The sequence below is a fragment of the Triticum aestivum genome, chromosome 4B, assembly GCF_018294505.1.
Source record: "Triticum aestivum cultivar Chinese Spring chromosome 4B, IWGSC CS RefSeq v2.1, whole genome shotgun sequence".
Classification (NCBI taxonomy): Eukaryota; Viridiplantae; Streptophyta; class Magnoliopsida; order Poales; family Poaceae; genus Triticum; species Triticum aestivum.
Genome location: NC_057804.1, coordinates 37,887,608 through 38,031,786, shown reverse-complemented (window position 1 = coordinate 38,031,786; position 144,179 = coordinate 37,887,608). Strand labels below are relative to the sequence as shown.

The window sequence follows — 144,179 nt, the reverse complement described above, 5'->3', positions numbered from 1 at the left end:
AAAACCAACCCCACTCTTTTTACTAAGAAGGTATAAGGGGAGTTGCTTGTATTCCAACTATATGTTGATGATATTATCTTTGGTTCCCCTAACAAAGCTTTCAATGAGGAATTTGCCGCTCTCATGACCTCAAAGTTCCAGATGTCTATGATGGGGGAGTTGAAGTTTTTTCTCGGGTTCGAAATCACGCAAAGAAGAGAAGGAATCTTCATCAACCAAGCCAAGTACACTCAAGACATGCTCAAGAGATTCAAGCTAAGTGATGTCAAGCCGGCTTCCACTCTAATGCCCGTCAAATGCCAACTTGATCCCAATGGTAAAGCGGTGGATTAAAAGGTATATCACTCCATGATTGGCTCCCTGCTTTACCTTTGTGCATCTAGACCGGATATCATGTTGAGTGTGGGAATTTGTGCACGGTTTCAAGCCACACCTAAGGAAAGCCACTTTGTGGCGGTCAAGCAAATCTTTCAATATTTGGCTCATACCCCAAACTTTGGCTTATGGTACCCAAGAGGAGTCAACTTCAATCTTTTGGGCTATACAGACTCAGATTGGGCGGGAGACAAAGTGGATAGGAAGTCCACCTCTGGAGGGTGCCAATTTCTTGGTTGCTGTTTGGTGAGTTGGTCTTCTAAGAAGCAAAGTTGTGTGTCTCTCTCGTCCACCGAGGCGGAGTATGTGGCTGCCGGTAGTTGTTGTGCTCAACTTCTATGGATGAGGCAAACTTTGAAGGATTACGGTGTCACTTACGATGAAGTGCCTCTTTGGTGTGACAATGAAAGTGCCATCAAGATCTCTCTCAACCCGGTGCAACACTTCAAAATGAAGCATATTGAGATTCGGTATCACTTCATCCGGGATCACATTAGGCGAGGGGAGATCAAGCTCAAGTATGTCAACACTCATGATAACCTTGCAGATATTTTCATGAAGCCCTTGGATGAAGCAATATTTCGCGAGTTAAGGCATGAGGTAAATATCATTGATTTGAGCAATGTGGCTTGAACCCTTGCACACCGCACCATACTCTTCATGATGTCTTGTTTAGGTGTAGGCATGGACATAGGGGGAGTGTTGTTCTCTCAATGAACTCTCCCTCCCCCCATTATGCATAAATTGATCGACTCTTTCACATTAGCCATTTTTATGGTATTTGTGCTTCAAAGATGAGTTTTGGTCATGGGCCCAAGGATAATTCTTCGTGGCGCCATACCATTCGCTCAAACATAGGTGGCTCTGTCCACCGCCCTTGTGCAAAAGTAGCTTCTTTTGTGTGTTCCCTTTTGCCTTGCTTTTTGGTTCTCCTAGATGTTTGAATTCTCTAAAGAGTAGCTTTTATTGTTTGCTTCTTGCACTCTTGAGAGTCTTCATCATCATAATACAGTGTCATGCTTCCATCCTAAGCCTTCTCATCCCAAGCCATCTTTTCTAATGTACACAAGTTTGATCTCTTTGTGCATGGGTTGTTACAACTTGGCGGTACAACCGGTGGTCTTAGCGGTTCTACCATTCTGTCACGAGGTTGTGTAGTCCGAGTGGTACTTCCGGTCGGGTATGAGCGGTTCTATCGCTCCTACCTACACCTGTACCACTGGCCGGTACTACCGGTATTTGGAAGCGGTACTACCGCTACTTCTGGAGCGGAAGTACCGCTCTCAAACACCGTCTAGCTATAGGAGCGGTACAACCGCTCTTCGGAGCAGTACTACCAGCTGAAATCTGGGCGCATATATAAGGGGCGCGTGCTGAAGGGGTTTTTCTATTTCCCCTTCGCGCTCTCCCCCCATCCAAACCCTAGCCGCTAGTTGCTATGCCCGTTGCCCCGGAGCGCCCTCAGGCCCTCCGAATCAGTCGACCCGTCATCGGATCCGCTCCGTTGAGGTCGCCTCTTCTTCGATCTCCTCCCATGGATACTGGTAGTGCCCTATTCTTATCGTTCTTAGGGTTCCTCTTGTTGAATCCTTTCTCTAGGGCATTGCTTGTACTCCCGCATTTTTGGCCAAATGTTTGGTGGGAGAGATCCGTATAAACTCCTCCTATTTCATGTGCGTAGCTAGCAGTAGGAATAATGCATCTAGATTCGAGATAGGGTTGACCCCGTTCTTCCTCTCGGCAGATCCGCTCTCAGCGGTACTACCGCTCCTTGCGAGTGGTACTACCGCTCGAGCAGTTCTACTGGTTGAACAACCGGAACAACCGCCTTCTCTGAACCCATCTACACTATTTCCTCTTCTATCTACATGCATGAGATGTATTCCTCTGATCTTGTGTACATTCTTCTCATCTTTGCTGGGGTTTCTGTGTGCTCTCTGTGTGTGTTTGCAGGTGGCTCTAGCTCTCGTGCTGCTCAGAAGCCGCGGAACACCAAGAAGAGGGCCCGTAGGGGCAAACCGTCGGATGACAATGAGGATTCTCATGAGGTGGTCCTCCCTACCAAAGCCACCCGTCGGGAGAACTCTGTTGCTGCCAAGCAACATGCTGCAATGCCAATGCACAAGTGGAAGATGTCGGACTGGCAAAAAGCTCGTTTTCAGGATCCTTACTCTGCAGCACCGACTCCTCGTTGGATCAACCCTTAGTTCCGGAATGAGTTTCAGATGAGGATTGTGTCAGAAATTTTCGAGCCTCACAAGAACAAGTTCACCCGGATGTGGTCCATTGACATTGATCATTGGAGGAACAACCTTGACTACTTTGGAGAAGCTCTAGAGATATGTGAGGAGTTCGACTTGATCAAGCTCATGACCGTGAATTGTGACTTCGATCCCCAGCAAGGGCACCTACTGATGAGCCCATGCGCTCGAAGGAGGAGGAGGCGAGCACAGGCGCTGGTGACCCCGTCCCAGCAATAGATGTTGGGGGAGGGGGATGTTGTGTTTCTAAGTCTGACAGTAGTGTAGGGGGGGTACTAAGAGAGAGGCAAGATCCTAGCAATGGAGTAGTTGTACATGCAAGGGTTTTACGAGTTCAGGCCCTTCTCGGAGGAAGTAACAGCCCTACGTCTCGGAGCCCGGAGGCGGTCGACTGTATTATATGTGTGTGAGTTACAAGGGTGCGAACCCTTTACATTGAGGAGGGGGTGGCTTATATAGAGTTCACCAGACCCCTCCAGCCCTCAGTTATGCGGGGTTTAAAGTACATTAAGTCAGGGGGTTACTGGTAACGCCCTCATAAAGTGCTATGAAGACCATAAAGGCCACTTATGACAGACCATTACACGCAGAGTGACTTTACGTCTCCTGGCCGTCAAGCGGTTATCTTCATGGCCGTGTGATTAGCTTCACGGTCGAGTGTCTTCGAGTCTGTCAAGTGGATCACCTTTAAGTCGACTGACAGGTAGTTTCTTCTAGAGATGTCCTTGGGTAGGGTAGCTTAGACAGGTCCGTGACCCTACCCTAGGTACATGACTTCATCATTAGCCCCCGAATGGATCGGGGTTTGAGTGGGGAAGGAGTTGAGAATTTTTCCGACCCATTTCTTGTGCCGTGTGCGTGTCTTGCCTTGGATCAATGGGATTTTAGATGACGGCACCAACTTATTTTTCAGTCTCCTTGATCCATTCTTTGTATCTGTCGAGTGAAGTTTTCCGCTTGGGGAGCTCCGAGTGCCAGAGTGGAGGAGATCCTCTGTCTGACGAATCGTTCTTCAACTCACGGATTCTGCGGGATTCGAATTTTGGGAAGCGCGTGGGACGGGGCGAGGCCGCAGCAATCGGATGGGATAAGGCAGGGACACCTCAATCTCCGTGCCACCTTTTTCGCCACGTATCGCGCGCGCGGCTATTGCGGGATTTGACGGGATCGTCCGGACCCATATGTCAGCCACTCGGAAGCAGCCTTATATAAAGCGCCAGACGGGGGTTTTTCAACAGTGCGCCCTCATTCCTCCCTCTTCTCCAGATTTCTCCGCCGCACTAGCTTCTGCCTCAACACCGCTGCCTCGCGCGTGCTTCGTCGGTGATGATGGTAAAGGAAAAGACAGCGGCTCTGGAGCGGGCGAAGAAAGGAATGGCGAAGGCAAAGGGGAGGGGAACCAGTCGGAGCGGCTCCTCATCAAGTACCGGCTTGCCGCCGGGCTGGATCCAGGGCGACTGGATCCGCTCGACAATCACTCAGGCGGATATCTACGACCTGGCCGACGGAGGGCTGATCCCCCATGGATCGGGGCGGCTCCTAGGGAGAGAGTCAGAGCCGCAGCCTCGGGAGGGTGAGTGTGTTCTTCTGGCCACCCACGTTGACCGTAGGTTTTCTTTGCCGCCCCATCCTTTCTTCTGGGGGTTTCTGAATTTCTTTGGGGCACAACTCCACCACCTCACACCCAACTCCATAGTGTATCTTGCTGCCTACGTGTCTCTGTGCGAATGCTTATTGGGTTGCCGGCCTCACTAGGGCCTCTTTAAGCACATCTTCACCTGTCGCTCCCAGACGGTGAAGAAAGCTAATCCGAATGACGAGAGGACACATGTGATTCAAATGTGCGGGGGCCTTGGGATCCAGTTGAGGGGGGGAAGTTTTTTCCGACCATGGTTTTGCCCGACTCCGTCCGCAGGTGGCAATCGACTTGGTTTTACTGCAAGGACCAGCCGATGCCAGGGCAGTCGACCGGGCTCCCTCCCTTTTCCATGGAACGAGTGAGGAAGCCCTCCTCTTTGAAGGTGGTCCTGAAGGAGAAGGCGTAGGTGAAGGTGCTGGTCGAGCGCGTCGTGCAGCTCATCCGTGACAGGGTGACTAGTATGGACCTCCTGGAGGTCTTCCTTCGGTGGCGCATCCAGCCGCTCCAATTCCGAGACCATCCTATGTGGATGTATTCTAGAACTGAGGACACCACTCGGATCCACCCGGAGGAGATCGACGGTGTCACGCTGGAGCGGTGGATGGGAAGCATTACGGGGAATAAGGACAACCCCCGAGGAGCCAGGAGGGTCGTTCCACTCGACCATTCATATGAAGTTGACAAGGTCCACCACTGCATTTCCGACTGCGATTCTGTTTTTCTTTCCATTCTGTCTGTTTGGAATCGTCCGACTGACTTTTGTCTTGTTTGCTGTCTTCCAGGTCACAACTGAAATGTACTCGATGCCCAACAGGGCGCAGGAACAAGCCGAGGAGGGGGAGGCGAGTGGAGGCGAAAGCAAGGAGGGGGAGTGGAAATCTGACGACGAGGGGGAAGAGGATGAAGACGGTTCCAGCGAGGAGGAGGAAATGGAGGTCGATCCTCCTCGCACGGAGAGGCGATCCAAGCTCGCCCATGATCCCGCGAGGGAGCGCGGCAAAGCGGTCGCGCCCGTGGTGCCGTTGACAAAGCGCTCTCGGACGGCCTCTCCGGCGCTGACTGAAAAAGCACCAAAGCATCCGCGGGCAGAGTCGTCCAAGCCGCCGAAGGCCTTGCCCAAAATGAGAATGGCCATTTCCACCATCTCCGGGTAACAGCAGGATTTGTGTTTCTTTATTCAGCTCAAGTGAACTTCCGGTCGACTCATCGACTAATCGACTGACTTCTGAAATCTGCAGCGCTGCTACCTCTGAGACCTCCGCCAAGGATGGTGACCAGGAAATGGAAGACGCCGTTACCTCCAACCCTGGTACGTCCTCTTGTAGTTTTCACTTTAGTCGACTGGATCTTTGTGTTCCAACTCTGGATTTATCTTGCAGCTCCTCGCCATGTCATTGATCTCCCTGACGATGCTGACGAGGTGCCTCTAAAGGCGAGGAAGAGAAGAAAGGATCCGGCTGGCAGGGCCACTCGGACTGCGTCACCACCTGAGGTGCCAGTTCAAGAGGGTGGCGACACCGCTCGGCATTCTGTGACCTTCGCCGTGCCGCTGACGAGCGTCAGGCCTTCGTCGTCGACTGCCGAACCGCCCTCCCTTTTCGCCACACACCACGTCCCAGAGGACCAGGCGGGCGCTGCTAAGGAGGCTATACGCCAGGCGGGGATTATGATGGAGCAAGTGAAGGCGATCCGAGAAGCCAGCCAAGCGGCTTACGATGCAAGCTCGGCCCTTCAGAGCAATGTCCAGGTTAGTCAACAACCGCCTCTTCTGTTAGGATATGTTATCTGAAGATTTTCTTTTCAGAAATCTTTTTGTGTCTATACACCCACTGGGTGTGTCGATTGGCTTTGTAGATTGGTGGGGGCACGCTGAGTGCACCCACTGGGTGTAGTCCCCGAGACTACGGTGGACTGCTGGTAGTCGACTGTAGTCTTTGTAGTTGAAATTTCTTCACTCGGTCTGGTCGAGCCATGTCGAGTGGAATGTCAGGACCTGTGGGGGCACGCTGAGTGCACCCACTGGGTGTAGTCCCCGAGACTACGGTGGACTGCTGGCAGTCAACTGTAGTCTGAAGAATTCTCTTTTTTTTTGAAGACTATGATGAGACCATAATCTCTTTGTCCCTTTCGGTCGACTGGTCGATCGAGTCGGTAGAACTAGTGGGGGCACGCTGAGTGCACCCACTGGGTGTAGTCCCCGAGACTACTATTGAATATTTTGATTCGACTGTAGTCTTAGAAATGTTACTGTTTTTCTCTTAGTCACACAGAAGTAACCTCTCTTTAATGTCTGTCGACTGTTTTTTTGCAGAAATCTTGCGAGCTCGTGGCCCGTTATACTGAGTTGGAGAAGAAACACATTCAGCTCGACCTCGACTTAAAACTTGTCCAGGAGAACTTCCAGAAGGCGAAGGACGAGGCAACAGGTACGATTGGTGAGAACTTGACAATTGTTTTTATCTTTCTGCCCGTTATTGATTCTGACCTCCTTGCCATTTTGTAGAGAAAACGAAGGCGGATTTGATCAAGAAGGACCAGGAACTTGCTGAGGCGCAGAAGGCTGCATCTGATAAAATGAAGCTTGCGGAAGAAAAGCTAGCTTCAGTCGGCAAGCTCGAAGAGGAGAACGTCAGCCTGAAAGCTACTCTTAACGCGGCCAACAAGGAAGTTAGCCGTCTGAAGAACGACAAGATTGCTCTGAGTGACAAGGCAAGTGAACTGGTGGGGAAGAAGAACGATCTGGAAGCTTATCTGGGAGGGCTCGCCGAGAAGATGTTCCTCATGCTTGAAGGTAACCTTTTTCACTCGACTGACTTGTCACCGTTGATCCGTCGCGGAACTGCTGGTTCATGTCTGACTTGTGTTTACAGAATTTTGCCAAAACTTTGAGGAAGAGACCAGTCGAGTGGATACAGGCTTGGATCCTATCAACTCTCTAATGAAGGATGAAGCTGCCATGAATGTGCTTCGACTGGAGTCTCGCGTCGCTGGCGTGGTGGATTATCTGGCCCGATTGAATGCAGCAGCGTCGCGAATCGACACGACACTCTGGCCAGGGGAGACGCTTCAGAACGACCTCGAGTCTTTAATGACTCGACTGAATGAAGTCCCCGGCCGAGTGCAAGAGTGGAAGAAGTCTTCTGCCAGGTGCGGTGCTGACGTAGCTCTGTCTTTAGTCCGTGTTCACTGCAAAGATGCACGAGAGGAAAAGCTGGCGTCCCTCAAGGTGGCCAATACTAATAAGCATGACTTCCGATCCTTCATGGAGACATTCATTGCAGGTGCCACTCGGATTGCTGACGGAATCGACCTGGACGAGTTTGTTGCACCTTCCAGTCCTCCACCGGAGGAGTAAAACACTTTTATGCTTGATGCCTTAAATTCGCCTCGGAATGCCGAGTGATTTTTGTAGCCGATAAACTTTAACAGGTTTGATGCCTGAGCACTTCTGGATCCGTAGGATGCTATCTGAACATTGTTCTTCGTTTGGAATATATTTGCTTGAGACTTGCTCTTGCAGGCTGGAGTACAGATCCAGTCATCTTGCGTCCTTGCGACTCAGGATGAAGCGCACATTGTATTTGTGCCGAAGCTCGAAGGAGAAGGTAACAGTCGACCTCGTGGTCCTTGCAATGCGCACGTGGTATTTGTGCCGGAGCTCGGAGGAGAAGGTAATCAGTCGACCTGCACCTTGTCGTCCTTGCGGGTCGGAATGATTTTCATACTTAGGCGAGTGCTGAACTACAGCTAAGCCTCCGAGTGTGAGGCAGACTCACCACTCGATAGGATTTTAAACACTTAGGCAGGCACTGGGCTGCAGCTAAGCCTCCGAGTGTGAGGCAGACTCGTCACTTGGTAGGATTTTAAACACTTAGGCGAGCACTGGGCTGTAGCTAAGCCCCTGAGTGGGAGGCAGGTTCACCACTTGGTAGGATTTCAAACACTTAGGCAAGCACTGGGCTACAGCTAAGCCTCCGAGTGTGAGGCAGACTCATCACTTGATAGGATTTTAAACACTTAGGCGAGCACTGGGCTGCAGCTAAGCCCCCGAGTGGGAGGCAGGTTCGCCACTCGGTAGGATTTCAAACACTTAGGCGAGCACTGGGCTGCAGCTAAGCCCTCGAGTGTGAGGAAGACTCACCACTCGATAGGATTTTTATTGTTTCTTGTTGTATTTGTGCCGTAGCTCGAAGGAGAAGGTAGCAGTCGACCTGCACCTTGTCGTCCTTGCGGATCGGAATGAGTTTCATACTTAGGCGAGTGCTGGATTGCAGCTAAGCCTCCGAGTGGGAGGTCTTCTATCCACTCGGTAGGATTTTTAAACACTTAGGCGAGTACTGGACTGCAGCTAAGCCCCCGAGTGGGAGGTTTGCTCTCCACTCGGTAGGATTTTAAACACTTAGGTGAAATGGATTTGCAGCTAAGCCCCCGAGTGGGAGGTTTGCTCTCCACTCAGTAGGATTTCAAATACTTAGGCGAAATAGATTTGCAGCTAAGCCCCCGAGTGGGAGGTTTGCTCTCCACTCGGTAGGATTTCAAATACTTAGGCAAAACGGATTCGCAGCTAAGCCCCCGAGTGGGAGGTTTGCTCTCCACTCGGTAGGATTTCAAATACTTAGGCAAAACAGATTCACAGTTAAGTCTCCGAGTGAGAGGCTTGCTCGTCACTCGGTAGGATTTCAAATACTTAGGCGAAGCGGATTCGCAGCTAAGTCTCCGAGTGAGAGGCTTGCTCGTCACTCGGCAGGATTTTTTTTTACAAACTTAGGCGAAACGGATTCGCAGCTAAGCCACCCACTGGGGGATTTCTTACATAAGCAAAAGCGACAACAATTAATGGGAAACTTATAACACTTTTGTCTTTGATAGATAAACTACAGGAGTACTTTTATTACATCTCATCTGAGTGAGTATTTAAGTGTAAAAGGGGCGGAGCAGGTCCGCATTCCAGGCTCATGGCTCGTCAATCTGGCGATTGATGTTGTAAAGACGGTACGCTCTGTTGTGGAGAACTTTGGTGACGATGAAGGGGCCTTCCCAAGTAGGGGCCAGTTTGTGTGGCTTCTGTTGGTCCACTCGGAGGACCAAGTCTCCTTCTTGGAAGGCTCGGCTCTTCACATTTCTGGCGTAGAATCGGCGCAAGTCTTGCTGATAGATGGTCGATCGGATCATGGCCATCTCTCTTTCTTCTTCCAGAAGGTCGACTGCGTCCTGCCGGGCTTGCTCTGCTTCGGCTTTGGAGTAGAGCTCGACTCGTGGTGCATTGTGAAGCAGGTCACTCGGCAAAACCGCTTCAGCTCCATAGACCAGAAAGAATGGAGTCCTCCCAGTCGACCGATTTGGGGTAGTCCTCAATACCCAAAGAACTGATGGAAGTTCGTCGACGCACGCACCAGTTGCGTGCTTGAGGTCACGCATCAACCGGGGTTTCAGTCCTTTGAGAATTAGGCCGTTTGCTCTTTCTGCTTGTCCATTCGACTTGGGGTGGGCGACTGAGGCGTAGTCGACTCGTGTGCCTTGGGAAGCGCAGAAAGCTTTGAATTGATCGGAATCGAAGTTTGACCCATTAACAGTGATGACGCTATGCGGGACTCCATATCTGAATATCAATTCCCTGATGAAGCTGATGGTTGTGCCAGCATCAAGATTTTTAATAGGCTTGGCTTCGATCCACTTGGTGAATTTGTCGACTGCCACCAGTACATGGGTGAAGCCGCTTCTGCCAGTTCTCAGTGGTCCAACCACATCTAACCCCCAAACAGCGAAAGGCCAGACGATTGGGATGGTCTTCAAGGCTGAAGAGGGTTTGTGTGACATGTTGGAGTAGAACTGACATCCTTCACACTTGTCGACTATCTCTTTCGCCATTTCATTTGCTCTAGGCCAGTAAAACCCGCTCGGTATGCTTTAGCCACGATGGTCCGAGAAGACGCATGATGGCCACAGGTCCCCGAGTGGATATCATTGAGAATCATTCGACCCTCTTCCGGTGCTATGCATTTCTGGCTGACTCCAGTTGCACTTTCTCTGTACAACTGTCCCCTCATGACGGTAAAGGCCTTGGATCAACAGACAATCTGCTGAGCCTCTTCTTCATCCTCTGGGAGCTCTTTCCTTAGAATATACGCGATGTAAGGCACTGTCCAGTCGGGAGTGATAACCATAACTTCCATGATTAAGTCGACCACAGCTGGGACCTCAACTTCAGTCGGATCTGTGGCACTTTTTGGCTGCGGGGCTTCTTCGGTGAAAGGATCCTCTTGAACTGACGGCGCGTGAACATGCTCCAAAAACATGCCACTGGGGATGGCTTCTCTTTTGGAACCTATCTTTGCCAAGTCATCAGCTGCTTGATTTTTCAGTCGGGGTATGTGATGAAGCTCTAACCCCTCGAATTTCTTCTCCAGCTTTCTTACTGCGTTGCAGTAACCAGTCATAGTTGGGCTTCTGACGTCCCACTCCTTCATCACTTGGTTAACCACTAAATCTGAGTCACCGTAGACCATGAGGCGACGGACGCCGAGTGAGATGGCCATACGCAACCCATACAAAAGTGCTTCGTATTCTGCTTCATTGTTGGAGGAATCAAAGTGAATCTGGAGTACATATCTGAGCTTCTCCTCGGGGGGAAACCAACACTACCCCGGCACCGGAACCATTCAGCATTTTAGAGCCATCAAAGAACATAGTCCAGTGCTCCGAGTGAACTTGAGTCGGTAACTGCTGTTCAGTCCACTCGGCGAGGAAATCTGCTATTGCTTGGGACTTGATAGCTTTCTTTGCCTCAAATCTGATATCCAGGGGAAGGAGTTCAATCGCCCATTTTGCCACTCGACCAGTTGTGTCTCTGTTGTGCAGAATCTCTGATAATGGGGCGTCGCTGACGACTGTGATGGTATGGTCAGAGAAGTAGTGAGCAACTTTCTTCGTGGTTATATAAATCCCATATACGAGCTTCTGATAATGAGGGTATCTTTGCTTTGACGGGGTCAGGACTTAAGAAATATAATATACTGGGCACTGAACTTTGAAGGCTTTCCCTTCTTCTTCCCGCTCGACCGTAAGTATTGTACTCACGACTTGTCCTGTGGCTGCAATGTAAAGCAGCAAAGGCTCTTTGCTGATCGGGGCAGCAAGCACCGGCTGGGTGGAAAGCAGGGTTTTTAACTCTGCAAACGCTGCATCAGCTTCAGGAGTCCACTCGAACTTGTCTGACTTCTTCATCAGTCGGTAAAGAGGCAATGCCTTCTCACCGAGTCGAGAGATGAATCGACTTAAAGCGGCTAAGCAACCAGTAAGCTTATGAACATCGTGCACCCGCACAGGTCGTTTCATTCGGAGTATAGTGCCCACTTTCTCTGGGTTTGCATCGATTCCTCATTCGGAAACGAGAAAGCCGAGCAGCTTCCCGTCAGGAACTCTGAATGTGCACTTGGATGGATTAAGCTTGATATCATACCTCCTGAGGTTGGCAAATGTTTCAGCGAGGTCAGTTAGCAGGTCGGAACCTTTCCGTGACTTGACCACAATGTCATCCATGTATGCTTCCACATTCCGACTGATTTGAGTGAGCAAACACTTCTGAATCATCCTCATGAACATGGCTCCGGCATTCTTGAGGCTGAATGGCATGGTGACATAACAGAAGCACCCGAATGGGGTGATGAAAGCTGTTTTGATCTCATCGGGTCCAAACAAACGGATCTGATGGTACCCGGAATAGGCGTCTAAGAAAGACAGTCGCTCACATCCCGCAGTCGAGTCGACTATTTGGTCGATGCGGGGGAGAGGAAAATGATCTTTCGGGCAGGCCCGATTGATATGTTTAAAATCAATGCACATGCGAAGTGACGTGTCCTTCTTGGGGACCATGACAACATTGGCGAGCCACTCGGAGTGGTAAATCTCTTGGATAAACTCTGCTGCTAAGAGCCGAGCCACCTCTTCGCCAATAGCCTTCCTTTTCTGGACGGTGGACCATCGCAGATGTTCCTTGACAGGTTTTGCCTTTGAATTGACTCGCAGACGGTGCTCAGCCAGCCCCCTGGGTACACCTGGCATGTCAGAAGGTTTCCATGCAAAGATGTCTCAGTTCTCACGGAGGAAATGGATGAGCACTTCTTCCTATTTGGGGTCGAGTGTCGTGGAGATATTAGTCGGAGCAGCGTTGGGATCGGTCGGGTGGATGTGAACTGGTTTTGTCTCGCCGGACGACTGAAACGCTGATTCCATAGCAGGCTTCTTGGCTCGCAACAAATCACTCGGGTCTGCATTTCTCTGGTGTTCCTGCCATTCTTCTGCTACCATCTAAGCATCGGAGATCTTTGAGCCTTTCTGAAAGCACTCTTTCGCCTTTTTGCCAGTAACAGTGATCACGCCTTTAGGGCAAGGCATCTTCAATTTGAGGTACACATAACATGGTCGAGCCATAAAACGTGCATAAGCTGGCCTGCCCAAAATGGCGTGATAGGCACTTTGGAAATCCACAACCTCAAATGTCAGCTTTTCTTTGCGGAAGTTTTTGGAATCACCAAAAACCACATCGAGAGCAATCTGGCCGAGTGACACGGCCTTCTTGCCAGGAATGACTCCATAGAAACTCATATTTCTTGTGCTGAGTCTGGACATCGGAATGCCCATCCCTTCCAGTGTCTCTGCGTACAGTATGTTCAGACTACTGCCGCCATCCATCAACACTTTAGTCAGCCGAGTACCTTCGATGACTGGGTCGACCACCAGAGCCTGCCTCCCAGGGGTGGCTATGTGCGTCGGGTGATCAGACTGGTCGAATGTGATGGCCGTCTGAGACCACTTCAGATAATTGGGCGTTGCCGGAGTAGCCATATTCACCTCTCGGTTTATAACTTTCAGTCGATTCTTGCTCTCAACGTCAGCAAAAATCACCAGAGTGGAATTGACTTGAGGATATTCTTCGTCACTATCCCCCTTGTCCTCAACTTTGTACGACTCTTTTTCCTTATCCTTGGATTGTTTCCCTTGGAACTGTTGTATCAAGAGTCGACACTGTCGAGTGGTATGCTTCAGGTAAATGAAATTACCCTCTTCATCTTTCTTGGTGTGGATGTGACACGGTAAATCCATCACGTCATTTCCTTTTTTATCCTTTACTTTCTTGGGGTTCCAAGGCCCTTTGGGCTTCCCCTTGAACTTTCCTTGAGTCACGGCCAAGGCTTCTCCAGGAGCAGTTGGCTCGGCTTTCCGCTTTTGCTTCCGACTGGAGTTCCCTCCTCCAGTGTCCTGGGCGACTGACTTGTGCTTGCCACTCCGGAGCCGATCCTCTTCCTCACCATTGGCATATTTGGTGGCTATCTCCATCATTCGACTCAGAGACATGTCTCCGGTTCGACCAAATTTCAGGCTTAGCTCTCTGTACTTAATGCCTTCCTTGAAGGCGCAGACTGCCTGGTGATCAGATACATTCTCTACTGTGTGATGCAATGTGATCCATCTCTGGATGTAATCTCTCAAGGTTTCATTCGACTTCTGCACACAAGATTGCAGCTCTGTCAGCCCTGCTGGTCGCTTGCATATTTCTTCGAACGTTTTGACAAACACTCAGGAAAGATCTTCCCACGTGTAAATGCTGCTGGGTGTCAACTAATTCAACCATGCTCTGGCCGAACCCTCTAACATAAGAGGCAGATGCTTCATGGCCACCTCATCGTTTCCGCCGCCGATCTAGACAGCCACTCGGTAGTCTTCAAGCCAAGTATTAGGCTTAGACTCACCATTGAATTTGCTGACTCCAGTCACCAACCTGAAGTTGGGGGGAATCACCGCGGCCCTGATGGCTCTGCTGAAACACTCTGGTCCGGAGACATGCACTCGGCTGCTGGTGGGTACATCCCTGTCATGACCTTCTCTGTGGGCTCTGTTCCGGTCGACCAGACCTTGAACAATGATGGATCTCGCATCAAAGCCTGGTTCCCTGGGGTCGACTGGAACTCTTCGCCCGCCACTATGCTGGCGTCTATCATCCTGCTGTCGAGGTGCGTAGGATCCACCCCTTGGGGGAGGGGTGGGCACTCGACGCCGATCATCGCGATCGTATCAGTGATCGTACTGCTCACGGTTCCTGTACTGATCCTGCCAGTCTCCACGCCCTTCATGCCTCGGGGGTGATCTGGGGCTATGAGCCGACTGGACCGTATTCGCAGCCACGGATTTGCTGTGAATCCTGTTCTACGACTGTGACACAGCTGAATTTTGATCTCCTGCTGCCTGGAGCAAATCTCTAATGTGCATCAAGCCCCTGCCAGCCTCTGACTGGGAAGGCTGAATTGATTCTGCTATACGGGCTGCAGCTGCTAGATCCTGAATCGGAGTTCGATATACCTGAGTCGGAGGTGGAAAGAGCTGAGGTCGACTAGAGTCAAGGACCCGTTGTCGCGCACGCTCGTCGAGTGCTTGCTGAAGGTTCTCCAGTCAAGTGCGCTCCGCCAGGTTGGCCAAGCGCACGTCCTCCAAGGCGTGAGCCTCAGGGGTTTCTCCAACAATAGGAGTATGAAGGGCATCCATGTTCTGGCGGCGAAGTTCTTCCCTCTGCAGCGAATTGAGGGGCTCTGGAAGGTATTCCTCATGGGCGTGCGACGGATCGCCTCCGCCGTCACCTCCCTCGGCACCGGGAAAGGCGGGGGGACCATGTGGTCTGTTGACCATCAGGACCTCCACCGCTGGATCATTGCTGTCGCACTCGGATGCAGTCTCTGCGGAGCCAGTCGACAGGTCGAACAGGCCGTAGAGAGATTCATCGGGCTCGATTGCCGCGACTTGGGCGGTGGTCGACTCGCGAGCCACCGCGTGCCTCAGCCACCGCTGAAGCCTCGACCGACCGGAGCTTGTGCCGGTGGGAAGTGGGAAGGGAGGATGACACAAAAACCGACCGATAGTGGGCCGACAGTTGCCGCAGAAGGACGCCGCGGACGCACGCGCGAAAGTGCGTCGCTCCACGGACTGGGAGTGCGTCGACGTCGAGCGGAGCCTCCTGAAGCCACGAGGAGTCGTCGGCAACGAACGTGAGCGTGCCGAGACGGATCTCGCGGCCCTCAACCAAAACTCCGCCTGAAACCATGATGGAGGAGACCGGGGAAAATTGCAACTTCTCCAATAAGTCGCTAAGACACCTGCCCCACGGTGGGCGCCAACTGTCGTAGTTCTAAGTCTAACAGTAGTGTAGGGGGGTACTAAGAGAGAGGCAAGATCCTAGCAATGGAGTAGTTGTACACGCAAGAGTTTTACGAGTTCAGGCCCTTCTCGGAGGAAGTAACAGCCCTACGTCTCGGAGCCCGGAGGCGGTCGACTGGATTATATGCGTGTGAGTTACAAGGGTGTGAACCCTTTACACTGAGGAGGGGGTGGCTTATATAGAGTTCGCCAGACCCCTCCGGCCCTCAGTTATGCGGGGTTTAAAGTACATTAAGTCAGGGGTTTATTGGTAACGCCCTCATAAAGTGCTATGAAGACCATAAAGGCCACTTATGACAGACCATTACACGCAGAGTGACTTTAGGTCTCCTGGCCGTCGAGCGGTTATCTTCATGGTCGAGTGATTAGCTTCACGGTCGAGTGTCTTCGAGTCTGTTGAGTGGATCACCTTTAAGTCGACTGACAGGTAGTTTCTTCTAGAGATGTCCTTGGGTAGGGTAGCTTAGATAGGTCTGTGACCCTACCCTAGGTACATGACTTCATCAGGGGACGTGTCCTCCCCACATGCCGCGGGTGAGTTCATGCCTTCTGCTTCTTGCCATTATCGGTTTGACTTCTTTCCTTCCCTCTGTCTTGAGTTGTCCTAATTTCAGCTTTATCTTTCTCCATTCTTTGGTTTCAGATCCCCCCTCGGCAAATCAGGTGGACATCGACGCCGTGATCATGGAGACCGCCAAGGACGCCGAGGCTGAGGCCACCAATATTGCTGCCGAGGAGGCCACCAAGAGACCCAGCGAAGAGGCCACCATGGGGCTTGCCGGGAGACCGGCAAGTATCCTGCCGGGGAGAACATGGCTGAGGAGCCTGTCGGAGAGGCCGGCGAGGCCGCCATGGGGCCTACCGAGGAGCCCGGCGAGGCCACCACTGGGGAGGCTGCCAAGGATCCTACCAGGGAGGAGGTGGTCAATGACCAACCCTCCTCCTCCTCAGCCTCTGCCCTCAACAGATACTTCAAGGTTGGCCACGACCTCTTCGTTAGCATTCCAAGAGCGGTAAGCACCAGAACACCGATCGAGGGGGAGGTCTTTGATGAAGAGATCCTCACCGCTGTCGGGCTCCAGGTTGTGGACGAACCGAGCATCAGTAGCGGCGTCTCCAAGGAGGACCAACTCCTCCAAGCTATAGACGCTAACTTCCACAAGCTCCAGCCCCTCCATCGGGATCGCAAGGTTAAGGTGGACTCCAGAATGACAGCTGTGGACAAGGCCAAGGCGGACTTTCAGGAGCGCGTCGCTCAGACGAAAGTCTGGTTTGACGAGGCTCGGGAAGATCTGAGGGCCTCCCAAATCCAACTAAGCGAGCGCCAGCAGGATCTCCTCTTGAAGCAGGCTGATTTCAACAAGGCGCGGGAGGTGGCCAAGGCCAAGGCTGCCAAGGACGAGTCCGACCAGACGCAGTGCCGCATCTCACTCGATGTCCAGGAGGAAGACTTGGTCGCTCATGAAGCGGTGCTTGCCGCCATGCTTCACGCCAATGACGAGGAGATTGAGCGGCTCGTCGCGCAGCAACCCAAGATCTGACGCAGAAGCACCAGGAGGAGCTCGCTGCTCTGGCCCTTGACCACACCGGCAAGCTGAAGGAGGTCGTCAATCACGCTGAGGCGGCAGAGGCCACTAGGATTGAGCTGGCCGGCAAGGTGGAAAAGCTGGAGGCGAACCTTGCCAAGCTCACCAAGGAGATCTCCGCGCTCAAGGATGATAGAGAGAAAGCTCTCTATGACCTGGCAGAGATGCAGACCACCATATCTGACAAAACCAAGCTTCTCTCCAAGGCCAATGAGTCCATTGATGATCTGAAGTTGAAGCTGGGCAGCCAGAAGAAGATGCTCTTAGAGTCCAAGGCTCGTGAGCAGATTCTGGCCAAGGATCTCGAGGATGAGCAGCTGCTGCTACAGACTGCCGTCTCTTCCTACAACGAGCTCGTGGAGAGCACAAAGCTTTGGACCAGCCACCTTGTGGACGTCGCGGAGAAGATCACCATGCAGCTGACTGCCATGGGCATGCCAAACTTCAGGTTCTCCCATGAGACGAGAGTGGCCGAGAGCGCCAGGCTGTCCGAGTTCTTCGAGCGTGTTCTTGACGCCCTAAAGCTGCTCCAGTCCACCAGGGCAGCCTACCTGGCCGAGGAATCCCTGTAGCTTTGCCGGGACGCCTTGATCAAGGTGCTCACCAAGGTGGCGCACTAGAACCCCAGTGTCGACTTTGCTCAGGCGCTCGACAGCTTGCCGGAGGACATGGACCGTCAAGCACTCGAAGAGTGCATCGAGCCCATCATCAGTTGCGTCAGCAGAATCGCGAGGCTGCAGGGCCAGGCGCTGGGATTAACTGCTTCGTTCCTTGTAGTTGCTGCGAGTTCGTACCCAAGATAGGTTATCTTAAGTTAGAATCGCGGCAACTTTTGCTATAATATAACTTTTGTTGTACTTTGAACTGGTTGCATGTTATCTTCCCGTTCTAGTTCATCTTTGTATTTTCGACACCCTATGCTTAGTTGGATAGGCCTACCGACACGTGCACCCCTTGCCGTAGGCGCTAGAAGGACGGATCCTTAGCAGCCTGTGGAGGGTGTCGACGCCAGCGGGCTACCCTGCCGCTCTTGGCGCGACACCTGGACTGTCGAGCGGACTCGAGGTAGAACAATGGCGTTGTCGATTAGGGCAAGGTGCCCCACCGTTCTTAGCAGAGTGCGGCACCCAAACTGTTGAGTGGACTCAAAACATAACAGGGGCATTGCCAACCGCGGCAGGGTTCCTTTTGCGTGCAAGCTCTCCATACAAGGACTAAAACATTCGAGGGGGATAACCTCATAAAAAGGAAGAATTACTCAAAGTTAAGATAACTTAGCTTTTTGTTGTTGTGCGAATCATCGTTGCGGCCGTAGACGCCGCTGCTCGCCGGGCCCTTCGCACCAGGATGGCACGGACGGCCTCGATCGGGCTGGCCGTTGTGGTCACCTTCTTCTTCGGTGCCATGGCAAGAAAGAAACTATGGCCCTAACCAACGGACCACATTCTTACAACTAAATCCCCCTACCTGGCGCACCAAAGATGTCGGGGAAAGCAATCACCTATGGGGTCAAAAGGATCCCTTCTACGTTCGGCGGGGGGGTAGTTACACGAAGAGCAGGTCGAGCCATTAGCGCACAGAGGATTTTTTATCTAGGTTCGGGTCGCAGAGATGCGTAATACCCTAGTTCTGCCTTGTCTGGTTATATGTGTGTTCTAGGGCTTTTGATCTAGCTACGATGAGTGCCTTGTCAAAAAGTACGAATCCCCCTCTCTGTGCGCCTTGGGCCTCCTTTTATACACAAAGGGGTTGCCACAGTCGCACACAGGAGGTGGCAAGCTACATTCGTACGAGCTTATCGCTCGATCAACGTAGGACAAGAGCATTTAATGCGTTGCCCACGTGTCCTCTCGCTTTATTGGGGACAGCAACAGAGGCCATCTCGTCCTTCACCACTCCTCCTTGCCTCGCCATGCGTCCGGGTCGACGAGGCATGCAGTGCCATGCTGGCCAACCAGCTTCTGTGTTGGTGAAATGGTAGGCTTCCACAAAGATCTGCATGCTGCCACGCAGGCGCCTACTTAGCTGGCATGCCTATCATTGCACTAGAGTGGTGGTGAAGTAGCAAAACCTTGCTGGGCGCGGGTCTGGCCATGGCCCAGCGATCGTCCCCGGCAAGGCTTGCCGGGGGCCTTGGAGTTGTCCCCGACAAGGGTCTTGCTAGGGGCCTTCCTCTTCTGATCCCACGTTGATTCGTGGGTTGCCAATCTTCATGAGGGGCCGCATGCTACCAGGCATGTGCTCTCCAAATCTTGGTCTTAACATTGTTGATGGTGTCAGAGCTCTCAACCCCAAGGGTGGTGGCCCTGCTGATCTCTTCGCAAGCTACCCCGGCAAGGAGCTTGCTGGGGGCCTCGCAGGTTGCCTCGACAAGGCTTGTTGCCGGGTGTGGCCCTGCTAGCCTTCTGCTACTTGTTACTTTGAGCGTCTGTCTTGATATCCCTTGTTCCTATCTTGCTTCCCGTCGTCCTCCTCTGCTTTACCAAGCCCTGTTGTAGGCGTGGCTGCGACCGTCCGTGCACAAGTAAGGGGTACAGAAGTACCCATACTTTTGTACACCGACAGATGCGCTAGAGTTAGGGCATAACTTGATCTTGGTGTGACCGATCACATGAACTCAGTGGGACCGATTTCAGTAATAGGCAAACAGAGAGTTGGTCAGGCAAACTTGGTGGGACCGATCCGCTCGTCTCAGTGAGACCGAAGCATTACGAAAAGGAAACAAAAATTTTGCATTGCAAACTCGGTGGGACCGATTGCTCATTTCGGTGAGACCGAAATGTTACGAAGGGAAACAGAGAGTTTGCAATCCCATCTCGGTGAGACCGAGATCCCTATCGCTGAGACCAAAGTGACTAGGGTTTGTGACTATGTCTATGTCAAATGAACTCGGTGGCACTGGATAGATCAAATCAGTGGGGCCGAGTTTGACATTTAGGTTTAGGATAAATGTGGAAATGGGAAAGTGGTTGAGAGTTTTGGAGCATATCACTAAGCATTTTGAGCAAGCAACCCATTAAGCAACACCTCATCCCCTTTTAATAGTATTGACTTTCCTATAGACTCAATGTGATCTTGGATCACTTAAATAGAAAATGTAGAGTTTTGAGCTTGTTGCCAATATGTGTCCTTTGCATTTTGAGGGGTCCACATCTCTAGTCCATGCCGTGCCAATCATTGAACTTTCTGAAATGATTATCTTGAAAGGTCATCAGTTCAATGAGCTATATGTTGTTAAGAATTACCAAAACCACCCAGGGATTAGTTGCACTTTCAATCTCCCCCTTTTTGGTAATTGATGACAACATATAGATCAAAGCTTCAAATAAGAGTGAAATACATCGTCGCTTTGAGAAGTATGTGATAAGCAAGAGCTCCCCCTAAATTTGTGCATTATTTAAAATTTGCTTTGGACTGCAAATGCACAATCTGTTAGGATCATGGGTTACTCTTCCATGTCACATACATCTTGGTGGAGCACTCAAAATGATAGACTATAAAATATGCACTCATCACCAAGGCAAAGTCAATGATCATACATAAAGAGATAGAGAATATCATCATTCAAGCATAAGCATAAAGTATAATATGATCAAACACATGATTATACGGAGTATCTCACACACAAGCATTAAGTATCTCAATCAAGCAAACAAGCAAATAAGGTAGCAAAAGAGCAAATAACAAGAAAAGCTCTCTCTCTCTCTGAAGCCTATGATCTATACACTTTCTCCCCCTTTGGCAACAAGTTACCAAAAAGTTTGAAAATGCATAGTGCTATGCCACTCTCTAGGCTTGATCTTCGGGAGGTGGCTTGAGATGACTCCAAGGACGAATGCATCTGTAGATGATGTTGGAGCTATAGGGGTTGCCACTGGAGGGGCAACAGGAGGTGTGGTTGTAGGTGCTGAAGTTGTTGCTCTTGTATCTGGCACTGGCACTGCTGCAGACCTCTATGCCCTAGGCACTCTGTGAAATGCCTGTGTAGTTGGTTTGCCCTTCCTCTCTTGTGCTTACTCCTGGAGCTCTTCAACTGATGTATGAATTTCAGTTACCTTCAAGTCAATATCATAGAATTTTGTTTCGATGATCCTCTCCAAGCTTTCCTGGTTCTGAGTCAAGGTGGCTAATCCTTTCTCAATCCTCAAGGTTGCTTGAATAAGATATCCAAGCTTGTCTTGCTTTGACTTAAGGAAAACTTCTGAAGCTTCTTTGGCACTTAGCATCTTGGCAGCCTTCTCATCTTGAGCTTTCTCTTTCTTCTCATGAGCTTCAACAGAAGTGGGATCTTGAGCATCCATGACAACAGTGTTGTCCTCAAAATCAAGCAACAGAGGAAGATGTTCATTATCCAACAAATACACTCATTGCTTCATCTTGGAATTGATCAACATTTGGATGTATGGAGCATACCCACAAGATCTCTTCTGGTCAGCAGTTGTTCTTTTGATTGTCTCAACAATCAAGCTCATAACTTTGAACTTCTGTGGTATATCAAACAGTTGTAGTAAGTTGATGGAATGGCCTATGATCATCCTGTGATCTCCAGATTTGGGCAACAAAGTGTGCCTCAAGATGGTGTTTATCGTGGCCAAACCAGACAACAAGTAGTAGACTGACCCAAACTTATGTGTCTCCAAGGCCTTCTCTAGAATCTCCTTGTACATATTGGCCATGGAGTTATGATCCTTCTTCTTTTCAGCATAGACATCAATGTCTTCTTCTTATTCTTCTTCAGGGGCATTTATGAGCTTCGCCCGCTCATTAATAGTAGATTAGTGCCTTTGACCTTCTGTCATCCACACAATCCTTCCATCAGGGGTAGAAGTGAGCTGTTGAGTAGAATTGCATAATGAGCTCATCATTCCACTTTGTCAACTCTTGACCAACAAAGTCATCAATACCATTGGACTTGAAGTTGTCATGCACTCCTGGGAAATGATCTGCATTTGCATCAATGTATTTCCAGTCAACCCATCTCATATCACTCACAAATGGGCTTCTTGTCAAGCAGCACTGTCTCATAGAAATCATGATGTTCTTTGGTATGGAACCTGTAGTCCACAGCAGTCCTTCTCCTCACAACATATGGATCTGCTTGTCTCCATCCTCTGAGATCTGCATCCTTCCTTTCCTTCATGTTTTAAGCCACTAGGTGATTGTCATCATGGTCTGGAATCTTGGGCTTGAGTTTCCTGAGCACTTGGGCTTCAACATATTCTGCAACTTCAGGCACTAGGGCCTTGTTCTTCTCTGAAGCAGGAATATTCCTGGTGCTTCTCTTAGGTGCAGTCCTGGAGGCTTGAGATGGAGCTTTGGGGGCTGTCTTGGGCTTTGAAGGAGCGGCCCCAGACTTGATGGCATCCCCCATCAGCTTTTGAGACTTGGCAGGAGGTGCTTGTAGCTCTTCCTCCTCCTCTGCCATAGTTGGATGTCCAACCACTCTTGCCATAGTTTTCTTGACCCTTTCTTTCCTCTTCTTGCCTTCTCCAGCAGCTTCACTTGGTTCAGCTGGAATTTGAGTTGAAGCTCTGGCCTTTGACATAGGAATTCTTGTTGGGGGTTGGATACGACATATGCCAAAGGATGGCTTATCATGGTGGGAGCGAGTAGAACGTCGCCGGTGCCTGGAAGCGGGATGAGGCGAAGACATGCACGCCGGCGGAACTTACCCAGCTTCAGGGCTCTCCTAGGAGATAACACCCCTACTGCTGCTCTGCGGGGTCTCCGCATGATCACTAAGGAAAAGTGACTACAATGGTGCTCCTGGAGCTGTTTCGGGAGGCAAGAGAGGGCAAGGCTAGCTCTCTCCTCCCTGTGCTATCTGGTCTATCTCTATCTAGGTCCGAACCCTTTGCATGGGTGCCCCGGGGGGTGGTTATATAGACCTACCCCCCGGGGGTACAATAGTAATCCGGCTGGGCGCGGGTCCCAGCCGTCTGTCTCTCAGGCCGCCGTCCTTCCCGCCGGCTTCTGGGGCCCGCCGACTGGCGGGTCCCACGGACAGGCTTGATACTGTAGCGGCGCTCCTGATGACGCAGGCTTGGTCATTGGGTCGTGGCAACAGTGCCGCCGTCTATCGGGCGATCACTGTCGCCATTCCCCATCCTATCTGGTTAATGGCTCGTGGGGCCCTGGGGAGGAGTCGGCCGACTCCAGGGAGGCCGACTCCCACAGGTCCGTCTTCGGGTCGCCCAGGCCGCCTTCGGCCCACCCACTGACAGGCGGCCCCATCACCTTTGGGTCGTACAGGCCGGCGTCGTGGGCACAGTGCACTGCGCACTGTGGCTGAGGTCAGGGCAGGCATGGCAACAGTGCCGCGCCTCGCCGGAGATCTTCCAGCGATACGGCTCACTGTAGCCATGCCGGCCCTCCATAAGAAGGAGGGGGAAACGGCCATGCCGTGACCATACCCCGCATCATACTTCGAGATGAGGGAGGAGTCATGGGCCAACTCTCCATAGTCGGCCTCTCTGGAGGTCGCCAGCTTGGAGTCCGCTTATCTGGGAGTCGCCGTCTGGGACTCGGCTTGTCTTGTCATCGCCGCCTGGGACTCGGCATATTTTGGAGTCGCTCCTGGGACTCGGCCTGAGGGACGCGGCCTGCCCCGATGTCTTGAAAGGTCCTGGGGCTTGGGTTAGCCTACCCGTGGCCCATTACTCCGACAGTAGTCCCCGAAGCTGGTGAAGCCCTGCGGACGCTGCATTGTGGGGCTTCAACAGTTTCAACCTTCAAGGAGCAGACTCTGGAACTCGGCTGCCGTCTTTCCTTGGGCCGACTGTCGAGAGTCGGAGGTTTAGTGAAGAGTCGCAGCTCGAAAGTCGCGGCGGGAAACCAGGCGGCGTGCCTGATACGCTTCCCTGCAGCCATCAGGGCGGTCCTATCGCGTGGCGCCACGTGGGGAGAACAGTCTGCCTGCCCACGCGCGCGACGGGACGGGCCGTCAGGCGGGGCCCGCCAGTACCGTGCCTCGGCATATGAACGGATCCGTTGCGGCCGTGGACGGTTGGTTTTCCCACGTCGTTACTGCGCGCAGTAACTTCGTGGGGTAAATCGTGGGGCGGTGTGGGGCATCGTGCGCAGTTAATCCCACGCCCGCCCCCTCGGCTTCTCAGCCCGCAGGGCTATAAGTAGGCGGGGGGAGCGGAGCGGCACAGCACGCGCGCCCTTCTTCCCCGCTCCCCCGCCTCATCTTGCCTTCTCTCCCTCCTGCCTCCGCCGTTGAGCAAGAGCACTCCACACCACGGCGATGAGATCTTCCTCCGCCGCGGCCCCCGCCGTGCGCTCTGGCGTATGGGACGGCTCGGAGGTAGAAGAAGAACACATCGAGTTCCTCCGCCGGACACGCCGTCTCCCCAGCGTGGACCTTCTGCGCGCCCGCGCCGCACCGGAGGAGGAGATCCGGCCGGCGCCAGAAGAGGGCGAGCGGGTCATCTTCCGCTCGCACCTCATGCGCGGCCTGGGGCTGCCGGCAAGCGGCTTCTTCCGCTCGTTCTTGGAGTTCCACAGTCTTCAGCCGCACCACCTCACTCCGAATACGGTGGTGTTGCTCTCCACCTTCGCCACTCTGTGCAAAGGTTTCCTCGGCGTTCTCCCCACCATCGAGCTGTGGGGAGAATTCTTCTCTTCTAAGCTCGGCACGCACATCGCCGGCGTGCCGGCTCAGTGCGGCGCCTTCATCGCGATGCGGCGCTCGACGGCCGACAACCCCTTTCCTCCCATCACACTGATCAAGTCGGTGAAGATGTGGCAGCGCTCATACTTCTACGTGAAGAACCTTGCCTCCGACGGCGACTGGGTCAACTTGCCGCCTTACAACGCCGCCCCCCTGAGTGGGAGGCTCCCCAGCTGGTCCCACCGAGTCAAGATGCTGACTCCCGCCGGAGCCGCCTCCATAGCGCGACTCCGAGTCTTGACGCAGTCGGAGGGACTGGTCGGGGCCGACTTGCTGGCCGCCTTCGTGGCGCGCCGAGTTCTCCCGCTCCAAGGCCGGCCTCACCTGATCTGTCAGATGAGCGGCCTCCGAGACCCAAGTCGGATGAGCACCAAGGAGATGCCCCGCAAGGAGGTGGCAAACATGGTGAATTACATCGCGCACTGCGAGTTCGAGGAGGACTGGCAGATCGGCAAGGAGCCGTACTCGCGCGACAACCCTCCACCAGTAGTAAGTCGCGTCCCCCTATCGTTTTGTTTTCTTTGCAGCCGACTCCGGCTTCTGACTCTTGTTGGTTTCTTCTGAGCTGGAATCCTCTTATGCAGCCTGCCGCCGGCGCCACGAGACAGCCCCGCGAGTATGTTCCCGACCGCGCGAAGAGCGACGTCGATGATCCCGACTTGGGGGCGGCGGTGATGGAAGCCGATGCTGAAGGCGGGGAGGAGGAGCAGAAGGCGACTTCGGGCCCTCGGCCACCTTTGCCAATTGGCCTGATGACGACGCCGAAGGGGAGGTCGCCCCGCGCCACCAGCCGAAGGTCGGTTCCTCCGCCGGCCAAGGCGGTTTGAAGAGGCGCCACGCCGGGCCGAGTTCGCTCGGTGGCAAGTTGAAGAAGATAAAGGGGGCGGCCGCCGCGACCAGACGGGAGGAGGCGGCCACGAAGGCCAACCGCTTCCGACGGGAAGTGAGAAGGTCGCCGCTAGTCTCTGCGTAAGTCTTTACGCTTTTTTATTTTCCCTTGTTGAATCTTGTCCAAGTCTTTTTGTTATATACTCCCTCCACTCTTCTTCAGGGCCCCTCTTTCCCTTGAGAGAGTCGCCGTCCCCTCCGTCATGGGGTCGGTAGAGACGTCCGCCAATACTCGGCGGCCCGACCCCGCCGCCGACCTCCGGGAGGCGACGGAGCGGAATGCGCGGGAGAAGCGCGAGGAGGAGGAGGCCGAACGCCTAGAGAAGGCGGAGGCCGATAGGGCGGCTGCCTCCACCCAGAAGAAGTTGGATGATGCCGAAGCTGCCCTTGCGGCGAGACGGCGTGCCGAGGAGGCCGCGCATTGCCGATCGGCCATGCTCGTCCCCCCACTGTCGTCTGCACCGCCGCCTCCGGAGTTCACGGGGCAGACCGGAGAGGCCGGCACCGAGAACCCCGTCGTGGAGAAGGAGAGCGACGAGGCCTCTATGTCAGACACTCTCGTGCCACCGCCGCCTCCACCGCCGTCTGGGAGACCGCACGGCAAACAGCCGGTGGATCCGTCGGAGCCGCCGGCCATGGACGAGGCCGAGGCGCGGCTGCTTCTCCAAGTCGCCTCGCCGGCGCGCCGCCGTCTTGAGAGGGCGACCTCGGCGCCGCGACCTCGGGAGACCGGCGCTGCCAGCTCGGCAACCCTAGAAGCCGAGGCCACAAGCGTCGCGCCCATCGGGTGGGTGCGCGGAGGCGGCACCGGGTCGCTAAATCAATTGTTCCTGGAAGTCCAGGCGAAGTTGCAGGCCGAAGGCGACGCCCTTCAAGCCTGCACCAGAGCGCACCTGGCCGCACGAACGGCCGTCCGAGTAAGTTTCTTTTTTGATTCTTGTTTTTCTCTGTGGGGGCGCGCCAGCGCACCCACTGGGTGTAGTCCCCGAGTTCCGGGCCGGCTGCTGAGCAGGCGGTTCGGAACTCCCTCTGGCGAGTTCCAAACACTAACTTTGTCTTCAATGACTTATTGCAGGAGTACCACAACCTCCGTGCCACTGCCTTCAAACATAATGTTGAGGAGTTGAGCAAGCGGGCTGCCGACTTGTCGGAAAGCCGGAGTAAGCTCTTCTTCTTCGCGGGGGCGCGCTGGCGCACCCGCGGGCTGTAGTCCCCGAGATTCGGGCCGACTGCTGAGCAGTCGGGCCGGATCTTCCCGGCGATCTTATTTGCTGACGACTCATTTGTCTCTTCTTTCGTTCTTTAGGAGCCAGCGCCGCTCTTCAGGAGCAGCTGGGCGAGGCCAATACCGCCCGTCGTGCCAAGGAGGAGGAGTGTGACAAGCATGCCATGGAGCGCGACCTGCTGGCGGCACAGCTGGCCGAGCAGAAGGAGTTGCTCAAGAAGGCGCAGGACAAGGCCGAGAAGAAGGAAGCCGCCCTCCTGGCCGAGTTCGAGAGTGAGCGCTCCTCCTGGACTGACAGGGAGGCGATGCTGACCTCCGGCTTCCACGAGATCGAGGATATCGTTGATGGTAAGTTTCTTTCGCTTCTTCGGGCTTCTGACTATGTGTTAGGCCGACTTCTGATTTTTCTGACTTGCTTCTTTTTTGTCTTGGCAGACTTCTTCCCTGGTCACTCACAGGCAGTCCCTCTGGCCATCAAGGCTGCTCGCGAGGCGCGAAGGGCAAACGGTGAGGAGATTGCCGCTAATGCCCCCCGAACCGTCGATGAGCAGCTTCTGAGCATTGAAGCCCGTCTTCGTCCGGCTTGCCGGCTGATGCGCCGGCTTCAGCGTGCCGGCGCCCAGGCGGTTGCCGCCCTATGGCCAGGCACGCCGGCTCTGCGCACCGCCAGCCGAACTGCCGACTGGCTGGAGGTCGCTGCCGGCCGTCTTGAGGCCTGGAAGGGCTCCTCGGCCCAGGCCGGAGCGCGCCGGGCCTTGGAGTTCGTCAAGGCGTGGTATCCAGGGCTGGACCTGGACCGTCTGGCCGCGTTCCGGTCAGAAGCCCAGGCCGAGCTGGAGGCCGTGGAGGGCGCCCTTATCGAGCGTGCGGCGGCCATCGCCGAGTACACGGACACCAGTGTCTTCGTCCCCGAGCGGGCTGAAGGCGGCGAGGAAGTGCCGCCAGAGTGGTTCGGGATGAACCCGGAGTATGGCGAGGACTCGGCGGAGGTGATCGACTCCAGCACCGAGGAGGAGGACGAGGCGGAGGACGAAGGCGAGGCGGAGGTGCCAGAAGACGGAGCAGGCGGCCAGCCTCAGCTCGACCGCGCCTCCAGCAACGAGCCGCGTCGGGAGAAGGCGACTGCCGCCGGAGGCGATCAAACCGAGACCGCCCAGCCGACTGCCCCGGCGCCTGACACCGCCGTCACCTCCGATCCTCCGATCCCAGATGCCGCCTCCTAGGCTGCCTTTTTCGCCTCTGTTTGTCTGTCTTAGTAATCTTTTGAAAACTTTGTTAGATTCGAACAATTCCACCCGCGGGGTGTATCTTGAACTTCTATTCGAAGATTCGGCCAAGGGCCTATGTAAATATTAATCTGATTTCCGTCTTTCCTTACTTATTGCTCTTTAGGCTTTTCCCTTTGCCGCCTTCCTTTAGTCGCTGCCTTGCCAGTCGGACAGCCGCTCTGCGGACTGTCGCTGGGTCAAGTGCTTGGCTACTTCGGGAAGGCAAGTACTTGGCCGTTTATAGTTTCTTTAGCAAGTCGGATAGAAAGCGACAGGCCGACTACCCAAGAGTCGGCCGTCCTTGATAGAGGCTAATAAAGACGGCAAGCCGGCTACTCATGAGTCGGCTTTCCGCTTCAGAAATGCTGGAGGCCGTCTTACGCTATGTTCGTGCTTTAGGTCCTTAGCCATTTTTCGTGTGGGCGCCCGTTCTTCCTCACTCCTGCCCGCCTCACAGTCGCTCTGCGAGCTGCGGCTTTGCCAGGAGGCGGATTGGGCACCGCGCACTACTTGTCTGACTGCGGGAAGCTCCTCATAGCGCAAGGCGGCGAGTCCTCGGGCCGACTAGTCTGGCCCGGTGCCAAGCGGCTTGTAATGAAAGTAATGTACTCGGAGGCATAATTCTTATCATACAGATAACAAAAAGGGCAGTCCCCGAGCTCGTCTCGGGGGGCCCAAAGTCTTAGTACTTTAATACAAAGGGGTAGTGTGATACATACTGCATCAACTGTAAAATCTTCGAAGAAGATTTGCATTCCACGGGCGCTCTGTCTCTTTGCCGGAGTCGTCCCTCTTGCGCGCTCGGGGCTTCTGAGCGTCGATCAGATAGTAGGCGTTGTTCCCTAGCACCTTGCTGATGATGAAGGGGCCTTCCCAAGGTGCCGACAGCTTGTGCTGGCCGGCTGTTCGCTGGATCAGCCGGAGCACAAGGTCGCCTTCTTGGAAAGATCTTGGCCTGACCTTCCTGTTGTAGTATCGACGCAGACTCTGCTGGTAGATGCTGGACCGGCTGAGTGCCAACAGCCGGCCCTCTTCCAGCAGATCGACGCCGTCTTGACGTGCTTCTTCTGCTTCTTCCTCGGTGTACATGGTGACTCGCGGGGAGTCGAACTCTATGTCCGTTGGGATGACGGCTTCGGCGCCATAGACGAGGAAGAAGGGTGTGAAGCCGGTTGACTTGTTTGGAGTCGTGCGCAGACTCCAGAGGACGGCTGGCAGCTCCTCAAGCCAACAGCCGGCAGATCGCTCCAGCGGTACGACGAGTCGAGGCTTGATGCCGGATAAGATGAGGCCGTTCGCTCGCTCCACCTGGCCGTTTGACTGCGGATGGGCAACGGACGCTAAGTCCAGTCGGATGCCCTGTGTCGCGCAGAAACGGGCCAAGGCGCCTTTGGCAAAATTCGTGCCATTGTCGGTGATGATGCTGTGTGGGATGCCGTACCGCGTTGTGATGTCAGCGATGAAGGTCACTGCAGTCGGACCATTCAACTTCTTGATGGGTTTCACCTCCACCCACTTGGTGAACTTGTCCACTGCGACAAGTAGGTGAGTCAAGCCACCTCGTGCCGTCTTGAATGGTCCCACCATGTCCAGGCCCCAGACTGCAAAGGGCCAGGCGATGGGGATAGTCTTGAGTGCGGAAGCTGGCTGAAGTGGCTTGGAACGGAAAATCTGGCACCCCTTGCACTTTTGGACTAACTCTTTGGCCTCTTCCAGGGCGGTTGGCCAGAAGAAACCGTGCCGGAAGGCTTTGGCGACGAGTGCCCTGGAGGCCGCGTGGTGACCGCACTCGCCTTCATGGATGTCTCTGAGGATTGCCTGGCCTTGTTCTGCCTCGACGCAGCGTTGGAAGACGCCGGTAACGCTGCGCCTGACCAGCTCTCTGTTGACTATGGTGTAGGCTGCTGCTCGGCGTTGCACTTGCCGAGCCAAGATTTCATCAGTTGGCAGCTCTCTGTTTACTAAGAATCTGAGGATGGGCTGGGCCCATGAAGGTGCTGCTATTTCTTCAACTGCCACTAGTGCGACTTGGATAAGGGCGGCCGGGCTGGGAGGCGGCGGGTTGGAGTCCGCAGCCGCTTGCTGATTTGACAAAGTCCCGGGGCCGACTGGAGCAGTCCCCGGGCCGAGCTCTGGAGTCTTCGATCTTGCTACTGCAGTCCCCGGGCCGGGTTCTGAAGTCCCCGGGCCGGCTTCGACTGTATGTTTCTTGGAGTCGGATCCGTCCTCCTCAGGCGGAGCCGGCACATAGATTGAATCTGATTCTGGTGACGGCTTGATAGAAGGCTTGAGGAGGCGCCGGAGGGCGACACCAGATGGTATTGCCTGGCGGGTGGAGCCGATTCGTGCCAAGGCGTCTGCTTTGGTCGTTGTCGTTCCTTGGCATGTGGAGGAACTCGCACCCCTCAAAATATCCGCTGAGTTGCTGGACGAGGAAACGGTAGCTCGCCATATTTGCGTCCTTGGCGTCCCAATCGCCAGATGATTGCTGGACCACCAAGTCAGAGTCGCCATAACACAGGATCCGGCGAATGCCGAGTTCTTTGGCAAGCCGGAGCCCGTGGATGAGCGCCTCGTACTCGGCCACATTGTTGGAGGCGGCGAAGTGGATCTGCAGCGCATATCTGAGCTTGTCGCCCTTGGGGGAAGTGAGGACGACGCCGGCTCCCAAGCCGGTGCGCATCTTGGAGCCGTCAAAGTGCATCCGCCAATGGGTGGAGTCGGGCGCTGGCGGCAGATACTGGGTCTCGGCCCAGTCGACGAGGAAGTCGGCCAGTGCTTGTGACTTGATGGCGGTGCGGGGCTCGTAGTAGATGGTGTAGGGGGCCAGGTCGATGGCCCATTTGGCCACTCGGCCAGAAGCATCTCGGCTTCCGATGATCTCGGCCAGTGGAGCTGTGCAGACCACGGTGATTGGATGCTCCTGGAAGTAAGGCTTCAATTTCTTGGCGGCAAAATGCACGCCGTAGCACATCTTCTGGTAATGGGGGTAGTTCTGCTAGGAGGCTGACAGCACCTCGCTTAAGTAATATACCGGTCTCTGGACAGGTAGCGCCTTGCCTTCCTCCTTGCGCTCGACTACAATGACTGTGCTGACTACTCGGCTGGTGGCGGCAATGTATAGGAGCATGGGCTCTTTGGGAGTCGGAGCCGCCAGCACAGGGGGAGTAGTCAACATCTTCTTTAGTTGGAGAAAAGCCTCGTCCGCCTTGGGAGTCCACTCAAAGAAGGTCGTCTTCTTCATGAGCTGATACAAGGGGAGAGCCTTCTCGCCCAGCCGACTGATGAATCGGCTGATGGATGCCAAACAGCCGGTGAACTTCTGCACATCTAACAGTCGTCTGGGTGCTTCCATCCTCTCGATGGCCTTGATCTTCACAGGATTGCACTCTATGCCGCGTTCGGAGACCAGGAAACCGAGGAGCTGGCCGGCTGGTACTCCAAAAACGCACTTCTCTGGGTTGAGTTTGATCTGGAATCGGCGCAGATTCTCAAAGGTTTCCTTGAGGTCCTCCAGCAAGGTTCCACGCTTCTCCGTCTTCACCACTACATCATCCACATAGACGTGGGCATTTCTGCCGAGTTGCTTCAGGAGGCACTTCTGCATGCAACGCTGAAAGGTGGCGCCGGCGTTTCTTAAGCCGAACGTCATGGTCAGGTAGCAGAAGGCTCCAAACGGCGTGATGAAGGCGGTCTTCAGTCTGTCAGCCGGGTTCAGCTTGATCTGGTGATATCCTGAATATGCCTCTAGGAAACTCAACAGCTCGCATCCGGCTGTGGAGTCTATCACCTGATCAATTCTCGGCAGAGCAAATGGGTCCTTGGGGCAGGCTTTGTTGAGGCTCGTGTAATCAATGCACATCCGCCACTGCTTGTTCTTCTTCAGCACCAGTACTGGGTTTGCCAGCCACTCTGGAAAAAACACTTCCATGATGAAGCCGGCTGCCAGGAGCCGGGCTATTTCTTCTCCAACAACTCTTCTTTTTTCTTCTGACAGGCGGCGCAAGGGCTGCCTGACGGGCTTCATATCAGATCGGACGTGTAATTTGTGCTCGGCGAATTCCGTCGGGACACCAGGCATGTCCTTGGGGGACCATGCGAAGATGTCGCGATTCTCACAGAGGAAATCGACGAGCTCGCCTTCCTATTTGCTGTCAAGGCCTGTGCCCATGACAGCGTACCTCTCCGGGTGCTCCGGGTCCAACGGTATCTTCTTTGTTTCTCTGGCCGGCTTGAATGATCCTTCTGCTTCCGACTCCTTGGGGTCGGGCGATAACTCGGGCTGCTTGCCGGCCATCGCCACGACCCGATCAAGAAGCCGTTTCTCAGCCGCGATCACCAAGGACTCGGCCAGCCGACTGCTTTCGGCCGCGCAAGCGGACGACTTCCTGTAGTCGCCGGACACGGTTAGGATTCCCTTGGAACTCGGCATCTTCATCTTGAGGTAGGCGTAGTGGGGGACCGCCATGAACTTGGCCAAGGCGGGTCGGCCAAGCAATGCATGATATGGGCTTTCAAGGTCCACCACCTCAAACCAAATTGGCTCTCGGCAGAAATGATCCTTGTCTCCGAAGAGGACATCTATCAGGATCTTGCCGATTGGCGAGCAGGAAAGGCCAGGAACGATTCCGTGGAACACAGTCCGGCTGCTCTGAAGCCGTCTTCGCTTGATTCCTAATTTCTCCATTGTATCCTTGTACAGGATGTTGATACTGCTGCCTCTGTCTATCAGTACTCGTGAGAAGCGAGCGGCCCGCCTATCTGTGGCGAGTGTGGCGCCTAAGACCAAGGCGTAGGAGCCTGGACTCGGCATCACCTCTGGGTGATCAGCTCTGCTCCAACTGATAGGCTTCTCGGACCAATGCATGAACTCTGGAGTGCTTGACGCAACCGCACTCACTTCTTGCTGATGTTGGCGCCTGCTGCGTCAGTCATCCGCTACACTGGTGAACACCACATAGGCTCCATGCTCATCTGGGAACTCGTCTTGTATCGCGCCGACTGGCCTGACGGCCGGCTGCTGGGACGGCGGTGGAGGAGGCGGCCCAGCAGCAGGGGGAGGGAGCAGGTCGTCCCCCTTGGCGATTCTGGTCAGCCAGTGGCATTTCCTGGTGGTGTGGTTTGACGGCTTCGCGCCGCTGTGAAACTTGCAGGGACCATCTAGAGTCTGCTCGTAGGAGAAAGCCGGCAGCCAGTTGGACTTGCCGCCCTTCTGTCGCTTCATCGGAGGCGGTCCCTCCAACTGATGGTCCTCTGCTGTTGCCACTTGCCGACTGCTGGAAGTCGGCTGCGGGGCTTTGCGCTTCTGGTCATTCTGCTGTTGCCGCCGACTGGTGTCTCCAGCCGGAGTTCTTGGAGCCTGAGGGGCGACTTTGCCAGTTGTGCTGACCCGAATCTCCGCCTTCATGGAGGAGTCGGCCGTGGCGTACTTGTCCGCTGTGATCAGCAGCTCATCGAGGGTCTCCGGCTCGTCGCAGAGGAGCTTGTGCTTGAGGAGGGTGCCTTCTCTGCACCCGGCAGTAAAGTACTCGATGGCCTGCACCTCGTGCACGCCCTCGCAGGAGTTCCGGAGTTCGCCCCAGCGCGTGAGGTAGTCGCGAGTAGACTCGTCAGGGCCTTGCACGCACAAGGAGAGTTGGCGTGGCTTGGGAGGTCGCTTGTACGTGCTCGTGAAGTTGCGGACGAAAGCCTCGGTGAAGTCGACCCAGCTGTTGATGCTGCGAGGCTTCAGACTGTTCAACCACGTCCGGGCCGAGCCCTGGAGCATGAGCGGGACGTATCTTACGGCAACACGCTTGTTGCCGTTCGCTATGTTGACGGCTGTGGAGTAGTCGATCAGCCAATCTTCCGGCTTCACGGTGCCGGTATATTTGGGCGTGTCTCGGGGGAGCGTGAACCCTTTGGGGAAGGGCTCATCTCGGATGCGGGGTCCAAAGCAGGGGGGACCCAACTCGTCTTCTTCTTCCAGCGCCAGGGATCGGTGGAGTCGGTCGATCCGGTGGCGGGCGTCGTTCTCTCCGACTCCCTCTCGGCGGCCAAGGCGGTCGCCGAGAGTCGGATGTTCCACGGGCGGCGGGGAGACTCGCCTTTCTCTGCGAGGAGGGGGAGGCAGGTAGTCGTCCCGCCGTTCCACCGCTTTGGGGCGGCCGTCTTGGTCGCGCTCGATGGTGATGTGAGTCCGACTGTGGCTGACAGCCGGCTCCTTGTCCTTCTTCCCACGGGCCCCGCTAGTCGGCGTTCGAGACGTTGCACCTTGGTCTCGGTGAGTCGGTGGGTCGTCGTTTTGGCGCTGCGGTGCCTCGGTGCGGCAGCCGGCATCATTCTGCGCGGCAGCCGCGTCGAGGAGCTGCTGAACTCGCTCCGTCATTATGCGGCGCTCTTCGCCTTCGAAGTTGTCGAGCTCGTCTGCCGCCGCCTGGGCGGCACGGATATTCTCTGCGGGCGTGGCATACACAGGGCGATCAGCCCCGAAGAGGTTGGCGATTGCCGCGCCGCGCTGTCGGACCGCGCCTAGGCGGCTAGGCCCGGTTGGAGCCGGTGAGCCGCCTACGGCGCGATCCATCTCACGTTGGTAAGCTTCTGACAAGCGCCTCATGCTTGCCAGCTTCTTCGCGCCCTCGACGAGCTGAAGGCGGAGCGCCTCCAGCGTCCCGGCGTCGGCGTCTTCCGGAATCGGCGCTGCAAGGTCTCGCAGGGCCGCGTCAAACGGGTCGTGCGCTCCTTCGCCGGAGCGCTCGCCGTGGTCGAGGACGAGGACCTCAGTGACGGTGCTTCCGCCGCTCCCCGCGTACGAGAGCGGCTCGTCGTAGACCACCACGTTGGTGGGGAACGCGTCGAGCGACGTGGTGTCGGAGTCGACCAGCATCGGGTCGGTGGATCCTATGGACTCCAGGTCCGCGGCAGGCTCGCCGGCGACGTGGAGTTGGTCGAGGAGGCCCGCGAGGAGGCTCTCGGGGCCACTCGTGCCTGTGTCGGGCGCAGGCTCATCGGAGAGGCGAACCTCGCTGACAAGATCGACGAGGCAGCTGGCTGCACAGGCGATCTCAGCGCCGTGCAGCGCGTCGGCACAGACGCCATCCGGCGTGCCGGGCTGGCTGTGCTCGCCGGGGAGGAATAGGGTTCCCGTCCAGAGCAGATCTCCGGACGACGGTGCACCTCGCCCCACGGTGGGCGCCAAATGTCGGGGGTTGGATACGACATATGCCAAAGGATGGCTTATCATGGTGGGAGCGAGTAGAACGTCGCCGGTGCCTGGAAGCGGGATGAGGCGAAGACATGCACGCCGGCGGAACTTACCCAGCTTCAGGGCTCTCCTAGGAGATAACACCCCTACTGCTGCTCTGCGGGGTCTCCGCATGATCACTAAGGCAAAGTGACTACAATGGTGCTCCTGGAGCTGTTTCGGGAGGCAGGAGAGGGCAAGGCTAGCTCTCTCCTCCCTGTGCTATCTGGTCTATCTCTATCTAGGTCCGAACCCTTTGCATGGGTGCCCCGGGGGGGTTTATATAGACCTACCCCCCGGGGGTACAATAGTAATCCGGCTGGGCGCGGGTCCCAGCCGTCTGTCTCTCAGGCCGCCGTCCTTCCCGCCGGCTTCTGGGGCCCGCCGACTGGCGGGTCCCGCGGACAGGCTTGATACTGTAGCGGCACTCCTGATGACGCAGGCTTGGTCATTGGGTCGTGGCAACAGTGCCGCCGTCTATCGGGCGATCACTGTCGCCATTCCACATCCTATCTGGTTAATGGCTCGTGGGGCCATGGGGAGGAGTCGGCCGACTCCAGGGAGGCCGACTCCCACAGGTCCGTCTTCGGGTCGCCCAGGCCGCCTTCGGCCCACCCACTGACAGGCGGCCCCGCCGCCTTCGGGTCGTACAGGCCGGCGTCGTGGGCACAGTGCACTGCGCACTGTGGCTGAGGTCAGGGCAGGCATGGCAATAGTGCCGCGCCTCGCCGGAGATCTTCCAGCGATACGGCTCACTGTAGCCATGCCGGCCCTCCATAAGCAGGAGGGGAAACGGCCATGCCGTGACCGTACCCCGCATCGTACTTCGAGATGAGGGAGGAGTCATGGGCCGACTCTCCATAGTCGGCCTCTCTGGAGGTTGCCAGCTTGGAGTCGGCTTATCTGGGAGTCGCCATCTGGGACTCGGCTTGTCTTGTCGTCGCCGTCTGGGACTCGGCATATTTTGGAGTCGCTCATGGGACTCGGCCTGAGGGGCGCGGCCTGCCCCGATGTCTTGAAAGGTCCTGGGGCTCGGGTTAGCCTACCCGTGGCCCATTACTCCGACAATTCTCCTGGCAAGGGCCTTCACATTTTGTCCAGGCTTAGTTGAGGCAACAACAGCAAATTCTCTCTTCAACACTCTCTTCTTGGAAGTTACTTCTTCAGCAGCAGCAATATATTATTCATCTTCAGAATCTGAAGTTCTCTTCTTCCTCTGCCTAGTTTGAGCCTTAGGCGGGTTGCTTGGAGTGCTCCTGCTTCCTTCCTCAGAGCTTCTATAGGGACTAGTGCCCTCACTCAAGTTCACTTGCTCCTCAGACACATTCTGGCTGTCACTTTGATCAGACATTTTGCACTGCAAACTGAGAGCTGACCCAGTGAATAGTGTAGATGAGATAGAGTAGATGAGCATCACAAGTGCAGAGGTTTTGCAAAAAGAATGAGTCAAAAACTTAGTTTTAGTTTTCTAAAGGAAGCATTTCGGAGCTACTGATTTGTAAAACTCGGTGACACCGAAGCAACTTTGGAGTCTAAACTAGTGGAATCGGTCAGACCGAGACATAGTTCAGTGACTCTGAGTTTGCTAGGGTTTCACAAAGTCCTGATTTCGGTCATACCGATTTGCAATTTTCGGTCAGACCGAAAATCACTTGTGCAATGGCATAAGCCAAATCGGTGAGACCAATTTCTACAATTCTGTCGGTCCGAGATGAGTCCGGCGGAAACCTAACCCTAAATTTTCAACTCAAAACTAATCTAGTGGATGATTTCTATGGATAGATCGATCTCATACTTGGAAAGAAACATGACATTGCCTTTGTGCTAAGAATTGGAATAAAAAGAATGCACAAAGTGTTGAACTCATACCCTAACTCGGCGATGAGCTCGCTACGGTGGCAACGAGGGTGAGGAATTCCGTTGACGGTGGTGGAGAACAGCGGTGGGAGGTCACTAGCGATGAGATGACGATCCGAAGACCCGAGGCGGCAGAGCAGGACATGCGCGGGCGAAGAGGTTTCAGAGAAATTTCCAAAAATCTGACCCGTCGGTAATATCCTGACACTGTCGGTGTGACCGAGCGGAACAACTCGGTGGCACCGAGACGCAAAACCGCAAGCGGTTACTGCAACTCGGTGTGACTGAAAAGTTCTAATCGGTTGCACCGAGATTGAAAACCTAGATCAACCCTGTGAACTCGGTTTGACCGAAATGGATGGATCGGTCAGACCGAAGTGCATAGAGAGGTTTTGGAAGTTTTAAGTCCATGACGAATCGGAACTCCGAGTGCTCCTCACACAGAGGGTTCGAATTTGACTTAGACCAAACACTACTAGGAAAAGGGCTATAGATGGAATTGACACTAATGGCGCACCAGACATGTGGTGCGCCATTAGTATATACTAATGGCGCACCACCTTCTGATGCGCCATTAGTGTTGAAACTACTAATGGCGCACCCTGCCCACGGTGCGCCATTAGTACCAATTTTTTTTTTGAACTAGTGCGCCTGTCCAAACATACTAATGGCGCATCCACTGGTGGTGCGCCATTACTAGTTGTAACTAGTAATGGCGCACCAGCCAGAAGGTGCGCCACTAATGTTATTTTTTTATTATTGTTTTTATTCCTTTTTTTGCAAAAGTACTAATGGCGCACTCACACGCGGTGCGCCATTACTAGTTCAAACTAGTAATGGCGCACAGTGGTGTAGTGCGCCATTAGTATGTTTTTTTTGCAAAACTACTAATGGCGCATCACCAGGGGGTGTGCCATTAGTAACCTGGATTACTAATGGCGCATTTGTGGTTGGTGCGTCATTAGTAAGTGGGCAGCAACAAGATATTTTGGACAGCCTCTCCTCCCACACTCACTTTCTCCCCACTTCATTCTCTCCACCGCCTCCTCCTTGTCTCGGGTGCCTCCTCTTTTTCACCTCATTTCCACCATAAATTCATTCAAATTAAGTGGTTAAGTTACCTTGTTTTGCTAGGTAAGTAAGGGCTGAAGCTATATTTATGTTGTTCTCCCTACAACAATGTGCACATGCACTTTTTATGGCCTAGCTAGATCTATGTATGTTCGTGGTGTTGCATATGTTTGTGGTTTTGCATATGTGTTTGTGTTTGGAGGTGTACCGGTATTTGAAATGCGATAGTTGCCAATATTTTGTCGGAATGTTGATTCATTTCCGTTTCGGCGAGAATTTTGGCATTAAGCATTCTTTTTGGTCCTATTTTTAGGGAAAGTCATGCCAAATTTTTTCTTGGTTCTAAAATATCGTTTTGCTCTACCCCGCAGGCGACCATGGTCCGCACGATGACCGAAGGCATCGTGAATAGGTTTTTGAGGTCCGCGAAGGCCGAGATGCTTCAAAAGAACGAGACGGAGATAAGATGTCCGTGTCGAAGATGCAAGCTGAATAGCCTTATTGCGGACCCGGATTCCGGGCAGGTGCGGGACCACCTGCTCTTGCGTGGTTTCATGGATGGCTATCGGTGGCAAGGTGATGAAGATGACTATGAAGTCGTCCATGGGGGCCGGGCAAGAAATGAGGAAGGGCAGCAAGACAACCATCGCTGCTCGGGCGGGCGAGAAGACGAAGAATCCCCAGGAGATGATCACGACGGTGATGCTGTACACAGTCATCATGTAGAAGAATATGCAGGACATGATGATGATGCTGGCGGAGCAGACGAAGTTGGACCATCGATGGGCTAGGTGCAGGACCCTCATATTCAAGAGCTGCTTCTCAAGCAGACGGATAACGCAAGAGCTGCCGCCCGAGAGAAAGCCAAGATGGATCAACTTGAGTTAGACGCGGTTACTCCATTGTATGAAGGATGCAGGCCCGAGGATACCCGCCTGAAAGTAACGCTCATGGCTCTGGAGATGAAGGTAAAACACAAAATGACCTACGCATGCTTCAACGAGAACATGTCATTCTGGCACGAACGTCTTCCCAAGGGGAACAAGTGCCCGACCAGTTTGGAGGAGGCGAAGAAAATCGTGTGTCCTCTGGATTTACCGCACGTGAAATACCATGTGTGCATGAACAATTGCATCATTTATCGGGACGAGCACGCGGAGTCTACCATATGTCCGATGTGCGGTGTCACTCGATACAAGAAGAGGAAGAAAGCTCCTCGAAAAGTGGTGTGGTACTTTCCGATCACTCCTCGTCTGCAGCGGTATTTCGCGGACCCTAAGGTAGCAAAGCTCCTGCGTTGGCACGCGGATAGGGAGGAGAAGAAGCGAGAAGATGACGCAAATGATCCGGAGATAGATAAAAAAGACAAGATGCTGAGTCACCCTAAGGATGCGAGCCAGTGGCAAGCGTTGAACTTCGAATACCCAGAATTTGGGAATGATAGAAGGAACATCGTGCTGGGCGAGAGCACCGATGGAGTCAATCCATTTGGCAGCCAGAGAAGCACACATAGCACCTGGCCTGTGTTCGTGTGGATGTACAACCTTCCCCCCTGGTTGTGCATGAAGAGGAAGTACATTCACATGAGTATGCTAATTGAAGGGCCGAAACAACCAGGGAACGACATCAATCTGTATCTGGGGCTGCTGAAAGAGGAGATTGACACGCCGTGGAAAACGCCAGCCAATATGTGGGACGCCGCAAAGAAAGAATATTTCCCTATGAGAGCCGCACTGCTCACGACAGTGCACGACTATCTCAGTTACGGATATCTTGCGGGGCAGGTAGTCCACGGATTTTCTGGATGCGTAAGGTGCATGGATGACACAACGTATCGCCAGCTAGATAGAGATCTCGGGTCTTCGAAAACCGTGTTCATGGGACATCGAAGGTGGCTTCGCGACGATGACCCGTGGAGGAAACGCAAGGATCTGTTCGATGGTGAAACCGAACCCCGAAAACGCCCGTGTACGAGGAGCGGCGAGGAAATAGACAAGCTGTTGAAAAATTGGAAAGACTGCCCACTGCCGGGAAAGAAGCAAAAGGCGCCAGAGCCGCTGATGAAGGTATGGAAAACGAGGTGTTTTCTGGGACTTGCCGTACTGGAAGATCCACCGTGTGCCTCACAGCCTTGATGTCATGCATATCACGAAGAACGTGTGCGAGAGTCTGCTTGGTACCCTGCTCAACATGCCAGAGAGGACCAAAGATGGGCCGAAAGCAAGGGCAGACTTGAAATCAATGGGCATCAGGCAGGAGCTTCACGCTATATATGATGATGATGATGATGATGATGACGATGATGAGGCGAAGCAGGATATAGAAAGTCGTCGCAAAGGCAAAAAGGCCAAGAAGACCGGAAATGACTACCCTCCCGCGTGCTTCACTCTAAGTCAGGAGGAGATCGAGCAGTTTTTCACCTGCCTCCTAGGAGTAAAACTTCCTTACGGTTACGCGGGGAAGATAAGCAGATACCTAGACCCAGCGAAGCAGAAGTTCAGCGGGATGAAGTCTCACGACTGTCATGTGCTGATGACGCAGATACTTCCAGTTGCAATCCGTGGGATCATGGACGCGCACGTCCGTGAAATGCTATTTGGCCTATGCAACTTCTTCGACGTCATCTCTCGGAAGTCGATTGGCGTGAGGCAACTCAGAAGGCTACAGGAAGAGATCGTGGTGATACTATGCGAGCTTGAGATGTACTTCCCGCCCGCATTCTTCGACGTTATGGTGCATCTGCTGGTCCATATAGTGGAGGATATCATCCAACTCGGGCCGACGTTCCTGCACAGCATGATACTGTTTGAAAGGATGAATGGTGTCATCAAAGGATACGTTCGCAACATGTCACGTCCAGAGGGAAGCATAGCCAGGGGCTTTCTGACCGAAGAGTGCATCTCCTACTGCACGAATTATCTAGGCATCGAGAACCCCGTTGGTCTGCCCGTCAACAGGCACCTCGGCAGGCTCGCTGGATGGGGTCACCGTGAGGGTCGCCGCGAAATGCATGTCGACTTCGAGGGTCGACTCACCGACTTTGAAAGAGCAAACCTAGTCGCGCTACAACACATAGACGTGGTCGATCCTTGGGTGGTAGAGCACAAAACCTTTATTAAGAAGACGTACAATGACCGAGGCCAACAGAGGACGGACGGAGATATACTCAAAGAGCACAACTCATGTTTCACGCGTTGGTTCAAGCAGAAGCTTCTGTCGTACCCTTTACATGAGGATTCTTCCGCGGAAGAACAACTCATATTCGCCTTGTCACAGGGCGCCGAGCACAACCTGATGACCTATGAGGCGTACGATATAACGGCTACACATTCTACACCGAGGCCAAGGACATGAAGAGCGATGGTTATCAGAACTCCGGGGTAACGATGGAATCCTACACCGGTAACGACAAGGACAGATACTACGGAAGGATCGAGGAGATCTGGAAGCTGAGCTACGCTGGAGAGAAGGTCCCGATGTTCCGTGTCAGATGGGCCAAGAACGTCATAAAAGAAGACCGGTATTTCACCACCATGGTTATACCCGAAGCCAAATCCAAGACCGCGGGCGCAAACGTCACCGCGAAAAATGAGCCATGGGTACTGGCTTCCCAAGTGGACCAATGCTTCTTCATTACCGACCCGCCAAAGCCCAATCGTGTTGTCGTGAGGAGAGGCAAAAGGAAGATCATCGGAATGGATGGAGTAGCCAATGAGCAAGACTTCGACAAGTACGGCGACCCGAGGATCGAACATGACGACGATGATGAAGTAGCAGCATACACCACAAGAAGAAGCAGGACCACCCTACCTAAAGGACGTCCGTTCCATAGAAGAACTCCATTTGCGAAAAAGAAGGGCAAGAAGATTGTGAACAGATAGCTAGCTAAGATCGATTGTATTTAAATCGTAGACTTCATTTCTCGATTATATTTCATGGGCACTTTTTGAACTATCATGAATATTTTTTAATTTCATGGACACTCGATCTCGATCCTCCTCCATCTCGATCGCTATCCCACCTCGCCAGATCCGGTCCACCAGCCGCCGCCGCCAACCGCCCGCACCCTCTCGATTCCCCTACTCAACCGCCGCCGCCGACCCCCGCACCCCTCCCCTACTCAACCGCCGCCGCCGACCCCCCGCATCCCTCCCCTACTCAACCGCCGCCGCCGACCCCCCGCACCCCTCCCCTACTCAACCGCCGCCGCCGACCCCCCGCACCCCTCCCCTACTCAACCGCCGCCGCCGACCCCCCGCACCCCTCCCCTACTCAACCGCCGCCGCCGACCCCCCGCACCCTCCCCCGCTCCACCGGCATTACTGTTTGATGATATTTTTAAAAAAAATATTACTGTCTTATAAAAAAATATTACTGTTATGATTTAAACAAGTTTGAACATATTTAAACACAACTAAGTATCAAACAGCATTTTTAATGCATAAAAAAAAATTTGTGGAGCCTGGGAATCGAACCCAGGACCTCCTGGTGTGAGAACTAGCTGCTGACCAGTCGAACTAGTAGAGAAGACTTGATGTGTATCAGGTCTGGTGGTAGATAACCTATTGGCTCGGGCAGAAGTAAAAAAAATACTAATGGCGCACCTATTAGCATGTATGTACTTATGGCGCACCGAGGGGTGGTGCGCCATTAGTATTGTGCCGCCCCTACTTCGTATCGATCCCCTCTCTCTCCCTCGCCCTCGCCCGCGATCCCCTTCCCCTCTCCTCTCCCGACGCCGCCGCCCCGCCGCCCTCGACGCCGCCCCGACACCAGTGCCGCCCCGTCCACACCACACCACCGACGCCTCCCTCTCCCCATCCTCCCCTTCCTCCCCTCCGACCCCACCCCACTCTCACCGGAGCAGTGCCGCCCTGTCCACACCACACCACCGACGCCTCCCTCTCCCCATCCTCCCCTTCCTCCCCTCCGACCCCCACCCCACTCTCGCCGGAGCAGCGCCGCCCCATCCACACCACACCACCGACGCCTCCCTCTCCCCATCCTCCCCTTCCTCCCCTCCGACCCCACCCCACTCTCGCTGGAGCAGCGCCGCAGGGCCGACACCAACCTCGCCCTCGCCCGCGCGCGCCGCAACCTCCGCCTTGCCAAGTCCGGAGCTGCTCGTGGAGGAGACGTGGCTGGAGGCGATCTCCGTGGCTGGAGGCGATCGCCAGCCCACCGCCGGATCTCCCTGACGCCGGCCGACCGCAGTTGATACCCCTCATCCCCTGATCAAGCCTTCTTCAGAGAGAGATAGTGAGGTACCTCATCCCCTTCTGTATTTTACACTACACATACACATAATTTTGCAGTATATCAATGTGATTTTCCAGTACATCTCCATCCATCTGAATTTGACTCATATGCATAATTTTGCAGTACATTATGATTTCGGCTAGATGCGTATGAGTTCATAATTTTGCAGTACACATTACCGGGCTTCCTTCTCTCACTAGATGTAGTGCACAAGTAGATGAACTGATGAACTCATACACATAATTTTGCATATAATTTGTTCAACTATGTCATTATGATTGATAGAATGTAATTATTGAAGAATTAAGAGGATCGGAACCATTGCTTCTCTTTTTGAGAGACATGCTAACAAGAAAGGGAAGACATGCTAACAGACGCGCTCCACTATGCTGTTAGGGTTAAGATTTTTTAGTCCCCGCCCCCGACTCTTCTGCTAAAATTACCGTTGAAATCGAGGTAAAATCACTGTTGAACTGGGTGTAAAATCACTACTGTTGATATTCAAATTTAAACTTGAAAATGAAAATTGAATTGGAGAATTAAACCACTGTTTTTTAGTCCCCATTTCTGAACCTATGCTAACCTTGCAAGCAGCATAACAGGCAATGTACTCCAAAATACTATAAGAACTGGAGTAAAAGATGACTGCATCTCACAGAATATAAGAAATGGGGACTCTTGGCTAAGTATGGCAATGCCACAGAGTATAAGAAGTACTCCTGCATCTTACACAATGATAGGTCTAATTTATACTACTCAACGAAAGAAGAAGAAAAATGCACTGGACATACACTGAAGAAAAATGCACTGTATCATCGGGTAATTGTCCATGGTTTATACCTGAAAATAAGTTTATCTCATGGCATGAATGTAAGTATCTGTTCCGCATTCATGGGCTATCTACCCAAGGTAAACCTAGAAAATGAGTTATATCCAGGACAAGCCACTGTCAGTTAACACTATATACACTGCCAACTGTATTTAGTTAACATTACACTGCCACTACTATTCAGCACAAACGTTTGATCATCTCACTCTACTTACTGTCAATTGACACTGTATAACTGTCAGCTCCATTCACTAGCAGCAGCCAGCACTTCTGAATCTAATCTTTCTTGGGCAAGCTCGGCTACTTGTTGTTAGTCATTCACTAAAAGATCCTCAACAGACTGCATGCATCTAGTATTAAATTTCTTGGACGGATCATCTCTTTTAGCAAAGGACTGTAATAATTAACTAACTGAAAATTTGACATTCTGGACTATGCTTGGCTCTGGTTTTGTGAAATCTCATCTCTTTTCTAGTGCCATGACTAGTCATGAATTTTATTTTACTTTCCCCACTTTATAACATTCAGAAATTGTTTACTAGCTCAAGCTTCTCCTTTGCACTTTATCACTTCAATCTGCTGCTACCTCAAGCTTCTCGTTTACACTTGTGCCAAGTAGCATTTTTTCCTTGTATAATTATATGGTGGTTGACTGAGCTGCTACTTTTTCCTTGTAGAAGATCGCAGGTCGAGTGGGAGGGATCCAGTTGCGACGACACCGAATCACTAGCAAGGCAGCTGCCTAGAATAATAGGTTGACTCACCTATATATACTACTATCTTGCATCTCTCTCTTGTTTCTTCTTCTATATACTACTATCTTGCATCTCCAATTTTTAAGTAATCTTGCATATGTTAGAAACTACATATATGGTCTCCGGTTTTCTTACCTCTACTCTAAAACACCAACGCATCAACAAAAGAAGATGGTATTTTTGTTACGCTTTCAGTTCGTGTCAGCAGGGAGATATAATGTTTTACAATCTTTCTGGTTATATTGGAGTTAGGTTTTTTGAATATGAGTAGCAGTGACTTGGATATACCTTATGGAGTTGTAACAGTTCCTCTTGGTGCTTAGGTGCATTTTCTTTGTGTAACTTGGTTTAAAAATGTGATTTGGTCTTTTGTGGCATTTGGATGCCTAAATCCCATTTTCTTAATCATATTGCTTGGAAACTTTTGGTTATCTCCTCTCAGTGATGAAATAATTTATATGTACTGCACTTTTTTCATAATTAGGTAATAACGTTGGTTACAGTTTTGGTAGTTCAAACGGAATGTATCTCATTTTGTAGACAGATTATTTTCTGGAATATCATATATTCAAATTTGTAATGAATGATGGCTTCTACCTGAATTGGTAGACTCTGTGGTGTTAGTTTGTTCTAAATACAGTAAGATAATTTTAACAACTGTAGAACATGTTGAGATTTGCAACTTTTTTGTGACATCAACCAACAGTCCTGTCACTGGGTTATCCTATTTTATATTTTTAATTACTAACTTAAGTTTGAGTAAACAGTGGCAGTGAAGTCCTCATAATAATCAGGCGGATGTTAACTTTCTGATGTCCCCAGAAGTTAACTAAGATTGTGGTGCTAGTAGAGGCACATTGTGGCCTTTTCATCCATATGAAAGTAGAGGCACATTGTGGTGCTAGTTTGCTGGGTTTTGTCTCCGACCATCGTGTCGTGATGATATTGCAGGTACCCCGAGAGGCCCTTGAGTTTGCCGGAATGTCGATTAACTTCCGTTCCGGCAAATTCGGGTACTCCATATGTCCTATTTTCAGCAAAGGTCATGCTGAAATTTTCCGTGAATTTTAGCATGACTTTGCTAAAAATAGGACATATGGGGTACTTGTGACTAATGCATGGGCCGGGGTATCTTAGTAGTTAATTAAGTAGGATCAAGTGCCCCGGCGTACTTGTGACTAATGCATGGCTTTTAGGGTGCCTCGGTGTCGATAAAAACCGAAATGATGAAAGGTTAGGCTTTTAGGGTGCCTCGGCGTCGAAAAACCCTCAATGATAAAAGCTTAGATTTTAGGATGCCTCGGTGTCGACAAACCCTAAATGATGAGACCATGATCTTGTTCCTTGACAATAACCAACTTTTTGACCAAACTTTGTTTCTATTTAGAGAGAAACATGGCCCACAACGATGAGGCCGGGGGTTCGGGCGGCAAGGCATTCTGGGAGCTGTCCCAGGAGATGGAGGAACAACCTCACTTGTATGAGGCCGCCGCCTTCCCCACCGATCCTGAGACCACGGATGGTGCCGCCGAGGATGACCACACTGATGCCACCACTGATGGTGCCGCCGAGGATGCCACCACTGATGATGGCGGCGCACGCACAGATGGCAGCCAACCGAAGAGGCAACGGAAGGACCGGCGCCCGATCGTGCTCCGCACCCTCAAGGAGGAAGTTACTGAAGTGGACTCCAACGGGAATCCAACGGCGCCCGAACGAATAGTCAAGGGGTACTCGCTTCAGCTCGGGTGCATTGTCCGGAGCACCGTCTCGATCAACACCGAGAACCTGAGGCATCCTGACCGAGGGAATTTGCGCAACCTCCTCTTCACGAAGCTGCACGAACGATACAAGTTCCCCGCTGAATTTGAAAACACAAGCCTCAAAGGGAATAAAGTGAACAATGCTGCCCTCACGAAGATGAGCAAGGCCCTGTCTACTTGGAAAAGCAATGTGAAGAGAATGATCGAGAAAGGTGAGAGTTATCAGAAGATCAAGGAGAAAAATCCTTCGATCACCGAAGATGACTACAACGACTTCAAGATCAATTGCTCGAGCACCGCAAGCTCCCAATCAAGTGAGTGGGGGAAACAAATGCGGGAGCTGAACATAGGGGAACACACACTCGGTCCCGGCGGTTACAGAGTGGCGGAGCCTATATGGGACAAGGAGGAGGCGGACCGTGCCGAGCAAGGCCTACCGCCCCTCTTCGATAAATACGGTGACAAGCAGACCAGGAACTTTGTCAGGGCCCGGTACAAGAAGGACCCGAAAACAAAGGAGCTTACCACGGATCCGAAGACCAGGCAGCTTGAGCTTGTTCTGGTAAGGAATACACCCCCGCGTAATTAGCTCCATATGGTTGCATTCTAATTAATGAAGCCAAATTTCTAAATGGTTCACATTCCTTCCGCAGGCGACTGAAAGCAGTAGCGCGGGGTCGACTAAGAGCAACCCTTGGGACACCACTCTAAATAGGGGGTTGAATGTAATGAAGAACAAGGATAAGCTCAGTAAGCCGACGTCAGCTGGTCGTGTGGCCGGCAAAGGCTTGTCGACAAAATGGGGGTCATACTATACCGCTGGTGTGCGGAAGGAGAAAAAGACCAGCTCGGAAAGCCAGGCGCGAGAGGTTCAAGAACTCAAGGCACAGGTGGCGCGGATTCCGGAGATTGTCCAAGAGCAAGTGGAACAACGACTCGGAGCGACGATCACCGCCCTTGTGCCTACCTTGATCTCGGGGTTGAGTGCGTGGATTGCGGGCGGCCAACAGGGGCCGCCCCCGATTCCTAGCTTCACGGCCAGCAACTCGCATAATGCGATGGCGGGGCCATTGGTGCCTCCGGCGGAGGCGACATTGGTGTCTCCGACGCCGGCACGGGAGCTTAATGCACCCGGGTGTACGCCGGCCGGCACCTCTGCAGCAAGCGGCCCCTCCGTCAACTGCACGCCCGCCGTTGGCGGTGCGTCGACATTAGCCGAGCTCGACGCCATCATCACGGTAACTAATTAAGCCTCTCTCGGCCGAGGACTTCATCTCCTTGCCTTTGACTGGGCATCCCTGACGCCCTACATGTTTTCGCAGGGCGCCGCCGACGTTCCGTGCACTCTCCTCCACTTCGTGAACAACGAGTTGGTCGATGTCGCCAAGGGCAAAATCGTTCAACCGGGCAACCCCTTGTTCCACGGTACCCAGATGCCACCCAACTTGTTTAGGGTTCAACTGGTTCGGGTGCTGCCAGGCTGCGACGACTTGTTACCTCCGATTCGACCCGTCGGGGCCGACGATGAAGACGTGATGACCCTCAGCGCCTGCCTGAGCTGGCCCCTGCTTTGGCCGAAGAGCCAGATTCGTTTGGGGGCGGGGGACACCACCCAAAGACAACACCGCCAGTCGTGCCGGCGCCAAGTCGGCCCCATGGCAAGACCGCCGTAACGGTGCCGGACATCCCTATGCCACTGGATCCAAACATGCATATGGCACAGGATCAGAACGACGACGACGACGACGATGATACATTTGGCAACGTCGATCAGTACTTTGCCGATCATGGGTACGATGGCGACTTCATGGGGCCTCCTTCTCAAGAACCAAACCCAACAAAAGACGTGTGCGATCTAGCTGGTACCGCGGAGAAGCCAAGTTGCAACAGGCGCCGTCTGGCGTTCAGCTCTCAGGAGACGCCTCCAGCTGCCGACTTCACCGAGCCTCAGATAGGCGAGGTGCGAAATATTATCAGCCCCAACACACTCAAGAAGGCGGTCTGTGAGCAGAACTCGGTCCCATTACAGGAGAAGAAGAAGGCACGCAAAAGAAAGACTAAGAAGGGTGCGAGCCAGCCGGCACCGAGTACGATCTGTGCTCAGGACGGGCCACCTTCACCGCAGGATATCTCGAGGAGGGTGCATGTGGCGGGTAGGGCGATGCTACCGACAAATATGCTCAATGCTGCAACCGGTGCTATGCGGAGTCTGCATGACAGTGTTCTTTCTTTGGAGAAGCGGCGTCTCAGGGAGAAGGATGTGGCATACCCAGTTTTCGCGGCCAAGGTGCCAGAGGGCAAGGGCTTTGTGGATAACTCCATCGGGCGTACGATCGTCCTGCGTTTTGATGACATCCACGCTATGTTGAACCTTCATCCGCTGCACTACACCTTCGTTCGGCTATTTTCGCTGAGTATGGAGATGCGGATCATTCGCGACAAGACCCCGGACATCGTGATAGTCGACCCCTTCTACATGCGTGCCAAGATCTTGGGCAGCGCTGGGGACCGGCAAGTCGCGAGTTCTTACCTCGAAGGCGTCATTCTGGCAAACCAAGATAAGGATAACTTCCTCGTGCCTTACTTTCCCGAGTAAGTCCTCCCCTCAACCGGCCCGTAACATATGAATTCTTACATTTCGATCGTTTTTCTTTTAACATTCCGTGTTTTCTGCAGTGACACACGTTGCACGCTCATCCTCCTAAGCCCCAAATATTCCATGGCCACGTATTTCGACCCGGACCGTCAGTCGAACGTAGACTACACAAATGTCAAGAAGGTTCTTGATGATGTTCTCCCCGGCTACGCCAAATCTGGAGGCACCTTCACCAGGCCTATTCGTAAGTACGGCAAGCACGTGTTCTCCCACAATACGATGTTCTGCTGCGTCAAGCAGCCGCCTGGCGGTCAGAAGGGTGCCTACTACGCCATCCATCACATGCGGGCGATCGTACGGGACCATCATCAACTTCTGCTACCGAGTAAACTCAAAGATTGGGCAAAGAGCGTGTCGGCAATCCAGGACGCGGACCTCCGACAAGAATTCTTTCGCATCCAGTCGGAGTTTGCGGAAATCATCCATCAAGATGTCCTTCGTACCTCGGGGCAGTTCTACCTCAAAATCAACCGTCCAACAGTGACATCGACACAATGCTACAAATGCAGGCTGACAACGACCGTTATTTCATGACTCCCACGATAGACGGCGGCTTCATCCACGCTCCGGTCCCTTGAGTCGAGTCGAAAGCAGTGATGCTGTGTCTAGTTCTGAAACATCGATTGGCTCATGTTGTAATTAAACTTTAATGAACTTGTAGTATGTCTCTTTGGTTTCGAGAGTCGTTCAACTTAGATGTAATCGATGCTATTAATGTCTTGCTTTTCTCTTCCGATCGTTCTGTTGCATACTTATATATTGCTTATGTATTGTCTGTGAATTGGTACTAACGTTTCGTTTGGCTAGTGCATAGCGATGCCGACGTATGTCGTGTACAAGGGTAAGGTTCCCGGAGTCTACGATGACTGGGAGGAGTGTCGGAGACAGGTTCACCGATTCAGCGGTAACAGTTACAAAGGGTACACCACTAGGGCCGAGGCCGAATCTAGATACGCCCGCTATCTAGCGGGAGAGGGGAGGGAGCGTTGGAGGAACCGGATGAAGACGAGTTTCATCGTGATGATGCTCATCGTGATGACCGCAGCTCTCTTCTATGTGATGGTAGTTTAGATGATCGATATCGACTTGTAATGTGAAGACAAACTCGCTACTCGCGGTCTCGAGACTTGTAATATAATGTTCTATCTTTGTTCGGTCTTTTCAATTCGGAGACTAATATGATGAATTGTATTCGGAGACTAATATGATGAATTGTATTCAAAGACTAATCTTCTATTGTATTCGATGAATCTGTTGTTGATGTGTGCTGTCTATATTTTGTCAAATTATACATTTTGTAACCTGTGCAAAAAACAGAAAATAAAAAAAAAAAAACCTAATATTCATACTAATGGCGCATCACATGACAGTGCGCCATTAGTATGACAAGGCATACTAATGGCGCATCACTGGGTAGTGCGCCATTAGTATGCCGCGGTTACTAATGGCGCATCCAGTGGTGGTGCGCCATTAGTATGCCAAAGCACCTGGGTATACATGGCCCCTGGGAGGCATACTAATGGCGCACCCGGTGCGCCATTAGTACCAGATACTAATAGCGCACCAGGTGGTGCGCCATTAGTAAAAATTACTAATGGCGTGCTATTAATGGCGCACCACAGATGCGCCATTAATCGCCATTAATGGCCATACTAGGTGCGCCATTAGTAGGGGTTTTTCTAGTAGTGAAACTTTAAGATGTAGCAGGAATAGAGTTTGAGACGAGAAAAGCATAGATAGCTAAAAGAAGTTATTAGGCATTCTTGTCCATCCATTTGGCAAAAAAAGAGCCAATCAATCATAACAACAAATGGATGTCCTCGAATGAGAAAATATGCAATCAGCATGCTCACACAATAAAATGGCAAATGAAATATGTGGCAAAGCATGAACAATCACTCTAGCATCTATCAAGCAATTGGCAATGACTAGGTCATCTATATATGAGTATATTGACTTAGGAGTCAAATGAGAACATTTGATCATAGGTCATACTCATCGTTTAAGCACAAGTGGGGTTACCACTTTTACATAAAGCATTGTTGTGTTCACATCATTAGAGTTGCTTTAGCCCAATTCTTAGAGTAAAGCTCCCCCTAGATGTGATATCCCCCCTAAGAGGGATGAACTAACCTTGGGTTTTGTCGATGATGACTTCATGTAGGTGTTGAAGATGTGGATGCTCATTGTTGGTGTAGATCATTTGAAGCAATCCATTGGAGTGAGTTGCACTTTCAATACCTACATGGGTTAGTCCCACAAGGAACAACACAAGGATATCCATAGACATAGAGTGAAACACACACATGATGATGTCCATGAAAGCATTAGGTTACTTTGTCCCTTGTCTTACCAACAAGAGGGTTTGTGACTCCTTGAACTAGTGCAATATGTGGAAGTTGTTTACACTAGTCCTTGCCAAATGAATATGAATGAAGTATGTTGGCGGAGTCACCCTCAAGAAATATCTAGTTCTTCTGCTTCGGGATCCACATCATCTTGATGGGAATCCTTGGGGTTGTAGATGTACTTGATGAAGTAGAACTTAATGTAGTCTTGGCAACCCACTTGAGTAAGGCCTTTGGAGCATCTTCAAAGGCATCAATCTCTTCTTGAAGCTTGTCCTTGCCTTTTAGCTTGTGGTCTTGTGGTGGAAGATCATCTTGAGCTTATGTCCCCTAGAAGGAAGTAGGATCATACTTCACTTGTTGAGGAACAAACTTTATCTTGCGGTATTGATCTTCTTCCCACTCAACTCCATTGGCATTGAACTTTCGTTCAAAACCAACACCTTGATTCTTCCGATGCCTTGCTTGCTTGCGTACAATTTCCTCAAATTGCTTACTTCCGACAAGGCTCTTGTAAACACCTTTCTTTATAATTCCCTTCAATAAGCTATTTTCTTGCTCAAGTGTAACTTGGCTAAGAGAATCATTAATGGAATCAAGAGAACTACTAGAAGCAACAACATTGGATTTAGCATGATTATTGCTACTACTAGAAGAAGAATCTTTCTTGTTCTTGTTGCTAGATTTTACTTGTGGCATGTAAGTAGACAAGAGTAAACGCTTGGCAATGTAAGAAGAACTTTTCTTCCGAAGATCACCATTGATGGCCTTTAATAACTCATGTTCTTGCTCAAGATTGAGCTTCTCGAAGCGTAGCTTCTCATGAGTTTTTAAAAGCTCTCGATGATCTTATAAAGTAGTTTCATGAGCTAACTTAAGAGTGTTTAGTTCTTTAGTTAGACGCTCAATCTCCTTCTTATCATTGTCATTCGTTTTATCTTGATTAGCATGATTAATAGACATTTCATCATAGTATTCATCACTAGAGTTGTCAACAAGTAAATCATCATCACCTAGCAAATCATCTTCATCACTACCAGAATCAACATACTCGGGGTGTGATACCTTGGGGCCTTTAGCCATGAAGCATCTTCCAATTCCTTCATTTGGTGAATCAAATATATCATAGGAGTTGGTTGACACAAGTGCTAGACCGGCAATGCCTTCATCTTGAGTATATTCGGAGTCAGAGTGATAACTTTTCTCGGAGTGGTGGTCAGAGTCGGAACCGGATACCCATTCACCAACATGAGCTTGATGTCTTTGTTTTGTATAGCTCCTTGATGACTTGTCCTTCCTTTCCAAATCCTTGCTTCTTCGAGAAGTTCTTCGTTCATAGCGATCATCTCTACTCCTTCTCTCTCTTGGTGGTGATTCTTCCCTTTTGCTTCTCCTTTTAGGTGAGTCTTCTCTTCTTTTGTAGGGAGCCGTACACTCATTGGAGTAGTGTCCGGGTCTTCCACGATTATAGCAATTTCGCTCACGACTAGAAGATCTTTTGTCATTGTAGGACCTTGACTTGGAACTTCTTTCCTTGCTTCTACTCTTGTATAATTTGTTGAAGTTCTTGACCATTAAGCTCAATTCTTCATTTAAGGTTTGTTTCTCACTTGATGGTGTAGGAGAATCATATGCGGCTTTGTAAGCACCACTAGACTTGTTGTGTAGCTCTTCTTTATCCTTGAGTGACATCTCATGAGCAACAATTCTTCCAATGACTTCCATTGGCTTGAGGTCTTTGTAATTTGGCATCATTTGGATCAAAGTGCACACTGTATCATATTTTCCATCCAAGGCTCTTAGGATCTTCTTGATGGTGAATTTGTCGGTCATCTCTTCACTTCCTAAGACGGCAATCTCATTTGTGATGAGAGCAAGCCTAGAGTTCATTTCAGCGACACCTTCACCATCCTTCATTTTGAACTTGTCAAGCTGACTTTGAAGCACATCTAACTTGGATTCCTTGACGGTGTTGGTACCTTCATGCATATCAATCAAAGTATCCCAAATTTCCTTTGCATTCTCAACACGGCTGATTTTGTTGAATTCTTTGGGGCACAATCCGTTGAGGAGGATATCGCAAGCTTGAGCATTGTATTGCAGCATCTTCAACTCATCCGCGGTAGCTTGACGATTTGGTTCTCTCCCGTTGAAGAATTCACCTTGCAAACCAATACACACAATAGCCCAAACGACGGGGTTATGTCCAAGAATATGCATTTTCATCTTATGCTTCCAACTAGCAAAATTAGTACCATCAAAGTAAAGACCTCTAAGGTGGTAATTTCCCTCGCTAGACTCCATACTCTCCTAGGTTGTGAAACCAAGGCTATGATCACCAAAGCTATGGAAATCAAGGCAAATGGAGACCAAAGCTCTGATACCACTTGTAGGATCGAAAGTATGTCTAGAGGGGGGGTGATTAGACTACTTGACCAAATAAAAGCTTAACCTTTTCCCAATTTTAATTCTTGGCAGATTTTAGCAACTTAGTACTAGTCAAGAAATCAACCTAACACATGCAATTCAAATAGTATAGCAGCGGAATGTAAATCATTGCATATGAAGGTAAAGTTAGGAGTTTGGAGGGAGCAAATGCAATTGTAAACATGGAGATTTTTGACATGGTTCCGATAGGTGGTGCTATCGTACATCCACGTTGATGGAGACTTCAACCCACGAAGGATAACGGCTGCGCGAGTCCATAGAGGGCTCCACCCTCGAAGGGTCCACGAAGAAGCAACCTTGTCTATCCCACCATGGCCATCGCCCACGAAATACTTGCCTCACTTGGGTAGATCTTCACGAAGTAGGCGATCTCCTTGCCCTTACAAACTTCTTTGTTCAACTCCACAATCTTGATGGAGGCTCTCAAGCGACACCTAACCAATCTAGGAGACACCACTCTCCAAAAGGTAATAGATGGTGTGTTGATGATGAACTCCTTGCTCTTGTGCTTCAAATGATAGTCTCCCCAACACTCAACTCTCTCTCACAGATTTGGCTATGGTGGAAAGATGATTTGAGTGGAAAGCAACTTGGGGAAGACTAGATATCAAGATTCATATGGTTGGATTGGAATGTCTTGGTCTCAACACATGAGTAGGTGGTTCTCTCTCAGAAAATGAGTAGTGGAAGTGTAGGTGTGTTCTGATGGCTTTCTCCACGAATGAAGAATGGGTGGAGGGGTATATATAGTCTCCACACAAAATCTAAGCATTACACACAGATTCCCGAACTCGGTGGGACCAAATCATGAAACTCGGTCAAACCGATTCAGACCAAAGTATGAACGTTAGGATTTTCGGTGGGACCGATATAATCAACTCGGTGGGACCGATGCGCTAGGGTTAGGGCATAACTTGATCTCGGTGTGACCGATCACATGAACTCGGTGGGACCGATTTCAATAATAGGCAAACAGAGAGTTGGCCAGGCAAACTTGGCAGGATCAATCCGCTCGTTTTAGTGAGACCGAAGCGTTACGAAAAGGAAACAGAAAGTTTGCATTGCGAACTCGGTGGGACCGATCGCTCATTTCGGTGAGACCGAAACGTTACAAAGGGAACCAGAGAGTTTGCAATCCCATCTCGGTGAGACCGAGATCCCTATCAGTGAGACTGAAGTGACTAGGGTTTGTGGCCATGGCTATGTCAAATGAACTCAATGGCGCCGGGTAGATCAAATCGGTGGGGCCGAGTTTGACATTTAGGTTTAGGATAAATGTGGAAATGGGAAAGTGGTTGAGGGTTTTGGAGCACATCACTAAGCATTTTGAGCAAGCAACACATTAAGCAACACATCATCCCCTTTTAATAGTATTGGCTTTCCTATAGACTCAATGTGATCTTGGATCACTTAAATAGAAAATGTAGAGTCTTGAGCTTATTGTCAATATGTGTCCTTTGCATTTTGAGGGGTCCACATCTCTAGTCCATGCCATGCCAATCATTGAACTTTTTGAAATGATTATCTTGAAAGATCATTATTCAATGAGCTATATGTTGTTAATAATTACCAAAACCACCCAGGGATTAGTTACACTTTCACTCACTCGACGGATTCAGAGTATTCAGAGTCAAATTCGTTGCTTGCCATGCCGGAAAGGGCCAAAGATTGTCGGAAGGGAGCTTGAGCACGGAGTGGAGCGGCTAGGGTTTGGCGGATGGGGACAAATATATGTGGGGTCAGGATGACCCAGTGTGGGCTCGATCCGACGTGGCAGACGCGCCCGACCTCCCCATATCCAGCCAAAATTTGGGTTGGATGTGAGGGATGCCGGTCAGCCCGGGCGTTTAGTGACCGAGTCGTTCACACATGCGTATAGCGAGGATTTAAGGAGCTGGCTATAGATACTCTTAGAGCATATACAGCTGGGCGCTTCAAATCCGCCTCATACGCTCGGGCGGGCCGCCCGGTCACTGACCGGTCACATTTTTTCGACCGAGACGAACGCCTCAAACGGGCCTCAAACGCCCTGACTGACCGGCACCCCCCATATCCAGCCCAAATATGAGGCGCGCCCGGGCACTCCCGCCACATCGAGCTGACGAAGGGGTCCCACGCGGAAAAGGCCCTCAAACCCGGCAGTCCGAAGCTCGTCTCCTTCGTCGGACCGATGGCGCCGTGTGGCGCAGCTACGGCGGGTCGCGTGGTGCATTGCTCGGCTATTTAAGTCGACTGGCGGCACTGAAACCCTACCATCCATCCACATTTTCCTCCTCCTGTTCGCCGCAGCCATCACTTTTCACTCCACCCCGTCTGCCTAGTAGCCATGCCCCCACACCGCCGGGTGAGGAGCGAGCCATTTTTGACGCAGGAGCGCCGGCTTAAGCTCTTTAAGCAGATCCTGGCTAGGCGCGAAGCCAGGATCGCCGCGGGGCTACCTCCGGATGCAGTGGATCCTGAGGAGTTGGAGGAGGAGGTGGTGGTGGTGGAGGAGGAGGAAGACTTTGAGGAGGAGGATGATCCGGAGGAGGAGGATGTGGGGGAAGCTGGCGACGGGGATTTGCAAGCGGAGCATCAGGGCATCCTCGATTCCCTCCGGTCGGAGTCGGCTGCGGAGACAAGACACCGTCGCCGGCAGGAGATGGAGGCGCAAGAGGCCGCGGAGGAGGCGAAGATGTTCGCCTACATGGATGGGGTCGAGAAGGAGGATGAGTCGGAGCCCTCCTACCCGCCCGTCCAGTTGGTGACGTGGACATCTTCTCCAATCAAGAGTAATTAGGGTAGTACGTAGGTGCAGTACGTAGGATTTTTTTTACATGCTTTGTATGGATGAAATATGAGAGAGACGGATGCAAATTGGCTAATTTGAGCCGTGCCCGGTCAATGCATGGGCACATCCAGACGCGTCCGCGGGCGTTTGAGGGGCCGGATTTGCAAAGTCCATGCTCTTATATCCTACTCCTTGCCAGGAATATCCGTTACGCAATCACACTAAGCCACTGAGGGATTACATCATCTGGCATTGTCATCCTCATTCGAGGATACATTCCATTGTGTCATCTTAACGGCAACGCTGCTAAATTTCAAACCATGCAGGAGAGCAGCATATGTAACTCATTAAGAAGGAGATTACAACACCAAAGACAGCACCACCATTACGACGCTACAGATGAAATAATACCACTGCAACGCCACTGATGGCACAACCAAAACCTCATCACCACGAACAAACAAACAAGAACGACGCGTACCACCCACAACCAGAGATGAACCCAAGCAACCCCAGAGTGGAGCATGAAAGGCAAGCACTGACTGGCATGGAGCGGCAACTATCCATGGCAGGACCTGCAGCACCTGCAGCACCAGGCAGAACCACGAGCAACACCAGGAGAGACAAACATGCTTGAATGAAGCATAAACGCAAAGAAAAGACGGCCACAGAGCCAAACCAAACCGAACCGCCAAGACAGCAGCCACCCAACCGGCCAGAGATGGGAAGATCCAAGGAAGTGTATCAACCCTGGCGACAAAGGCTAGTAAATTTTCATCCAGAAGAAAAACTATACAAAAGCTTTTCAGGACAACAATGCTTTCAAATGAAAATTTGCAGATTCGCCTCGTAGCATGCCCTACATCCATGTTTTTCCTTCGGGATTTTTGAAAACTTTGGGAGGACTGCTAATGCAAGAGAGACCTAAAAGTAAGGCATCAAATGATGATTCAAGTGCGACGCAACTCTCAACAACATTTGATCTTGGATTGCATCATCACTATCATTATTATTATTCATGAGTTCTTGGTGCCTCACAAGCTTACAGAACGAGAGATTTAGCCCTGCAAGCGCAGAGCAAATACACCACACATTACTACAATAAATAACTTGTCGACGAATGGCACACTAACAGTTCTACACAAATAGGCATGACAAGGGTTTTATTCCAAAATGAGAGAGCAAGCCACACTAACAATCCTACCTAGCATTGGGTCTTCCTTGGTAGGCCACACTAACCATCGGTTGGATTGGTGAGAGTCAGCCGCATCAGAGATCAGACCTTATTGGGGCTGCGCAAAAGGAGATGATAGATCTCGTTGTTCATCTCAGACATGTATTCATACCCAAGATTGTCGGCACGACTCCTGAATTCATCAACGTCCTCCGGTGGCACTTGTATGCCAACTAACACGTTTGCTCCGGTTTCACCCTGCCAAAGATAATGAGCTCACTGAATTGCAGCTCTTGTGGACAGTCTAAAAAGGATATTTTTTGCAATTTTGGCATACACTACTGTAACAATCCGTGTATCCCATTTTAATTTCCCATGGAAGATTTTCATCCATTTCTACTTTTGAAGGTAGGTGGCATATGATGATGTTGTTAGATCTATGAGATTTCATACAAGGCCACTATCATAAGAAGGCCGCTGACAGAACTAAAATAACATACCTGTGCACGGTAATGGAAAAGGCTGATGTTCCATCGGGGGCTCAATGTATCCAAAAAATTCATAAGAGCACCTGGCCTTTCTGGGAAAATAAACCGGTAAACAAGTTCGTCTTTTACTTCTGACCTGCCTCCAATCTGAAAATAGACATTCAAGGAATGATAAGACAACGACATACAGTACATCATTTTAATACAAAATGGCCAAAACGACATTAAAATAAATAGAATAGGCTCATTCAACTCTTCAAGGCATACACAATCAACACAATCATCTATGTGCCCTATATATCTTTTGATGTCAACATTTCTATTTGCAAAACAACATCAAAACCACAACTCATCGCAGGATTTTTATTCTTTCTTTCTTGGAATATCTCAGCAGTATTTGAAGTACAGAAAGAAACAGGGGATCAGATGTTCGATCTGCTGAATGCTTGTAGCACTGCACAATTACATACTTATTGCTACAGTAATTTCATGCAAAAAAGAATGTCATATAACTTCTGTCCTGCAACTTTACTTTTTAACTTAGAACTACAGACACGTCAAAGGAACTGTTGCAACAAACACCTTTGAGTATATATGAAGACTATATACATAATTCTAGGAGTATGGCTTTGTATACTTGTTCCTACTACTCATGATACACAAGGAACTGAGCATAGCCAGGTTGGCGAGAAGTCTGTACAACCCCACCACCCAATTATGAGTCATCATTGATGCGTAGGGTGCTTGTCACCTTCTTAATGTCAAAATACACGACCAAGGAAAAATCCATGTAGTGGCTTGCCCGGGCAAAGGACCTAGGAGCTCAGGTAGCTTAGAGCTGACCGGTGGAAGGTGGTTCAAGTCATCATGGTTCTGTTCTAGGATTTCTTTTCCTTGTACAGTTTTCTAGGTCATCTCCATTTTTAATTTTGTCATGCCCTGTACTAGGTGCTGTAAAGTTCATTTCCCTTCTTAATGCATCGAAGTGCAGTATCCCCTGCATGGTCACTAAAAAATTAGTGGCAAAAACGTAGTCTGCCAACAATAGACCCAGTTTTCCAGAACTGGCAGAGGCAGAGAAGAGCACAATAGTGAGAAGATGTTTAACAAGGACTAAATGAATTTAATGAAGTTTGCAACATTATGCTCTATGATGGAAAGACAATAGAGTTGATTATATCCATTCAGCTCAAATTCATCCAAACATTACATTTATGTTTTAGAACAGTTCGCAAATCATCCTAGCATGTTGCAAATGGAATATTCATCAAGTAAACCGTGATATTACCATAATGTGACTGGTAGTAATTACAACTTCCGTCCCATATAAATGGACGCTCAAACGGATGTATCTAGATGTATTTTAGTGCTAGAAACATCTGTTTGAGCGCCAATTAATATTGGACAGAGGGGGTATTTTGTCAACTGTACCAAAATAATGTGTTAATGGGATATGAGCCTATCACTGTGGCAGAAAAATGTAACTTACAAAGTATCTTAGGTGGTCTTTTGCGAGATCATTGTCAGTAAGGTTCACAGTCTTAAGTTCTGATGATTCCATGCGTTCCACCATTGCTTTAAGCTCATGGTCAGTATAGATGCCAACACTGCAATACAGAAAAACCATATAGATTAGCCAGGAGAATGTTAAAAGTCACCGTCTCTATGTATGAGTATTCCTGTCCCATCAAGGTTCTAGAAAAAGTAATTGAGAAACAATAAACCGGTACATAAACAAGATTATTGAAATTGTTGTCTGAGTACCTGTAAAGAACAAGGGCTTCTTTTCCGTTAGAATCATATCTGTATTTGAATTCAGTAATATTCATCCCGCCAACCTGCAGAACAAGAAACCATAAGAAAAGAAACAGAATATAAACTATTGTGTCTTGATAGAAAAATCACGATGCATACCAGTTCTGCAAACTTTTTGAAGCTTCCCTGCTCCTCTGGCAAAAACGTAGCTAATACTGCTTCTCGTTTTCGACCAACATCAGCAAGCTCAGTTACTAATCTAAGTCTATCAAAGTTCATATTCGCACCACTACTTATTGCAACCACAGTTTCCCCTTTCAAACCGTAGTATTTGCAGTAAGCTTCAGCCCCTGCCAAGGCAAGGGCCCCAGCAGGTTCAAGGATATTCCTGTTCTCCTCAAACATATCCTGCACCCACAAAGAACAACATTTTCAGTATGAAAAAGATTGTCAAAGCAGAACATTCACAGCAATATAGCATAAACAGTCAACAAGCATGATGGCAGTAAGATTGGAATAGAACAAACTGCCATGGGAGAATTTCCAGCATCCTACTTTTCAGCAATATTAACAGGATACCTACGCATAGTAAATAAAAAAAATACATTGAATATCAATATCCACACGAATAATTGAAAGTTCGAAAACTAGATCACCTTCTCCACTAGAGAGTGATTAAAACATGTAACTTTAGAAAGTTCTCCAGCTGGTGGATTATATGGACAGACCATTGGATCACAGAAAATTTATGTAAGTAGGAATTTTCTTTTGCGCATTGTAGTATTGTACGCTATGCTTTTATTCAAGTAAATTGAGCAGTACAGATTTACAGTGACAAAAACAGGTCACTGTTCAGTAGTAACACATACATTTAACATAACGACGCAGAGCAGACATAGAATAAACTGATCATTCTCACCTTTATTGAAGCACAAATAGCATCTCTGCTGACCAGGACAATGCCATCTACAAGTTCTTGACACAAGCGAAATGTCTCCTCCCCAACAACTTTGACAGCTACACCATCAGCAAACCCTCCAACATGTTCTAACACGACCCTTTGGCCATGACACAAGGACAATGCCATGGCATTTGCATCTGAGGGCTCTACTCCAATTATTTTGACCTGTACCAGAACTGTTGTAAACATACAAGAAAGTGACACCCTGAATATGAATATTGTACTCCAATGTAACCAAATGATGTATTGAGTTCAATCTGGAGAAGGATTACAGTTAGGCGATTGGATGAAAAACAATTGAACCTCCAAAGCGCACTTAAAACAAAGCCATTTACTTTGATGCCATTTACAAAGAACTTAGGTGTCTTGCAAGATTTTTCATAGAAGAAGAAAATACTCCTGAGCTTGAAAGCTAACCTCAGGGCGGACCCGTTTCACATAGGCAGCAATGCCAGCAATTAATCCGCCACCTCCCACAGGTACAAATATTGCATGTAATGGACCTTGCAGTTGACGAACAATTTCCATGCCAACAGTTCCTTGTCCAGCGATGATGTCAGGATGGTCAAAAGGAGGTATGAATGTGCGGCCTTCCTGTTCACACCGTAATTTTGCATATGACTGAGCTTCATCATATGAGTCTCCCTTCAGAACTACTGTCGCACCCAATCTCTCCACTGATCGCCACTGGACTAAGTTATATGTTAGTAGCTGGTGATAATAACGTAAATATACCATATAAAACATCATATTTAAGGTAATGGCATCGAGAGAATGATAACCTTGATTTCTGGTGTTGTCACAGGCATGACAATAACGGCATCACAGCCCAGTTTCCGGGCAGAAAGAGCAACTCCTTGAGCATGGTTTCCAGCAGAGGAGCAGATAACGCCATTGTTCAACTGCTCTCGGGAGAGCTTTGCCATCATATTATATGCACCTCTCAACTTGAATGAAAACACCTATGCATGAAACAAACAAATTTACCTAGGTATGAAAATGGCCATTGAAGGAGCCAGTAACAGCTACATGTGCAATAAACAAACACAAAAAGTAGAAAACCAACCATTTGGCAAACAATAAAGCTAAGGGCAGGAGGACACTATATAAACTATACAATATATCAAAAATATCCATGAGAGATAAAGTTTTCAGTTTGCACCTAGGATACCCCTACCCCTCTCTCTGATACCATTATGTCAATCATAATAACACTAAATGATCTGATATATCAGATTAGGCACAAACTTCCACATGCCCTAAACTTCCGTTGTTTAACAAATTTTTAATATTAAGCTCACAATAAAAATACATTTTAAATGAGCAAAACTCAGTTGTAGCTGAGACCAGGGATGGTATCCAGGTTAAATGCACTTTCAGAAGAACTTGTACACAGGTTCAGCTACAACAGTGGTTTGAGGCTTCGAGCTTGAAGATACTGCTAGTAGTATTTGCTATTCTGATGCATATTCTTCGTTATGTAAGTATGAAGAAAAATGGCAGTTACTCTTCCAGCTCTCTACATAAGATTATCAATTTCAGAGGAGTTGTGCCTGTTTTTGTTACAGATGTTTGGAAACTGCAAAATCACCCTAGGATTCAGGTTTTCCTGTGGTTAATGTTCTTGAACAACATTATGACTAGGGACAACTTTCTACAAAAGGAATGAAGAAACAACCTGAATGTGTGCACTGTTCTGAAACTGAATCAGGGGACCACCTACCTTTTTACTGTATTGTAGCTAGGTTAAGTTGGCAAGAAATAGCTGCCGTTACAGGCTACCTGTATTCAGGTTTCTGATATTTTTATTTGTGGCTAGTTGCTGGTTAAGTAACAACTAACAAGAGGTTTAAGATATTCAATGTCAGTTCTGCAGCAGTTCTGTGGGGGGTCTGGAATTGCAGAAATAACATAGTGTTTGACACTCAGACCTGGGTTAGTATTATGAAACAGGTGTGGAGGCTCATGGTGGTGACACTCAGGAACTGGAAGGCGCCCAGCTGAGAGTAATCCTGCTCAAATAGATGACAGAATCCTGTTGTCAACTGGAGGTTAACAAGGCCCACATCTGCTAACAAACTTCTGCAGGCCCTTCAAAACTATGCTACTAGCTCTGGATGGTTGCAGTGCACACTGGCTGACGATCCGTCTTCAGCCTCTCAAAGTATATATATGCCCAACTAATCCCAACTCGATTGTGGCAAAATAATTCGATGCAACAGTCACCAAAGTAGCGGTCTGGTACTGCTGGACCTGAAGATATGGTTGGAGACCTGAAGCTGGGGAGTGCTCTGCCTCTCCCCCGCAAGAGCAAGCGCTGGGACGGAAGACATGGGCGCTGAAGTAATTCATCATGTCTTGATGTGGCCAGTTTACTCGAGACCCTGACGCGCTGGTGCATTTCAAATCACCAAACACACAACGCTAACCCCCTATCAAGCATGGGAAGTACAGTACTGCCTGAAACCTCCATTATTGTCGAGAAAGCATGACAACAACGTGCCAAGGCCGAAGGTGCGCGAGGAATCTAAACAGTGAACATCACAGGCAAAGGCAAAAAAACCCCGCAAAGCCCACACCAATCGAAGTTCTACCAGGGCGCAACAATTCGAAAATTCGAATATCTCCTGATGCAAATGAGTGCCTGCAAGCGGGAACAAAATCTATCTAAAGGTGGTGATTGATTACCGGCTGCAGGTCCTCGCGCTTGATGTGGAGGTTGACCCCGAGGCGGTCGGAGAGCTTGGCGGCGCGCTCGAGCGGCGTCTCGACGGCCACGTCGTAGACCTTGGAGGCGAGCACGGCCGTGAGGTACTCCATGGCGCCGGGCCCGTCGAGGCCGCCGCCCTCCTCCCCCGCCCCCGCCCCGCGGCCCGGCACGCCCACGAGCGACCCGCTCGCGCCCTGCAGCGACTCGGGCACCACCCGCATCAGCGGCGCGGGCGCCAGGGGCGCCAGGTCCGCCTTCAGGGGCGCCGCGGCCTCCGGGGACGACGCCGCCGCCGTCGTCGCCGCCGCGGCCACCCGCGAGGGCGGCCGGCAGGCGACGCGGCCGCTGCGGGATGCGGCGCAGAAGGAGGCCGTGGGTGGGGAGGAGGTGGCGGCGGCCGCCATCCTGGGCTTTCCTTGGTGCGGCGCTCGGGTGGAGGGAATGGGGGGAAGGTGGCTTCGGAGGAGCGCGTCACGGGGGGGGGGCGGGATATGGTGATGTGGCCTGGGATGGGCAGGTGGACGTGCCTGGGTGGGGCCGGGGGAGATCGTGCCGTCGGCGTATATGGGGGGTTCGCGGGTGCCGCTTTTTGTTGGCGCTTCTGCCGTCTTTTTCGCGCTCGACGTTGGACCCATGCCGCTGCTGCTGCGGCATGTTTAACTCGAGCTCCAATTGAAAATGAACAGAGCTTGGATATTTTTTGGGGCTTGGTCTCGTTTCATTCATTGTTTCCTAAACTATACTAGCATCTCGTTTCATTAGTTGATTAAAAGTAAATGTTGTCAAAAAAGTTAATTAAAAATAATTACAAAAACGGAAGATATGTCCTTACAAGAAATTCCTTAAAAGAATACGAGTCACAAATCAATGCTTGAAGAAATCAACACCGTCTTCCTCCTTCTGCATCCCGCGTCCATCGGTGGCACGCTCTTGAGCAAAATTCAATGTAGTTTCTAGGCCCCCTATTACGGAAGCAAAACTTGTTGAAATCCATAAGTTTGTAAAAGCAGCAAGCGACAAGTCACCGGTGGCCGCGGACTGGATCGATAGATCGCCGTACGGGATAATCCAACATCGAGAAGAGACAAAAGATAATCTCAACTTCGGCTGACACAAACCTCACAAGTTCCTCACAAAAGCGGTATATGGCCGAGCTTCATTGCGGGGAGACCAGCATGCTGCCATCGCCATGAACAAACATTAATCACGCTAGACCGAGTGCCCAACTATTTACACCATCCTCCGACTCCTCGACGCCACTACAAGAAAGGACATCGACATGAAAAGGTTGTGGAACAATTATTCCATCGCTATTGTCGCCTTAGCTTCCTCAATGACAAAAAGCTTGAAGAGCCTACAAAACACGAACCATGACACTCAGATTCGGAGTTCCCCCGCCATTCCACGCCACGAGTGGTTAGGAAGGACAAGGAACCCACTAGGAGTCGACAAGGTCAAAGAGAAAAGTTGGCCACCTCCTCTCTGGGAACCCTAGGGAAAAAATGGTGTGGTAATTACAATGCTCGTAAAATTTCCAATTAACTAAGATAACTGGGCAAATGGATATTACGACATGCCAAAGCGCCGGCTATAGTGGAGCATGACTACCAATTGGGGCCATACGAGTCTGGTCCGATTTTGATGGCAAGATTCATTGGAGAGATACGCGCAAGGGCTCTGCCGACATCGTCCACCACAACCAAGTCGCCGCCTTAGCGTATCAACATTTTAACATGGTCATCGACATGGTAGCTCCGACTTCATAGTGTCGATTATAAACTGTTGTGGTGGTCCAACTTCACTTGCTATCATCATGGTTGCCAGACAAGTCTATGCATTACTAAAGTTGGGGCATACGCCTCCAGGCCCGCGAACCTGCGGGATCCAACACCATCGTTGTCCGAATCCGACTCCAAGGCGGTGTGTTCAACAAGGACAACAACACCAATGCACTGCTGCTATCATCCAATCCAAGAGCATTTGTCTAGGATTCCCGCAAAGCCTTCAAATTCCCCTCGGTAAGAACTTTGCCCCTTCTAGAATGCAACAAGAACCGAGTCGGGGCACATTGTGTACCAAGCAAGAGCCTGTTTGTACTTGCGTCCATCACCCGAACGGCTCGAGTTCTCTAACGCTGCGTTTGGATGTCTGTATTGAAGGCCTCTGTATTGAATTGGTTTCAATTCCAATTCAGTCAGGAAACTGTAATGGACACGAATACGGATTCGGTTGTTTGGATGCCCATTGAATTGGCTTATGGAATCTTAGTATGTTTCAATACAAAATTATGTTTGGATGTCAAACTATGGAATTGGATAGTGCTTTCTTCTATATGCATCAAATATAAATTTGTACAATATGTGACTATAATTGAATGGTTATATAGCAATAAAAATTAACAAATATTCTAAAAATGCATTATATAACAATATAAGTTTCTCTTGCCCAACTGAACTTTTCTTTGTAATGTTTTGGGTCTGAAGCCACAATAAAAATTAACAAATATTCTAGAAATGCATTATCAATATAAGTTTCTCTTGCCCAACTGAACTTTTCTTTGTAATGTTTTGGGTCTGAAGCCACCTAACTGTGCTGTGCAGAAGGAGTTGTTGATTTGTCCTGTTGAAGTTCTAAATGCCACCAATCATTTATCTCTGCAATGAAACATAAACATCGGAGGAGCAAGTACATGGGGGTACTCTATCACCATGGCGCATGTGGCAGCTTGATACCTCTTCCACTGCTTGCAAAACCAAATAAACACCACTTCGAATTTATAGCTGAAGAAGGGGATCCAGGGAAGGGGAAGAACGACTTCCAGAGAAAGGGACAAGAAGATGGCAAATGACATGGGTTTCAGCGTCCAGAATAGATGGGAGGGACATGAAGGCTGTTGTAGGCATGGGAGGAGATGGCCTGATGCCGCTGGAGATGGGCGGAATGGAAGGCCTGAGTTGGTCAGAGAGATCCGGCGGCAGTCGTGCGGTGCAGAGATGGAGAGGAGTGAGCTGCAGGAAGAAGGTAAGGGGCCGCGGCCGAGGGGGCTTGAAGGCGCCGCTGCCGCCGGAGAGAGGAGGAGATCGAGGAGTTGGGATGGATACCTGCGTCGCCGCCGCCGCCGCCCACCTCCTGAAGCTTTTGGTCGCGCGGAGGAAGGAGCCAGCCAGTCAGGTCTCGCGCGAGCGAAACGTTTTCTTTTGCGGGAGATGGCCAATTCGACCGAAATCGGAGCCAGGGAGGTCTGTATCGCGGGTAGGCTACGCGAGTGAGAGCGATTTCGCTCCTGTATTGTGCCCATTACAGCCCGGACGTTTCGGTGCGCACCCAAACAGCTGAATTGAGGCCAGCGAATACCAAATCCGATACAGAGGGTTCAATACGGACATCCAAACGCAGCGTAAGAAAAATGCTTCGAATCAAGTATTACACTATTTGATTTTCAAAAAAAAGGAATAGTAACCCCCTCCGATCCACTTTGTATTAAATCAGAGATAATTAATATGAATCGGAGCGAGTACATGATTTGACATCTCTCCTAATTAATTCATTACGAGAAACAAATTGCTGTGTAGAGAAATCAATATCTAGACACAAGCCAAGAGGCTCGCTAGATTGTACGTACTATAAAACTATAGCATGCATCCTGGCTCCCGGGACTCCGATGCGGCACAGTTTTCAGCTGCCGCCGCCTAAACGGAGAACGGCTAACTGTACTCTATACTTTTGTACTTGTATAGTTTGCTGACGCCGGATCATGTGCATGTGAGTACGTACGCACGTTTGACGATTGACACGCCCACCACCATTATCTGAGGCTACGGAGGTTGTTTTATCAATGGCGGATTTGGATTGTTGCTGCGGTACGTGACCATACCAACAGTAAAATATGTATCTGCAATAAAGAAAAACCAAAGTGATGGCTACAACGAGCCTACCAGTGTTGTCAGGTAGTATGGAAAAAAAATGTACATAGAGGCCAATGGTAAAAAATAGAGTACATCCAAAGAGGACACGACACACCTACTCAGGTTATTTTGACCTCGCCACCAACCACGCGTGAAAACTGGCGATGATAGACAAAAAGTTCACCACATAGACATCCTCATGCTTTTAAACAGTTTAGAGAGCAGATTTGCATCACGGAAACGCTCGAATTTCAAGCGAAATGTTTGTTAGCATTTGGACCGTACTCCCTCCGTTCCTAAATACAACGATATAAGTCTTTGTAGAGATTCCACTATGGGCCACATACGGATGTATATAGATGCATTTTAGAGCGTAGATTTACTCATTTTGCTCCGTATGTAGTCTATAGTGAAGTCTCTGCAAAGACTCATATTTAGGAACGGATGAGGGAGTATTTAGCATCTACTACCAGGATTGATGCCACTTGTTTACTGATAGTACCATGTTGCTTACCGAAGAGTGGTAAAAGCTGAATTAAACGGTCACGGAGTAGCTGGCTCACTCACCTCATCTATGTGGCAGGGCAAACTTTGTTAGCAGGGTTTCTAGAAGTGTTTCCCTCACTAAGTGTCCCAGATAAGTGAATCCCAGCACAGCAGCCTCCAGCTGTTTTCTGGTTGGCGGTTTTCCTCCTAAATGCTGCAAGCAACCACCCCATTGTTTCTTACTCTACAAATAGACCACAGCACAGCCGAGGGTTAGCTAGCATACTGAAAACGGCATGGCAGATATAGTGTAAGGCTGCAAGGTCCAGTGTTGGTGGTAGAACTAGATAATTTACCAGCAGAAAAATTGTTTGCAACGAAAGAAAAAACGTTGAATTGCAGACAATTGTTTCCGATTAGACAAGCGAAGCGAGCACCATAATTACTTGCTCCGAATCTAATTTAGCGTTGTCAGGTTGCACTAAAAAGATGAGCAATTCAAAAGTAATCGCTGGATTTGGATTATATATACGATTGCCACCACGAAACAAATGACATGATTTAAAACAGTCGCACACCAGGTCTGTATACTGGAAATCATGCCATTGTTTTAAATCATGTCATACCAACAGAGGACCTAAATGTGCTTCTTGTCCTGAATGGCGCCTGAATCGGCCTGGGATTCAGCATCCTGGAGAAGTGCTACATAGGAGTATCAACCAGCTTCGAGTCCCAGCAAAGCAGCTGCCCACTGTTCTTGGATTTGTTAGATGTGTATAGTTTATTGTGTACATCCCCATTGTATAAGGGGCTTTTCTGCACTTTCTCACACATGTATATGTAATGGCCTTTGGCCCTCAGGAAATACTAGTTGCTCACTTATCCAACATGGTATCAGATGCCAGGTTCCTCTTCCTCCCCGCACGCTGCAGCTCCGTGCCTAGCCTCCTCGTCGCCGGCCCTCTCCTCCCCCGTCGCCGGCCACCTTCTCCGCGCCCGGCAGCTCCTGCCCGCGCCCGTGCTTCCGTGCCCAGCCACGTCTAGGCCCGGCCGTGTCCAGGCTGCGCCCCGGCCGCGACCTCCCCGCCCGGCCGCGCCCCGCCGCGACCTACCCGCCTGGCCGCGCCCCGGCCGCGCCCTCTCCGCCCTGCTGTGGCCAGGCCGCGCCCCGGCCGCGCCGCCGCCCCTTCACCGCGCCCCCGCCGTGCCTCCGGCTGCGCGCACCCAGGTCGCCCTCGCCTTCCTCCGCTGCCGTCGCATCTGGCTGGGGCAGCTGCTGCTTCACCTGCTGCCGCAGGTGCAGCCCCTTGGCCGGTCCTCCTCGCCTCCCAATCTCCCCGCTCGGTGCTGGCTCGAGCCAGCGTGAGGTTCTCAGCCCCGATCCAGATCGAGGGGCGTTGACCTTCTCCAAAAAAAAAGAGGAGAGAGAGAGGAAGAGCCGCACAGAGTTTCGTCATGTCTTCTGCGGGCTATGTTGCTGTTCCTCGGTGCTCCGTGATCTTTGATGGCACCAACTACGCTGAGTTTGTGGGCTTCATGCGCATCCATATGCGGGGCCTTCTGCTGTGGGGCGTTCTCTCTGGTGAGGTTCCCTGTCCGCCCTGCCCGGTTGCTCCGGTGGCCCCTGTTCCGCCGGCACCGCCGGTGCTTGCTGCTGAAGCTTCTCAGGCTGATCGGGATGCAGCCAAGGCTCTGGATGATGCTGCAGTTGACGCTTATGATCAGCAGGTATCCGCCTACTCTGCTGCTCTTTCTGTCTACCGGGATGATCTGTCTGCCTACACTCAGTGGTGCAACGATGATGCTCGAGCTGCTGCTGTTCTCACTGCGAGTGTCCTACCTCAGTTTGATTCGGAGTTCATGGGTCTCGGCACTGTTGCAGCAATGTGGTCCTATCTTTGTCAGCGCTATCAGCCCTCTGGCGATGCCCTCTACCTCTCTGTGGTGCGTCAGGAGCATGCTCTTCAGCAGGGTGACTCGTCTGTTGATGAGTTCTATTCTCAGTGTTCTGCCATCTGGCATCAGCTTGACTCACTGAGGACAGTTGTTTGTGGAACTTGCCGTTGCTGTCAGACTACGCGGTCTGATTTGGAGTTTCACAGGGTTCACGAGTTCCTAGCTCGTCTCCGCTCTGAGTTTGAGCCCAGACGTGCTCACTTGCTTGCTCGCGGTCGTGTTCCTATCTCGGAGGTGCTTGCCGAGCTTCGTGCTGAGGAGACCCGCCTTCGCTCTGCTGGATTGCTGGTGGTCCCGTCTGTGTTGGTTGCTCGTGCTCCCGTGTCGTCTGCTCGGCTCACCGCTCCACCGCTCCTCCCCACACCTTCAGGGGGGGGTGAGTCGACCTGCTTACACTGAGAGGGGCCGGTCGCGCCGTGACACCTTCTGTGGCTACTGCTCTCGGCCAGGTCACCCAGAGTCTGATTGCCGTGAGAAGAAGCGAGACCAGCGGCGCTCCTCTTCCAGTGGGACTCCTGGATCTTCCTCGACTACGTCCCTCACTGACCAGGACATTGTGAGGCTCAAACGTCTCTTGGCCTCCTCAGGCTCCTCGTCGACTGGTTCAGCTGCTGCTGTGACTGCAGCCACTTCTCCACCACAGCAGGCATCTACACAGTCAGGTACATCTTCGTGGGTTTTGGATTCTGGAGCCTCCTTCCATATGTCTTCTGATTCTTCTGTATTATCCTCTCTTCGACCTCTTGATTCGCCTATTAATGTTCTTACTGCCGATGGCACATCTCTTCCTGTTGTTAGTCGTGGTATTCTTTCCACTCCGTCCTTCTCTGTTCCAAGTGTTTCACATGTTCCTCGTCTTACCATGAATCCTTTTTCTGCTGCCCAACTTACTGATTCTGGTTGTCGTGTCATTCTTGATACCGACTCTTGCTCCATTCAGGATCGTCACACCAAGGTCTTGGTTGGAGCTAGCCCTCGGCGCCGTGAGTCAGAGGGCCTTTGGGAGGTTGACTGGCTTTGTGTTCCTTCCGCTGCCGCCACTTCTGCCAGCTCCCATGCTCTTGCTGCCTCTTCGTCTGCGTCCTTCCAGCAGTGGCATCATCGCCTTGGTCACATCTGTGGCTCTCGCTTGTCTTCTTTAGTTCGTCAAGGCCTCTTAGGGTCTGTATCTGGAGATGTCTCCTTACATTGTAATGGTTGCAGACTTGGCAAACAGACTAAGTTACCTTATCCTACTAGTGAGTCAGTATCTCAGCATCCGTTTGACTTAGTTCATTCTGATGTCTGGGGTCTTGCTCCCTTTGATTCGAAAGGTGGTCATCGCTACTATGTTTTGTTTATTGATGATTTCTCTCGCTACACTTGGCTCTACTTCATGAAATCTCGTAGCGAGGTTCTCTCTATATACAAACGTTTTGCTGCCATGGTTCACACTCAGTTTGCCACGTCCATTCGTACCTTTCGTGCTGACTCTGCTGGGGAGTATATCTCTCAGCTGTTGCGTGGTTTTCTAGCAGAACAGGGTACTCTTGCCCAGTTCTCATGTCCTGGGGCTCATGCTCAGAATGGCGTTGCCGAACGCAAGCATCGTCATTTGCTTGAGACGGCTCGTGCGCTAATGGTTGTTGCTTCCCTTCCACCCCATTTTTGGGCTGAGGCTGTTTCCGCATCCACCTATCTCATCAACATTCAGCCCTCCACTGCTTTGCAGGGTGGTATCCCTATGGAGTGTCTCACCGGACGTTCCCCTGACTATTCCGCTCTTCGGATGTTTGGATGTGTGTGTTACGTCCTTCTTGCCCCCCGAGAACGCACCAAACTGACTGCTCAGTCGGTTGAGTGTGTCTTTCTTGGCTACAGTGATGAGCACAAGGGCTATCGATGTTGGGATCCTGTGGGTCGTCGCTTGCGCATCTCGCATGATGTGACATTTGACGAGTCTCATTCTTACTACCCACGTTCTCCTTCCTCGAGTTTCTCTGTGGATGACATTTCTTTCCTGCTCCTTCCTGACACACCCGACTATGTGCCTCATGTGTCACCGCTTCCTCCGGCACCTCTCATTCCTTCTTATTCCCCACCGACACCGTCTACTCCATCCTCTTCCTCCACCTCTCCACCATCATCTCCAGTCCGTCACCCTCTCTCACCGTTCCCTCTCCACTATACTCGCCGATCTCGTACTGAGGATGTCTCCTCTGACGAGCCTTCCACCTCTGGTGCACCTCCTCTCACGCCTCCCCCGGTTCACAATCTTCGTGCTCGGCCTTGCCCCCCGCCTGATCGCTACTCACCTAATCGGTATGGTCTCTCTGCTATTGCTGAGCCCACTTCCTACCAAACTGCCATGACTCAGCCTGAATGGCAACTTGCGATGGCCGAAGAGCTTGCTGCTCTTGAGCGTTCTGGCACATGGGATCTGGTTCCCCTTCCTTCCGGTGTCCGTCCCATCACCTGCAAGTGGGTCTACAAAGTTAAGACTCGCTCCGATGGTTCTCTTGAGCGCTACAAAGCTCGTCTAGTGGCCCGTGGCTTTCAGCAGGAGCAGGGGCGTGATTATGATGAGACATTCGCTCCTGTGGCTCACATGACCACTGTCCGCACTCTTCTTGCTGTGGCTTCTATCCGTCAGTGGTCTATCTCTCAACTTGATGTTCAGAACGCTTTTCTCAACGGCGAGTTGCGTGAGGAGGTTTATATGCAGCCACCACAGGGATACTATGCTCCTGATGGTATGGTCTGTAGACTTTGCCGCTCCCTATATGGTCTCAAACAGGCCCCTCACGCCTGGTTTGAGCGCTTCGCATCTGTGGTGACTGCCGCTGGTTTCTTGCCCAGTGACCATGATCCCGCACTGTTTGTTCACACGTCTCCTCGTGGTCGGACTCTTCTCCTTCTCTATGTTGATGACATGATCATCACTGGTGATGACACTGATTACATTGCCTTTGTTAAGGCTCGCCTTCGCGACCAGTTTCTTATGACTGATCTTGGTCCACTTCGCTACTTTCTTGGGATTGAGATCTCCTCGACCTCTGATGGCTTCTACATCTCCCAAGAAAAATATATTCAGGATCTTCTTGCTCGCACTGCTCTCGGTGATGAGCGTACGGTTGTGACTCCCATGGAGCTCAACGTTCAGCTTCGTGCCACCGATGGTGACCCTCTTCCTAATCCCACTCGCTATCGTCATCTTGTTGGCAGTCTTGTCTATCTTGCTGTTACGCGTCCTGACATCTCCTATCCTGTCCACATCCTGAGTCAGTTTGTTTCCGCCCCCACCTCTGTCCACTATAGTCATCTCCTCCGTGTTCTACGATATCTTCGTGGAACGATCTCTCAGCGCCTTTTCTTTCCCCGCTCCAGCTCTCTTGAGCTCCAGGCCTACTCTGATGCTACCTGGGCTAGTGATCCCTCGGATCGACGCTCGCTGTCTGCTTATTGTGTCTTTCTTGGCGGCTCTCTTATTGCCTGGAAGACAAAGAAGCAGACTGCAGTTTCTCGCTCGAGTACAGAGGCTGAGTTGCGAGCCATGGCTATGTTGACGGCTGAGGTGATCTGGTTACGGTGGTTACTTGAGGATTTTGGTGTGTCTGCTACTACCTCCACTCCTCTACTGTCCGATAGTACCGGTGCTATCAGTATTGCGCGTGACCCGGTGAAGCATGAGCTCACCAAGCACATCGGCGTGGATACCCACTTTGTGCGTGCTGCTGTGCAGGATCAGACTCTCGCTCTTCACTATGTGCCCTCTGAGTTACAGTTGGCTGATTTCTTCACGAAGGCACAGACTCGAGCGCAGCATGGGTTTTTCCTCTCCAAACTCAGTGTTGTTGATCCACCATGAGTTTGAGGGGGGGTGTAGATGTGTATAGTTCATTGTGTACATCCCCATTGTATAAGGGGCTTTTCTGCACTTTCTCACACATGTATATGTAATGGCCTTTGGCCCTCAGGAAATACTAGTTGCTCACTTATCCAACAGGATTCACGTTTTCCTCCGCCATCCACAACCCCGCTCCACTTGAAATTGGCATGTTACCGCTAACCCGCCAATCTGCTAGGAATTAATTGCAAACAATAACGCCAGTCATCTCACAGATATCAAGCTATAGTTGCCTAGCAAACACTAATGCCGGCCAATCCTCAGGGACAGTGGGGGCGCTAGGAGTGGGAACTAGTGATGTCAAAGCTACGTACATATGCATACATTTAAATAAACTATGGTTAAATACAAGTTTATTGCTGCAGGCAGCCCAAATTTTATGATGTCGCTTGGCATCACCAAAAACACGTACTACGACATTGCCGAGGGCAGATGTAGAACAATACTAATATGTAGTGTTTTGCATCAATCAAGGTTGAAGACCCTCGAGCTAAGGACGACCTCGCACAAGCTCTTAAGGATGACAAGACCTAGAAGCTCTCCTACGGCCACAGCCACAACGAGACCACCTTTGAGATCTCATCACACATGCACCAAATGAGCAACATATTTGTGATAGGCATCTTTTGAAGTTCATCGTGCGAACTCGCCGGCTTTTTAAACTCGGTGGTCAAAGATCCTAGCTGTGGGGTAATATCCCGATGCCACCCATACCCATATCTGTTGCTAGCGTGCTTGAAGCAAAAGGAAAAAATGTAGGTGCCCAAGCGCCCTGATGCTCAGGTCCATCCCTTGCACACTTGCTTATCTTGAGATATGACTGGCATATATATTACCCTTTGCAGGCTTGTTGGGACATGAGTTTCTCTTCTTGTGCACCAACCCAAACGCCACAATTAATCATCCCATGCCAGCTTGTCACCTACTTCACCTGCCTCAAAGTACTCCTAGTATAAAAGCCTCTATCCAAAATTCATGAACAAAATAGTTGGCCAAATTAACATATAACACATAGTACTAATAATGTTACAAGGATAAATCCAAATTTGCAACACATAACTAGAAACAAAAAAGAAAGACAAATCTTATTTGGAATAGTAGCTTTCACAATTTGGTCCATATATCTGGAGCATGGACAATATTAATTTTAGAATTTTCTTTTTTGTTTCTTGAACAATTAGCTTGGACTTGAAATCGTTTTTTTTTCTTAAGAACCCCTTGGACTTGAAATCTGTTGGTAGTATTATGTTGTGTTTTTCCCCAGAATTTTTAGCAACTTTTAAATGGACCAAAATATATGGGAGCACTCCATGTCAGGGAGTACGGGGTACCCCAGACATTCGACATTATGCCTTCGAATTCTGGAACGCAACATGGATTGAGCCAGGACACTTTGCGTATCAAGCAGAGCCTGTTTGTGCTTGCGTCCAGCACCCGAACGGCTCGAGTTCTCTACGAAAAACGTTGGAATCAAGTGCACCCTGTGGCACAGTTTTCAGCTGCCGCCTAAACGGACAACTGCTAACTGTACTCTATGGTTTGCTACGCCGAATCATGTGCATGTGACCACGTACGCACGTTTCGCGATTGACACCCACCACCACTACGGAAGTGTAGTCTATTCATGGCAGATTTTGGATGGTTGCTGCATGCCCGTGCCAACAGAAAAAACGTACTAATTGCAATAAAGAAAATGAAAACGATGGCTACAACCAGCCTAAAAATTATTCAAGTGGGCACCATATTATACTTATTCGTTAAAAAATGATTTAGTGTCGTCATGTTGCAGGAAAAGAAATTGAACACCGAGACCAATGGTAAACTATTGACACCTACCACGCGTAAAAACTGGTGACGATAGACAAAAGCTTACGCAGAGTATGGCAGGAATCTCATAGCATTTGGTTCATACTACAATGGCCACTACGGGACATCTTCATACTTCAAAACCACTGCACAGCAGATTTGCCTAAAGGTCAGGCTCCAACTTCGAGCGAAATATTTTGTTACCGTTTGTATCTTATTTAGCGTCCACTAGCAGGATTGATACCACCTGTTTACCAGAAGTACTTAATGAAAGCTGAATTAAACGGTCGCAGAGTAGCTGGCTCACTCACCTCATCTACGTGGCAGAGCAAGCTTTCTTAGCAAGGTCTCTAGAAGCGTCTCCCTCACTAAGTGTCCCACATAAGTGAGTCCCAGCGCAGCAGCCACCAGCTGTTTTTTGATTGACGGTTTTCCTCCATAAAAGCTGCAAGCCACCACCCCACTGTGCCTGCTGAAAGCAGATCATCTTTCTTACTCTACAAATAGAGCACAACAGCTGAGGGTTAGTTAGCATACTGAAAACGGCATGGCAGATACAGTGTAAGGCTGCAAAAGGTAATTGTTTTGCAATGAAAAAACGTTGAATTATAAATAATTGTTAGTGGCAGATTTAAATAATTTACCAGCACATAACTGTTTTGCAATGAAAAAACTTTGAACTGTAGACACTTGTTTCCGATTAGACAAGCGAGCACCATCACTATTTGCTCTGAATAATTTAGCATCGTCAGGTTGCAGTAAAAGGATGAGCAATCGAAAAGTTACTGCTGGATTTGGATTATACAGTTGCCACAAGAAACAACGTCGGGCAATTGCCGCTACGAAGCAACCTCGTAATTTAAAACAGTCACACAGCAGGTCAACTGGAAAGACTCGGATTTCGACCGAAATATTTGTTTTATTCGTCTATACTATGTAGAATTGGTAGCGCCAATTTACCAAAGAATATTGAGAACTGAACTAAACAGTCGTAGAGTTGTTGCTTCAGATATGTGGTGCACAGCAAATCGGACGAAGTTACGCAGCTGCACTCAGATTCTCTTCTCAATCTGGACCAAAAGGTGCTTCATGGCCTCCATGGTTACTTGGCTCGGGGCCTGAATCGGCCTGAAATTCAGCATCCTGGAGAAGTGCTACATAGAAGTAACAGACAGCTTCCAGTCCCAGCAAAGCAGCTGCCCACTGTTCTCGGATTCACGTTTTTCTCCACAAACCACAACCCCCCTCTACTTGAAAATAGCATGTAACTGCTAACCTGCCAATCTGCTAGGAATTAATTGCAAACTAATGCCATCCATCTCACAGATATCAAGCTACAGCTGTCTAGCAACCACACATTCAAAGAGGAGATGAAGGACGCAGCAGAAATGTTGCTGCACATGAAGTCCAAACGGAACATATCTGCGTAGCACTCAATACTTCAATAGCGCACATGGCACACTCCCTTGCTTCTACTCCTGTTACTCTGGCTAGGCATGTTTAACATGTGAGAGCACCCACAATACATCCAGATCAGTTCTCCACTTGTGCTAATTCACAGCTAAAACCGTCCATCTTTTGACCTCCACCTTCACACTGTCAAGTCTCTTTTGGCACTACAGGGTTCAGAGAACAAACTGAGTGCTACCACTCAAAGAGAATTTCTGAGTGGACAACAGAATTCCTTAACGACTTAAAGTGTAGTCCTTCCGCTCGCTGACTGCTAAAAATTCCTGTTAATGAGCATCAGGTGTAAAGAAACAGCAAAATAATAAGGGGAAACACTCAGAAGTAAACTATGGTGGAAATAAAGCCAAATATAGATTCCACAACTAGTTCCAGTATGAACCTCATTGTTTGGATTGATCACCACTTCAGAAAATGCAGGACCATGATAGTTTCATACTGAATCTCGAGTTTCATGCCGAGCCATGTAAACCATGAAGCAGTCTACATACTTCCCTAGATGCATTCTTTTATCTCTGTGCTGAAAATTTACAAGGAACAATATGCATCATTAACTGCAAGCTTTGTGGAGCACGAGAGGCAACTGACCTATTTTTCTTTTTATGAGAAAATGCAAAGACTGGTAAAAGTTACAGGCCTACTGGGAGGTGGTTTACAGTTTGTGTTACAATGATTTTAATGGACATCCCAGGTGTTTGGGATCACCAAGCGAAGACTAGCAGCCCCAGCTCGAGCCCAGAGCGCTGCCTCGGCTCTGATTTTCTCGGTCAGCAAGTGGACAGAGGGTCAATCCCATAGAAGACGCAGGCGTTATGCTGTTTCTAGATCATCCATCCCGTCAGCAGCGTCACGGTGGCCAGTCCCTTGCGAAGAGATTTGGGAATCGTCTCTTTGGCAGCTAGCCACCATGCGTTGGAGGGAGGTGTCCTGGTCAGATGGCCTGCACATCATCCTCAGCCAGGAGAGGATATCATGCCAGACCTGCCTAGAGAAAGGGCAGGAAACTAACATATTTTCTCAACCGATCTAATGTGAGATCCATCTGGGGTGTAATCAGAAATGCTCTAGTGCGGGAGACATGCGCCATTTCAACTGGAAAACTCTATAGCCAACTGGTACACAGGGAATCTGGAATCTACAGGAATTTGGTACATAATTGGATTACATGCAGTCTCATAGACCATTTGATTCAAAAGAAACAAACTGACCTTTAACGATAAGATTTTAAAACTGGCTGAAGTTGTTTTCCGTTTCACCTCTTTGCAGGGGAGAGACTGCTCGGTGCTCAGGTAGTCTGAGGTCACGTAAATCAGTGATCTCTCTGCTTCGATAAACCATGACGGAATCCGAAGCTACAAGCAGAAGACAACAGTTCCCACATTTACAATGTTTTGATTTGTTATGTTTTCCTGAATGCGGTGACTGTTGTAGCATCTCCTTTTCAGTTTCATGTGCTCAAATGTCTGGAAGATGCATGGCTCATTTGTGTCATTGTAATCTTGTACATCTTTGAATTCAATAAAAGAAGCCAGGAATTATGCCCCGGATAAAAAAGATGCATAAGCATGGTAACGTTCAAAAGGTCAGGATAGAACTAAATACTCATAGTCTTATCAAATATTCATGTGCAAAATGGGAGTGAACCAGCTCAAGCAATTAACAAGAGCAATGATCTAAAAAAAGGGGGAATCTTCATATATTAACATAATGAAGCAAGTTAATGGCCGTCCAAATATTCATATATATCAAATATCACACGGCATTTGTATGTTTCATACAATATCACTTAATAAATTAGGATACATGTGAAATACATGACTTCATAATTCACATAAGAAAAACGAAAAACATAAAAAAAAACTGTAGTTGTAGGTACATACTCCCATCATTCAATCATCTAAGGAAGCATTCTTCAACGGACTTCCCAACAGATACTCACAATCGAATAAACTAACTATAATTAGCCTATGCATGATTACATTTTCATTCACCTGATATCGTCATGCTCTCTGAAGGTAGTAAATGAAAATTTGGTAAAAAAAAATCTCAAATTAAGACAAAATATTGCAAAGTTTACCTCATGGCATTTTCGATTCACAACAGAGCTACCTCTCCGTAGAGTTTGTTACAACAACTGTTCCTTTTCGCCAATATAGTATCTTGAAAAAGCCTTCGTTGCACTGATATTATTCATGCTTTTTCGGTAGTTCATTTAGATTGCTGTTTTTTCTTTTGAATCTCCTTATCAAGGAAAATCATTATTGTTTCCGTCACGTGATTTGGAGCAATGCCTTCTGCAATCATCCTCCTCAAATACTTGTCGGCTTCCTTCAACCTACCAGCTTTCGCATTAATATCGATCAAGGTATTAAAAGTAACAAGATCTGGTTTCATGCCCCTTGTGGTAATCTGCTCAAGCAAACAGTTTGCTTCTTCAACCTTCCCGACCTTTCCCAATTGATTGATCAAAGTGTTGTACATAACAATATCCATGTAAACACCTTTCTTTGACAATTGTTCCATGATTGAGCTAGCAACCTCTGTTTTCCCCATCTGGCCAAGACCCTGAATTATCAGGTTGTATGTTGCTATGTCATTGGGGCAGAGTTGTCCACCCCTCTCGTGAAGAACTGCCCAGACCTGCTTCAAATACCCCTTCTTGACAAATGAGGTCATCAGTGAATTGTATGTATAACTTGTCCCTTTCCTTCCCAGATTTGTAAAGATCTCAAATAACTTGCAGGCTACACTCAACTTCCCTTTGGCTAAAAAGATTGACATATATGTATTAACCATGTCAGCATCGAAAGTTTTACCCCCCATGCCTTCCACCCTCTGACCTCTGTGCACTGTAAATATAGCAGAATTATTTGAATGATCAGCATGTTTGGCAAGATGATCTAAGTGTGGGGACAAAGACCAATCATCCTTGGGTTCATTGTGTGTGGTTCCTTCATTTGTATCAGTGCATACTGCAGGATTGAGCAAACTCATCACATCGTTCATATTACCATCAAATGGAAAGATTGATGTTCCATCTTTCGCTCTATCCTGTGGTCCTGTCAAGGCATCCATCATGTTGGACTTCCATCGAATGGCATCTGGCAAGACAGAGCTATCTCTTATGATCTTCACTATCTTCTCTTCCAAATCCCACCGTCTACTCTTGTTAAAACCTAGAAGTAATGATGTAACGGTAACCAAATCAATAACAAAGCCCCGGTCTTCCATCTCCTTGACCAAACTGACTGCCTCTGCAACTTGGTCCCCTGTGCCCTCCTTGCAGAACTCCCTTACCATAATACTGTATGCAATCCCATCCAATAGCTGACCTTTCTTCCTTAGCTCATAGAACAGCCGACATGCGGCTTCTGCCCTCCCATTCTTGAACAGCCCATCGATCACGGTGTTGTGTGTGCTCGCTGAGCATTGGATCCCATCCGCCACCATTGTCTCGAAAAAACCACATGCCTCATCAAGCCTCTTTGCTTTGAAGAGTCCATTTAGAAGCGAATTGTACACCACGACATCCCCCTTCAGCCCGGTGCCCCCGCGCATCTCCTGAAACATACGCAGTGCGTCATCCATCCTGAAACTCTTGCAGCACCCATCCACAACCGCGCGGTAAGTGAACACGTCTGGGTGGATCCCGGCCAACTTCATTTCATCAAAGACCAGCAAAGCGTCAGCCACCCTCCCGCCAATCACAAGAACACGAATGACCGAATTGTACGTGCATATATCTGGCACCAGCGGAGGAGAGGCAGCTTTCGTAGCCGCGAAGAGCTTCAGCGACTTATCCAGGCGCTTCCACTTGCCGAAGGCGTGGATGCAAATGTTGTAGAACCTCAAGTTGGAAGGAAGGCCCCTCCTTGACATTTCGTCGAACACATGGCAGAAGTCATCGTAGAGGTTCTCCTTGGACAGGGCGAGGAGGAGGCGGTTGGTGGCTCGGACGTGAGGCGGGTGGGAGGCGATGGGAAGCAGCCTGCGGATGGCGGGGACGGCGGAGAGGGGGTCAGGGGAGGCGATGAGGGAAGGGATGGCGGCGGCGGCGAGGCGCGGGAGGAGGTCGGGAGGGGCGTCCTGCAGGAGCGCGAGCGCGGCGTCGAGGCGGGAGGCGGAGAGGAGCGCGGAGAGCAGGCCGGGGAGGAGGGCGTCGGGGGACGGGGAGGAGAGCGCGAAGGGGAGGAGCGCGTCGAGGAGCGGAGGGGAGTGCGTGGCGAGCGCGCGGAGCAGGACGGGGAAGGTGGCGGCGAGGTGCGGGGAGGCGGGCGGCGTGGCGGCGAGGAAGAAGGAGAGCTTGGAGGTGGGCGGGAGGGCCGGGTGGCGGAGGACGTGGAGGCGGACGGGGAGCGGCAGCGGCGTGGCGGGCAGGAGCGCGGGCGGGATGTGCGGCGTGGTGAGGAGGTGGTTGGCGAGGCGGGTGGCGAGCAGCGCGTCCGTGAGGTCGGAGAGCGGCGCCGCGGCCGCCGTGGCCAGGCGCCGGACGCGCGCCGCCGGCGGCATCATTCTGCCCCACGCGTGGGCAATCTTTTTACACCTCCCCCAGCTTCTCCTGCCGCGGCGCACTGGCGTTGCGAGAGTGCGAATCGGCATGGCAGCCACCAGCCAGGCCATGGCGTCTCGTTCATCGGACTTTTTTCTTTTTCTTTTTTCTAAATGCCACACATGTGCCTGCACCAAGCAAATCCGGTCATGATGCTTTTTACAAATATATCATTGTCGAAAATAAAGTTGTCATTGTCGACAATTAAATTTGTCATCCTCGCGTCAGTAAACTTGCCATAAAAAATCTTGGAGATACTATGTATTTGTGCCACACGTTTGACATTTATTAAAAAAATAATAAAAATAGAAACGTTATTAGGGCGCTGACCCGCAAATTCGCCCCGGCATCCGTTCGCGGACACGGATGCGAGAGACGATCATTCAAGCCATACATTCAAAATATTTGGCTAATTGTTTGGCTAAATGCAGCTACTAAATAAATCTACCAAAAACACTAAGCAAGCACTAACAAAAATAAAGGTTTGCCTTATCTAACTGCCATCTGCAACTATTTCATTTTAACTTTGATACGATAACGTTGTTGCCAAAGAAAGAGGAAGCAATTCGAATAGAACAATTTAGGCCAATATGTCTTTTGAATGCGAGTTTCAAAATATTCACGAAAATAGCCACAAGTAGATTGATACGAATTGCCCATTCGATGATGCAACTGAGTCAAACTGCTTTCATGCCTGAAAGACATATCCTAGAAGGGGTTGTCTTACATGAAATCCATTCGAAGAAACTAGATGGGGGTGATCTTCAAGGTGGATTTTGAGAAGGCATATGATAAGGTCAAATAGCCATTCCTTTTTCGAGAGTACGCAAATTGCGTACCATAGCTTTATAGAAAAAAAGAATTGCAAGTATAAGACGACTATCACTCGCTGCGAACAACGAGCGTAGCACCCACTCCACAACCGGCTAGTCCAAAGACAGCCAACAACGACAACACAAATACGACACAAAAGACCCTACCCTAATTCGAAAACCTCGCCGCATCTCGACCGACGTCAGTCACCTCCGAAGAACAGCAGCTCTCGCCAAGCTTCCTTCATCAACGCACCACCCTCCCCCTTAATGCCTAAAGGAGGTGGCAAGAGGATGGCAGGACTCAATTCGACCCAAGAAAGGCACCATCTTGGATTCACCACCAACAACCGTACATTGCGCTGGAGAAGAACGAGCTAGGGCAGCGGCGAACACCGGTGGAGCGTAGGACCTCCAAACCATGTCTCCTGTCACAATGCTCCCAACAGAGAGACGACATCGAAGACGCCGCCGTCGTGCCGACCCCACACCGAATCAAGGCTTTCGCCTGGAGACAACGGCCAACACCAAGAAGACAAGGAAAATGGCGACACACTCGGCGATGCCTCCAGGGAGGGGAACGACACCCGCAGGTGCCATCGCCGCCAGCCCGGCCAGAACCGGACATGATTTTCATCCGTAATGTCACTCATCTTCATACCTCAAGGTTTGGGGAAGCACTGTCCATGAGTCCTTGCACCACCGTCACCGCAGCAAATTGCTGATGAAGCTGCACAGTCGTGATCCTCCAACACCAGCACTGCTGAGAGAACACGCCACCAACAATCCAGACGAGGAGCCGCCGCTTCCTACCACGCCGTGCAAGGGCCTACTCCACCACGTCGGCCTTCACCCGCACCAGGGGACTGCTAGGCGATGGAGACAGCCCCAAAGACCCAGATCGAATCTGAGACGATTCAGATCCGGCCCGCACCTCCATCCACAATCCAGCACCTGCGCCTCCAAGAGCACCACCACAAGCCCCTCACGAGGAGGTAGCCGCCCGCCCGCTGCCCGCAGGATCTCCTTCCTGGCTGGGCCTCCTTGGCGTTGCCGCCTCCATGGCTGAGCTCGTGCCGCCGCCACCATCAGCGCCCGCGCACCACCAACCTCCACCACTCTGCAGTAGCTCGCCTGGATCCGCCTCTCCATCGCGCTCTCCGTGCGCCGACGACCATCGTCGCGAATCGGGCCGCCGGCCACTCCACCACCATGGTCACCCCGGAGACGTCCCGCTCCGTGCGAAGGGGGTCCGTCGGGGGGTTGCCACCAGCACCCGCCGCCTTCGGCAGCCGGGCGCATCCCCACCACCGGTGCCGGCGCCGGCAATGGCCGGAGGAGGCGATATGAGGGCTTGGCTGTTCTAGGGTTGGGGGAGCCTCCGGAGCCGCACGCGCGTGCGACCCGGGAGGCGAGGGGAAAGTTGCTAGCAATGGTGTTCCAAGTGGCCATTCATACAACAAGCCATGCGCATGAAGGGTTTTAATGGGGCATGGAGGAATCAGGTGGATTCCTTTGTCCAAAAGGGTAGTGTCGGGATTAAGGTGAACAATGACATCGATCATTATTTTCAGACGCATAAGGGCCTAAGACAAGGAGACCCGATGTCTTCTATCCTATTCAACATTGTGGCAGACATGTTGACCGTGCTTATAGGTCGGGCCAAGGAGAAAGGCCAAGTAGGTGGTCGTGTTCCCCATTTGGTGGATGGGGGAGTTTCCATCCTACAATATGCCGATGACACCATTATATTCATGGAGCATGACCTTGCAAAAGCTAGGAATATGAAACTAGTGTTGTACCTCTTTGAACAATTGTCGGGACTTAAGATTAACTTTCACAAGAGTGAATTATTTTGCTTTGGTAGGGCCAAAGAGGAACAAGACACTTATCAACAATTATTCGGCTGTGGACTGGGATCCCTACCGTTCAGCTATCTGGGTATTCCAATTCATCATCAAAAATTAACTAATAAAATAATGGAAATGCATCAAAGATCGATTTAAAAAAACTAGGTTGCTGGAAGGGTAAGCTTATGTCTTATGGAGGTCGGCTGGTGCTGATCAATTCAGTACTTACTAGTATTTTGATGTTCCTTATATCTTTCTATGAGACACCTAAAGGGGTATGGGAGAGACTAGACTTCTATCGATCTCGTTTTTTCTGGCAGTCAGATGACGTTAAGGTAAAATATCGCCTGGCAAGATGGGATATTATTTGTCGACCCAAAGACTAGGGGGTCTTGGGATTGAGAACTTCGAGATTAAAAATAAATGCCTGCTAAGCAAATGGCTATATAGGTTATCCATACAATCATATGGCATGTGAGCACAAATTTGAAGGAACAAACATTTACACTCTAAAACTCTGGCTCAGGTTACCGTAAGACCTAATGATTCACCATTTTGGAAGGGGCTCATGAGAACAAAAGAGACCTTTTTCATAGGGCGAAATTCGTTGTTGGGGACGGAATGACAACAAGGTTTTGGGAGGATAAATGGTTAGGAGAGATGCCTCTACCCCTTCAGTATCCCGCTTTGTATAATATTGTGCAACGTAAGGAGGATTACATGGCAACATTATTACAGACGGTGCCTTTGAATATTGATGAGGACATCTCAGTCACTGAAACAACACCAATCATCCCTGGACAAACTCTAAGTTGTGACAAACAAATAAATGATCAGATGCAACACAATTCGAAGGTGAAAGCTACAAATGAGGATTGCATTATTCCTTTGCATGGATATGATCTACTTCCCTTCTGCTTATCTTTTGTAGATCAAAGAGAGTCAAGGACGACTCTTCATCAAGGGAGGGAGGATGATGAGCACATGGGAACATCATACATGACATTTCAGAAAAGTGTACAATTTACTTGGAAGGAATTACTAAGTCGAATCAAGCAAACACATGAACAGGTGAACGCTAACTTAAGTTCATACTATAATCTTGAATACATGGCTGCACTTTCATTTCCATTGTTGTCGGTTGAACTTAGATATCACATGGAAGAAATCCAACAGCCTATGAGCTCTTCAAGCAACCGGCTTGGATGACCAAGTTTGGAGATAACAAGTTTCAAGTGAAGCTGATGCTGTCAGTTTTTACCTCTGATGTTTCGTTATGCCAAAGCCATGTGGTGGAGAGACGGGGCCATACGGGTACATCAACATAAGCTACATCAAATTATCTTTCCAAGGCAAAAAACTTCACATCATTTGAAGTCGTGAGTCAAAAGTACTAGTCATTCTCGTGGAAGGTGTCCAGATTGTCAGGGCTTCGCGAATTTCCGAGGAGTTCTCCAACAACTCCCAAAGTTTACTGCTTATTCCCCCAAGGAAGGCATGCAAACCTGCTTACTTTTGAAACCATTTTCACACCTAGCTAAGGGGGGTTGTCCCTGCTATAAAGCCCCATCTCCCCCATCCTCTTAGAAAACCTTTTGTTAAACCATTCAGCTACAAGCTTATGTAGCAAGACTGCTAGAGAGATCCGAGAGATCTTGCTACCTTTTCTCTTGTGAGTTCATCCAGATTCACGAGAAGGAGCCTCTGGTTCCCCCTAGTTCGTGTTCTACAGTTCCGGCCGTTTTGTGTGGATTAGTCCCGGTTTGTGGTTCTGCGATTGTTCGGACAGCGGGTTGGAGTTCTTGTAGCTTCGTTCAGCCATCCCCAACGTACGTGTTGCATCCAACCTTGGCAGGTATAAAGCTAGTTATACCGGCTACTTGCAGCTAGTTATCCCCCCCCCCCGATTCGATCCTACGACGTGAAGATTGGGCCACCCTCGGGCGTGAACTTGTTCATCGGGTTCCCACCTATCAAATATCCAGTTCAGGAGGTCTTTAGTAGGGGAACGGTGGAATTCCTGGCTACACTTGGTGCGGAGGTTGATGGATGTTCAACTCTCAGACCAACCAGACTCCTTTCACTGGAAGTTAACGGTCAATGGAGTGTTTTCGGTTAAATCTATGTACTTGGATCTCATTAATTCTGGCCCAATCCCAAGATCAATACATATTTGGAAAGTAAAGGTTCCCTTGCGAATCAAAATATTCATGTGGTTTGTCCACAAACGGGTGATCCTTACCAAAGATAATTTGCTAAAGTGATGATGGGTAGGTAGTGCACGATGTTGTTTTTGTGACCAAGACGAAACCATACAACGCCTTCATACATTGCTCTCTCGCGAAGTTACTTTGGCAAATCATTCATATAGCCTTTAACATTACCCCTCCAACTAGCATAGATGTGTTGTTTGGGACGTGGCTATCTGGAATGCAACCTGCTATTGCATCACGTATTCGGATTGGAATATGCACACTACTTTGGGCTATATGGAATAGCAGGAACGATATGATTTTTAATAGGCAAAGTATTTTAAACTTCTTGCATGTTACTTTTAGAGCTACGACATTGATCCGTACGTGGTTGTTACTCACTCCTATGTACTCCAGGGATCATTTGGCTACCCGGTGCAACCGATGGGAGATGGTAGCACGGGCTATCTTCAACCGGTTTGGATGGCGGTCGCATAGTATGATAGGTGTTCATCCACTATGTCCTATTGTCCAGCCGGTTGTGGCTATGATTTACTTTGTTAGTTTTTATTTATCTTTAGTCCTTTTGCGAGCTGTACTCGGATACCAGACCTTGTTTTTTGCTGCAACTGCTTTAATAATATAGCGGCATGCATTTTTCGGATGCAGAGGCCGAGGGCTATCCTCCTATTCAAAAAACAATTCTTAGCATCGGCAACGACGCAAAGGTTTGCTTCCGAAATAATAGCGTCGAGTAATATAGGTGGTGGAACACTTTTTTGACGAAATACCCTTACGTTCCTTTTGTTCCAAGTTGACCACCACACTAGCATGGTTAGCGATGACATAGCTTTATGATGAGGTGTGCCGGTTGCGGTATGTTTTTCCCACCAATCCTTCATGGAGTCATCCAGGTGCTAAGTAGAAGTGTCCAACTTCTCAAGATGTAGTTTTCCAATGACTAGATTCCAAAGACGCAAGAAAAACCGACATTTGTAGAATAGGTGCGGCCCACTTTCGTGTTCCCTTTTGCAAAGGGGGCAAAGTCCATAATTTGTCCACCCTCGTTTAACAAGCCTATTGGCAGTCCAAATTCTATCTTGGATGACCAATCAAGCAAATAATTTGGTTGTTGACGGTGCCCAATGCTTCTAAACCATATGGTCCATAGAAGATAATGCCAAACCAAGGATTTGTGCCTTGTATGCAGAGACCGCGGAAAATGCTCACTAGTGGTGTGCTTTCAAAGGATGATGTCTTCGGCATTCTCATCAAGTTGGAACTCATGTACAAGAGCCCAAAGGGGGAAGAATTGGCAATGAAGATTACGGTTGTTGGGTTGATCTATTTGGCGAAGGCGCGAAGCAAACCATTTCAAAACTCTTTTAACACACATTATATTAGGCCATCTCCATTGCATAACGCTTGTGTATGCGTTTAACTAACTGTAATAAATAATTTAATTACCTGATGTCTGTCTAAGAGTCCATAACTGCAATGCTAATTGTATTATGGACGCAACTAACCACCAGCCGACTGGTGGTTAGCGACAGATCCGCACGATCATACACCTTCGTCCCTCCCCGCGTGTGACCCACTTCGACAGCTCCACCCACGACCCAGACTTCTCTCGTGAGGCCCACCTCCCCCCTCCTGCGTCCCTCCCCGTGCAACGCATCGAGGCCCAAGACAGTTAACACAACCCATTTGGCCCACCTCCCCCCTCCTACACGTGACTTACCAACCCAAAACCTAGTTTCTTACCTCCATCGCAAGAAACAACCACCTGCCCCGATCAGTTCTCTCCTCTCTCCCCGACGCGCCTCCATCGCCGGCAACCTCGGCCCCAGATCTGATCCACCAAAAAAAAGGAAACCACAAAAAAACACCACCAAAAACACAAGGATTTGAGGGAGGGCCCCGGTTTACCACAAGAACATCATAGGGGTTACATCAATTCGTCTCAATTTCGTCATAATCAGGCAGAAAAGAAAGGAGGTAAGTGATTCAACCTCTATACACATGCTGCATTTGCATTTCATACAAATAAAATCATGGGGAAAAAACAACAAGAACTAAAGCATGCAAAAAAGGTAGCACTTTTACTACATGTGTGTAATTTCTCGGTTGAAATTGAGTTACCACTCAAATTCAGTCAGGTTACCAACAAAAAGATTGACTAAAATTCATCTTTTACAGGCAAAAAGTTGGTAAAATTGGACCATGTTCTTACTTACAGATTACATCATTGAGTTACCTCATCATTGAGTTACCAACATAAACACATATAGGTTATCATCATCAACCTATCAAGCTATCTTTTTTGGAGCATGTTAGAAAATACATGTATGAATTTTCTCATTAAAACTGACATACCATCTTGATTGAATATAGATTACCAGAGTGTGTGCATTGAGTAATCAGCATCCTGGAAGACTTATTCAACATAAAAAAAGATCCTTTTCTTCCTTTATATATTGAACACACCCATGTCAGAACAAGTTATCATGCTAATTCATTACAAATTACCAGGAAAACTCAGAACCAAAGGTGCTAAAAGCACTACAAGAATAACCTGTGTTGATTTACATTGTTGCCACCATTCTTTTTTGATAAAAAATGATGTTCATGAAATGAGGTTGATAGAAACTGTCGCTGTCATACTCCCATATACTGGTTACTGCCAAAATGATACTTGTTATAAAAAAGAAGTAATTAGTGCAGTAAAAAGGAAAAAAAATATAGTTGTTGTGAAAAAATAATCAAGATTGCTTGTAATTGTGGAAAATTAATGGGTGCAATCGTATGTGCTAGCAGGTGCTGCAACACAAGAAAATGGCGCATGACAACGGGGGTAATGTGGATGTCATGATGAGTGGTGTAGGGACAAACCAACAGTGTGAATATGCACACACGGCAAGCTTTGGTTCTGCCAAAACAGATGAAGGTAAAACATTTACCATGCTAGCACATTTTTGTACACAAACTTGTTACCATCATAATTGAATTGCAACTATCACCCCTGTGTTATTTACAACTATCACATTCACCATGAAACAATTCACAAATCACGTAGCTTGATGCACACAGGTTACCATGAATTTAGGTACAGTTACCACACTTACTGCATACGAATTATCATGCGATCTGTATTGCAGTTGGAATTACATGCTTTCACTTTACAGCTACAAAAAACATCTTAATTCATGCAAACTTTACCAAGCAAGTGGAGTACAAGTTACCACTAGTTTTGGCAGGCAGAAAATATAACACAAAATAACAACTTTCAAAAACATTATAGGTGCTACATCTAGAAGCAACCCGATGGTTCGAGAAACAAGCAAAGAACCGACTACTAGCAGCATAGGGGGGAGAGAAAACTTCTTTGATCATTCAGTCAGCGAGCCAGCGAGTCCAGAAACAGGGGGAGAGAATGCTGAACAGGGAGACAAAAATACCGAGGCATACTCCACACCGAAACCTCCTGATGAAACGATGAAGTTTGATACTTTTGAGGAAGCTTATGCACACTACAGGCAATATGCACAGAGACATGGGTTTGGAATGAGACTGGAATACAGAAAAACAATCAAAGACAATACTGTAAGCAGAGTCCTCTTGGTTTGTGGGAAATACGGCAAGCCAAAAACAAACAAGGAAGAGATAGAGGATGTGCAGGACCCAAAAGGCATTGTGAAGAAGAGGAAAAGATGGAAGGTTGTGAGGTCGGGATGTCCGGCCCACCTTTACATCACCCACACGGATGCGTGGTGGAGAGTTAAACGCTTCAACGATGACCACAACCACCCTCTAATAAGAAAGCCGTCCTTGACAAAGTTCCTATCATCACATAGGAACATTCCAAAAGATGAGCAGGACTTCTTGAAGATATTGCACGGATGCAACATAGAGACAGCAAGACAGATGCAACTAATGGAATGGTTCTACGGGAATCCTAAAGATGTACCATACACAACAAAGGACATCGCAAACCAGCGAGCTAAATTCCGGATGGAGTACCACCATGCTGATGTGGGGAGCACAATCTCGTACTTCCAAGATATGAAGGCACAAGATGCAGATTTCTATTGGAGAATAAAGCTTGATGATGAGGACAGAGTGGAAAATTTATTCTAGATAGATGGTGCGTTGCGCAGGGCATATGCTAGATACAATGATGTCATCTCATTTGACACAACATACATGACAAACATGTACAAAATGCCCTGTGCACCCTTCATTGGCATTAATAACCATGGGCAGTCAATCCAATTTGGTTGTGGGTTTGTTCGAAACGAACTATCTGGTAACTTTGTGTGGCTGTTTAATGCATTCTTGCATGCAATGGGTGGAATTGCGCCAAAGAACATAATAACAGATCAAGATTTTGCAATGAGGAGTGCTATTGATGAGGTGTTCATTGAGATAGTACACAGGAATTGCCGCTGGCATATAATGAAAAAAGCACAAGAGAAGCTTGGGAAGCTGATGGCTGACAATGACCCACTAAACAATGCATTCAAGGATTGTGTTGACAACAGCCTGACTGATATTTTACTTCCCACCCCTCACTAGCTTAAAACATAAAAAGTGGGCACATAGAAAATGGGTTTAGATGCATGATAACAACAGTTACCATCTAACAAAGTGACAAGTTACCAGAGGATTATAACAAAATTACCTACATTAGTTGCTTTCTGTACTACCCCTATAATGTCCATGTTTGATGTACACATTTCAGTTGTTCACCCCACTAGTTACAACAAAACTTTTCAATCACCAGCTAGTGCTGATTGATATGAGTATATTTTTGTTGCTAGTTAAAAATGTTGCTTGTACTACACACACAGAGTGGTATTCGCTTTGGAAAGAAAAACTTATCCTGTCTGCAAAGTACTTACCATGATCCTTCAACTAAAGTAACCATGTGTGTGTGACATAATTATCAACAGCATTGGTGTTTCTAGTTACCAGATATGTTTGAACAGATGTTACCATCCTCCAATACTTGATGTTACCATGTTTATATTATGAATGCAGTTGAGGAGTTTGAGCACAAGTGGTGGGTGATGATGGAAGCATATGGCCAGACTGACAACGAGCATTTTCAATGGTTGTGGGAGAACATGAAGTGTTGGGCCCCGGTATACTATATGCACGATTTTTCCCGTTCTTGCAGACCACGGCAAGAAGCAAGGGATTTAACTCTGTGCTCAAGAAGTATGTCAACCCAAACAACTCACTGGTCGAATTCGCACAACAGTACACTACGATACAGGATAAGGTGATGGCTAGCATGTCAAAAGAGCAGTTGGAAACAGTGTACAAAGAAACCGAAATGTACTCGATGAACCCGCTGGAGATGCAGGTGCGGGGGCTATACACACATAACTTGTTTTGCAAGTTCCAGGTGGAGATGAAGGTGAAATCAGCCTACAGATGCGACGCATTGGATGATGGTACTTTCAAGGTCAGCTCAGTGCGGGGGATAACACCAAAATATGGAGACAAGGACTACCATGTGCAAGCAAACATGGTTGAAGAGGCATGCTCGTGTAGTTGCTGCAAGTTTGATCATGACGGGCTACTGTGCACGCACGTACTACGAGTTATGGACCAAATTGGGGTATACGAGATACCTGAAAACTACATCCTAAAGAGGTGGACCTGGGATCCAGAGGAGGATCTTATTCAACTTGATTTCGAACAACCGACAGTTAAGAAGTCGATGCCAGAGGAGGGGAAAAGCATCATGCGATACACGTCAATTCTTAAAGAATTTAAGGCATCGGCCAAAGACGCTTGCCTAACAGATGACGGGACCAGATTGGCAAGAAAACACCTGTATAATTTCAAGGAGGAGCTTGAAATACTGAAGAACAATCAACTTAAAAAAGCAAGAAAGGAAAAGGAAGAAGCAAAAGGATCGTTTCAAGGACAGCCGGATCCCTGCTCGATACCTGTGGGGCGGATGAATGAAGACAACCCTGTCACACATCACCAAAACGCCCCCGATGCAAGACATCAGGAGAACCCAGCCACACAACAAACAAGTGCCACTAATGTGAATCGACAGGAGAACACTGCCACACAACAAGAAAGTGCTACTAATGTGCAGCGACAGGGTAACCCTGCCACACAGCAAGAAAGTGTGCGGGTGACGATACATGCTAGCAAAAACAATCATGTTTTTGTCATCCAGCCCCCACATCCTGATGCAGCTCCGTCCTCAAACACAAAGTTGATACTAGACCCTCCCAAGACTACAACGAAGGGGCGGCCAAAGTAAAAAAGAAAGCAATCAGGTTTTGAGATTGCAAAACCAAAGACAAAAAGGAAATGTGGTGTGTGTGGGAGTCTGGAACATGACAAACACACATGCAAATCTCCCCTAGCAAGATAAATGAAGAAGGTGCTATTAAAATGGAAGATGGTGGCTGCATTTTTTTCATGGACCATAATGTGCAAGCTACAAGCCCCATAACATTCCAGTTATCAGCATTGTATCGTAGATTTTATCATGGCTTTGTAATGCAAACAAGTGTATCTCTATAATTTAAGCAAGCTATCAGTACCCTGTTATGCCCGTTACCAGCAAATGTTTGATGGGATTGACATGGATTTGTAAATCCAAAATTTTTATATCTTAACCAAACTATCAGTACACTATTATGTCAGTTACCAGCAATGTATGATGGAATTGACATGGATTTGTAAAAGCCAATATTTTTATATCTATATTTTTTGAAGGCTACCAGCACTGCATTGTATTGCTTGTGAACAAAAAATTAGTCTTGCTTGCACTTCTAAAAATTGCTTATGAACTAATTATAATGACAGTAGTGAATTATATCATATAGTCAGTGACTTTGGACTGTGTATACTATAGTAAAACAGCATGTCAACACTTTGCTCCATGACATTGTCATGACAGATTCATATAAAAAAGTTATCATCACAGTTTGGTAGAAGTGATCACACGGTAGTAAAAAAATCACCTCATCACCCGCTGCCGAACAGATGATAGCGCCACTGTTTGCACTTGTTTTGATAATGATCTAACCACCTCAATGTCATAATTTTCCGGAGAGCTGGAATTTGCTCATGAGTTAAGGCTGGAACATTTTTGCCATCCCACACCTCAAGGTATGTGCAGGCGAAAAATCCACAATCAATGCTGAAACATTTGTGATGAAAAAAACAACACAAAATCAGTTTAATTGAAGTTTCGGACCGGGTCAATAAACAGGGATGAGAAACATGTAGTGGGATGTTAAAAAGAGAGTGAATAATCCACAACTAACCCATTATCCTGTTTCAACACATCAATGTACACAAGTTCATAGTCCTTGATCTGCTTATGCGAGTCCTTGTAATTTATCAACCAGGCCTTCTTTATTGCGTTCATGTATCTTGTCGCATGCTCGAGAAGAGAAGGACTATCTTGGTCACACAATGAATCTAGAACTTCAAACCGCTTCGCCCTAAGATTTAATGACAACACATACCAATGCCCGTCATCTGGACCGCGGCCCAACTTTTGCAAAGCAGGGAATAGAAGCTGCAAAAAATTAAAAGGCAGTAAGCATAGAAGGAGTTGGAAAAGAAACAAAATTACCAAGATAACAAATGGTCATGAAATTCACGTGGGAGGCAACTAGAAAAAGAAGTTATCAGGGCAGAAAGGTCAAAGTTGCCAGTGTGCATGAAACAGGTTATCATGACATGAAGAACAAACAATATCCGCAAAAGTAATAACAGGAAGTTACATGATATTACAGGAAGTTGCCAAGACACTAACTGTACAGTTACCAGATCCAGCAAACATAACATACCTGATCCTGGTGACTAAGAATGTAAAACTTGTCCCGTCGAAAATACTTCAGTAAACACTTGGATTTGAAGTCTCCTATCAACAGATACACAGAGAGCACCCAAGGGAAGATGAGCCTGTTTGGCGTTTCCTTATACTGGAGAACGCGAACATGTAACTCGGCAATGCTGGTTGATAGTTGCCCAACTCCCTTCACACAATTGGCAAGCTCACCGAGGGTGATCCACCTACCATCAATGTCGATGACCCTAACACTACAAAAAACAAAAAAAATAAAAGATTTAAAAAATACATTTCAAAAAATGGCGCACAAATAATGATTTGTGTTAAAAAAGATGAGAAAAAGGATGGAAACATACTCTTTAATCTTAGAGTTAGAATCAGTAGTATGCTTGATAACTTCATTGTAAACATTCTCTTCCTCCTCGCTCGGTGTGAGGGTGGCAAAAGGCGGGAGCAGGTATTTGGACGGGTGGGTGACCCTAACTTTCCGAATAAAGGATTTAGGGGTTGAACTGCGTACTAAATACTCTGTGCGAGGTGGTAACTCTGGTGTAACAAATGTTGGACTTTCAGGGTTGTCTGGTAGAAACAGAAAAAATAGAAAACCATGAATTATCATCAGATGGGAGAAAGAATTATCAAGTGATGGGTCAAAACATATCAACTTTCACATGTTTTGATTATCAAGTGGTGGTCCATAATTGAAAAACAAAGAAAGTGGTTTGTGCAAGGGTTGCAATGTTCATGGAGCATAAAAAAATCACCTATTTGAACATTAGATTTCCCTTTTAATGCTGGATTGCCATGTTCAAATTCTTCCCACCACATGAGAACCTCATCATCGTCAATCTCAACATCATACACTTGCACACGACCAGCTTCCGATGTTACTTAAATAAAAAAAGAGCGATGAGGACATGAACAGTAGTGATAAACAACATAAATTGTTGCAAAAAAACAAGTATTAAAAATTGAGACAAGATACAAAAAGTTATCAGGAACACAATATAGAAGATACCAGGTAATATGAATGTGGATTACCAGCACACATGTATGGGCCTTTTAAGGAACAAATTAGATAACACTGGTGCATAACGAGGAACAGTTGTGATATAAACAAATCATCATAACATGTAAAAAAGAAGACCAAAAAGAATTGTATAGCCCAGAATTGGTAAAGAATGCATATGTGGCTGGAGTTATGGTGTCAATGGATCATAAATTATCAGGATTTGAACATTTGAGTTACCAAGATATGTCATATAAAGTTATCAGGGTGATTTAAAAAGGAGGGAATAATAAAAAAGTTCAGATGAATAAGAGTACACAACTGCTACTACGAGTGCAGTATTGTTTTGTAAGCATGACAATGAATTAAGGAAAATAAATAGGCAATGATAGGAGATGTACGTATCACGCGCTTACTAAAAGTCAGTAACTGATAACATCGGTTTTCAAAACTGACAAAGTTACCAAGGGGGGTGGGGGTGGGGGGAGGAGGATGGAGTTATCGTCTATGCTAGCATCGTACAAAAAATATTGTAGCGGACACAACAGAAATATATATTACGGGTACTGAAAGCACATATGTTTATTTATATCACACAAAGCATAGAAGTAATATTACATTCATCCATACACACGGAATGATAGCAAGTTCCAAACACATAAATAAAAAAAGCACACCAGGGCATAAAACAATACGATGAACACTGACATATCTCAATCCATCACTCTCGCGGCATAAAAGCGAAGACACAAGGTCTTCACTTACCAGAGTTGTTGGGTAGCGGAGCCCAAGCAACCGGTTGCGCCTTGGTAACTTTCATCATTGCCTTGCCCTTCAAGTCAGCATCAATGGGAGCTGTGAGCCCTAGAACGGCGTCAGGGCCAGTAGCTGGTGCTGTAGGTGGTACTTGAGCAGATGGCGCCGCCGCAGGTGCTTCTGGTGCTGCAGGTGGTACTTGAGCCAACGCTGGTGCAGCTTGAGCCGTTGAAGTTGCTTCATTAGATGGTGGCACTTGTGGACTCGCAACAAAGATGACATCCAGCCCAAGAGAGCAGCTGGGTGGCGTAAAGTTACCATCGTAGTCTCCAGCTCCAGGGGTGCTCGACTCCAATGCAGGGTCAACTACTGCTTCAAACATCACAAGTAACACACAAATAAGGAAAAAATGCATCAGGAAAACATGTAGATGACATTGTATTTGTTAGTACCAGAAACATTATCTTGAGTTATCATGGATTAAACAGACAAGTTATCAACATAAGAAAATTAAGTTACCAACCTGTGCCAACAGGATTATGGGCATCATTCTCTTGACCTCCAGCTGTAGCCGTATCAATAGGCATATTAACTCTGGTACTTCCCACAACTTTCTCAGTGACACAAACGGCTATTGCGGAAAAAGATTAAACACATCGTCAAAAAAACATCATAAAAATACAAGAAACAAAAAACAAAGGTGATGGCGAACAGAACTACCTTCACTTCCATCATGCACTATATTCGGGACGACTTCATTTTCACATTCAACAGCCACAGCCACGCTGGCGATATCTTCAACAGCAGCAGTAGCAGTTGCCGCTGCAGCTAGCTGAAAAACAGTGTCATCGGAAACACCAGCCGATGTCGCCGCAACAGCATCAGATGCGCCCTTGCTAGATGCTGCTGCTTTTTCAGACGGAGATGTCGCCGTGGGAGATTCATCAAGATGGATAACTTTTGTTGTCTCCGATGACGTTGTCTGCAACAATGTTGCCCTTAGTCGTGAAGAGGATCTGGTCTTGGCGAATTTCACCTTTTTTACAGCAGTTTTATCTTTTGAATGACTGAAAAAATCGGTACACAACGGTAGTAGTGAGATTACACATGTTGTTAAACCTAAGTTACCACATGTTTCAATCAAAAAAAAAGATGTCACATACTTCAGGTATTAAGTAGCATCAAGGGAAAAAATTATAGAGTTATCAAGAACTAGAAATATAAAGTTATCAAATGATATGAACAAAAAAACCAACAATTATTTTTGAATAACTGCAAACTAGAAAGGTATGTGAACACCTTTTTCCTGGTACACTTGGTGAACCCTTAGCAGCAGCAACTTCTTTCATAGGTGCACTGAATGAAAAAAATAAGCAAATGTTACAAGCACATACAACTATCAAGATTGGCAACTCTAAATTACCAGGGGGCAAAGTTGAGTTATCAATGTTCATCAAAATAAGTTATCAGACAACAAGAACAAAATAACTGCTGAACATAAATGAAAGTAACAATGTGAATACCTTTTCAGTGGTGCAATCCTTGAATCCTTAGCAGCAACATATTGTTTGCCGGGGGCCCTGCAGATGAAAAATGAGCAAGTTGATCACCATCATCAAATTACCAAACTACATTACTCAAACAACTGTATTTACCATGTTGTTTCAGGCACATAATTGATAAAAAGGAAGGGTGACATTGCAAATAATAATTCACCTGCATGGGGCCTCCTTCTGCACGGTGGACAGTGGGACGGAGACACCGGTTTCCTTTTCAGCCACACGTATACCAAGCTCCTGGACCACAACTTTCTTCACAGTTAAATGAATCTCAGATGCTGATAGTGCAATTGGTGAAGACGGCCTTTGCGATGGGCTGGCAGGCACAACTGGTGAAGTTGGACGGGGGGGGGGGGGGTGATGGCACAGTTGATGATGCTGAACGGGAGGGTGATGGTAGCCTCAGTTTCTTGCGCCTCTGGTAAGCCAAATTTTTCAAAAGCTGAGCACCGCACCGCTTGACAGAAGAGTCAGTGGCCGCCTCAGCTTCCGTGTCTGTCAGACCTTGCTGGCTAAGCCCTCCATCACCTGATTCGACGGATGCTGCATGAGATGTTCCGGTGAGTAAGATCTGAGACTCAACGAGGTTATCATCGACAGGGCGGACAGGGATGTCTTCAACATCTGGTCCTGTGCCATCACGAGCTTTGACAATTGCACCATCAAGATGTGTGGTGTCATCATCAGCTGGACCGCTGCCCATGTCTACATCCATGGTACCACTGCCTGAAGCAACAAAAGGATCTTTACGGCGACGACGAACAACTCGATAGTCATCATCATCATCGGAGTCAGCGTCAGAATCAGAATCATTGCCTCCGTGATACTCGTCATCACTGTCAGAATCTTCAGCAACATTCTTTCCAGCACTTTTTGGCCGCCTGCCTTGCGATGACCGCGTAGTCCTTGACGTCGTACGAGCGGCAGAGGAGATAACGTTCAATCCAGCGTCTAGCTGACGGGATACATGTGAATGGCCCTCATCATCTAAAGCGGTGAATGATTCCACAAGATTGCCTAGGATGCCAGCCATGGCGGACGTGAACCGAGCGACTATTTGAGTTGATTTCGCAAATTTCTGTTCAACATAAAAAATACAAAAAAATTGGAAATAACCAGTAAGTTATCACCAAAATGCAACAAAAGTTATCATGAATTAACAAAAAAAAGCACACACAAAAAGAACATTCAGTAAACAAATGTGTGGTGTCGTTGTAGTAAACAAATGAATGTATTCATGATTTAGCAAACATTCAGTCACCATGAAAATGAAGATCAATATATGAGAAAGCTAAAACAACACAGTTAGATATTAGCAAAAAAAACTTAAGTTATCTAAGAATCATCATAATAAATGCAACCAAAGTTATCATGATATCAAGTTATCACAGGAATGCTACAAAGTTACCAAGGCATTGCACTAAGAATTATCACATGGTTGCATCATAATTATTATCTTCTATAGAAGATATGCCACATTGGAAATCATCCAAATTAGTAAAGAGTGTCAAATTGGCATCAAAAGAGGGTAACCACAATGAGTGCAAAAAATAAGTTATCATCCAATGAAAGAACATAAAATAGCAAAAAATAAATAAATAAGAAACTAGGTTACATGCTCACCTCTTGACTGCAGCTTGGGGCAGTATGAACACGCATAAACTTGTCAAGACCTTCCAGACCACCAAACAGACAGAAATTCATGCCAAACTCAGGCTTCAACTATAAAAAAATGTAGCAACATGACAGATAAGTAACAACAAAAAACAATGAAAATAAAATGCAGTTGCAAAGCAGACTGTGAATTGAAGAACATATATGTAGATTACCGGTAGTTTCCCGAAAGAAACTTTGTCAGCCTGAACATCCTTGTTGAGGACAAGAGTTATCAGCTTCTTTGTCCATACATTGATGGGAAAAGGACCATCAGGCAATACGATGCCAAGTCCAGAAAGATCAATCGCATGAATGTACAATAGCTGATAAGAAAAACACAAGCGTCATGGTAAACACAAACAAGAATCAAACATAAAATGACAAAGAAATGACAAATGACAAAAGAGAAGGTAAGAGGAAAGCATCGTCACTTACATTGTAGAAGAGAAGGCAACCCCTGGTAGGCTTGCGTCAACAGCGCCTTGTGTAGTTCATCAACAATAAATTTAGACCAATTGAGATTTTTAACACCATTGATGTCACGCTGCAAGTTAAAAAACAGAAAGAAACTGAAGTTCACCGAATGCACCGCAAAAAAATATGAAAGTTACCACACTGACATATAGTAAAGTTATCAGGCACACAAGAAAGAAAATGACATATTTACAAAAAAAACTTACCAGCACAGCATACCATCGGGGGCTAACTTTGTTGGAGGTGGTCGGGGCAATGACTGTATTCCCCGCAAGCAGAAGCCACATACGCTTGAAAGTATCATCAGAATTTTCAGAACCCTTTATGAGATCAACAAGATCAGTCATTTTAGGGGCATATCCGAGCTCGCCAAACAACTCAAGCCCTAACTCAATATCAGCTTCAGATGGGAGGTTGTAAGGGACATCATTCCCTCCATGCGGCACGCCCATAACACGATGCACGTATTCCTCATTGACCGGAAGCCTGCCTCGGCCTGGTACGACCACCTCACGCGAATTGGGGTCGTAGAGATCAGCAAGCCACACACTGAGATTGTTAAATAGATGGTCACATTAGATATTCCGAAGGCTAGTTAAATCCATATCATCAATGGCACCCTTCCCGTCATCATTCATGTCCTTGCATGCTAGAAGAAGCGAACTGGGTGAGGCTCTGTTCCGCGGAGGAGGGCGTTTCGCCTTTTTCGAAGGAACCTCATCGATTCCATCACCATCTCCTTTACGCTTCCTCGGCATTGTCTCCCTGACATGTAGGGAAAAAAAGCAAAGCGAATGAAACCATTAGATAACTTTGAAAAACTGATATCACAATAAACTGTAACATTTATAAAACTGGTGTTTGACAAAGCAATAATACAGCTGATAAAAGGAAACAAGCAAACTGCAATTGGTCCATCACACATGCTAAAAAAAGTAAAAAAGATAACACAGGTATATAAAAAGCATGTGTGACTAATAATTGAGGCACAATGCAATTGGTAAGTTACAACCAAATTACCAGTGATAAGAAATAGCATTCACACATATTCATTAATAAACCAACCAAAACAAATGAATGAGAAATCAGCATTGTACTGCATATAGTTAGTATAGAAAAACTTCTGGTAACTACGGTAAGATGACAGTGGTAAGTGTAAAACCATCACCATGATAATTCAACCATAACAAGACAACACCGATAAAAAACATAGTTTAAGCATCTGGTAATTTGAGTGCAATATCGTTGGTAAGTTCAATATACACATCATGATAATTGAACAGAACAAGACATAACAAGCAAATCAAGCATTGTAAACATGCTAATTGGAGCACCACAAAAGCCTAATCAATAGACACACCGCATCAAACAAACCCAACATAAAACAACATTATGTGAAAAAACTTAAGGTTACTTTTTAAATACTCAGACACTGATGCACAACTTGAAATCCATAAACACCAAACATTATTGGATGTCCTGAACAACCACATCCACAACAGTAACACCATAACAAAATCCTTATTAGAACCGACCACACTTACCACCGCTAAGACATATCCACACCCACAATACAGAGCGGGGCGGGTGGGTGGGTGGGGGAATGGGGGGATGCGCTGCTCAACATCGACTCAGAAACTAGAAGCCGACCTTAATCTAACCTAATTGGAACAACAAACTACCGGATTCGAAGACTCCAACCTAAATCAATGGCGGACCGACAGCGGAGCAGAAAGAGGAATGAAACAGGGGTGGGGAATGCGTTCCTCACCGCAGATTCAGCCGTCGTGCGCCGTGAACCGGAACGCGCCACCACAAGCAATCGTCGCACGCGAGGGGGAGGGGAGCGAGAGGAGATTCGAATGGAAACGCCCGAAGCAGAGGAGGAAGAAGTACTGCGGGCTAACATGGAGAGGGGGCGAGTGGGGATCGTGCGCGCATTGGGTGAGAAGGGCGGTTTCGAGTGGACCCACAAGACAGCGACAGAGAGCAAAAGTAACGGCTATCGCCACCCGCGCTGCGCGCACCAGGGGCGACGCGGGCCGTTGGATGCGGATCGAACGGCTATCGAGTCGTGCGGATTTGTTGCAAACTGCGAGTCGGCAGGTATTTAGCTTTCTCGTTGTATTATACATGCGCTTACCTGATTGACGATGGGTTAGCGCATGGTTCTCTGAAAAAAAATAGTTATGTTGTTTGTTTTCTGGAAGGCGCTACTCTTCCATTTTCATCACCTCGTGCCTAAAAGTTTGAGTGTAGCGTTGGACGACTCCACACGCATTGACGTAAGATTAAATTTCCATTTTCATCACCTCGTGCGTAAAAGTTCGAGTGTAGCGCCGGACGACTCCACACGCATCGACGTAAGATTAAATCCTGGGACTGAACGGGAATTGGACATAACAGCCAGTAAGTTGGTCTCGGCGCCTGTTGTGACTGCATTGGACGTGCTCTTAAACAATAAAACAGAGTACAACTGAATTGCATACATACATGTAAAAACTACCAAAAAGACCGGAACATGACATGTGTCAAAAAAACTTTCCAGAAAGAAGGACACCCAACAGAATATTTCTAATAAATCCATTTCAAATTTTCAAGTGGACCAAGCATAGTAGTATGGCTCTACAATTTCTTCTTGACATACACATCTATGGAATGTCATGTACAAGTTCGCAAGGCATGTGTAAAACAAAAATAGGTTGTATTTTGCATCAATCAATCTCGAAGATTCTCGAGCAAAGGACGACTTCAAGGAAGCTCTTGAGGATTGCAATCCCTTCAAACTCTCCGACGACCATCACAACAAGATGATTGAAGAATACATATGCACCAGATCAGCAGCATATGCATCCTTCTGAGTTTGTTGTGCGGATTCACCGGCTCATTAAACTCCATGGTCAAACATCTTAGCTGTGGGGTGATGTCCCTATGCCACCCATGCCCATATCTGTTGCTAGCTTTGCTTGAAGAAAAAGAAAAAAATGTAGGTGCTCAAGCGCCGAGATGCTCAGGTCCATCCCTTCTTGCAAGCCTGTCTACTTTGAGATATGACTGTCATATATATTACCCTACCAGGCCATGTCGGGCACGAGTTTCTCTTCCTGTGCACCAACCCCAAATGCCACAATTAATCATCCCATGTCTGCTTGTCACCTACCTCTCCCACCTTAAAATTGGCTAGTCGCGACATTGAGAATGTATCGTGTACTCTAAGACGTGGAGTACTCCTAGTATAAAAAAACCTCGATCCAAAATTCATGAAAATAATACTTGGCGAAATCGACATATAAGACATACTAGTCATGTCACAAAGATCAAATCTAGGTTTGTAACGCATAACTAGAAACAAAAAAGGAAGACAAATCTTATTTGGAATAGTAGCTATTCCAATTTGATCCATAAATTTGGAGCATGGACAATAGTATTAATCTTGGGTTTTTATATTTTCTTTCTCGAACAATTATGGAGCCTGGACTTGAAATCTATTGTAGTATTGTGTTGTTTTTTTCCTTCAGATTTTTAGCAACTTTTTAATGGACCAAAATATATGGGAGTATTTGGAGTACCCCATGTCAGGAAGTACGGGATACGGGATACCCAGTCATTCATCTAAACATTTTTTTTGAAACGGAATTCATCTAAACATTTTTAGTTATGTTTGCGTTCCACCAGCTATATGTTAGGTGGGCCATAAGCTCTGTTGACATTTATGCATTTGACTGTTTCATTAACTGCATATCATGGATGGTCATATCGTTATAATATCTAGAGGTTTTGGATAAGGCGCGTATGTCACTAGAAATTTTGAGTGTTACATTTAAATGACTTAGACATAGATCAATATAACCTTATACGAGTACTTTTTGTGATATCGTTGATTCGATGAGCCTCGTGCGCGTAGTGATATGAGTTCTTTGATCAATAACCCACAAGGGCAAGCAATTTAGAGATCTCTTATGATACTGCCATTTCAATGTAATGTCATTGACAAGTTGATATAGATCATCAATCTTGTAGATCTAGGAGTCCCAATGAATCTAAACTAGTTCCTAACATGGCTTGAATTAGCAACTTCAGGGTAATACCAAGGCAGAAGCAGTTCTAGTGTGTTCTTATATATCAAGGTTGAGGAGAGGAATTGATTAATGCAGGTGCAACCACATGAGTAAGTAAGGTGTAATTCATCCAAAACTGCTGCCGCATGTACGAAGCTCAGCCAACACATGAATTCGCCTATGCAATGTGGCCCAATGTGAAGGGAAGAAGTATTTGATGCTTGGGATTGGTTTTCCAACTGCGGTAATAATGGCTATCCTAGTTAATCTATGAGGTGACGATGGAAAAAACACATTAATTACGTTGAGCAAAAGGAGCAGCCTTATATTTGTGCAATTTTCAAGTTCCCATAGTGATCTTCTATGTAAAAAGGAAGAGAGTATGTAGCTGCTATAAAAAAACATCACGTCCTCTTACCATCGTAATACATTGGTAGACACATGGCGAGCAAGTCATCAGTTCTAGGTTTTTTTTATATGGCTAAAGGACGGAACAAACTCCAAGTGCAGCAAGATCAAGAGTCTATTCTCACTCCATCGATGTGCCAATTTGCGATTAGGTTGACAAAGTTGGTGAAGATGAGACACAGGAGCCTCAAACTCTGTCTTTCCATGGTTCGCTACATAGAGAAATACTGGAATATTTGTTTTCCAGCATGGTTGAAGATCAGGATGAGCCTCATAGATATTTCTTTTTTTTATGAACACCCTTTATAAGACAAAAAACACGTTCCTGGTTGGATTTACTCTTTAATGCAATGTTCTCTTTGCTGTCCATCTGTGAAGGTCTCTGGTTGTATGCCTTCGTTTCACCCAATTTTTGTAATACTCCTATTTTTCCATGTAGATCATAAACACCTATTTTTCCATGTAAATTTTCTTGTACATCATAAATTTTGTTAGCGTGCTTATTCCTATTAATTTTGCTGGAACATGATGTTGACTTCTTGAGTCCGTTGTAGATCATGTCACCAACTCTGTAAATGAGTTCCTTCTAACTCTAGTGGTTGTTCGTCAACCTATGAAGACAACAGAAATGCACAAATTTAGAGTTATGTTTTCCCAAATTGCTACCCAGATCTCCGTGCTATCCCAACCACTAGAGGAGAACTAGTACTCATCGAACCCAACATGCACCTGGACTGATGTCGTCTTTCTGTTGCGTATCTTTTACAGTCCCCATTAGTGAAAATTGCCACAGAACAAATTAAACCTCTAAGCTTGGAGCTGATATGCAGTGGGACTTCCTTTGTAGCATTGGAAAGTTTGCTTCCTAATGCCTCTCATGCCCAATGTACTATAAATGTATGCCTAGCCAGTGACTATTGGAAACCTTGCTAGCTAGGCACATGTCTGTAGCTTAACACACGGGGAAGGCATTGGATATTCTATGGAGTATGGACTATGTGCGTGCGTATATATACGCACACACCATGCACTCTTACAAGTCATAACTAGAATGCGAAGTCTGTGTTGAATATTGCAAATACGCATTGATTATTTAATGCTCGGAGATAAAAGGTATGATGAGGCGCCACCGTGTGCATAAATTAAATCGGTAGCATGAATTGTACCTGAAATAGGATCGATACAATCAAGACGGTGGAGTCTACTTATGGAGCTATGGGATTCTAATAAATTCTCTCAGTACGTTCAACAAGAACGGCTATGTTTGTTGTTAAGGCAAATTTACTATACAAAAGTTTGACCACCGGACAAACCCATAGCCATCTCGTCACGGAAATGTTTATTTCGGCTACTAACCGTAAGGATAAGCCAGTCCACTCTCAGCTACGACCCTCGCCTGTGTCCTTGACATTGAGCTCCTCTATGTCTCTCTCCCACCCAGACAAGATGATGTCGCAGCCCCTATGGGATTCACTGACAAACCTAAGACATCCTACACCAACTGACCAACAGCTGCCCGAATGGCCACAACATGCTCATCGCATCGCACGACCTGAAGATAGCTGTAGTTGTAGGGATATGCTCGTGGTGGTCGCCACCTCCGCAAATGTAGCAGGTGTGTAGGTTTGGATATCTCCACTAGGAATGGATCAGATTCTCAAGGAGTCCATATTAACTTTTCACTTATCTCCCGAATTCTAATAAGCACAAATAGCTCAATATAGTGTCAATTTGTTGAATTTGGAAAAGATATATTTGATTCATTTGGCACGTGGAGACTAATCTTCATATAGCAGGTCTGGATGGTACATAAGTAGATGTATGATGCCAACTTGCAAGATCAACATATAATATGGTGTGATTTCATAGCGTTCCTTTCATTGGAGTTACAAGTCATACCTGCATATATGCTATTCTAGGGATATATATGTTGCAAAATGCAACTCACACATGTGTGCTTGATAACCGAGGGCAGAACCTAGAATTCCAAGACTGATAGGAAGTTATAGATTATGACTAGATTGGAATGTAGATTACTGTTTGGGAGATTGAATATGTAACTATACTACAAAAAACGAAATCCATGTGAGGCTCAAAAAGTGTCATTTAGAGACGACAAATATATCTCTCAAAACAATCAAACTCGAGATTTAAGTGACCATCATATTATAAAGTGAAAAAGGTATCTTGTGCTCAATCAACCACATATGGTTCTTCCCATGTACCTTTTCTCTTTCCCTGTTCTTTTTAACATTTGCCAAGATCTACAATGGAAACTATCATTGCTTATGGCTGCGATGCTAGCTTTAGGTGCATGCTCCATTCCGATTTGTTTGAGCAACTAAATGCTATAGTTGAGCATCCTAGAGACTTACATCTAAGTGATCTTCCTGATAGTGTAACCTCGTCCTTATACAATAATGGTCTTGTTTCTACTATATCAGTTTATACTTAGTTGGAGCATCATATTTCTGGTGCACATAATAAGTGGATAACCGTGTCCTAAACTGGCACTGAAGACACAACTTGACCGGGGTCAACTTTCTGTTTTCCATCTTTCACAATCCCATCAATGAACATGGCAGCAACTATAAATGAAAACGCGCCTAACAGCTGGGTCCAGATTCAGAAATCAGTAGAAGAAAGTTGATTTCCTAATGCCTCCCATGCCAAATATATTGCATATGCCTGCCTGCCTGCCTGGTTCATGGCCGCCGCGAAAATGCTCGCTAGTTACTTGCTATAGGCAGGATTACAGGCATGGTGTGACTTGGGAGTGCATATACACAATCCTTTTAGAAGGCATAACTCGTCGGTGGTCTCACTTTATCAACGATATTAAGGCTCGAAATAATAATGTGGCCACTAATTTGAATTCATACTTGGTGCCCACGAGTAGTCATCTCGGGCGATGAATAAATTAAATGATTGCATGTATCACTTGATCAACTTCAATAGCAGAAATTGTACCCGGAACAAGATCAATTTCAATCCATCAGTGGAGCCTACTTATGATGCTCTGATAAATTTTATATGTACTTTGTTGTTGAAAGTTGATGTTTGTGGTTGGTGAAAATATTACTATACGTCGACTGCAGAATGTATTACCACCGGAGAAAGGCATCGACATCTCATCACCTCTGAACATCCCACGCCAGCATCTAACTATGACAAACAGGTAATACAGAAATGACGCATCAGAAGTTGAGAAAGAAATGATACAAGCAGACTATGTATGATTCTTCAGAAGTTGTGACAAAACCGACACTTCAGAAATCTCACTTAAAAAGATGGAGCTAGTCCTTGTCCAGTGTGACATTCAACTGTCTAGATGATTCACCAGCACTAACACATGCAGTAATCTATTATCGCGAAAAAACAAATCTAGAAGCAGTTGTGCAAAGAATTGTTTGCTTACCTCTTTCCGGTTCATGGGAGCAACTTCAATTAGACCCTCTGTTCTCCCCCATTTGTCTGTATGGAAAGCACGGACACGGTCCGAATCGAAAAGTGTCACCCAACTGAACTTCTCATTTCAAGCCTAAATGTCCGCGGTGTATGTCAATCCCCAAACCCAGCTCATATGTCGTGCGGATTTGGGATGGTTCAGACGCGTCCGCCATATCGGACCGCTCCGGCCTACCCCTTGATGACCCCACAAAACCCCACTTTCTCCCCATCTGGACCAAATCCTAGCTCACTCTTGTCGGCTCCGCTCCCTTCCGCGTCCTCTTCTCGTCCCTCCACTTCGGTTCGTCCCGCCCCGCCGTCTTTGGTGTTGTCGATCTGCCACGTTTCATGTGGCCTTAGGGCCATGGGTGCGCCATGGACCTCGAACCTTGCCTACGGAAGGGCTCCGTTTTTAGGTGCTTCTTCAAGTTCTGTTTGGTTTGTGTCCTGCTTAGGAAGACGAGATGGCGGTGGCTCCCTGAAGATGAAATAAGGCTCTCCCCGCCCAGCCCCTATCTCAGTGGTGCGTCTAGCATCATCGAAGGGCGTGTGGAGGTGTGTGTCCGGCGGATCTCGCAGGATTCAGTCGGTAGCTTTCTTTGGTGGATCCGATCTTTGTTTGTGTTTATTCATGTGACTTCAGGTTGGCTATTTCCGAATCTAAGCATCTCTTCATCAGCGGCGGTTGTTGTTCTGGTGTGTTGGTCTTATGGGGCCTTAGTACGACGACTTCCTGACTGTCTACTACAACAAGTTGTACCCAGCTCTAGCGAAGGAGGGGCAATGACAGTGGTGTGCCTTCGATCGCTTCAATGCTTAGTGCTCGTAGTCGTCACTAGGTGGTCTACGAATCTGGATGTAATATTTATTTTCTGATGTTCGTTTTACTACCATGCATAATTGAAAATGAATAGATCGAAAGTTTCCACGCAATTTTTAAAATAAAAATCCATGTTGTGTGGTTTGTATGGATTTGAATGTTTGAATGTGGTGTGTGTGCCCGTTGTGTCTTTGAACATACAGGGATCAAATTTGGCAAAAACGCTTAAAGATGCTCTGACAATCTATGACCAAGCGGGCAGTGAACAATCATTCGTGTCCACTTGATCAACAAGAAAGAAGAGGATTTCACGTGGAGCAAGTACTGCTTAAGCAACTGAATTACTAATCCACTGAAGAAATGTGGCATGTGCAGTACACATTTAACATGTAAGGTCCCCACGGAAAGATCAATAACAGAATGTAATAACATGTTAGAAGGTCTGTTACATGTCGTGTCATCCTGTAAAAGCTAGTAAGAACCACATTTGCTTGATCACGCTAGCATTTCCCTTCCTATGCTAGCTCTGCGCTTTCCTGTGTCACTGCCCAGCTTGCTTGAATGCTTCGTCACATAAGATTCTTGCAACAATATACTAGTTCCAGCATGCATCTTTCGCGGTGCTATCACCAAACATGTCCGGAAAGTAAAACCAAAGCATGGCTAGCAACTAAGGGTCTGTTTGGTTGGAGACTAGTGTGGCCAAGCCAAAGTGTGGCTAGCCACATAAGTATGGCAAGCCACACAAATGTGGCTAAGAAATTGGACGCCAAACTTTGGCAAAAGTTGGCAAAAAAATTGTCTCTTTGACAAGTGGGCCATAGAGACAATAAAGTGTGGCAAGCCAAAGTGTGGCAAAAACCAAACACATGCTTGACAAACTGTAGCTGCCAAATTTTGGCTTGGCAAATTATGGCTATGAACCAAACAGCCCCTAAGTTTGCCAAAGCTTGCCACACCTAAGGTTAGGCAAATTTGACCAACTTAGGTATGTGTTTGGTTCAAGCCACATCTTAGGCAAGCCACACTATGGTCCCACATCACATACACCCAACAAATGTGGCAATATTCCCTTAGGCTTGCCAACTTGTGGCTCTCATTTTGAAGAACTAACCTTAAGCAAGTTTGGCAACATTGTATGGCAAAGTGTGGCACTCCTAGGCCTAAAACCAAACGAACCCTAAGTCTGGGATTCTGACTGGAACTGAAAGTTGAGTTCCCAAGGCCGCCCATTCCCAATATCCTGTATATGCCTGGCCGGTTGAAGTATGTTAGGCGAGGTAAATGTCGATAGCTCAAGAAGCCAGACAAGGCAGGATTGCATGCATGGTGTGACTTGTGAGTGTGTATATATAGTATACACATCCTTTTACAAGGCATAAATCTAGTGTGATCTCATTTTATTAATTAATGATATAAAGGTTGACTATATTTATCTTGAATTGTACCTGGGTGTTCACTATGAGGATTTTATCTTGCTGGACGATCAATGCATGAGATATGTTGTTGTTTGTTCTGTTACTTTGCACTTATTCTGAGTTCTGTGTTGTAATTAGACGATGAATACAGTCATAAATGATTGCATTGATAGGTCGACATGGGGACCAAAAAATGTATATTGAAAATAAGCCTTTATTGTCAAGAGATAAAATATTTGATGATAAAAGATTTGATGAGGTGTCATTATGCATCAGTTAAATCTGATGAATGCCAACAGCAAAAAATTGTAGTATATCCGAAGTCCTGAAGTCTACTTGTGATGTTCTAATGAATTTCATCTGTACTTTGTTGTTGAAAGGTGAGGTTTGTGGTTGGTGAAGTCTTACTCTACGTCGACTGCAAAAATTTGTGCCACCATAGACAACCACACTGGCATAGACATTTCATCACCACGCTAGCAGCAGCAACCTAAACGGCTTGAAGAGGCTGGCGACGCCACACGGCCTGAATCTATATACACATGGAGTTTGTAGAGGCAGAAGAGTAGGAGATGCTAGGCAAGGATTAGATTCTCAAGGAGTTCACACCCGCTTTTGCTCTTGGGCATGCAAACAGTAAGTCAGCGCAAACAACATAATATTCCACATACATGCTGAATTTGCACAAGTTGATTCACCCGGCACCTCGAAGCTAGTATGCATATGACCAATAACAATTGTAAACATAATAATATGCTGAGATCTGTTACATGTTGGGTTATGATTCCTGAGCGGATCTTCATATCGGTTGCTCGATCACATGCCGGCTCTCCCCTCGCTTTTCTCGTGCCGTGACTCGTGCATAGATAGATTACGAAATACAACATGGTGCCGGGTGCTATAGCCACCACGTCTTGCCTCCCTTTGCGCCCGTTTTTTAACGGAAGAAAACATACGAGTACGGAGTATGCATGATTGAATCTCCGGCCGTTTCGATCGGTGTGTCTCGTGATTCAGCCGTCCATACTGCGCGCACACACACACCCTTCTCGCCAATCGTCAGCATTGTACGTACGGTAGTGGAGACCGAACGGTGACGCGTGGCCCTGAATCCGGATGGACGGCGCTGGCCGCTTCCATGAAGCTTCTGGACTCCGGAAGGTCAGTAGTCACCATACCTTATCTGTTGAGTGAATCTTACAAAGATGGACTCAAAGTTTTGGTTCCAAGCATACCCGTCGCTCGTGTCGCCCCACCCCGCGGGCGACCCGGGCGAAACCTAGCCGCCGCACCAGCCTCCTCCAAATCCGCCCACCTTCCCTCGCCGCCGCCGGCAAGCGCCGCCGGACAAAGCCCGAGCGGCGTCGGCGGCGGCGGGGCCTTCCTCTTCTTCCCTCTCGCGAGGCCATGGCGGTGCGGGGCCGCTCGGCCAAAGAGAGGCGCGGGGGCGCTGCGCGCGCGAGGAGCAGGCGTGGTTGGCGCGGCACGCGCGGCGCGCGCGGCGCGCGGGCGTCATCTCGCCAGGCAGGCGCGGCGAGCGGGCGTCGGGACGCCAGGCAGGCGCGGCGAGCGGGCTGCCGATGCGCGCGGCGGGCGTGGAGTGCAGGCGGCGGCGGGCGCGGCGAGCGGGCTGCCGATGCGCGCGGCGGGCGTGGAGTGCAGGCGGCGGCGGGCGCGGCGAGCGGGCGGCGGGGCGGCAGGCAGGCGCGGTGGGCACGACAGGCCAGTGCTGCCCGCTCGGGCGCCGTGGGGGTGCGGGGGCGCTGCGGTCGGCTTTGGCCAGATCTGGCCTCTGCCAACCTGTGGCTGGAGGGCCGGCTAGAGGAGGCACCAGGCGTCGTTGGAGAGTGGCTGCGTTTTGCGCCTAGTCCGGCGACGTGTGGTGGTTGCAGTGGTGGTGTCGGGAATGGCTGGCGGTTGTCTCTCCTTCAAGCGCGTCCACGCCCGGCTCCTGGAGCTGTGGCGCCGTTCAGTTTGTCATGTGCTTCAGAAGGTTCGGGTAGGCCAGATCTAGCATGGATAGTCCTGTTCTTGCGCGCGGCGGTGCGAGCCGCACAGTTTGGCCAGGATCCTGTCAAGTCCTGCGCGCGGTGGTGCGGATCGGCTACGTTTGGTTCTCCCTCGACCTTTCCTGTGCGCTGCGGTGCGGAGGATCGCCCAGTTCTGCGCGCGGAGGTAGAGAATGGCCAGATCTGGCTTGGATCGCTAAGGGCCTGCGAGCGGCGGTGCAGACCGGTCGGGTTGGCGTGTGCCCGCCGAGTTCCTGCGGTGCGGCTTGACCAATTCGTCTCTAGTAGTGTTTGCTTTGGGCTCATGTTGCTCTGTGGCGCTGGTGGCCTCGGATCCTTGGATTGTTGGTGGAAGACTCGGCTCCGGATGAAAATCATGCATCGACTCTATCGTTGCCGGCGGTAATGGCGTCCACGGATGTCGTCTTCCTTCTTGGAGGTATCGTTGTGGAGCCGTTCCCTTCCTTCCCAATAGCGTGAGATCTCCGGGTGAAAACCTAAGATCGGGCAGTGCCAGATCGGGTGACGATGGAGTCCTCAGCTTCGTTTTCCTCCTTGGAGGCGTCACCTTGGTGATCCCGCCGAGGGTTCTGATGGTGTTCTCGTTTGATGGTAGAGCTTGGGTTTGTGGTGCTGCCGATGGGTCCTTTTCTTTCTTTTCTTTTTGCATTGCCTTTGTGGTGCTTTCCTCCTCTGAGGACTCTTGTAACACCTTCTTCTGATCAATGAATTTGGCAGTTCTCCTGTCAACATTCAAATAAAAAAAAACTTACAAAGATGGAGCTAGTCCTCCCCCAGTATAAGATCTAACTGTGTCGCTGATCCACTAGCACTAGCACCAAAACATAAAATGACACTGAGACATTGTTTTCAGAAGATGGAAAAGCGTCATTTGTTTACCTCCTCCCAGTTTCTGAATCACCGCCACCTCGTTAATGCCTATGCTTTGCGACCAACTTGGGCAGTGCTAGTTGTTCATGCCCCCTTGATCAACAACAATTAAACAACATGCAGTTGCATTGATTAGCAGTCGTGCACCACGGACAACAAGAACCGATCGAGTGGATCGTCTTTGCTGATCAAGGAGACTGGAATCCCCTTTCCCCCATAACTGAATCCTCTAACATTAAAAAGAAAAGTTAAAGAAGCTACAATTCTCTAACTTATCTTCTTTCAATTCATACGATTAAGGCTAAAATGATTAAATTAATATGCAAATTGCAGATTTAATGTGTACACTTCTAATCATTACATACAAACAATTTGATGGTGAAATAAAATTAATTATAGATTATTTATATCTATAGTAAATATTAATAGTAAATAATCTGCTAAACATCTCTAACATTTTTTCTTCATTTTACACTAGGATTGCACTGTAACACCATGATTTTGCTTCTCTAAGTTAGAGGATCCGACTCCCTTTCCCCATTCCCCCATGCCGCTCACACGAGTGGATGGGGGAACACTAGGTCGCCGCCTCTCCGCCCTTCCTCTGGCCCCCTCCTCCCTCGCCGCCACCTGGAGGCGCCGTCTGGCGAAGCCCGACCGACGTGTGCGGCGGCGGGGCCGCTTCTTCCCCTTCGCGCGGGCTTTCTGGCTAGTGCGGCACGACAGGCCGACGGAGGGGCTATGCTATGGCGGGGCTCGACGGCGCGGCGTCGGGTGCACGCGTGGCATCGGCGTCGTCAGGTGGCAGCACGGCAGCTCCCTGCTGCGTAGACGTGGTGCGGCGGCTCCTGGTGGCTTCGCGCATGTGGGAGCGGGCTCGCTTGTGCCTGGACAGATCTGGTGCGGGGGACGGAGGTCCGCGCAGGGCCAGGTGCTTGGGTATGGTTGGCCTGAGTTCTCGGCCTGTTCGCGATGCGGGTGTTGGAGAACGTAGTAATTTCAAAAAATTTCCTACGCACGCGCAAGATCATGGTGATGGCATAGCAACGAGAGGGGAGAGTGTTCGTCCACGTACCCTCGTAGACCGTAAGCGGAAGCGTTATGACAACGCGGTTGATGTAGTCGTACGTCTTCACGATCCGAGCGATCCAAGTACCGAATGTACGGCACCTCCGAGTTCAGCACACGTTCAGCTCGATGACGATCCCCGGGCTCCGATCCAGCAAAGCTTCGGGGAAGAGTTCCGTCAGCACGACGGCGTGGTGACGATGATGATGTTCTACCGGCGCAGAGCTTCGCCTAAACTCCGCGACGATATGACCGAGGTGGAATATGGTGGAGGGGGGCACCGCACACGGCTAAGGAACGATCCGTAGATCAACTTGTGTGTCTTTGGGGTGCCCCCTGCCCCCGTATATAAAGGAGGGAGGGGGGAGGCCGGCCGGCCCTTGTTGGGCACGCCAGGAGGAGGAGTCCTCCTCCTAGTAGGAGTAGGACTCCTCCTTTCCTACTCCTACTAGGAGGGGAAGGAAGGAGGAGAGGAGGGGAAGGAAAGAGGGGGGCGCCGCCCCCCCTCCTGGTCCAATTCGGACCAGAGGGAGAGGGGGCGCGCGGCCCTTCCTGGCCGCCCCTCTCTCTTCCCACTAAGGCCCATGTGGCCCATTAACTCTCCGGGGGGGGGGGGGGGGTGTTCCGGTAACCCTCCGGCACTCCGGTTTTCTCCGAAATCACCCGGAACACTTTCGGTGTTCGAATATAGTCGTCCAATATATCAATCTTTATGTCTCGACCATTTCGAGACTCCTCGTCATGTCCGTGATCACATCCGGGACTCTGAACAAACTTCGGTACATCAAAACTTGTAAACTCATAATAAAACTGTCATCGTAACGTTAAGCGTGCGGACCCTACGGGTTCGAGAACTATGTAGACATGACCTAGAACTATTCTCGATCAATAACCAATAGCGGAACCTGGATACCCATATTGGTTCCTACATATTCTACGAAGATCTTTATCGGTCAAACCGCATAACAACATACGTTGTTCCCTTTGTCATCGGTATGTTACTTGCCCGAGATTTGATTGTTGGTATCCAATACCTAGTTCAATCTCGTTACCGGCAAGTCTCTTTACTCGTTCCGTAATGCATCATCCCGTAACCAACTCATTTGGTCACATTGCTTGCAAGGCTTATAATGATGTGCATTACCGAGAGGGCCCAGAGATACCTCTCCGACAATCGGGGTGACAAAACCTAATCTCGAAATACGCCAACTCAACATGTACCTTCGGAGACACCTGTAGTACTCCTTTATAATCACCCAGTTACGTTGTGACGTTTGGTAGTACCCAAAGTGTTCCTCCGGTAAACGGGAGTTGCATAATTCTCATAGTTACAGGAACATGTATAAGTCATGAAGAAAGCAATAGCAACATACTAAACGATCAAGTGCTAAGCTAACGGAATGGGTCAAGTCAATCACATCATTCTCCTAATGATGTGATCCCGTTAATCAAATGACAACTCTTTTGTCCATGGTTAGGAAACACAACCATCTTTGATAAACGAGCTAGTCAAGTAGAGGCATACTAGTGACACTATGTTTGTCTATGTATTCACACATGTATTATGTTTCCGGTTAATACAATTCTAGCATGAATAATAAACATTTATCATGATATAAGGAAATAAATAATAACTTTATTATTGCCTCTAGGGCATATTTCCTTCAGTCTCCCACTTGCACTAGAGTCAATAATCTAGTTCACATCGCCATGTGATTTAGCACCAATATTCACATCTGTATGTGATTAATACCCATAGTTCACATCGTCATGTGATCAACACCCAAAGGGTTTACTAGAGTCAATAATCTACTTCACATCGCTATGTGATTTAGCACCAATATTCACATCTGTATGTGATTAATACCCATAGTTCACATCGTCATGTGATCAACACCCAAAGGGTTTACTAGAGTCAATAATCTAGTTCACATCGCTATATGATTAACACCCAAAGAGTACTAAGGTATGATCATGTTTTGCTCGTGAGAGAGGTTTAGTCAACGGGTCTGTCATATTACAGAGTCGTATGTATTTTGCAAATATTCTATGTCTACAATGCTTTGCACGGAGCTACTCTAGCTAATTGCTTCCACTTTTAATATGTATCCAGATTGAGACTTAGAGTCATCTGGATCAATGTAAAAGTTTGCATCGATGTAACTTTTACGACGAACTCTTTTATCACCTCCATAATCGAGAAACATCTCCTTATTCCACTAAGGATAATTTTGACCAATGTCCAGTGATCTACTCTTAGATCACTATTGTACTCCCTTGCCAAACCAGGGCAGAGTATACAATAGTTCTGGTCCATAGCATGGCATACTTTTATAGAACCTATGACTGATGCATAGGGAATGACTTTCATTCTCTTTCTATTTTCTGCTGTGGTCGGGATTTGAGTCTTACTCAATTTCATACCTTGCAACACAGGCAAGAACTCTTTCTTTGACTGTTCCATTTTGAACTACTTCAAAAAATTTATCAAGGTATGTACTCATTGAAAAACTTATCAAGTGTCTTGATCTATCTATATAGATCTTGATGCTCAATGTGTAAGCAGCTTCACCGAGGTCTTTCTTTGATAGAAATCCTTTCAAACACTCCTTTATGCTTTGCAGAATAATTCTACATTATTTTTGATCAACAATATGTCATTCACATATACTTATCAGAAATGTTGTAGTGCTCCCACTCACTTTCTTGTAAATACAGGCTTCACCGTAAGTCCGTACAAAACTATATGCTTTGATCAACTTATCAAGCATATATTCCAACTCTGAGATGCTTGCACCAGTCCATTGATGAATCGCTGGAGCTTGCACATTTTGTTAGCACCTTTCGGATCGACAAAAACTTCTGGTTGTATCATATACAACTCTCCTTTAAGAAAACCTTTAAGGAATGCAGTTTTGACATCCATTTGCCAGATTTCATAAAATGTGGCAATTGCTAACATGATTCAGACAGACTTAAGCATCGATACGAGTGAGAAAATCTCATCGTATTCAACACCTTGAACTTGTCGAAAACCTTTTGCAACAAGTCGAGCTTAGTAGATAGTAACACTACTATCAGTGTCCGTCTTCCTCTTGAAGATCCATTTATTTAACATGGCTTGCTGATCATTGAGCAAGTCAATCAAAGTCCATACTTTGTTTCTCATACATGGATCATATCTCAGATTTTATGGCCTCATGCCATTTCACGGAATCTGGGCTCATCATCGCTTCCTCATAGTTCGTAGGTTCATCGTGGTCTAGTAACATGACTTCCAGAACATGATTACCGTACCACTCTGGTGCGGATCTTACTTTGGAAGACCTACAAGGTTTGGCAGCAACTTGATCTGAAGTTTCATGATCATCATCATTAACTTCCTCACTAATTGGTGTAGTAATCACTGGAACTGATTTCTGTGATGAACTACTTTCCAATAAGGGAGAAGGTACAATTACCTCATCAAGTTCTACTTTCCTCCCACTCACTTCTTTCGAGAGAAACTTCTTCTCTAGAAAGGATCCATCTTAGCAACGAATAACTTGCCTTCGGATCTGTGATAGAAGGTGTACCCAATAGTTAACTTTGGGTATTCTATGAAGACGCACTTCCCCGATTTGGGTTTGAGCTTATCAGGTTGAAACTTTTTTCATATAAGCATCGCAACTCCAAACTTTAAGAAACGACAGCTTAGGTTTACTGCTAAACCATAGTTCATACGGTGTCGTCTCAACGAATTTAGATGGTGCCCTTATAAACGTGAATGCAGCTGTCTCTAATGCACAACCCCAAAACGATAGTGGTAAAACCGATAAGAGACATCATAGATCGCACCATATCAATAAAGTGCGGTTACGACGTTCGGACACACCATAACGTTGTGGTGTTCCAGGTGGCGTGAGCTGTGAAACTATTCCACATTGTTTTAATTGAAGACCAAACTCGTAACTCAAATATTCGTCTCCGCGATTAGATCACAGAAACTTTATTTTCTTGTTATGATGATTTTTCCACTTCACTCTGAAATCTTTGAACCTTTCAACTATTTCAGACTTATGTTTCATCAAGTAGATATACCCATATCTGCTCAAATCATCTTGTGAAGGTCAGAAAATAATGATACTTGCCACGAGCATCAACACTCATTGGATCACATACATCGGCATGTATTATTTCCAATAAGTCAGTAGCTCGTTCCATTGTTCCGAAGAATGGAGTTTTAGTCATCTTGCCCAAAAGGCACGGTTCGCAAGCATCAAATGATTCATAACCAAGTGATTCCAAAAATCCATCTTTATGGAGTTTCTTCATGCGCTTTACACCGATATGACCCAAACGGCAGTGCCACAAATAAGTTGCACTATCATTATTAACTTTGCATCTTTTGGCATCAATATTATGAATATGTGTATCACTACGATCAAGATCCAACAAACTATTTTCATTGGGTGTATGACCATCAAAGGTTTTATTCATTTAAACAGAACAACAATTATTCTCTGGTTTTAAATGAATAACCATATTGCAATAAACATGATCAAATCATATTCATGCTCAACGCAAACACCAAATAACATTTATTTAGGTTCAACACTAATCCCGAAAGTATAGGGAGTGTGCGATGATGATCATATCAATCTTGGAACCACTTCCAACACACATCGTCACTTCACCCTCAACTAGTTTCTGTTTATTCTGTAACTCCTGTTTCGAGTTACTAATCTTAGCAACCGAACAAGTATCAAATACTCAGGGGCTACTATAAACACTAGTAAAGCACACATCAATAACCTGTATATCAAATATACCCTTGTTCACTTTGCCATCCTTCTTATCCACCAAATATTCAGGGCATTTCCGCTTCTAGTGACCATTTCCTTTGCAGTGTAAGCACTCAGTTTCAGGCTTTGGTCTTCTTCACGGGAGTGACAACTTGTTTGCCATTGTACTTGAAGTTTCTCTTTCTATCCCTTTGCCCTTTTCTTGAAACTAGTGGTCTTGTCAATCATCAACACTTGATGCTCTTTCTTGATTTCTACCTTCGTTGATTTCAACATCACGAAGAGCTTGGGAATCATTTTCGTCATCCCTTACATACTATAGTTCATCATGAAGTTCTAGTAACTTAGTGATGGTGACTAGAGAATTCTGTCAATCACTATCTTATCTGGAAGATTAACTCTCACTTGATTCAAGTGATTGAAGTACCCAGACAATCTGAGCACATGCTCACTAGTTGAGCGATTCTCCTCCATCTTTTAGCTATAGAACTTGTTGGAGACTTCATATCTCTCAACTCGGGTATTTGCTTGAAATATTAACTTCAATTCCTGGAACATCTCATGTGGTCCATGACGTTCAAAACGTTTTTGAAGTCCCGATTCTAAGCCATAAAGCATGGTGCACAAAACTATCAAGTAGTCATCATATTGAGCTAGCCAAACGTTCATAACGTCTGCGTCTGCTCCTGCAATAGGTCTGTCACCTAGCAGTGCATTAAGGACATGATTCTTCTGTGCAGCAATGAGGATAAACCTCAGATCACGGATCCAATCCGCATCATTGCTACTAACATCTTTCAACACAATTTTCTCTAGGAACATATCAAAATAAACATATGAAAGCAACAACGCAAGCTATTGATCTACAACGTAATTTGCAAAATACTACCAGGACTAAGTTCATGATAAATTGAAGTTCAATTAATCATATTATTAAAGAACTCCCACTTAGATAGACATCTCTCTAGTCATCTAAGTGATTACGTGATCCAAATCAACTAAACCATGTCCGATCATCACGTGAGATGGAGTAGTTTCAATGGTGAACATCACTATGTTGATCATATCTACTATATGATTCACGCTCGACCTTTCGGTCTCCGTGTTCCGAGGCCATATCTGTATATGCTAGGCTCGTCAAGTTTAACCTGAGTATTCCGCGTGTGCAAAACTGTCTTGCACCCGTTGTAGATGGACGTAGAGCTTATCACACCCGATCATCACATGGTGTCTGGGCACGACGAACTTTGGCAACGGTGCATACTCAGGGAGAACACTTCTTGATAATTTTAGTGAGAGATCATCTTAAAATGCTACCGTCAATCAAAGCAAGATAAGATGCATAAAGGATAAACATCACATGCAATCAATATAAGTGATATGATATGGCCATCATCATCTTGTGCTTGTGATCTCCATCTCCGAAGCATCGTCATGATCACCATCGTCACCGGCGCGACACCTTGATCTTCATCGTAGCATCGTTGTCGTCTCGCCAACTATTGCTTCTACGACTATCGCTACTGCTTAGTGATAAAGTAAAGTAATTACAGGGCGTTTGCATTTCATATAATAAAGCGACAACCATATGGCTCCTGCCAGTTGCCGATAACTTCGGTTACAAAACATGATCATCTCATACAATAAAATATAGCATCACGTCTTGACCATATCACATCACAACATGCCCTGCAAAAACAAGTTAGACGTCCTCTACTTTGTTGTTGCAAATTTTACGTGGCTGCTACGGGCTTAGTAAGAATCGTTCTTACCTACGCATCAAAAACCACAACGATAGTTTGTCAAGTTGGTGCTGTTTTAACCTTCGCAAGGACCGGGCGTAGCCACACTCGATTCAGCTAAAATGAGAGAGACAGACACCCGCCGGTCACCTTTAAGCAACGAGTGCTCGTAGCGGTGAAACCAGTCTTGCGTAAGCGTACGCGTAATGTCGGTCCGGGCCGCTTCATCTCACAATACCGCCGAACTAAAGTATGACATGCTGGTAAGCAGTATGACTTGTATCGCCCACAACTCACTTGTGTTCTACTCGTGCATATGACATCTACGCATAAAACCAGGCTCGGATGCCACTGTTGGAGAACGTAGTAATTTCAAAAAAATTCCTACGCACACGCAAGATCATGGTGATGGCATAGCAACAAGAGGGGAGAGTGTTCGTCCACGTACCCTCGTAGATCGTAAGTGGAAGCGTTATGACAACGCGGTTGATGTATTCGTACGTCTTCACGATCCGACCGATCCAAGTACCGAATGTACGGCACCTCCGAGTTCAGCACACGTTCAGCTCGATGACGATTCCCGGGCTCCGATCCAGCAAAGCTTCGGGGAAGAGTTCCGTCAGCACGACTGCGTGGTGACGATGATGATGTTCTACCGGCGCAGGGCTTCGCCTAAACTCCACGACGATATGACCGAGGTGGAATATGGTGGAGGGGGGCACCGCACACGGCTAAGGAACGATCCGTAGATCAACTTGTGTGTCTTTGGGGTGCCCCCTGCCCCCGTATATAAAGGAGGGAGGGGGAAGGCCGGCCGGCCCTTGTTGGGCGCGCCAGGAGGAGGAGTCCTCCTCCTAGTAGGAGTAGGACTCCTCCTTTCCTACTCCTACTAGGAGGGGAAGGAAGGGGGAGAGGAGGGAAAGGAAAGAGGGGGGCGCCGCCCCCCCTCCTAGTCCAATTCGGACCAGAGGGAGAGAGGGCGCGCGGCCCTTCCTGGCCGCCCCTCTCTCTTCCCACTAAGGCCCATGTGGCCCATTAACTCTCCGGGGGGGGGGTCCGGTAACCCTCCGGCACTCCGGTTTTTTTCGAAATCACCCGGAACACTTCCGGTGTCCGAATGTAGTCGTCCAATATATCAATCTTTATGTCTCGACCATTTCGAGACTCCTCGTCATGTCCGTGATCACATCCGGTACTCCAAACAAACTTCGGTACATCAAAACTTGTAAACTCATAATAAAACTGTCATCATAACGTTAAGCGTGCGGACCCTACGGGTTCGAGAACTATGTAGACATGACCTAGAACTATTCTCGGTCAATAACCAATAGCGGAACCTGGATGCCCATATTGGTTCCTACATATTCTACGAAGATCTTTATCGTTCAAACCGCATAACAACATACGTTGTTCCCTTTGTCATCGGTATGTTACTTGCCTGAGATTTGATCGTTGGTATCCAATACCAAGTTCAATCTCGTTACCGGCAAGTCTCTTTACTCGTTCCGTAATGCATCATCCTGTAACCAACTCATTTGGTCACATTGCTTGCAAGGCTTATAATGATGTGCATTACCGAGAGGGCCCAGAGATACCTCTCCGACAATCGGAGTGACAAAACCTAATCTCGAAATATGCCAACTCAACATGTACCTTCGGAGACACCTGTAGTACTTCTTTATAATCACCCAGTTACGTTGTGACGTTTGGTAGTACCCAAAGTGTTCCTCCGGTAAACGGGAGTTGCATAATTCTCATAGTTACAGGAACATGTATAAGTCATGAAGAAAGCAATAGCAACATACTAAATGATCAAGTGCTAAGCTAACGGAATGGGTCAAGTCAATCACATCATTCTCCTAATGATGTGATCCCGTTAATCAAATGACAACTCTTTTGTCCATGGTTAGGAAACATAACCATCTTTGATAAACGAGCTAGTCAAGTAGAGGCATACTAGTGACACTATGTTTGTCTATGTATTCACACATGTATTATGTTTCCGGTTAATACAATTCTAGCATGAATAATAAACATTTATCATGATATAAGGAAATAAATAATAACTTTATTATTGCCTCTAGGGCATATTTCCTTCAGCGGGGATGGTAGGGTCTCGTGCGCCTCGCCACTAGTAGAAAAGGGGGCAATGGTCCAGGCAGGGCCAGTCCATTAGTCCCGGTTCAGTCCAAAACCGGGACCAATGGGGGCACTGGACCCGGTTCGTGAGCCCCGGTGGCCGGCCGGTCCACGTGGGCCATTGGTCCTGGTTCGTCTGGACCTTTTGGTCCGGTTGGTGGGACGAACCGGGACCAATGGTCCTCGCTCCTGGCCCACCACTATTGGTCCCGGTTGGAGGCTTGAACCGGGACCGAAGGCTGCCCTTTAGTCCCGGTTCGGGCCACCAACCGGGACTAAAGGGTTGGTCCTCGTTGCGGCCACAGTTTAGTCCCACCTCGCCAACCGAAGGGGGTTCACACCGGTTTATAAGCCCCTTCCTCTCTGCCGTGTTGAGCTCCTCTCAAAATGAAAATAGATGCCCTTATACAGGGAATTTGACCTAAATTCATACTGAATTTCTCTGAAGTTAGTAGAAATTTATTATGAATTTAGGTCGAATTTTCTCTATAAGAGCATCTATGCTCATTTTTTTAGTAAAGTTAATCACAACTATTTTTTCTTCTATTTGTTTCTGAGTAGTTTTTTATATAGTTTTTTTTTCTTTTCTACTTTATTTATTTTTTTTCTTTTTATTTCTGAGTTGTAATAAGTCATTAAAACTAAGCATCTATCCTCATTTTTTTAGTAAGTTAATCACAACTATTTTTTCTTCTATTTATTTCTGAGTAGTTTTTTATATAGTTTTTTTCTTTTCTGCTTTATTTATTTTTTTCTTTTTATTTCTGAGTTGTAATAAGTCATTAAAAATAAGCATCTATGCTCATTTTTTAGTAAAGTTAATCACAACTATTTTTTCTTCTATTTATTTCTGAGTAGTTTTTTATATAGTTTTTTTCTTTTCTGCTTATTTATTTTTTTCTTTTTATTTCTGAGTTGTAATAAGTCATTAAAAATAAGCATCTATGCTCATTTTTTTAGTAAAGTTAATCACAACTATTTTTTCTTCTATTTGTTTCTGAGTAGGTTTTTATATAGTTTTTTTTCTTTTCTGCTTATTTATTTTTTTCTTTTTATTTCTGAGTTTAATAAGTCATTAAAAATAAGCATCTATGCTCATTTTTTAGTAAAGTTAATCAAAACTATTTTTCTTCTATTTATTTCTGAGTAGTTTTTTATATAGTTTTTTTCTTTTCTGCTTACTTTATTTTTTCTTTTTATTTCTGAGTTGTAATAAGTCATTAAAAATAAGCATCTATGCTCATTTTTTTAGTAAAGTTAATCACAACTATTTTTTCTTCTATTTATTTCTGAGTAGTTTTTATATAGTTTTTTTTCTTTTCTGCTTTATTTATTTTTTCTTTTTATTTCTGAGTTGTAATAAGTCATTAAAAATAAGCATCTATGCTCATTTTTTAGTAAAGTTAATCAAAACTATTTTTTCTTCTATTTATTTCTGAGTAGTTCTTTATATAGTTTTTTTTCTTTTCTGCTATATTTATTTTTTTCTTTTTATTTCTGAGTTGTAATAAGTCATTAAAAATAAGCATCTATGCTCATTTTTTTAGTAAAGTTATTCAAAACTATTTTTTCTTTTATTTATTTGTGAGTGGTTTTTTATATAGTTTTTTTTCTTTTCTGCTACATTTATTTTTTTCTTTTTATTTCTGAGTTGTAAAAAGTCATTAAAAATAAAAAAGAGGCGCAATGCTCGTTAATTTGCTTCAAGCCTTTCGGAATAGTGTCAACTGCACTGCACATAGCTCTGTGCAGTGTACCCTATTCCTCAAGGCTTGAAGCTAACCAACATGCAGGTGAGCATTGAGCCTTTTCTTCATCGTCTCTGCACTCAGGGCTTATAAATAGCTGCGAGTGCCTCTCGCTTGGCGAGGTGGGACTAAAAAACAGCTGCAGAAATAATCAACTAAGAAACAGCTGCAGAAAATAAAAAAGTAATTAGACGGGTCCATTGGTAGCGGTTGGTGGCTCCAACCGGGACCAATGCCTCTCTTTAGTCCCGGTTGGTGGCCCTAACCGGGACCAATGCCCCTCTTTAGTCCTGGTTGGCGGCACCAACCGAGACCAAAGGTCTTCGTTTCCCGCCCTTTGGGCTGCTGAAAAGAGGCCTTTGGTCCCGGTTGGCGGCTCCAACCGGGACTAAAGGGTGGCATTAGTCCCGGTTTGTTTCACGAACCGGGACCAAAGCCTTTGCTATATATACAGCACTTAGCGCGCCGTCCTTCTCTCCCGACTTCGATCTCTCCTCCTCCTCTCCCGTCGCTGCGTGCCGTCCCCTGCCGCCACCTCGCCGTCGCCGCCCCGCCCGACGCCGTCACCGCCCCGCCCCGGCGCCGTCGCCGCCCCGCCTCGCCCCGCCTCGACGCCGTCGCCGCCCCGCCCCGCCCCCGCCTCGCGCGCCGTCGTCGCCCGCCCTGTCGCCCTGGCCCGCGCCGCCTCGACGCCGTCGCCGCCCGCGCCGCACCTCGCTGTCGCCGTCGCCGCCGTGAGCACCTTTTTTTATTTTTGTTAGATTTTTTTTAGATTTTTTTGTAGTTCATAGATTTTTTGTTAGATTAGATATGCAGTAATTTAGATATGTAGTTCATATTGTGTAATTTAGATTGTGTAATTAATTTGTTCATATTATGTTAGATTTTTTTTCTGTTAATAGATTTTTTGGTGATATTATTGTTGAATATGCATGTTTGGTGATATTATTGTTAATAGATCTTTTCTTAGATTAGATGTATAGTAATTTAGATATGTAGTTCATATTGTGTAATCTAGATTGTGTAATTAATTTGTTCATATTATGTTAGATTTTTTTTCTGTTGATAAATTTTTTTGGTGATATTATTGTTGAATATGCATGTTTGGTGATATTATTGTTAATAGATTTTTTTGGTGATATTTAGATTGTGTAATTAATTTTGTTCATAAAATTTTAATGATTTTTTTGTTCATAGTATTTAGAAAAAGGAAAAAAAATAAGAAGTAGTATATATAGTTGAAGTAGCTAGTTGATTTAATAAACTAATTTATTTTACTATATATAGAAGTAGTTTGTTTTTAGTAAGTACTACTTTATTTATTTATAGTAAGTGCTTAGTAGTTGAACTAGATAGTTGATTTAATTAATAAAACTACTTTATTTAACTATATATAGAAGTAGTTCCCGCATCGACGTCGGCGATGCCTATCCCGCATCCTCGTCGTCGTCGACTCGGCGGTGGAGGCCTGCTTGATCAGGGCCATGTTCGGGACTGGGCTCCGCCGGGCTGGTATTGGGAGGTGCTACCTTCCTGGGGACGTAGGTTGGTGAGGAGGCAGCCCGTTGTTGACCCGATCCTTGTTTGGTGGCGGTCGCGTGGGCCAGTGACGGTGCTGAGGCTTCCGGACACCGCGGAGGTGGTACGTCACCGTGTCAGCGAGGAGGACGAGCACGTCCGTCGCTACATGGTTGCATTGGAGGGCAGGTTCGACAATACCTGGCAGGTTCTTCAGGGATCTCACTGGAGCTATGATCCTGTGATCGGGCGCTACGGTTCTAGTTGTATTAGTGATAATATTCGACGATGTACGGACACCAAGAGATGATGTACTTTTGCTTATAATTATTGAATGCATGCTAATTTGAATACTACTTTATTTTATGATTTGGTTTTGCTTATTTTATGATTTGGTTTTGCTTATTGAATGCTCATATTGGATAAGTTCTCCTTCATTCCCGTGTGCTAGACAATTTGGTATAATAATGCACTCGGGAATGAAAGGAGGAGCTACGTACATCACCGATAGTCAACCCGTGATTAATAATAATGATCTAGTTTAATATTTGAATTATGAACATAGGCCGCAAATGTCGTACTCATCGGACGATGAAAACCGCCCGGGGGAGTGCGACTGGTGCCACGACGACCGAGGTATGTGCGACAGGTTCATTGAGCTGGACGAAGATCGGCGCTTCAGCATTAAGCTCGAGGAGACCTGCGATGTTCATACGGTACGCAACGACGACAATAGTTTTTTTTCGTAATTAAGCACGACTTCAACTATTTTAACGTGTATTTTTCATCTTTTCCAATTCGACTAGCTTATCCCATGCTTTGCAAGACGCTATGTCTTGGAGAGGATGGGTTTTGAAGACCATGAAAGTATGGAAACCAAAAAAATTATCCTAAGCACCCATCATGGTGTGGATTTTCAAGTAAAGCTGTACAATGCTCAGAGTGTAACCCATTTTGGTTGCAAAAATTGGGAAGCACTTTGCAAGATGTATGGTCTTGATGAGGGTATGCTTGTCACCATGGATCTTGGTGATCCTACAATCGAGCAAGAGAGACCTTCGATTTGGGTCCTTGTGGATACACCTCCAATTCTTCCCCCATGTGAGCTTAACATAGTTATTAAGTAATTTATATTGTTTATTTCAAAATAGTTGACAACTTATTTCCATTGACAGCTTATTTTCATTCTTCAAAGAATGTGCGGAAGATGGTAGACAGAACCTACTACACCGAAGGCTCCGAATTAACTTATCAGGAGAAAAATCATCTGGTCGCATTTTGTACTAATCTTGAGAATTACAATATCTACAATCAAACTCCTCAACATTATGGTCAATACGTGCCACTAGTGCACGTGTTGAACTACGGTAACTACCATGGAGATACCCTGGTAAGATTTTTTACTATTAGGACATCCGTGCATCTTTTTGCACACTTCTAAAACTAGTACATCATTGCTAACTATGAAGTTATTACTATGTTTTTCAACAGATAATCCCGAATGATTGTGTGCCTCATCTGATGTATACACGCAGTACCCTTCATGTTTTGAACATACAACCAGGTCTTCCTACAAATCTCAACTGTCCATACCGGGTTTCTAAAAGAAGTGGAGACATGACAATCAAAGAATGGAAAAAAATGTATGGACAGTCGTAAGGAGCTTCTTGGAAGCAAAAAGCAGCGAAGGGCAAGAATTGGAGACAGGATGATCGCCATTCTTCATAATGGAGAGTCAGGGTCTATATTGTTTTATGCTATTTTACCTTAAGAGTGTTTAGGTCCTACCTGATATTGATGATCATGTGCTAAGAACAATTATGTAGGGTTGGGTTCAATGACTATGAGGATGATGATCGTATGACTTATTATTAATAACGAGTAGAAGTTGTATGATGATGCATGATTAGTAGGACTTGTTATTATATATGATGATGTATGATGCGAGCATGCATGAGTTATTATATCAGCGGGTAAACCAAGGACGAAGATATAAGAGAGGACACTTCTCTCTATTAGCTAGCTATAATAACAACCTAAAAATAACCCCCAAAACCCCTAAAGCAGCCACTTTTCTAAAAAAATGGACTTTTGGTCCCGGTTGGTGCCACCAACCGGGACCAAAGGCCCCCCTGACTGGGCTCGACGGACCGGCCACGTGGAGGCACATCTGTCCTGATTCGTGTTTGAACCAGGACTAATCGGTGCAGGTATTAGTAACGACCCATTAGTCTCGGTTCATGAATCGGGACTAAAGGCCCTTACGAACCGGGTCTAATAGGTGTTTTTCTACTAGTGCATGCGGTGGCGCGGTTGGGGCTTCCTGGCGGCAGCGGGGCGGGGCTGCCCACCTGGCTGGTGGCGGCGATCTGTGGCGTCGGCGGTCTGGTATGGCGGCTATGGACTGGCCCCGATAGACGATGCGGATCCAGCGTGTGGTGGTGGATGGGGCTCGGCAGCGTGCAGGGCAAGGGACCGACCTAGTCTTTGATGGCTTCGTCCTTCGTGTTTGTGCCCGTTTGTCATGCCACGCCGTTGTGGCGTTGGTCCAAGTTGGCGCCCTTGTTGCCACTATGTTGTTGGTCGGTGTAGCGGCGTTGGCCATGTGTGTGAGGCGTATGAGCTCGTCCTGGATGGGGTCAGGGACCAACGTTGGGGCTTGTTCGGCGGTGGCCATTGGCAACTATTAGGCCATGTACCCCCACGATCCACCGGGTTTGACAGCGGACACGGGTGTGGACGTCTCCTAGTATGGAGGCACTTACACGGGCTAGGTGGCTAATGTCGGGCTAGGAGCGGAAGGTGGTGCCTTTCATTCCTCCCACCGTGGTTGTGTGTTGCGCTGTCGATGGTTGGAGGTGATCCGGGAGATGGATGCCGAATGTGGTCTGTATGGTGGCTTTCCCGCAGGCTCCATGACGGTAGGGGTGGCTACGCTTGGTCGTTTGCGTGGCGAGGGGTGTAGAGGTGGGTGTCTCGGGCACACCTTCTGTCCTCGGCAGTGGCATTGCCCAGACCTGAATATGGAGGCCCGTTCTCATGGTGACAAGGGTGAGGTGCCGAGCAAAAGCTCCACGCTCTGGCGCTAGCGGCAATGACATCTGCGGGTGTCGTTATCTTCTAAGACATCATCGTGGTATATCCGTCGCGAGTCTTCGGGTGAAACCCCTTGTCCCTTAGGTCTCGGCAGCGGCGGTGCTTGCCCTCCCCTCTTGAGGGCGTTCTCGTGGAGGCTAGGTATCTAAGGTCGTGTTGTCATATTGTATGCTGGTCGTCCTATGCTTAGTTGTTCGGCCACATAGTCGTGTGCGACTATTTTTTTTAGAAAAGGAGGAGGACCCCCGGCCTCTGCATCTGGACGATGTGTGCATCCATTTTATTAATTATTCACACAAGACCTTACAAAGTCATACAACAGTAAGACGAAAGCCATCGTTTAGGCAACATGTGTCGTTACTCCTATCCAGTTGATGAAGGGATGCTGATAGTCTGGGCCTAATACCAAACAGACATTGCAGCCAAACCTAGCATGTAAGACCTGAGGTCCCAACCAGGACGCCTGCTGGGTATGGGGCACCCATCAGTCTGGCGCACTCGTCAACAAGGGCGCCTGCCGGGTATGAGGCTGTCGCAGCCACCTGCCACCAATCCATCTTCAGTGATGTACTGTTGCATCTACCTTGCCCAGTCTAGCTGTCGTCGACGCCACCATGATGCCAGACAACGCCACCATCCTGCGCTCGTCCATCATCACACGCCCACCGGCGAGACCCTGATGCTCCATGCCGCTGAGACCCGCCGATGTCAACGTGCCAGATGCCACGCCGCTCCTCCGTCATGAACACCACCTGCTGCCACTGGTCCATACCCTATGCCTGCAGTTCCTCTAACCGAGCACCCAAACACCCCAGGCGGCGCCTCCAAGAAGGGTATGACACACGCAGTGCCGCCGCCGCCCAATCTAAGGAGATTTTTGGTTTTCACCCGAGCATGGGGTCGTGGTAGATGGCATGGACCTAGATGGCGCATGCAAGTAGGAGAATGGCGACACTGGTCGTCGCCACCATCGGGATGATCGAGTCATCCAGAGTTTTCTCTGCCCCCCGCGAACGCACAGGGGCCGACAACCGCGGTTGTAAGCCACCAAGTGCAGCGGGAGAAGGCCTGCAGTGCGGAGGAGATCCACCGGCAACTCACAGCCCACGCGGTCAAGATGCCGTCCATCCACCCCCCGCGACCGTCGCCAGTCGAGGACGCCGTCGCCATGCCTAACGAGGCCGCCGCCACTGGTCCAGGTTCCTCCACGATGGCCGGAGTGGCGAGATCTGCCAGGAGCGACGAGATCCAGCACCCCGCGTCCCACGCCATCGCCCAAGACCGCCTCGACTGATCCCGCCGCCATCGAGAACCCGCACGCCGCCGGGAGTCCCACACCCATGGATCTGGGCGCCCGTGCACTGCCGCGAGCCCGCCGCCTCCGGGATTTGCCACATCGCTGGGAGGGCCGCACCCCGCGGATCAGGACGCCCGCGCCGCCGCGGATCTGGGAGAGTGAGGAGAGACCCTCCGCCGCCGCCGCCGCACGCACGGGCTTTGCCCGGCGCCAACCATCGGCAGCGGCAGAGGGGGGGAAGGGCGCTGGAGGGAAACTAGACGGCGGCGGCGGCTAAGCCTTCCCAAGCCGCCCGCGTGGGAGACGACGCGAGAGGGACGCGAGAGGGACGGTGGGAGTCGATTGGTGTCCAGATCGATGGTGCCTAGCCCAACCGAGATCCGCTTCTGAAAGCAGCAAAGAAAAGAGGAGAGGGGCTGCGGTGCCAAACCAAGTGTGGACTTTCTGGACGGTGAGACTACTTTTTGCATAGGCACTCTCGTGTGCGACTGTGTTGGCCATTTATAGGGATCTGCTATGTCAGAGAGTTACCTCACCCTATTATATTATTTCGCCTTGTAATATGAAGGTTGTTGCTTTATTTATAAAGCGGAACGAAAGCCTGTTTCGAGAGTTGTTGATCAATGAAGTTAAGCAGCTAACATAATCTACTGACAAAAGAGTTAAAAGTTTGCCCATGTACGCCAAAGATGAGTCATAGAACCTAGTAAACATGTTACATCTCTGTTACACTGCGTCATGCTGCAAGCTTGTATTGCTGCAGGGATCTTCACGTTGGCACCACGCTCTGCGCCTTGTCGTGTCACTGTCCAGTTAGCTTGATCACCTAAGATTTTTGCATCCATGAACTAGTGCATCTTTCTTCGTCCTATCACTGAACATGGCCGCAAAGCAAAACCAAAACATGACTAGCAGCTAAGGTCAAGATTCGAAAATCGATAGAACCAACTCTTTTGGTGAAACTAAAAGGTGAGTTCCTAAGGCCTCCCATGCCCAATGTATTGTATATGCCACCACCGGGAATATGCTAAGGCTAGGTATGTGTCAATAGCTCGGGAAGCCAGGCAAGGTGAGATTGCATGCATTGTGTGACTTGTGCGTGCGTATATATACACACACACACACATACTTTTACAAGGCATAAATCGACTGTGATTTCATCCTATAAATTAATGATATAAAGGCTGACTATATTAATCTTGGAGTTAATTGCAAAAAACCACCACATTTGGGGCATTGTTTGCGAAAACCCACCAGGTCACTAATTTTTTGCAAAAATCACCGCGGATTCGGTAAACATTTTGCAAATAGCACTAATCAGGTGATTTGGTCCGTTTGATCACTTTCCGACAAGTGGGATCAGATTGTAAGAAGATTACTTAGCAAAAAATTTACATACACACCCTTGGATCTAAAATTAAAAAGCAATCAACCCGCAGCGCCCGATCCAATCGGGAGGAGGCAATTGACGACGACAACGGGAGCCGGTGGGGGCGGCAACCATGGCGCTGCCGCGCTGCCACGGCCGATCTCCTCCTCCAGTCGGTCGGACCACCTTGGCTCCAATCACGGCTGCCGTCGGACTCCAAGCATGGCCGCCTCCCGCCTCTTGTGCATGCACGGGAGCAGGCCGAGGCCATGGCCGAGCAACCTTCAGGTGTCAGCTTCAAGCAAGGCCGGCCACCAAGACGGCGCCCGCTACTGCACGCGCCTTCGCGCCTCCTCCTACCTCGCCTGCCGCTGCCGCCCGCATACCGCCTGCACCCGGCCGCTCCTCCGCTGCGCTTGTCTGCTGCTGACTGCTACCTCCTGCTCCCCGTACCGCTGCTCGCCACTGGCCACCGCGCTCGCTGGCCGAGCAAATGGGGACGCAGCCTGCCAGTCCTGCGCGCGCACACCCAGGCGACTCCGGCCCAGATGGCGCAGGGGCGGCCTTGGCGAGGTCGGGGACGAACTCCAGGCCGCGAGGTCCGCCTACGCGCGCGCGCGGGGGGGGGGGTGTCGATTGCTTTTCTTTTTCAGATCCAGGGGTGTGTGTGTAACTTTTTTGCTAAGTCAGCTCCTTACAATCTGGCCCCACTTGTCAGAAAGTGATCAAACGGGCCAAATCACCAGATCAGTGCTATTTGCAAAATGTTTACTGAATCCGCGGTGATTTTTGCAAAAAATTAGTGACCTGGTGGTTTTCGGCAAACGATGCCTCAAATGTGGTGTTTTTTTGCAATTAACTCATTAATCTTGAATTGTACCTGGCGTCGGAAGTTTTATGTTACTGGACGATCAATGCATGGGATTTGTTGTTTGTTCCGGTGCTTTGCACTTATTTTTGAGTTAGTGAAAATCTCTCCCATTTAAAAGGTACCCCCTCGCATCGCCTCCCCTGGGCCACGCCAGGGGCTCCCGAAACCTAGCGCCGTCAGCCTCAGATCATGCCTTCTCCTGCCGCCGATGCCGCCGGCGAGGGCTGCGTTGGAGGCGGGCCCAGTGCCAAAGGCACCAGGGCAGCTGTCGCAGCGGGATCCCTCTGAGGCGGCAGGGGCACCTCTCATGGAGATTCTAGGGGCAACAACTAGGGTGACGCCCCTATGCTGCGCGACGGTGACCGGAGCTCCATGGCCGGTGGAGCGGTAGCCTGGAGATGGATGATGGCTGTAGCAAGCACCCCATCCTGCAGGGTTGGGTGTTCTAATTGGAGATGGGTGGCGGTGGTGACCGCGGATCTGGCGTCCCGTCCGGATTAGCCGTGGTGTGGCCTTGCGTCGACCGGCGGCGCATGGAGGGACCGGTAAGGGAATGAAGGATATTTGCCGGTGTACCACCGGCGGCATATGTCTTCATGGTGAGGCTACGCGCGATTCCAGCCAACCGCGAGATCAGGACAAAGCGGCTTCCGGTGAAAACCGCGCCTGACTATCGTCTTGGCAGACGATGGCGGCGTCTCTGACGCCATTTCCTTCTCGAGGCATTGTTGTTGCAGGTCACGTCAACTTGATCGGGATGTTCTGGGGGAAACCCTAGATCTGTCTCTACCGGATCGGACGATGAAGGTACCTTCGGTGTCGCTCTCCCTTCTGGGGGCATCATTTTGGAGCAAGTGTTGGCTGGAGGGGACAAGAGGAGGAGCGGTGTTACATCTACCGCCAGGAGGGCGGCGGATCCTGGTGGCATGGCGGTGCGGAGTTTCGACGACGAGCACGTGGATGGATACGTGCAGGATGGTGGCATTGTCTGGCACCATGGTGGCGTCGACGGCAGGCCTGGCAAGGTCGATGCGTCAGTACCTGTTCTGGAGATGGATCGATGGAAGACGGCGACGACCTCTGACATTGCGTCGGACTGGTGTGTGACCCAATCATGGTGTTGTGGCTTGGCTGGGGCATCCGGCTTTAGAAGTTAGGCTTTGATGCGATGTATGTTTGGTATTCAGCTCGGACATTCGGCACCTTTCATTAAGGGGATAAGAGTAGCGACAGGTGTTGCCAAGATGGTGGCTTCGGGCTTACTGATGTATTACTTTATAAGGTCTTTATGAATAACTAATAAAATAGATGCATGCATCGATCAGATGCAGAGGTCAGAGATATATCCTCATTTCTAAAAAAGAATGAGTTGCAACTGTATGATGATAAATTAATAAATGATTGCATGGATTGGCTTACAGGGAGACTGGGTTTGATCCTCCTTTTCAAAAATATATTATATAAAAAATAAGCCTTTATTGGCAAGAGATGAAGATTCAGTGAGGTGCCATTATGTGGAAACTAAATCTGATGAATAGCAAAAATTGTAGTTGTAGTAGTCCTGAAGTCTTGCTTGTGACGTTCAAATGAATTTCATACGTACTTTGTTATTGAAGGGCGGGGTTTATGGTTGGTGTAATTTTACTCTACATGGACTGCAAGAATTTTTACCACAAAGGCAACCATAGACATTTCATCGCCCCAAAACATCCCACACCACCGGCAGCAGCCTGAAGAGGTTGGCGACGCTGCACGGCTTGAATCTAGCCTAGTAGGTTGTTTGAGTTTCAGAAAAGGAAGTGGTGTTTTCTAAAAAAGCTGTTACCGGTTACCGCTATGTTTTTTAATTTTTTAGTAAGTTTTTTTAGAGCATCGTGCCCCGTTGTCCAAATAAAGTGTGCGCCTAAGGTGTCATGTGTTTAAGAATAAATATATAATAGAAATACTTTTCCAATCCGTCTAAGAGGAAAGAAGGATCCGACAATAAGTAGTAGAAGAATAACCCAGAGAAGACGTTTAATCGCTTCGAGAGATCGGAGCCAAGCAAAGATAAGACTCTACGGCGGCACGATCGGGGTGATCCAAACGGGTTAAAAATGAGTCAAAACTTGTTTAATCCCGGTTATGGCCTTGTTACTAAGAAGAAATTGACATACTTAACAGACAGAGATAGAATTATTTTAAAAGGAGATCGGAAAAGAGCCATTTCCCAACCAAAGAAACAGGAAAACATGAGGCTCGAAGCCCTTTCTCATTTTAAATTTCATCTTAGTATCGGTAATACCCCAAGCAATCACACGCTAGCTTGGTTGGAAAAGCTCGTTTGCACCCACTAACTAATACTCCCTCTGTCCCGTAATATAAAAGCATTTTTGGCACTACACTAGTGTAAAAAATGCTCTTATATTATGGGACAGAGGGAATACCTTTTTGTCCATATTGAATTCTTCATGCTTTCGCCTTGCTTTGCACTCACTCCGTCTCATAATGTAAAACGTTTTTTGATACTAGCGTAGTGTAAAAAAAATTCTTACATTATAGGACGGATGTAGTCATTATCTATATATACATGAAGTCGTAGGGGCGGAAGAGTAGCAGATGCTACGCATGGATTGGATTCCCAAGGAGTTTGCTGTTGGACCTGCAAATCGTCAGCACAAAAAACATATTCCACATGCACTCGAATTTGCACAATACCAGTTGATTCACCGGCACGTGTAAACTACAGTAGGCATATGTACAATATACAAAGCATAATAATACGCTGCAGATCAGTTACACGTTGGGTTGTGATCCCTGAGGGGTCGGGCTGGTACGGATTTCAAGGTCGGTTTGCTTGATCACACGTCGGCGCTCTCGCTTTTCGTCGTGGCGTGACTCGTGTCACTAGCTAGCTCGATGGCGTGAGATTCTTGCAGACACACGACACTATTTAGTAGAGGATTACGAAATACAACACGGTGCAGGGTGTATAGCAACCACGTCTCGCCTTCTTTCCTTTGCGCCATTTTTCTTGGTAAAAGGAAACGCGCATGCATGATTGAATCTCCGGCAGTCTCGATCTGGCGTGTCTCGTGATTCAGGCCGTCCATCGTGCAGACAATTACACGTCAACCGTCGGCGTTGTACGTACAGTAGTACAGACCGAAGGGTGACGCGTGCCCCTGGATCTGGATGGACGGCGCTGGCCGCTTCGGCGAAGCTTCTGGACCCCGGAAGAGACAAGCCAACAATTCGGCTATCTGTTGAGTGAATCTCGCATCGCATGGTGCTAGTCACCCATGCCTTGTCTTCGTTCAGTTTTTGTATTTGTATTGTATCTTTGCAGCTTTTGTGATGCTGCGTGTATAGGCGCAGATGAGCCGGTGCCATGCCAGCCCGTTTTGATCGGACGCATGTGCGGTGCCTAGCACCGACAAAATGCTAGTACAACTATGCATCAATGTATAGTCATATCGTACTTGAATTAGGTCAAGGTGGTGGAAGGGCCATGCATCAATGTGTATGAATTTGTTGTCCGCGTGTCCTATCCTAGTCCCATATGTATGAACTTGCTACCTGTCTTTTATGTGTTGTTTAAATGTGTTGATCAACGTTGCGTGATTTGTGGGGGTTCAAATGCGTGTGTTGTCTGTGGAAGTGTCCACGATCATATAGGGGGGGTCAAATTAGACAAATCCTGTTGGAGAGGCTCTGAATATCTATGACCAACTGGGTACAAAATAGTGGTTCATCTCCACTTTTTTTAAACAAAGACAAGTCAACAAAGCTTCATTTACTATCAGGGGCTTATGTGTTATTTTCTACTCCTTCCGTCCGGAAATACTTGTCATCAAAATGAATAAAAGGAGGTGTATTTATTTGAGTCAACCAAACTAATCCACTGAAGAAATGTGGCACACCCAGTCCAAATTTTGTTAATAAGTAGGTTCCCAAGGAAAGATCAATCACAAATGTAATAACCTGTTACACGTTGCGTCGTTCTGTAAGTTGGTAGGTGGAAGGGATCTTCACAGCTTCTCTGGAACCCAGAGGAACGAATTTTAGTATACTTTAGATGGTTCGCACCACGTTTGCTTGATCACACGCCACTGTCATGCTCACATTTCCCTACCCTCGCTCTACGCCTTGTCATGTCACTATCCAGTTAGCTCGGTCTCGTAAGATTCTTACAACAATAGACTAATTACTACGTGCATCTTTCAAGGTTCTATAACTGAACATGTTCGCAAAGTAAAACCAAAACATGGCTCGCAGCTAAGGCTAGGATTCGGAAATCTCTAGAACTAAGAGTTATGTTGGTACTGGAACCTGAGTTCCCAAGGCCACCCATGCGCAATGCACTGTATATGTGTGCCCGGTTGATGACCGACTGGGAGTATGCCAAGGCTAAGTATATGTCAATAGCTCAAGAAGGCATGCAAATTCAAGCAAGACGGGATTGCATGCATGGTGTGAAGGATATAAATGAAGGATATAAATGTTGAATATATTAATCTTGGTACTCATATGAACTATACCTGGTGCCTACTGCAGAGATTTTACTTTACTGGATAACCAATGCATGGGATATGTTGTTTGCTCACTTCTTCTGAGTTGTAATCGGTTGATATGAATAAATTCCTAAATGATTGTGTGGATTGGTTGATACGGAGATCGGAGTTGATCCTCCTCTAAAGCAACATACTGAAAATAAGCCTTTATTGCCAAGAGAAAAATATTTGATGTTGTCCCATTATGCATCAATTAAATCTGATGAATCATGAATGCCACAAAAGTTGAACTTGAAGTCCAGACGGTGAAGTCTACTTATGACGTTCGAATGAATTTCGTGAGTAGTACTTTGTTGTTGTATGGTGAGGTTTGTGGTTGGTGAAGTCTTACTTTACAATCGATTTGCAGACAATTTTATCACCGGAGAGAACCATAGACATTTCCATCACCTTGAAACATCCCACACCAGCAGCGGCCTGACGAAGAGGTTGGCGATGCCACACGGCGGTCTGAATCTACACACGGAGTTATAGGAGTGGAAGAGTAGTAGATGCTAGGCACAATGATTGGATTGTCAAGCAGTTTACCCCGCCTTTCACTCAAACATATTCCGCGAATAAAAAAACATAATAATATGTTGCAGATCTGTTAAACGTTGGGTCATGGTTCCTAAGTGGGCGGGTGCGGATCTCCAGGTCGGTTGCTCGATCACATGTCGGCCCTCCCCTCGCTTTTCGTTGTGCCGTGACTCGTGTCACTAGCTCGCTCGATGGTGTGAGATTCTTGCGGACACGAACAAATATACTATTTCTTTCGGTTTTAAATATAAGACATTTTGAAGATTTTAATAGAAATTATATACGGACGTATGTAGATATATTTAAGAGTATAGATTTATTTATTTTACTTCAAATGTAGTCCGTGTTGGAATCTCTAAAATGCTTATATTTACAAGGGGAGGGAGTAGTAGATAAATTACAAAATGCTCCAACACGGTGCCACCACGTCTTGCCTTCCTTCCTTTGCACCCTTTTCTTGGTAAAAAGAAACACACTGAGTACGAAGCATGCATGATTGAATCTCTGGCTGTCTCGATCGACTTGTCTCCTGATTCAGCCATCCACACTGATACAATCACACGTCTGATCGTCAGCGTTGGTACATACTTCCTCCGTCCGAAAATATTTGTTTTGAATGTATCTAGACATATTTTTAGACAGAGGGAGTACGTAGTAAAGACCGAACGGCAACGCGTGGCCCTGAATGGACGGCGCCGGGCACTTCCATGAAGCTTCTGGAGACGAAGCCAACAAATTCAACTATCTGTTGAGTGATGAATCTCGCATCGTTGGTGCTAGTCACCATGCCTTATCTGCCTGCCTATCTTCGCTGCGTTTTGTATCTTTGCAGCTTTTGTGATGCTGCGTGCAGACGAGCTAGCCGGTGGCACGTCAGCCTGTTTTGATCGTACAAATAATATAGAGCCTGCCAGCGCGCTTGTCGGCCACTCAAATTATATTGCTAAAAAGAGAAGGCGAGATCCGATTTCCAAGTTGCCACGGATCCATGCATGATGCATCTCAGGTGCAGCGCGTGTAGAGCTTGTTTTCATGTCGTTTGCTTAAATCGCCTTGCGTGACCTGCGTCGCGCACGACCGCATGTACGCGTGCACCACGTCGACGACCTTACATGCTGTTATGCTGTTATGCATGACACGACGCGTGGAAAGTATATGTTCCAAAATGTGACTGCAAACATGTTTGCTTGACAAATATTGCTTTTGGAAAAGGCTTGACAAATATTGCTGGAATCATGGCCCACTGACTAACGATATTTCAATAAACAAAGCAAGTATTGTCATTCAGAGATGACACATCCGTCTTCCATGATGACCAAACCATTATGGATGGGGAAGTGAGCCTACGTCAACTGTTTGCGGGAGTGGATGTAAAAACCCAACATCCGGGGTCAAATCCTCACGGAGGAGAATTTAGGTTCCTATTTATTCTTAAGGATCAAGCTATCCTGGTACGCACGCATTTGTCATTAAGGACTAGGCTCGGTGCGTTACCGAGATTAAAAATCCTAGTACTCATACTTCAAAGGCTATATGCATCCCTAGTTGATGTAGAGGCCGGGGAAGTGAAATTCTTCCTCAATATAAATGTGACAGATAGCTTCCACGCACGTCTCTCGATCGGATCGGCGGTCTCATGCATGTCTCCGCAGCGACCGACCGGGCCGTCATCCCGCGACACGCCTCTGCTCCCTCCACCGAAGGGTCCTTACCCATGCTCCAGTGCCACACCGGGGCATCCCCGTCTCCGTCCTCTTATCACCCCGCCACCACTCTTCTCTTTGCCGCCGCTGACGATGACGCCAGGGCAAAGCCCGAGCGGCTGGGGGGTAGCGGGCTTCTTCTCCCGCGTCAGCTGCTCAAGATTGTTGTGGCGGTTCCGATCTTGATCTCCTCGATGGTAATGGCGGACAACGACGACTGGAGTGTGGCGACGGGTCAATAGTTGCTGCTCCAGGTGGCGACGGTGGCCATGCTACACTAGTGCAGAACCGGGCAATAGCACCGGTTCGTAAGGCCCTTTAGTGCCGGTTCCATAACCGGCACTAAAGTGTGGGCACTAAAGGCCCCCCCCCCCCCCCATTTAGTACCGGTTCAGCACGAACCGGTGGTAAAGGGCAACCATGTGGCACGAGCCAGCTCCGGGGGGCTGGAGCCCTTTAGTACCGGTTGGTAATACCAACCGGTACTATAAGGTTTGGGTTTTTTTAGTTTTATGATTTCTTTTTCATTTAATTTTGTGTTTCCATTTTAATTCTTTTTCGTTTGCTGGTATTTTATGATACTACACATTGTACACGTTATGCATATATATATATATATATATATATATATATATATATATATATATATATATATATATATATATATAGAATTTCTAGTAGAACCAATCATGCATATATATATCATCAATGTCTCACAAACCATCATATTAATTAATTCACACATACACAAATGTATAGCTAGCTATATACAATTTCTCCTACATATGCATGTTGCTTTCGGAGCCAGTGGCATTAGCCTAATTGGTGCCTTCGGAGCACGATGACAATTGGAAGTGGTTTTCATGGGGCGGTAGCGGGTAATAGTATTCTCCCTTCGGATTTATGACCTGGTCGAGCAAAAATCCCGCTATTTCCTCTTGAAGTGCTTCTACGCGCTCCGTTTCTAGGAGCTTCTCCCGCACCTCTCTGAACTGTTAAGAAGGAGATCAATATGCATGTGTATTAGTTGTGTGACTAGATATCAATAATGGTGTAAAAATTGTGAATAGTGTTCTGACAAGCGTACCCATTCCTATCTTTGAGATCTGCTCCTTTCAGACGCCATCATGCGAATGTTCTCGCAAATGCAGAATGCACACAGATCAGTCCCCTGCGCCTGCTTCAAGGCCTTTACGAGAATGGAATTTGATCAGATAATAATTAATCAAGCATGATAATTAAAGAGATGGCAGCTAGCTAGCTAGCTAGTACTACTTAATTACTTACCTTGGGTCGAAACCATTGAAGCTTTTTTTTCCATTCGCCATCCGTGACGCTGATGAACCTTGTCCAAGCCCTGCCCGCCGACAAAGAAAATGAATAAAGGGGTTATTAAATAGTTCATATCATGAAATGACGAACTAAATAGCCCGAGATATATAGTTAATAATGATTGAAATTACCTGTTGACTATCCCAAACAAGATGTTATAGTCAGTTTTAACTTTGAGTAGTGAGTCCAGTATTTCAACTGTTCCGTCGTCAACTTTAATGATACACAAGACCGAGTGAAATCTGCATGCACACACGTTTGCATGTCTTAATTAAGCGGGCATATGTAAGCAAAAACATGTAGCTAGCTAGTAGGCAAAAACAGAGAATTTGTAGTACAAGACAGTGTGACTCACTGGAAGTTGTAAGGAAGTAGTATATCTTCATTGTATTTGAGGCGCTTCAAGAACTCTAGCATGTTGTCCTCTACATCCTTTTTGTGATGTCGATTTATCCGCCATGTGTATTCATTAACGGTGTTTGGGTCAATGAACCCAATGCCATAGCGGCCAGCCTTTCTCATTTCATACATCTTCATCCTGCATAATACCACAGAAAAGAATATAGTAGGGATAATTACAGGTAATGATTGATCAAAAGGATCACTACAGCTAGCTTGAGACTTAAATTACAGAAAGAAATCACTTACAGACAGTAGCAACTGACGATAGATTTGTCGAGAGCATCTTGATTGTATAACTGAAACAGTTCAGAATACTCAACGGACAGAGCTTTCTCATGGAAGTAATGATCCTCCTTGACATTCACCATGAGGGACAATCGATCTGAAATCTTGGTAATGTTCATGTATCATTGATGCAATTCATACATTCTCGTTGGGAGGTTCTTGACCTTGTCTGGCTTGACCAAATGTTGGCCCCGGACATATTTCCGTTTTATTTCATCCTCTCTAAGCACAGGCATGGGCTCGATCTCGAGGAGTTGTCCAACAGTGATTTTGAGAACTTCAGCCTGCATTATATGCTCCTCCGTTATTACCACATTGCCCACCTCAGGAACGTAAACTGTTTGCCCACAATAATATTGGGCGCACGTACTGTCACGTGTTGTTGGCACAACAAGCGAGGGGATCGATTGCGCCGCCTGTTCTCCCAGCTGGGGAATGGTTTTCCCGCATTTTTTGACAGCTGCTTCTTGTTTGCTCGATCCCGAGCTCGCCTCCTTACGTAGACGTGCTCGATTTAACTTCCTGATGTGGCGCTCATAGTCTGTGTCAACAGGCTTGGGAGCTGGTGGTTGAGCCATACGAATGAAGTGGTCAATCGTTTCCTCAGGCACTTTCTCCCTTGGCGGCGGTGGCGGTTTCGGTGCAAAATGGGCTTCCACCTCGGCCTTCGATATGGCTGCGATTTCCTCCTCGGACCTGTCATAAGCCCTCTGCGGAAGAGGCATGAGGCTTGGACCATATTTATATCGCTTGCCTCCGCCTGTACTTCCTGTACTACCTCGACTCGTACCGCTACGCACCATAGCTGCGGGGTGTCTCTTCTGCGATTGCTGAGGCGGCGGAGACGGCTGACGGGGCTGAGTTGGACGAGGAGGAGTGGCCGCCTGAAGCTGTGCCGGACTTGGAGGAGGAGTGGCCTGAGGTTGTGCCGGACTTGGAGGAGGAGTGGACGTCTGATGCTGTGGCGGACTTGGAGGAGGAGGAGTGGCCTGACACTTTGCCGGACTTGGAGGAGGAGTGGCCTGACACTTTGCCGGACTTGGTGGACTTGCAGGAGCGGGAGACTGCTGACTCGGTGGCGGACTTCGATGAGGAGTCGGCTGACGCGGTGTCGGTGGCCTTCGAAAGATGATGCAATCCTTTTTCCATAGGATGATACGATGTTTGGCCTCTCCGAGAAAGCGCTCGTCGTCACCTCCAGGAATGTCAAGCTGTAGCTCCGAATATGGTGGGTCCACCACCTCATCAACCAAGACACGAGCATAGCCCGCTGGAATCGGGTTGCAATGGAAGGTTGCCTCGGGGGGATTTGTAAAAGCAACAGCGTCCGCCACCTTCATGGATATGTTCGCTATTTTGACGTGTAGCTCGCAGTTAGTGTTCTCCGTGATGTCATCCACGGGGTATCTACCCAGCATTGCGTCGTCCGGGGCGGAACCCGCGCTGCTTCTCGGCATGGATGGGGCGGTGCTATCCAATGCTGGATCATCCGCTAAGCTGCAGCTGCTGAGACCCCCTTTGCTGGGTAAGTGAGTCGATCTGCTCCTGCTGCCGCTGGAATTTGACTGCCAATTCCGCTTGACTTGCTTCTAGGCCTTGAAGGCGTTCATAGTCCCGCTTCCTCTGCTCCTCCTCCATCTTCCTCTTCTTCTCCTCCGCAATCTTCTTTCTCGCACGGGTTCTGTAGTCGGTGTTCCAGTCTGAAAACCCCTCATACCACGGAATAGCGCCCATGCCTCGTGTTCTTCCCGGGTGTTCAGGATTTCCCAGGGCACGTGTAAGCTCGTCGTTCTCTCTGTTGGGCTGGAACACTCCCGATCGTGCCTCTTCTATTGCAACAAGTATCGCATCGTCGGCTCCCTTCAGACTTGCCTTCACCGAAACATTGCCTGTCTTTGGGTCCAACTCCCCCCATGCGCATAGAACCAAGTCCTGCACCTGGGGGGCCAGCTCTTAGTAACCGGAGTGACACCTGCATCCTCCATCTCTTTCTCAGACTTATCCCACTTAGGCATTGCCACCGCATAGCCACCTGGCCCCAGATTATGGAACTTATCCTTTTTTTCGGCATTCTTCTTGTTTATTCTCGACCGTTCCTTAGCTAATTCCGAATCCTTGAATTTCACGAAATCGTCCCAATGAGCATGTTGGTTCTCTAGTGTTCCCTCGAATACTGGAGTCTTCCTTCTTCCCTTGACGTACTTGTCCCATTCACGATTCTTGTGGTTCTTGAATGCAACCGCCATCTTCCTAAGAGCAGCACCCTTGACTTTCTGCACATCTGCTTCTGTGAAATGATCTGGTAGGGTGA

The 144,179-nt window shown here is 48.2% G+C and overlaps 2 protein-coding genes across 2 annotated transcripts; both read right to left on the bottom strand.

Annotated features, from left to right (window-relative positions):
- Positions 1–58,066: 58,066 nt before the first annotated feature.
- On the bottom strand, positions 58,067–64,639 carry LOC123090864 (threonine dehydratase 1 biosynthetic, chloroplastic). The gene is made up of 9 exons (XM_044512217.1): positions 64,167–64,639; positions 62,261–62,440; positions 61,896–62,165; positions 61,437–61,643; positions 60,677–60,925; positions 60,527–60,600; positions 60,252–60,369; positions 58,775–58,909; positions 58,067–58,532 (listed from the first exon to the last, which is right to left on the bottom strand). The coding sequence occupies exons 1-9, from the start codon at positions 64,590–64,592 to the stop codon at positions 58,377–58,379; spliced, it is 1,815 nt and encodes a 604-aa protein (XP_044368152.1). The 5' UTR covers positions 64,593–64,639; the 3' UTR covers positions 58,067–58,376.
- Positions 64,640–79,363: 14,724 nt separating this feature from the next.
- LOC123090863 (pentatricopeptide repeat-containing protein At4g01570-like) lies at positions 79,364–82,343 on the bottom strand. Its single transcript, XM_044512216.1, has one exon. It carries the CDS (start codon positions 82,312–82,314, stop codon positions 79,903–79,905), a length of 2,412 nt encoding a protein of 803 aa, XP_044368151.1. The 5' UTR covers positions 82,315–82,343; the 3' UTR covers positions 79,364–79,902.
- Positions 82,344–144,179: the final 61,836 nt, after the last annotated feature.

Coding starts and splice junctions, on each gene's coding strand:
- LOC123090864 (XM_044512217.1), bottom strand. CDS start 64,592: ATGGCGGCCGCCGCCACCTCCTCCCCACCCACGGCCTCCTTCTGCGCC. Junction 60,601..60,676: donor TCAAAAAGTTTGCAGAACTG/GTATGCATCGTG, acceptor CTTGTTCTGCAG/GTTGGCGGGATGAATATTAC. Junction 60,370..60,526: donor GAAGCCCTTGTTCTTTACAG/GTACTCAGACAA, acceptor TCTGTATTGCAG/TGTTGGCATCTATACTGACC.
- LOC123090863 (XM_044512216.1), bottom strand. CDS start 82,314: ATGGCCTGGCTGGTGGCTGCCATGCCGATTCGCACTCTCGCAACGCCA.